This window comes from Lycorma delicatula, chromosome 10 (genome assembly GCF_047948215.1).
Source record: "Lycorma delicatula isolate Av1 chromosome 10, ASM4794821v1, whole genome shotgun sequence".
Lineage (NCBI taxonomy): Eukaryota > Metazoa > Arthropoda > Insecta > Hemiptera > Fulgoridae > Lycorma > Lycorma delicatula.
In genome coordinates this window covers 22,099,517-22,221,603 of record NC_134464.1, presented here as the reverse complement: position 1 = coordinate 22,221,603, position 122,087 = coordinate 22,099,517, and the positions used below count along the sequence as shown (strand labels likewise).

Here is a 122,087-nt window from a genome sequence, read left to right as displayed (position 1 = left end):
TACCCACTGATTTGCAAGAAAAATATGAAAAAAGTGGCTGTCGTATTCCGAAAATACTGATGACTACAAAAAAACCTACCTGCACGTATGGGATCGGTCAAAAATTCAAATTTCGAAATTCTGTAAGTGATTTCAAGAAAAGAAAGAAAAGTTCGTTTTATCCTTATACATTTTTATAAACCATTATATAAGCACTACAGTTGTCAATAAAAAATATTCCAAGATTAAGAGGATGTTATAAGAAAAACAACGACCGCAGTCATCCAGCTGTAAATCATCTAGACAACAGTGACATGGTTTTATAGACTTGATGATATAACCAAATGTACTAGGTTTTCTGGGTTGTTAAGAAGGCTAATTTTGTAGGCAAATTGTCACAATGGGCTGTGATTTAAGTGCCTGGTATTATTGATACTTTAGACATTAAACTTATCATTTTTATCAAAATTATTTATCCTTCACCAGCAGCATTGACGTCTATTCATACTGAATAGAAGAAATGTTTCCGTTCAATATTAGGAAAAGTTAAAAATGATGTTCACAGAAAACGGTTTTACTCCACTACAGTAGCGCTGATGCGGCTTAGGATTCAATGTTCAAGCTTTGACGAACATAATGACGATACTTGTTTAGTGGTGTGGTTGAGTGTGAGGTTATGAGAATATTTTTTCAAATGAATTGTCAATTTAAATCTGTATATCATATTGTATAAGTATTAATATTACTGATTCAACGGTTTGAAAAATGGGTGATCGAGAACAGGACAAGGGCAGAGATTCAAGGAGGAAAAAGTTTTACCATTCGTACAAAGTAATACAGATGAATTAAATTTTTGTTTCATACGTTTTAAGTTCTTGTAGCCAATTTATTATCTATTTAAAAAATACTACAGTAGTTTCACATTATAGATTGACGTAGTTGTTCAATTTATTTATGTATATGTAATGTTTATATGTGGTTTTTTTTAGTTTTTTCAGTGTTGTTTTATTACCATTTGTAATGGACAGGTTGTTACTACTACTACTACATGTTCAAGCGTTTTATTTTTTTTCATTTTAAAATGATATTTTCCCATTTTATTTTCCCAAAAAATAAATAGTTGCTGTAAACAGTTCCATATGTCTGATGGTTACAATTTTTATTTATAGGAATACAAATTTCTAAAGAAATAAATGAGAATAAAAGGTGTTTTTGTTCTTAGTGTTACTGATTATGACATCAGCTGATAAACTAATGTAGTGCTGCATTATTGTTAGACTGTCTTGTGAACTAATTATTAGCTTTAAATATATACTTGTTTTATGTATTTCTTTTCAAAAGATCCAGGTGAATTTAAGGATTTCATTTAGAGTTTTTACTGCTCCCCTTCTAGAAAAGTAAGTTAACCACAGTGTTACTTTGTTGGAAATATTTTTAAAATTATATTTTTTCCTTAAAATGTGAAAACATATTATTTTTTTCATCTACTAATCATCTTTTGACAACAGATCATTCGTACACAATGTGGAACGTACACAATGTGGAACTACAATATATGTTATAAAAAGTAAAAAAAGACTCTCAGCAAAACAATATGAAATATTTGAATGAATATCCAACATTTGTATTTATTACTGGTAATGATAAATACAAATGTATTATTTAGGTCGACTCAGACCACACATTTAATGATACATTTGGTACAAATCATTTAGACAATCTTGAGTTTCTTTTAATGTATGCACATCTCTCTTTTATGAAACACTCCAGTATATGAAGTTGTAAAATTAATTTTAATATCTATGTTTAGTATTACTATAGTCTAAATAATGAATATGTGCACTTCACTAGTACAGTGAGCTACATTACACATAATACATGACAAATTTTGTTTTAAATTAACATAACAGTATTCATTCATTTAGAGTATTTTTAGTATTAACTGACAGGTTAGTAAAAGTGGAAGTGGTTAGCAGAGCAGGGAGTTTCAGATCACATGATTTTATCAAGGAGGCAAAGAGAATATGTGATTTGAATGTTAGTTTGTTATGAAGGATATTGTTTGGCCATACAAGTATGTGTTTCTGCAATTTTAACTGTTCAAATATTAGTTTTTGTGATATAATTAAGCTCTTTAAATCAGTTTACAACTAAACAAATTTAAAGATGATACTAACTGTTTATTTGTGATATGCAGAAATTCGGCAAATATTTTAATAAGGAAGATGAAATGAAATATTTAGGTGAATGATGATAATGAATAAAATCATTAGTGAAAAGGTAGTGTTAACTGTGACATTTATAGTAATAAAATTATAGATTCTGAGTTTCATAATATTTCAGATTGGTTACTATCATTTCACATTTATAGTATTTTTCATATAGCATTTCTTATAGCTATATTATATTTTTATGACTATAAAATTCATTTATATGCACTTGTCTTTGATATATTCTAATATTAAAATAAAATTAAAATTAATTCATAAGTATGACTAATTTTAACATATTATTAGTTCTATCTACTTTGGTGATTTGATGTTTTTTAATTTAGCATTGTGCTATTGTATTTGATAATATAGTTAGCATTTACATCTTTGCTAGCGCTGATTTTAATTGATTTAGTGTTTCTACAATATAAATTTGTAGGTGAATACAAAACCATATTTATGATTATGGACTCCACATTTATCATAATTACCTTGATGTAGAATTAATGTTGTTTTTATTTAAATATATTTTATATGGTTATTAGGTTTAAAGGCCTGAGGGTACATTATTTTTATTATTTAAAGATTTTCAAAATTATTTTTTCCTTTGTTTGATATTTATATAAAACAACATTCTAATGACAATTATTGTACGAGTAATAATAAATATTGTCTTTTTGTGAAATTGTTAGGTATTATATATATATATATATTCTGGTTTTTATTTTTATATAGGTAATTGATGAAATCAGTTGCCCCATTTTGTGTAGCTATTTTTCTAATGAAATTTGCGAAATAAAATTCTAATTTTCAGTTTTTATTTAATTTTTGTCTTGTTTTTTTGTGTATGTGTGGCAGCACTAACATTTTAGAATAAATATTTATTTTGGGTGTTAGTATAGAGTGAAATTATTATTTATTGTAATGTTTCTAGCATCATAAATTCTATTTATCATTAATATATGTTAATTGTTACTCATTATTGTTTCTTAAAAAAGAAATTCCTTTTATTTTTATTTATTTTAACAGTAAAATGTAAGTTATTATAATTCTTAGCATGATTTTGTGTTTTATGTATGGATAACAAGAATATTGTCTACACCAGACTCATAAATATTATCTTGTTGGTATTAGAATCTCATAAACTATTTTAAAATCCAAATCTGAATGTAAATTTCTGAAATGATAACTTAAACGGGTTTCAAATATGGAGGCCATCAGATTGTAGTTAATCTGTTTATTGACTTGAGAATTGCTTCAGTTGCATTTTTACAAATTATAGGACTAAATTGTTAATAAAATCTTTCTCTCTAAACTAGAGGCCATTTTGATTATTAAACAATCATCATTGTACATTAAGAGAATAATATAAACAAGACTCTGACTAAGTAAATTAAATTAATAATAATTAAAATATAAACAGTACTTATGAAATACTATAAAATGAGAATTTTTTAGAAAAAGATTTCATACTATATTACTGTGGTCCTTTAAGGCAACTGTCCCAAATCAATGTATAAGAATGGACAGTTTGATGGCTAAAAATATGAGTCATAAAGATCAATATTTATCAAATTAAAAATGTAAACTTATCCATCAGTTTATGAATGTGTAATCTTTACTAATGGGATGAAGCCTATCTATGTATACATAAATATGTGCTCAAGTAATTTTCATTAACCTCTTTTGAATTGTGATTTATCTTGACATTTTTTATAGTTATCCTCATGTGTTTTTTTATTTTATTTTAAATAATTAATATGAACATTAATTGCATCTATTTTTAATTTTATAATTAATTGTGTATGTTGTGATGCTTATTTAATCAAAGTTTTATCATGGTTTCCTTTGATCCATCTAGGCAACTGCTGGAGTATATCCTTTTTTATAATTGCCTATTTTTGACAATCTATATAAAATATTTATTTCTATGATCTTTAGCTTTAAAACAAATAAAGCAAATTGCCCACCATAATTTAATGTTTATTACAAAGGTAATATATATATAGATACATTATCGAACTATAGATATATAAACTAAAAACCGTTACTACATTGCAATCTTCTGCCAGGAGTTATTGTTGGTTTTTAAGCTTTCTACTGCTTTAGTTATGAGTTCTTATTTTTCTATTCTAAATTTATTCGTTTGATTGGAATTTGCTAAAACAACAACAAGTTATTCATACTTTTTATTATTCTAAAAATACTGGTAAAAAGTTTTGTTTTAGTGCATTTTCCTATTATTTAATTCTTAATTAGCAGTTTTATAATTTGTCAGTTAATGTTATTATGTTCCTTTTCTATTGACGAGGAGTTTGTGGAATGTAACGCACGCTGTTACGAAACGGGAGAAAAAATGTACTAAGTGACAAGTGCTGCCATCTTGCAGATTCGTTCCTCTTCTACTAACATTCCAAAACTCGTTTACTCTCTGCACACTCTCATTTTCTGTCAGTGCCATTGTTTTGGAATCGAGCACGGCTACTATGTCAACGCGTCCAAACAACGTGTAGCGATTGCATTTTTATGGGCGGAAAAAGAGAACTAAAAGCTAAAAGCTATTTATGGTGATGATAATCGAAGTATACTGATTAGGTGGGTGATAAAATTTCATCAGAAGCTTTTTAAGAGAATAGGTTTCGGCAACTCGCAGCGGTCTACCAGTTTCTGCGATTGATGAGAAGTACCAATAAGAGGTGAATGAATCAATTCAAGGTGATCGTCGATCACATAAAAACCTATAGTACACAGATGGACGTATCGAATGAACGAGTAGTAAACGACCGGTTACCGTAAAATCTGTTTGCGGTGGCTGCCACGCGAACGTACCGTAAAACGCAGAGTCCCTTGTGAAGTTGAAATTTAAACCTACTCCAGACATTCCATACTCACAGATTGTCACTTTTTATGCAGATTTAAGAGGAAAATTAAGGTTATTAATTTCATCACGGATAATAAACTGAAGGATGCAGGAAGGTGGATCAAGGAAAGAATATCAGTTGTCTTCTTTTATGCAGATTTAAGAGGAAAATTAAGGTTATTAATTTCATCACGGATAATAAACTGAAGGATGCAGGAAGGTGGATCAAGGAAAGAATATCAGTTGTCTTCATTGACGGAATGAAAAACCTAGTTGGTTTTCTCATTGGGAGAAATTGTATCTGTAAATGATGACTACGTGGAAAAATAAATGTAAGTTTTTGTAGCGAATAGATTGTACTTTTATGCGATGGGGTTTATTTCATTTGACCGTCTCTTTTCACATGCGTGTTATGAGCAACTGCTTTTTACATTTCAGCCACCTCTCTTATTTTTTGTGTGCATTTCTTTTTTTTCTTTACTGATGCCGGTCATTTAACAATCGAATTAATTGGCAGTATAGCTTTGGATTTTAAATAAAACATTTTTTTAAATGGTTTTTTAATTGTTTTTTCCAATCTTTACTTTTTTTGTTCTAATTCTTCGATGTAAATTTTGACAGTAGTTTTTCTTTCTTAAAATAATCAGGTTCTAAAAGAAAGTTATCAATGCGTTTAATATTATCGTTATTTAATTTAATGTTATAGTTTGCTGTTACCTTTATAATTTTTTTGCAAATTTATGTCACTGTCTTTGAAGACAGCCTTTATATTCATTTTGATTGTTATTAGGTAAAAAAATCAATTCATTAGTATTTATGAACTATTATTATTATCAATTTTAAGTTCACTTATCTTTAAATCAGGTAATGCTTGATTTTTCCTGGTTGCCAATATTATATATTATTCAAGCTTGTTGTAAACCCAGTTATTGAAATCATCCATTAACTGAAATTTTGTAATAATTATTAACGCAATACGGTGTAAGCTATCAAGTCGGTTCAAACATACTGAAGTAAAGTTTACTAAAATGCATAAAGTATATAAATATCAGTTTTGTAAATCAAGTTTAAGACTTCAAAATGGCAGAAAACAATTTTTTTAATTATTGACATTTAACCATAAAACATCTAAAACAAGAGATAAATAGATTATATTAACTTAGCGCGTTTATGGCATAAATAGAAGTAGAGACACGTCCTTCTCTTCAGATCACACAACTGTTTAGCAATAAGAATGAATAGTATAAGCTAAAAAAGTGAATATATTATATTAATTTATTATAAAAAAAGGTTGTATATCAATTTTATTGTATCACATTTGCGATTTGTGAAAAATCCTGAGGCGATGGAATAAATAAAGTCTATTTTCGTGTTCAGTGCTAAAAAATACGTAGAATTCAATTATCAAAAGTTAAAAAACACTCCACAGCCCAAATTTTGCAGGCTTGTGTAATAAGAATGTTCGTTCGGACAGTCTATATAAATTTTAATGCAGTTGTGTATCCTATAAACCAAGGCGTTGATATTTCTATGTGTGTTCCATTATAACAGATTTGTTGAACTTTGATAACAAGCAGATTTTATTTCTGTAGGGACGTTATAAATTTATTTTAAAATGGCACGGTTCATCGTAAGTTTTATGGTAGCAAATTTTGGTGTTATTAATTTTAATCCATTTTTTAATAAAAATAATTGTTACCATTAGATATTTTTGATTTGATGTGCGATTAATAATAGTAATAATCTTTTGCGATGAAACTTTGGTGAGTTGTGTGCACGCCCGCGATGGTTTCTGAATTAGTTTGGACCCGCTAGGTGGCGCTGGAGTCGAGATATTTCAAAAAATTGTATTCATAGTCCGTTGGGCTCATATTCAGAATATGTATTTCATGGAAAGAAATACCTTTACAAAAAAACGACCCGCTAGATGGCGTTGGGTTTTTGAGATATTTGGAAAAGTGCATTATCGTCCGATTTGGCTCATATTCAGAATATGAGCCAAATATATTAGTTACGGTGAAAAGAAATATTTTTGGGAAAAATGGAAAAGGTAGAAAGGGGGAAAAGGAAAAAGGGAAAAAGCAAAAAAGGGAAAGGTTGAATTTTGTGAATTCCGTAATGTTCAGTATTTTTATGTTTTATCAAACTTATTTGATGTATATATTTACTCAAATCTAGCAATGGCGAAGCATTGCCGGGTGAGCTAGTTATAATATAATTTGTTCTGGTTAAAACAAAAATGAAATAATTATTTAGGATTATTTAATAGAAATAATATAATTAAAATTAATAAACCCTTAATTAGTAGTAACATCGCGACGTTTTCAAAATGAAATAATTATTTAGGATTATTTAATAGAAATAATATAATTAAAATTAATAAACCCTTAATTAGTAGTAACATCGCGACGTTTTCCACCGTCTATCAAAACACAAAATTAGTTTTTATATGATAACTTAGAACTGTTATATTCATACAAAAAATAAAGTATAGTTATACAAAAAATAAAACGAACAAAAAATAGTTAAACATGTTTTTCTTTATTCAACAGAGGTGTAAAATTTAATATTCTACATTTTATGTTGTAGTTGGGTGCCTGTGTAGGCTGTTTGAGATTGTGACTTCAAGTCCTCCACTTTGTTAAGATTACAAGCACCCGAATATAACAATGAAATGTATAAATTCCATTAAATTTCACATCGGTGACTTAACTTACTGTATCCTTAAAAAAATGCGTATAAGAAAATAAAGAAAAACTTATTTTAACTATTTTTTGTTCGTTTTTCACAATTAATTCTAGGTTTTCTACAATTAGTAGGCGAATTTTTTTTTTATCATTATTGTATTATTTATTTATTTATTCAGAAAAGGAGTTAACGGGAAATTTTTGTATCTATATTTTCTGCATCAAATAAACCTTCAAAGAAATTTGTTATTGATAGTATGTACTTTTTAGTATTTCTTGAAAAAAAATTAGCCAAACAATTTCACCCCTTCCGAGAAAATTTGTAACTTTGTTTATTTAGAATTATGGCTGTATCTTTGTATTTTTTAAACGTTTTTAAAAAGTTTTTTTTTTAATTTATTTTACTCGAATGTTTACACTTGAGTATGGGAGTCCCAAAATTAAAAAAGAATCTGTTTCGCAATGTTAAACCATTATGCTCAAACATATTTTTTTAAACAATAAGTCTAAAATCACTTAAATACCCCCCTCCCTTGATGGGGGAGTTCCCAAATTTTTTAAAAATTCTAAAATTTTTTTTTACTTCAATTTTAATTTATTTAAAATTCAATTATAGTACTAAAATTTTCAAAATTTGAAGAGTTATGTTTGTTTTATTTTTGGATGGAATTGTTAGCTGCATTTTGATCCTTTAGATAGGGAGAATTTGTTGACTGAGGCTGACTATGGTACGTATGAACAATGGCTGACCTAGGCGCATATGTATGTGCTTCATTCTCCTGGTTGAATTCCGTCCGTCCCCTTAAGTCCTTTCAGTGGTAGTGCTTTCCGGTTTAGCTGGAATGCGCCTTTCGAAGGCCCTAGTGTTTGAAGGATGTTATGCGCTCCTCTTTCTGGAGGAAGACTTATGTTTCAAAGTTATGATTCTAATATACTAATACTAAAAATGTTGGTTATTTATTTTTTTGAGCATGTAGGCTTCAAAAATTAAAAAAAGATTTTAATATAATCAAACAAGTAATTTTATACTTAATAAAAAAAAAAGAAGATAATTTATTACATTACTTTTTTTCTAATAGGTCGATGTAATAACTTTCTTTTTCTGTTTAGCCTTTGGAACCACCGTAAGTTATTACTTCAGAAGATGAATGTAAATAAAGTGTAGAGTCTTGTACAGTCTCAGGTTTGCCTTGCCTGATATGTGTGATTAATTAAACTCCCAACCACCAGTATTCAAATCTGTACAAAAATAAAACTACCTTTACTAGGATTTGAACCTTACTGGGATTTCTACCGTAGTAGAAGTGTCCCTACTTTGAAATCAGCTGATTTGCAATTACAAGTTCACCAGTTGGTCTAGTGAAATAACTGAAGCTGGTTAATTAAACATTTTTGGTTAATATTTTGTAACACATTTGTTTGTAATAAAAAGAATTTAAAATTGTGGTTATTGTTTTTCAATAAAAAGGAATTATTTTATCATAAAGGTGCTAATAGAGCTTAAATTGATTGAATACAAAAAAGTAATTTTTTAAATTAATTGCTTGCAATTCATTGCCAGCTTTTATTTAATAAATTATGGAACCATTTAGAAATTATTACCACCTATTTATTTAAAGTGCTGTTAAAATATCTTTTATACTGTGGATGAATTATTAAAAAACAATACTAATATTGAACAACTTTAAAACCCTTGAATTTTCTGTGTATCTTGTGTCTACATTAATTTATGGGGTAATCCATTTTAATTCAAAAATTTTATTGCATCACTATTTTTTTTATTTCATGATATTTGGTATATGATAACTACTCATCATGTAGGGGCCAAAAAATATTTTTATATTTAAAAATAATCTTTTTCTTGAGTAATAGAATATTTTCTTACTTGCGAACAGGTAAAAACAGCCATTTCGTCACTTTTTCCATGAGTTGTAGCATTCTTATTTTATATCGGATAGAAGTAAAAAAAAAAAACTTTTTGTAAAGAATAAAGATGGAAGATCATTTTAGTGTACTCAAAATTCATTTTGTTACATAACCACATCTTGTGTAATATTTACTGAAGTTACATTTGCATTTGTTGTTTTTTTAAATTTTGGGTCCAAAATAAATGATGAAGGGTTTAGGTTAAACAGGCCTTTTTTTTATGTATTAACTTTAATAAGTACTAGTAGTATTTATAAAAAAAAATTGGGCTGTTACTGAATGTCCTTTATTAAAAAAAAATGGCCACCAAATCATAAGATTTTGAAAATGTAAGATATTTGGGGTCCAAAAACTACATGTGGGACATTTGGCAAAAGTCCTGAAATCTTTACAGCGGTAAATACATATCATCTACTTTAAAAGCATATAAAATTTACTTTGTTACTCAAAGGGGATTGAAGAGTAATGAAGTCATCAAAACCACTAAAAACACCGTTCCTTCTAACCGTGAAAAAAAAATTCTTCCAAAAAAAAGGAAGGAATTCTTCCTTCTATCCAAAAAGTTCAGAGCATGTTTTTTCAGAAAATAATGTAGGCCTACTATACAAATTATTTTGACATGTTTATAATGATATATAGCTTCTACACAGTTAGTTACTTAAAGTATGATTCATATACATAAACTCATGTTTAAACACGAATGTGAATAAATATGCATGGACATGAATGTTTGCGTAATTCAGAATGTAAACATTGTAGAAGGCTCAGTTACCGTTGATTTTAATGTAATATTGTTGCCAATTAGAAAAAGTCTGTTACTCAAGAAAAACTTTTAAAAAAAATTAAAATATTTTTTGTCCACTACAAGGAGAGTAGAAAATAGTGGTGTGATCATTTGTTGAATTAAATAGAAAATCCCGTGTTATCATTGGTTTATTTTTGTATTTTGATTAGATAGTTAGGAAGTAATGTGCGAGGGTGGTGAATGATGAAGAGTGAATGTTTTGTTGTCATTGGTTTATTTTCTTTTTTGTTTAGATAGTTATGGAAGTAATCTGTGAGGGCGGTGAATAATAAAGAGTAACCTGTGGTGTTGAAGAAGAGTGAATGTGTGTTGTCATTGGTTTTGTGTTTATCGGCTTCCTATTTTGATTAGATAGTTATGGAAGTATTCTATGAGGGCGATGACATGTATCTTACTTCATTTTACTTCAACAAATTTTCAAAAAATTTATTGCATCACTATTTTTGATTTTGATGATGTGTTTGGTATATGATAACTACTCACCTTGTAGTGGCTAAAAAATATTTTTATTTATTTAAAACCAATCTTTTTCTTGAGTAATAGACTATTGTCTTACTTGCCAATGGATAAAAACAGCCATTTTCGTCAAGTTTTCCATGACCTGTAGTATTCTTATTTTACATCATACACAATTCAAAATGGCCTTTTTGTAAAGAATAATGATGGAACTTCATTTTATTGCACTCAAAATTCATTTTGTTTTTCTAACCAAATCTTGTTATGTTTATAATTTGTTTTTTAAAATTTTGGGCCCAAAATAAATAATGAAGTGCTTAGTGTATCAGACCTGTTTTTTATCTTTTAACTCTTATAAACTAATAGCTCTAAGAGCTATTAGTTTATAAATAAAAAAAATGGCATATTACCAAGTGTCCTTCATAAAAAAAAAAAAACAAACAAATTTTAAGATGTTAAAAATGTCTCATTTTTTCGTCCCAAAAACCACATATCGTACAGGTGGCAAAAATCTTAACCTTTACAGCAGTAGGTACTTTGTATCTTAAAACTGTATAAAATTTAGTTTGTTACTCAAAGTGGTTGACAAGTAATGAAGCCATTAATCCCGCTAAAATCACTGTTCCTTCTAACTGTGAACAATGTATCCAAAAAATTCACTGCATTTATTTTTTCAGATAATAGTGTAGGCCTACTGTACAAATTATTTTGAAATGTTTATAATGGTGACGTTATTGGTTTGTTTTCCTGTTCTGATTAGTTATTTACAGAAGTAATCTGTGAGGGTGGTGAATTTTAAATAGTAATCAGCGGTGTTGAAGAATTAATGTGTGTTATTGGTTTTCCTATTCTGATTATATAGTTACGGAAGAAATCTGTGAGTTTTAGGGTTTTTAGCGGTATTGCTGGCTTCATTACTCGTCTAGCCCTTTGAGTAACAAAATACATTTTATATTGTTTTAAAGTACATAAAAAAGTACTTATTGCTGTAAAAATTTCAGATTTTTGCCACATGTTCCACAGGTGGTTTTTGGGCCCCAAAAATGAGAAATTTTCAAAATCTTAATATTTGGCAGTCATTTTTTTTAATGAAGGACATTCGGTAACAGTCCAATTTTTATTTTATGTACTACTAGTACTTATTAAAGTTAAAATGTAAAAAATAGGCCTGTTTACCCTAAGCCCTTCATTATTTATTTTGGGCCCAAAATTTGAAAAAACAACAATATGCAAATATAACTTCAATAAACATTACAAGATGTGGTTATTTAACAAAATGAATTTTGAGTACACTAAGATGCTGTTCCATCTTTACGCTTTCCAAAAAGCTTTTTTTGACTTCTGTCCTATGTAAAGTAAAAATACCACAGCTCATGGAAAAAGTGATGAAAATGGCTGTTTTTAACTGTTGGCAAGTTAGAAAATAGTCTTAAAAAAACATTTTCTAAACATATAAAAAAAATATTTTTTTGGCCACTACAAAGTGGGTAGTTATCATACCAAATATCATCAAAATCAAAAATAGTGATGCACTGATCATTTGTTGAATTAAAATGGAATACTCCATATGTTGAAGTATTTTCATTTATGCCTTTTTAATTGTGATGTACTTTGTAGTAACTTTTTCATGTTTGATTTTATATCATGTGCTTATTTATATACTATGTGTCCCATGAAGAGGTATATGCTTTTGATTTAGTATTACTCACCAATTCCCTCATTGACTATTGAGAACTTTACAAACCTTTTATCGAAGATTGGAAAAATGTTCTGTGAAAATTTCAACCTTCTATGATGTTTAGAAAATAAAAGGGGGCTTCCAAATAAAATCATCAATTTTAGATAAATCACATTTTGTATTCATTACAAAATAGCTGGTAAAAATGTTAAAAACAGATGATTTATTGTTAACCATCTGTTCAAATTGAATAAAATAAGTTAATAATTAGTCATTTGAAAGCTGCCATTTTGTTTGTAACTCCTAAAAAGTTAAAATTTTCATAGAACATTTTTAGAAAGTTCGTTAAAAGGTCTGTGAAGTTTCAATAGAATCAGTGGGGGTGTGAGTGAGTGATACTAAGTCAGAAGCATATACCTTTTTGTGGGACATTATATTTTCCTTTAATAAATAATTAATATGGATTTTAATGGATTTTTAAAATTAATTGTGAATTTTGTGATGGTGTTTACTACAGTTTTTCCTGATCCATCTAGATAAATGCTAGAATAGTCCCTTTTTTATTCACGCATTACTAATATTTATCTATTATATAATATTAAGTACTGTGATATATTACATATATTTCTTATTCAGTATCAAAATAAAAAATATATTTTATAGTTTTTGTTTATTTTTTTATAAATATAATAAATTAACTGTTTTTATAAACATAATAACTGGTAACTACCATTACATTTTTTTACTGGTATTCCTTCCATTATCATAAATAAAAAAATAACTTTTTAAAAAAAATGTGGGTAATAACAAAATAATATATATAAAATTAGCCCTTTAACCTAATAAACAATGAAAAACAAATTCAAGTTAAAAGACATTAATAAAAACAGATTGTATGAGTGATTATAAAAAATATGGTGTCTGTAGAATCACATGTAATCATATTTGTATTTGAAAAACAAATATATCATTTAAAAGCAGCTTTAGTAGTGTTAGGTGTAAATTATCAAGTATAGCGGAACACTTAATAAAAAAAATAAGTATCTTGTCTTCAGCATAGATAATAATATATAATTTTTTCAAATTAACTAAAAATTAATTTTTCTTGATTTAACATCAAGAAAAATGTTGTATTTACAAATATAAACTAATTGTAAAATTATTACTTATTAAAATATATTAATTATTTATTACTTATAAAAGTGATGGTTTACTTAATTTATTGACACTGTTAGAATGACTTTTACTATAAATGTTTTTATTCATTCTACTATTCTAGTAACTATGAATAAAACAATGATTATTGACAATTAATTGCTGTATAACAAGATTTTTTTTTATTTATGTTTAATAATAGTTGTCTGATGATGGTTTAAACATATTGAAAAATGTTGTAAATTATAATATTTGTTAAGTTAAGCCATTTGTAATTTTTGTCTTAGTGATCATCCTGTTGGATATTTCAGCAGTGTAAAGATGTTTTATTCAAATTTATTCATTTTAGGCCTGAATACGAATGCTTTAAATCATAAACATTGTTGTTGCATGTGATTCATATTTTGTGATTTTGTTACATATGTGCTGAACATAGAAAATGCTTACTTTACAGCAAAATTTTCCTGTTTATCAAGAGGAAAAAAATAGCGCCCTGTTGTTTAGATTTTAAAAATGATAAATTTTTAAAAGTTTGATTATGGATGTAAACATTATAAAACTGAAAAAAATATTTTAATTGTATAATCTCTTTTTGGTTTATTACTACATATATTTTCACTTATTTTTAAATCATTTTTTTAAATTTATATCAAATATTAGATTACATAATTCATCTGTTTGGCAGGTGAGCTATTTTTTTAATATCAGTCTCATCCAGTACTCATCAGTACTCAGACTAAATATTCAAAGTTAGATATTCAAACTCAGATGAAATCAAACTGTTAATACGTCAAATATATGATTTTCATTTTGAAATACATTTCCTTCTATAAAACATTAAGATTTCAAAGATGTGTGATATATATATTTCAAAAATTTTATTATCTAATATCTGGAACATTATGAACAGTGAAGTATTATTGAAACTGGAAGTATTAGGTTTCTATATATATTGACCTATAAACTCTAGATGAAGTTTATTGATGAAAACAGTATGAAGATTTTGTCAAGACAATCTACTATATTCTGCAAAATTTAAATAGAAAACAATATAACAAACAATACCTTGCTTTTTAAATTCCAAACTTTCCATTTGAAATGAATCCGTCAGTAACCTGACAGAAAAATTCCTGAGACAAAAAAATTCCGTTATTCTTTAAAAATAATTTGTGCTTTTTCAACTTTGAAAACTTATTTTTAATATAAGATGTTACACTGAAGCTTTACAACTGACTAAACAATAATACAAGGTTTTGGTAGAATCAATATTACTAAAGTACTTGTCAGTCTTTTTATAAAAGCTATACTCGTAAAACACAGATTAATATTTTTGAATATGTGATTTGAAAAGCACTTCATACTATTAAAAATTACTCCCAAATTTTTCCTTATTCTCAATATACATAAAGTCTTCTCAATAATTTTTTATATAAAAAAGTAGTATTTCTCATTTAGTTTCCTAGAAATTGTCATTACTTCACATCTTGTTTTTTTTTACATTTAAATTTAATTTATTTATATTACTCCAGACATTTGAGAAGAATCTATATAATTTTGCAACAAATACTGATCATTTGTACCATTAATTTATAAAAAAAAAATTATGTTTAATAAGACATTTATTTTTTAAATATATTTGTGGCATCGTTAATGAAAATTAAAAACAAATAATGCCCTAATTTCGACCTGAGGTGCTTATGAATTTACATTGAAGTAGCTAGTGAAAAATTAAGAAAACTCATTACAGTTTTTCTATCTTATCAGATAGATATTTATTTCCTTTGCCATTTAATTGCAAAAACAATTTCATATTCCTGTTTTTGTTATTGCAAGTTTTTGTTAAGGTTTACACTCTCGTTTTTCTATTTTTTAAATCGTTTTGTTTTTTATTTGTGGAACTTTTATTATTTTTATCTCTGCTTCTACTTTGTAATTCACTTTCTTGTTACAGTATAAGGAATTGATTTGAAATTTTATTTTAAATATGTTTTTCTTTTTTATTATGTTTTTAATTTAAAATCTGTTTACTAATAACTGATATTACTTTATTGTAGGACAGAGAAGAAAAACACTACGGCTCTAGGAGACTTCCAATTATCTTGACAAAACCAGATTCAGAACGTTCTGTAATGGATAATAAAAGTGATACGCAAAGGACTAATACTAATATAAGTGTGATGAGTGGTGTTGGGAGTGGTGCTGGTAGCAGTAGTTATACTGGACAACCTTGTAGTATAAAAACCAAACTGCAAGAAGGGAATATGGGTTCATCAACTACTGGTACATCTAGTCAGTCACAGGATAAACCATTGTCACAACCGACTATTATTTTAAGGACGAGGGAAGGCGATAATCGTGCTTTATCTCCTAATCAGCGTGCCGCTGCTAGGTAAATGTTATTCTTATTTATTGTCACAAGGTTTTGTTTCTGTTTATCTCTTGTTTATCTATTTTATGGATGTTTCCTATTAAAATCTCAGAGCTACATTTATGTTTATTATTAGGAACTATATTGAAAAGTAATTTTTGCAGTTATTGGCATTACAGTGGAACTGTTTTTAGGAGCAATAGAGTCTAACTCATTCCTGAAATTAGCTTACATAAATATTTCATACAGATCTATACACTATTGTATATTGTATAGAACAAAAAAAAATGTGATTGAGTATAAATTAGGCTTAAGGTTTTCTTTTCTAATCAATTCATAATCCATGATTATTCATTATGATTTCTAAATAGTTTTTTTCTGGATTCAGGTTTAAATTTTATTACGTTAGTCTTTATTAAATTGTATTATAATAAAATCTATAGATATAGATAGAATGGTTTCTTGATTGGGACTGAAAAAGGCACCGGGGATTGACCAACATGACCCAGATATATTCTGCCATCTGCTGCCTGTCATAAGAGAGTTGCTTGGCAGGCTGTTCATGGGGTGCCATGAACAATTGGGGCTGCTTCCCAACTTGTTGGAAAGTGGCTTTAGTGCGAGTGCTCGTAAAACCAGGAAAGGAGCTTAGTAAGGTCGGCAGTTATTGGCCCATCAGTTTCTTGCCGGTAATTGGCAAGTTGCTTGAAAGGCTGTGGAACGGCTGTGGGAAAACATTGAGGTGATTGGTTTTCTAAATCGAGGCCAATGTGGCTTCATGAAAGGGGTTGGCACTGAGGATTGCATCTTAAATGCTCATGCCGAGGTGGAAAACGCCTACTGTAAATATGTTTTGGCAGTTTTTATAGACATAGAGGCAGTAATTCCTTCCTTGTGTTGGAGTTCTGTTCTCTATGAGTTGGAACGCCGCAATGTTCCCATAGCCCTGCAGGCCATAGTATGTGACTATTTGTCTAATTGTACGGCTGTGTTCAAAGATGCGCACCTAGCTATGGAAAAATCCATCACCCGGGGAAGCCTGCAGGGTTCTGTTCTCAGTCCCCTGCTGTGGAACCTGGTATTTGACGGATTTCTGGGATTGATATTCCCAGAAGGGGCACGACCCAGGCTTTCACCGATGACTGCCTCCTTTTAGTTTGTGGTAATTCATGACTGCAGCTGGAAGGTCGAGTACAAGTGACCTTGTCGACTGTGGAGAGCTGGATGGACATTCAAAATTTAAAGATTTCTCTGCCCAAAACGAAGCTCAAGGGTGCAGACAAATTATCGTACAGTCGAAAGCTGTACATTAGTATAAAGGCTGTATAATCAGCCAAGTGAGAGGTCTTGAGTACCTAGGTGTTTTGTTTAATGAGAAGTTGCTGTTTAGTAACCACATTAGTCAATTAGCGGCAGACGCAGTCTTAGTGATGCACAGGAGGATTGCTCGGAAGGACTATGGGTTGTCTGGCTGTCAAATGTACATGGTGTACCAAGGTGTCTTTGAAAGCATGATCTCTTATGTGGCACCTGTTTGGGCGCATAGGTTGGATATGAATAGAGCACTTGTTCAAAATTTAGGGAGTGCCTAGCACAGAGCCTTAATTGTATGCACTGGTGTTTTTAAAACAACCTCCTACGAGGCTACCACCATATTGGGAAAGGCTCTCCCAATCGATTTAGTGATGAAAGTTCAGGCAGCCATGTGGAGATGTGAAGAGGCCGGGAGGCTGAGGTTTTGGGCCGGGCCAATACCAGAATGGAACAGTGATCACAATGTACTGGATTGAAATTTCACTCAGTTACCCATCTCCCACCTGCGGAAGAGGCTGCAGAGCCTCGCGATGGAAGCATGGCAGCTGGAATGGAACACCACAACTAAGGGAAGATCCCTGTACAAGTTTATACAGGATCTGGGGGGGGATGGTATGCCTCGAGTTCGTTTTTAAGGGAAACGGGTGTCCAGGTGCTCACCAACCATGTTAATTTGAACCAAAATCTGTTTCAGTTCTGCCTGGCAGCTGATGAGCTGTGTGACTGCAGGGAGGTCTAGTCAAATGAACACCTGATGTTTGACTGCCCTGCTCTTAAGGGGAGCCAGAGACTGGGCCACCCTGGAAGTTAGAGGTCAGGGGGAAAATTGGTCACTCACAAGCAGCAAGTCAATGTGGCAAAAGCCACATTTTCGGACCGTGTGGGAGTTCCTTGATGCGGTTGCTATGTTCAATCGACATCAGTAGTTTTCTTAAGGGAAAGATTCCTAATGCACTGCTGTGGGAAACTAACCTTCAGATATATGGCTGACCACCAGCCAATTAGGGCTCCAAGCACTTTAATGTGGTGGCAGGTACTTGCTGGCATTCAGTGACCTAGCCGTGGCAGCGAATTGCTGTCTTGACAAAGTAAATTTTAATTTATGGAGTCATATATATTTTTAGTAGTTGATGGGGTGCGCTTACCCATTTTAGTAAATATATGACAAGTGAGCGGTTGGGACACATAAGCCAGTGGTGTATGGCACCGTTCGTAGTCCGCTCACGCCATTAGATAAGCTCTAGGAGCTACTTAGGACACTGGTCGCCAAACTGTTTTTAGGCTCAGTAGCCGTTTGTGGCACAGACATTTGGTCTTATGCTTTAGAGTGACCGAATGGGGTGGTGGCGGGAGAAATGCCAAGCAAACCGATATACTTTATTACCACCTTGTGCTAAAATAACTCATATGTGTGTATATATATATATATATATATACATGTATATGTATATATATATATATATACATGTATATGTATATAAAGCACCGGTAGTTCCATTTGCTTATATTTTATATTTGTAGCTGCTGTTTATCCTGAATAATCGAATCCTTGAATATTATGGATCCACAAATGACATGTATAACTATAGTTAAACTTTGTGAATAATGCAGTGGTGATACATGATTGTATGGAGTTGATCAGCAGGTAGAAGGCATGTTTAGTATTCCCCTTCTTTTTTTTTTTGATGGATCAATAAATTCATTTTAATATCTCTGCACTGTGTGTCAACATTAGTTGTTATCTCTTTATACACAAAATCAATGATTATAACACTTATCCTCTTCCTGAATTCTGAAACTAATTGTTTCAGCTAAAAGTAACTAATTTTTTTTTTGGATTTCGTAAATAATTAGTGATGCTTTAACTTGCATAAATTCAGAAATAAATTGATAAAGTAATTTTTTAAAACATTAAGTTAACTTTTCAGGTTATATGGAAATTTTAATTTCAGAAGATCTTTTCAGAAGTAATTAATGAAAATGTATACCTAACTGGCTCAAGGTCCAGGGGAAACATTATTTAAATCAAATGTATAAATATTTGTTTGCTTTTGTAGGTCAATAGGGTCTTCCTAAGCTTCTAGCGTAGGATAGAAGGGTATATATCTATATTGAACTATGGAAGATTTTCTAATTTTTTTTTTTTATGTAATTTTTTACATGATTACATTTGAATCCTTTTGTTTTGCAATAATTTATTAACTAATAGTTATTTAAAAAGTTAGACTGTTAAAAAATTTATTTTAGAAGAAAACTAAGATACGTCCATTTGACTCTTGAAATTCTTTACCATTATTATTTACCATTATGTAATCTCTAAACTCAGTTCTGTGGCGTTTATTTATTACAAACTTGAAAAATAATGCATGAAAGTAAATAAAGCAAAAAATTTATGATATAATTTAATTTTTTTGCATTTATTTTTTAAATAGATAATTATTTAATAGAAAGATAATTTTTTGAATCTGCAGTCAAGACCTTTGAGGTGTCCCGTTGCTTGAAGTTCCATTGTCCAAAGTAATATTTGTTTTTCTATCATTAAATTAATCATATATTTTCATAAATTGAAATAAAACATGATTATTCTGATAACAAGATTAGTATGGAATTTGGGCTAATATAAATTGTTGTAAAGTTTAAGATGAAAAAATGCGCAGTTTTAAAATTTAGTCAAAATAATGAAATATTATTTATAAATACTGCTCAGCTGGAACGTCAAAGAAAATTAAAACACTGTGGACTTAGTAGGTTAAACTTTTGTAGTGTACTTATTGTAGACAGGTATATTTGGAAGTAAGGTGTAACTCCTAAATGGTTGCATTTAGGGGAAAATCTCCAACAATAAAAACACCTTAGAGTTATTTTATATTTGAAAATTCTATAAGAACTGGGAGGGGGTTTCTATTTAAAAGAAATTAAGTTGGCTGCTACGTTGAAAAAATGATTGAAATTTCAAACATGTCAATAGGATATTTTTAAAGTACTTAAAAATAAAATAAAGTTTACCATTTAACATTCTTCATAGCTTTTCATTATATGATCTGGTTGATGGAATGCTGGAAGAAAACCCTGGATTACTATAAATTTATAGGAATATTATGAATTGCTCTTTTTTAAAATATCTATTAATTACATGTGTAATCTTGATGCACTCAAGAATAACTAACTAACTAACTTTATTATTAGTGTTTGTTTTAAAATCATTACATTTATAACATGCACTGTTATTATTACCAAATGAATATTTTTTGTTAGTGATGATTTTGTGCAAATTAAAATGAATTATCAATTAAAATAAATGAAAAATAACCAGTCATTATGATATACAAATGCATTTTAAATGAAAACAGATTTTTTTTTATAATAGTTTTGCCAATCCACAGTGTGTAATAACAATTTTTCGCTGGTGTAAAAATAAATATAATTTTGTATTAAAATCAGTATTGCTTCCTCATCTGTTAAATTAGTAGTTTTACTGCATTATACATTTTAAATAAAAATAATACTAAAACTTTGTGTTTTAAATGCTAAGCTTTTAATCATTATAAAATATTTATTATGCTTAGATATATTACTGTATAAAGTATAATGAATGGGATTTTTGAAGGTTCTTAAAAAAAACATTAAAAAAGTTTTAAAGATTCAGAAACTCAGATCATTATCTGTGATCCATAAGTATGAATCAAATATTTAATTATGACAAATATTTAGAAAATTAAATGTGTTGCTTATCTATGTACTTGTTTGTATGAATGTGTAATCTTTCCTTCGAGTCAATCGATTTGAAGTGACCCAAGGGTTTTTGCTTGACCAATTAAAAAAAAATTGAAATATACTCACTTGTTTTCTACATGTCTCAGGACCTTAAAACTATTTTTTTAAAATTTTTTATTTAAGGAGTTTACCTGTGGCGGTCATCTTTGTTATGGTGCGCACACCTATTTTTGTGATTGTAAGGGTTTACGGTAAAAATCATGGCTAAAAAACTATTGGTCCTGGAAGGATGAAACAAAAAGCAATTTATTTATATTTTCTCAGGCAAAAGATTGGTCCACTGGTGTATTTACCTATTTCTCTTCTTTCTATGAGAAAATTACCAATAGTTGAACATGAAAAACTGTGAAATTTAACTTTTCGTAATTTTTTTCAAGAGGAAGGGATGGCACACATACTTTGAATTATTTTGTTATATGTAGGTATGTGTTAGTAGTTGTACTGTAAATAATATTAATAATGATATACTTATCCCTAAGTTTGTATGAATTTTTGAAAATTAATTTTTTTTTTTAAATTCAAATTTTGGCTTCAAATATCTCTTGACGGGGCTGGTGATATAAATCTCAAATTTTGCATGTTTTTGTAGATGTTTATGGTAAATAAAAACGTTTCTTGTGTATTGTACTAATAAAAATGTTATAACCTCTCAAAAATCATGAAAAACCTGTTAAAAGTGATACCATTTTGACTCGCTGAATAAGTGCTCCAAGGGGGTTTCTTGTCTTCTTGACACATTAATATTTTTATACTTATTGCCATATTTGAAATGACTTGTTTGAACCATCACTTTATTTAATGTACAAATAAAACATTTTCTTTTACAGAAACAAAGAGTAAATGAATTTTTAGATGATGCTAATTTAAAAAACCCTGATTTTTCTGTACCCCATTCTACTTGTACACAATTATGTGTTAAAAATAATCTTCAGTAGCACTATCTGAGTTGTGAACTATTTTGTTTTAATTTTTTACGTTTGATGTATTTACTATAACATTATTTCATGAGTTAATATTTAAATAAATAATTATAACAGTAAGTAATCGCATCTGTTTTTAGCTGATTTTCAAAAAAATTTGAAAATAGCTAGTGCGCTCGGTTATGTTTATTTGCATACATGTAGTATGTATGTGTAAGATTTTTTGTCTACACTACTGGACACAAATCTTAACCGTTTTTGATGAAACTTGGTGGGATGATGTAAATCTATTGGGAATAGAACCCTGTTAATTTTCAACCAAATCAGTTTGTAGGAACCAGAGTTAAGAGACAAAAAATTGGGTTCTCAGGTACATTTCAGCTTATTATAACAACAATAATGCTGACAAAAAATGGAAAGTAGCTTATTATTTAGTAAAGAATAGGTCTTTTAATAAGTATTCAACTTTCAATTTTCATATGCACAACTTCAAATACACTGCAAGATATAATCAAAACAAATCACTACTCAGTTTAATGAGTGTTGGCTTGATTTTTGTATGCCAAAGGAATGGCATAATCTGTTACTGATCCCAATTTTTAAGAAGGGAGACAAGAACCAGTGTGAAAATTATAGGGGTATTACTATTTTGAATGCCACCTACAAAGTTTCCAACTTGGTGATAAATGGTAGGCTGTCAGCGATCGCAGATTGTTCGAGTCATCGGGAGCAGAGATTCAGGAGGGGGAAGACAACAGTGGATGATAATTTACTTTGAAACAAATTATTAGAAAAAGAAGTTGAATTTAACAAAGAAACACATGTGACCTTTATAGATTGAGAAGAGGCTTCTGACAAAATTTCCTGATCAAAATTGTGGCAGATAATTAGAAGAGGCTTCGCACAACACCTTATTGATGTATAATGAGAAATATGTATAAAGATACTAATAAAATCTGGTGAGGAAATTAGTAAGAAGTTAATGATAAACCAAGGAGTTAAACAAGGTTGTAACCTCTCACCAACTCAGTTTATTATTTATTTGGATGATGTTATCAGACAGTGGAAGCAAAAGAGATGGATTCTCATACCTCAAAATGTAAAGAAAATTCATTGTTACCCCCACTCCCACCATTGAAAGTAATACTATACTTTACTTTGAAAATCAGTAAAACAAAAAATGCAGTTGTGTAAAAAAAAAAAAAGCTAACTTTGCTGTAGTTGAAGATTATTGCTAGTGTAACCACTACCGACAAAAGGTATTTTTCCAACTCTTTGCCATTCTGATGTCTCATCTTTACCTTTTGAACTACCTTATATGAAATATCTTATTTGCTTAAGACAGTTAAAATTCACGATAATCCAAAAAGTGATTTGTTATAATTGATTTAAGATCTCTTAATTGTTATAATAAATAAATATTTTCTGATGAGTACTGTTATTTTACTTTTTGGCAGGTGGGAACAAAAAATTGTCAAAAGCATGAAATTGGTGTTGCAGTTGCATCTCAGGAAATGCTTATTATAACTTGACACATGCAGAGGAAAAATTTAGCGACTGCTTTATTTATATGTTATCAATGAAATAAAGTGGTATTAATCACCCAAGACATAAAGCTTTCACCATTGTAACATGGAATTTTGTCTGGTCTGTGGTTGATTCTCGAAATAGCTGCTTTGAATTAGTCTTGGTTGATATGTGAAACAGCATTATAAGTTGGGAGGCAGCTAACCTCAGCAATGACGCTAATCTCTTGTTCAACTTGTTTGTTACCTTTTACTTCATATAAGTTTATTAGGTATTCTTTATCCAGTAAGAATATTTTAGAGTATGCATTTTACATTTAGTATTAATTACAGACTTTTATCAAAAGAAAATAACCAATTTTTTGTTTGTTTTAAATTTAGGGCAAAAAAAGAAGGAGATAATCAGCCTCCTTTGTATCAGCTTGCTCCTAAGCATTCAAATACTGAAAGTAAGTTCTTATATTTATTAATTTTTTTTTTCTTTGTTAGATGCTCAGTAAAATGAAAAAAAGATATTTTTATAAAAACATTTTCTTATTTTTCATTAATTGTTCCCTACTATGAAAGCTTTTTTCCTATAAAATTTATATTGCATAAAAATAAATTATTTTATTTTATTTTTTTGTTAGTTTTTTAAATTTAAAAAAATAAAAATTTTGGTTTGTTTAATTGGAAAACATATTTAGAAGGCCTACTTCATTTAATAAGTAAATTGTTCAGCTGTACCAGCTGCAATTTTGTAGTCACTATTAGAGTATAGCAATGGATTTACTGTTAAGTAATTTTCAATCTCCTGATTTATGCCATAACTAAACCAACACTGTAAGATTTCTGGAGCAGTTTGGTATCTTGTTACAAAAAATAGTGATTAAAGATCATGGAATGACCTTGGCTGAATAGGAAGAGAGAGAATGTTGTAGATTTCATAAACATGTTATGTTGAATTTTGTTTAGAATTAAATTTTTTACAAGTTATGTTTAAAAGTTTTATTTGTTTATTACTCATTTATCAAAGTTATTGTACATCAAACATAAAAAATAGGGGTTTTTATCCCAATTTATTTGTTTTCACCCTGGATTTTTCAAAAAACTACTGCATATGTGGTTCTGGTACCTATTTTATTTAATTTTTCAGATCAAAAACTATAAGAAATTACTAATTCTGTTCCTTAATTAACATCCTAAAAAATTCAGTATGACCTCATTTCACTAGAGTACCTGAAATCCGAGCAAAGTCTTTCATCTAGCTGAAACTTGCAAGCAAAGCATTTTAGGACATATGAACCTTTGCCTTTTATAATAAACCTTTCCCATTATTTTCACGAGTAGAATAGGTTATGAAAGACCTGGGAGAACTTTGTGATAAACTCTTTATATATAATTTATATTCATATATAAAGTATGTGTTCTGTTTGTGTGTCCTGTTATTGGTGATGTGGGAAATTGTCAAGATAGATGAGTCACTATTTATATAAAAGAACTATAATACTGGGATGCTACCAGTTCAGCAGTTGTTGCTTATTGGAATATGTAGGCAAAAAATTTGCCCTATTTTTGGTTACAAATTGTAGCCATGGTTTCTTAATGCAGATTATTTGCAATCATATAGTTCCAGTAATAAAAATAGTATCTAATAAATGGAGTGCTTATACTGGTGTATGTTATCATAAATTGACTTAACATTATATGGTTAATCACCCAAAAATTTTGTTGATCTGATATCTGTGAAAAATCTGATATTGAAAAATTGTGGAGGTCTGCCAACTCGCATCATAAATATAACAATCGTACAGCAAATGCTATGTTGGACAGCTTCTTATGTGAATTTCTCAACTCATATAACCTACATTTTATATGATATTAGTAATTATTTTCTCCTCAGTAGGGTAAGTTTATACAAGTATTACCAGTCGAAGAGGAAAGATTTCATAGTGGGGGAGGGTGGAAAAATTTATGAAAAAGTACAAAAATGTTATTTAAACTTTATCACTTGTATATTAAAAAGTTATAAAACTAAGTAAACAACTAATTATGCAATCATACTAAAGAAAAAATACTGTAGAGCAGTGATCACAAACTGGCAGCCCATTAAAGATTACCTGTTGTACGTTTTTTTTCTTCCCCTACTCCCCCTGGTCGGTTATCCAACAAATTATTCTCAACCCGGGAAAGTGTCCTTATACTCAAAGGAGGCCTTCCCACCCACCAGCTAAAATTCCAGCACGGCAGGTCAGCCTCCCCGGTCGGATCTTTTGTCTTTTCTATTATCGCCTGCCTCTAGTCCCCGGGGCGGGCCACCAGGGTCCGGCAACGACGTCTCCCAGACCCACCCCAGAAACTGGGTCTCGGTCTTTTCAGTTGCCTTCTCAAACCCCATGACAAGGGACCAGGCCCGACTATGCTGTTACAGGCCCCCGCCGCGAGGCCGGGTCTCGGTCTTAATAATTCCCCACAAAGACCAATCGCGAAACACATACAAGCAATCCGATATATTCATATGGAATCCATATTCATCACTAACTTTGTACTACGATTTCAACATTCGTCTGCCGATATCGTCTTTTTCTTTTAGGACTAGAAGTGAAAACCTTTCGAATTTTCACCAGTTTTGATCGGAACTTAGCATAAAACTAATTAAATTTTCGGGTCTAAGATCTTGAATACCCGTCCGGTACCTATTAATTGTCAATTTCGAACACTCAAATATGATGTGTTCTGCTGTGTCGTCATCCTCGCAAAACATACAGCATGGGGAATTTCTTCTCCCAAATCGGTGTAGGTAGTATTCAAAATTACCGTGTCCTGAAATCATCTGCGATATATGGAAATTGACTTCCCCGTGTCTACGGTTCACCCACTGGTTAAGGTCTACAATCAGTCTTTTAGTCCACTCGGCCCCTTGATGTTGATTCCATCTACGCTGCCATGATTGCATCACGATATCTGCAGCATCTCGAGGATTCATACCCTGGAATTGGAGCCATCTTTGTATTATTTGAAGCTCTATGGCATCGCCGAGGCTAAAACACATGCAGTTTCATAGGATAACGTCCGATATCCTTATGTCACCCCCACCAAGGCATGTCTATGCACACTCCTCATGCGTATTGCGTTCCTTTCTGTTGTAAGTTTCTGTTGTTTACCTGTTGTAAGTTGTAGTGTTGTTTGTTGACAGTAGTCATTGCTAGTGCCAAGTTCTTCACCTTCCTAAATTTCTGGCCATTGATCTCTTTGTCAATGTCTTGACAAAACATAAGTTAGTCTGAAAAGGCCATGTATTTCAAGAGAAATAGAATATCACTTACTTCTTTGTTGAAATAAAATAAATTCCTAAATATTCAATTTCAAATTTATTCCAATAGTAATTTTACAAATAAATATACAAAGTTCCAATCTCTGGAATATGTAGAGCAACATAAAAGCTCCAATGCCAAAGGTAATAATATATAAATGAATCTTAAAATAAGTCTTCTAAATATAATTAATCTAAACTTTGTCACATCGAGTTACATATTACTATTCATTACATATAAGACTGTGTCTGGTTGTATTTATCAACAGTAATTTAATAGAACACTAAGTAATTTCAACAGTAAATTTAAAATTTACAATATGATCAAGGTTTTGTAAAAACCTTGAATTTCTTCACCTCCCTAATGAAGATATTTTCAACAGTTACACACTTATAAATGTTAGGCAGTTAGACAGTACACAGTATTGTCTAACATTTTAGGTCCTAAATACAAATGATTTTTGAAACCGTTCTTTAAATACAACTGGGATTTGTGTATTTCTGTATCCATACTTCTTCTTGTATAGTATACATTATTTATTTTATGATCTTTACAACTATTGAAATATGTTCTTAATACTTTATATATGTATAGATTCTTTACGGGTAAAATATTAAGTTTTTTGAAAACCTCAAGAGATGGGTTGAACTGCTTTTGAAATCCATAATTCTAATTCTTTATTGTGCTACTTCCACACTTAAGTACCTGCCCAACATTCGATTCCAAATTCAAGTCTAGATTGAATAAGTCATTATATATATAAACCAACCATTTTTGATTGCAATAATATTTAGCTTGTAAAGTTTATATGAGATTAATAATAATTCTTTCCTTAATTTCAATATGTGAGGCTTCAAACTCAATTTAGAATCTTTAATTAGGCCTAAGTATTTAGTGGAATTAGTTTTCCTAGTACATTCACATACACAAATAATGTTAAACAAGCAAGAGTGTTTATGATAGTTTACAGAGAAGGTTAATTTCCGAGTTATGAAGGAAATTAACAAATTGGATTAATTTGTGCTAAGAACTAATTTATTATTGTAGAACCAATCTCTGAAAATAATGAGATCTTCTCCCTCCCATCTGTATTCTTATATCTTCCCACTTATCGCAGTATCATCTACAAAGAAGAGATATTTTCCTCTAAAATTTTCATTACATAAGTCATTGAATATTAATGACATGTTGGTTCTGCAAACGAAATATCTGTGAACAGATTGAAAAAATCCTTTAAAAATAACCATTGTAACTTAAATGATCATTATGCTAGGAAATTATGTGAAAGAAAATCTAAGTAATAAAAAAAAATATAAACTTTTCAGTTCATGTTTTTAATAAAAATGAAGTAGGAGATGCTACCGTGAAATTTAGTAATGTGCTAAATTATAAAACTGGCCTGTGCTTAAATTAAAGTGCCTGTTCAGTTTGCATATATTTCTTTAAATAATAATGGTAAACATTCTATTCTCTATAAAAAAATAAAGTATAAAATAAATAAAGCATATATATTTGGATATGTATTCGTAAATATTCAGGTACATGAATATTTTGTTTTAGATTTTATCCCTGTTCCATGACAAGCATCTACATTGATAGTTCAACCTGTAATATAGTTTGTGACCACTGCTGTAAATAGAAGATAGTGTCTTGCAGTAGTTTCTATTGCCATCTTTATCTGAATATATGATTATGCTACATAACTTCTTTTTTCCAAATTAAGTATACAGAATTAAATAAATTTGATTAGAGTAAATCATGCCATTATGAAATCATTAAAAAAATAAATAACTTGTCTTGAAATGAGAAAACTACATTTTTTTTTTACTATCGATCATCTGTTACTCTCTCTCCTACTTCTTAAATTGTATTTAGTTATTTATGTGTCACATGAATCATCGGTTGGTTTAATTTTATAGGTGACAGTTGACAGCTTGTCAGGTAAGTACTCTGAACTATTGCAGAGGTAATAGGTGAATTAATATATTGTCATCTCTGTAATACACAATTCCTGTAATTTACATGTACTATTCAGAAATTTTAAAATCAATTATATTACTTTTTACCAGCAATAACAACCTTAGTATTTTTTACCTTATTTTAATTTTATTTCTGATGAGATGAAATCTTGTTTTAACTTCCATTATGTAGACTAAATTAGCGGTATTAGTGATAGCATGAGGTATTATATAGTAATCTAACAAAAATAAGTGAACAACATAAGTAATCAAATTCACTAACTCAGTGAAACTTTCATAGATTTTTTTTAAAAGTGCCGACAAATACTTGTACTGTAGTAATTGAATGGTATGTAAAAAAAGTTTGTTACTGAAATAATCTGAAGGAAGTGTTTGCTTTTGTCAGTGATTGATCTAACAATCGATGATGATTATTAGATCAGTCATTTCATTTGTTCGACAATGAAATGATTGTCAAAGTGAGAAATTATAAAAATTAGGTCAACTAATACCATAAAATATAATTAGCCAGGCCACTTCCAAACTGTTAATAAAATAGGATTCAATTTTTACTACTCTTTCACATGTCAAATTTTAGAACATATAACTTTGATAATTTGTTATGAAAAAACATTTTTCTTTGGAACACATGTTCTCATATATGTTTCTAGCATGTTTTAGTCTGTTGTGTAAGGGAATCTGGAATTGAAAAATTTCCTATAAAAAAAAAAAATATTAAAAAGATCTGGACAAATTTGAATGATTTTGGTGCTGTAAATGATTGTATGCATTAATAAGTTTTTAAAAAAGTAGGCTACTGAATGCACCAATGGAGTCATCTAGAAACCAGTCCTTCTTGCATCAGTTCAGAGAATATTGTTGTTTCTGCTATAATGTCGAGCAAATGAATATAACTGTTACCAATCAATTTTTTTTGTAAATAAATTAACAGACTGGTAAAATACGGTAATTCTAAATTGTACAGTAACATATTTATGGAATAAATTAGACGTATGATTATTATTATTCCAATAGGTTTAAAACAATCTACTTTATTACATTTTATCAATAGTAGGTGTTTACAGTATTAATGAATGTTCACAAATTTGAAAATAAATGACTAAATTTTATTTTAATTTCATAAGTTAAGAAATAAGTGAAATGAAACATACTAAAAATTTACTCTATGATTGTGGATGAATTTAATAGAATGTGTTGTGTAGATTACATAACTCAATTACTTATAAAATAAATAAACAGTATTCACATCCAGACATGTTTCATATATGTTTTTTAGTTAATAATTATCTTAATCTTTACTTCCTTCTTTAATGAAGGGATTTCACATAATGCTTTAGTTTCAAGACTGTCTAAATTAAACATTTGATAAAATACTTAGAATTTGTTAGATATTTTACAAACTTTATTATACTGTACTAATTTTACAAAACTACATTCAGTTTATTTTCAATGTAAAATAATAAACAAGTTGAAAGAAAATTGTATATTGTAATTGTAAATATTAAATATTGAATATTGTAGTTGTAAATTGTTGAAAGTCAGTATATATGGCAATGCAACAGTATTTTATTACACCACCTTATATGAGCACTTTTAATTTATCTGTACTCTTTTGGCTGAGTTTGTTACAAACTATTGTGGCACAAAACTTATTTTTCACTTTTCAACTTTTTTGTTTACTTATTTACAGAAAAACTTTATGAATGCTCTGAACTTTCATCTTTTTATTTATTTTTTTATTGAGTAGATTTAATCTACCTTTTTTAGCTTCATCATTACTAAATAGCTTTCATCATTTTTCAGATATGTTCCATTTTTGATAAATGATAAAGAACAGGAAGAAAGACTAGCCAGATAATATGTGTGAGTTGAATGGGGTAAAGAGTGTGAACTAATGTTATAAAAAGTCTTACAAAGGAGAAGTACCATTACCAAAAGTTTTGAAAATGGAATTTATGCTAAATACATTAATAGGTGATTTAATTATGATGAAGCTAAGAGAAAGATAGATAAATCTGCTTAATATAAAAATTATGATGTGATCTTTGCAGAAAATGTATATATTTAAATAATAACTTTCATTTATTTTTCTTTATTTTTTTTAGTGTAGAAAAATTATTAATGGTGTTTGAATTATTAATAAAAATATAATAATGTTTGAACTGTTTTGCTATAATGCCCATGAGCAGAAATAAGCTTTTTTTTCTAAATTTACACAGTAGGGTTGGAATTTCACGGTAGGAATTTTAATAATCCCTTTTTATTGAAGAAACAATAATCATGATTATGAATTCTTTTTACAACCTATGAATGTCTTACAAAATATCAACCAAAAATATTCATTTAGCTAACTAATTCACTCTCTTCATCGATATATTAAAAAAAATAAAACTATTATAATTTTTTTTTATTAAATTTGAAATTAATTGTTTGATTTTATTTAGATCTTATAATTTTAATTTTTGAAGCCAAGAAGCTCAACAAAATAAAGCAATAACCAAAACTTTTAATATTAGTTACGTATATTATCACAGTTTCAAAAAATATATTTTCGACTTAAAAAATTTAGAGGTTGATAAATCAGAGAGCTTTTTTAATAATTAAAATATTCACTAAAATTGATTTTAAATAAATTAAAATTAAAAGGAAAACATTTCTTTCAGTTTTGTTAAAAATTTGGCATCTCCTCATCAGGGGAGGGCTATCAAGTCATTGAAGTGGCTTTGTTGTAACAAAATAGATTTTGAGCTTTGCAAAAAAAAATTTTTTTACAGACTTTTACAGCCTTATTTTAGGTAAGATTGACTACTATGGTCATTATCTGTGTTGAACAAATGACTGGTTAACCTTGTGTACAATTATTTTAGCTTTTCCATTTATTACAAAAGAGTTTTTTCATTCAAATTTTTTGGTTTTTTCTTTCAAACAAGAATTAATGTCTTAGTTCTTTTCACTAATTAGTGACATTAATCTGAAACTGTAAAAATAAATTTAAAATACTGTATATTTTCTTTTCTTAGAATATTTCAGTTTATTCTTAATTTTTTTTCAGATGTCAACCCATTGGCTTCTTTACCAGAAATGAAATCTAGTGTTAAATTAATTGAAGATAGTTTGACATTTTCTGATTCAGCACTCGAATATCTTACCGATCAAACTGATTTTATTGTTGTTGGTGTTATTGGTTTACAAGGAGTTGGTAAATCTACTCTTATGTCACATTTAGCCGGAAATTCAGTTACACAGTAAATACTTTTTTTTTTACCTTTCAACTGGGTGTATACTTACTGTAAAATTTTTTTTATAATTTCAGCACATTATAATATCTAGATCTAGTGTTTGCATGGTAAATACTTTCTGAAAGGTTCATATTTTCATCATGACATTTTTTACACAGTTACGTTCAAAGATATTTAACTGAATTTTGTCAAACAAGTATATCCTGTCTTTCTTTAGGATTTTGTCAGATAGAGCATGTTTTTAACCAAAGTTTTAATCTTAAAAAAATTGTAATTATTTTACAGGTGCATTAGAGAAATGGATAATTTTAAAACGTAAATATATTTTAAAGAAAAAAGCATTTAATCATTAGACTAGATCTAATATAACAAAAAATATGCAGTTTAAGAATTGTGCATCCCCAATTTTGTTTTGCCAGTAAACCATATTTACACATAAATTCCTGCATCTCTTAGAAATGTTTTCCATGATTCAGTAGTAATGCTCTGATTTTCAGTACCTTGTTAGTAGCAGGCTGACTCGTGTACACTCTACTTTTTAGGTGATTTCATAAGAAGAAATTGCATGCTATCATTTAGGAGGAGGATCTAAAAAGCTACAAATGTCGTTCTTAAAAAATTATTCTGTTTACCAAGTATCTGTTGTACACTTGCTATGGATTCTTGATGCAGGTGACATTGACCGAGGTAGTTGAAAATGTGTATACTTTTGTGTTTGAAATTTGTTTGTAGTTTGGCAACAAAAACACTTCAGCATGGGGACATAAGTATGTGTGATAAAAAATTGCAAGGCTTTCATTATTCTCAAGAAAGAAGGGCCGACGACTCCACACATTGACACACTGCTTTACACTATCTTGTTTATATGAATGTCATTAATAAAACTAAATAGGATTTAATTTGAATTAATAATGAGCATTTTACTAGTTAACAAAATGACATTGGTAAACATGAATATAAACTTAGATTTGTAGATTTTATGTTCATACTTGTTTACAGTATCATCACTTATTTATGGAATTCTTTTCAAATTATTTAGTTCGATTTCATGAGTTATTTGACAACTTTGATGAAGCTGTAAAGTTCTCATTGAAAATCGAAACTGAGCAAATTTAAATATACTGCATGTTCAATTGAAAATTGGTTTTTATGAAAGTATTCTTAAGAGGATCAATTATCTACCATATTTTTTATACTTACCATTTATTTATACTTTTATAAAAATTAATATTTTTAAAGTAGATAAAGTAAATGTGTAATCTTTAAGATTCAAACAATATAAAATGTGTACTTATATAATATTTATTATAAATAGATTTTAATAAAAATTATATAAAACAAAAAATTCAGTTTAAAAGATTCATTAATCACACAGATTTTAAGTTTGTATGATTGAATGAAATATATGAAAAATTGTAAGTAGTTAGGGAAATTCAGTAAGATCATGATTTATTTATTTTAAACTGTTGTCAAAATATTTATTAATTAATTAGTACATATTTGTAACCCATGATTTAAAGTGCTGATTGTAATTGAATATTTGAACCAAAAAGTGTATTAACTTTCAATAAGTTCTGTTTACTGAAAATCAATGAATGAAATAGTTGTTAATTTTATATAAATGTAGTTTTCCCTTAATATTGATTTTTTATTATTATTATTTCACTTTTACAGGAAAAAATTGGTATTCAAAGCACAAAGTATTGAACAGCAAGAAATTGGGATACATTGTACAACTGGTATAGATTTATTAGTGACTCAGAATCGTCTTATACTGTTAGATTCTCAGCCTGTTTTATCAGCATCTGTAATGGACCGCCTTGTTCAACAGGATTTAAAAAAAGTCAGATGTATTGATGGACCGCCAAATATAAATACATCTTGTCCTATTGATTTTTCACTGTCTGAAAATATGGTTGAAGTCAGTTCCTTACAAACAGCTGCTTTTTTATTGTCTGTTTGTCATATTGTTATCATATTACAAGACTGGTTTTTTGATCCTAATTTATTAAGGTATGAATTTTAAAAAGATGTATTTTTTCTCCTTTTTTATGTATTATAATTACATTTTTATTTTACAGATTTGTTATTATTTTTCCTTAATTGACAAACATTGTCAAATTTTTTATCCTATTTTTTTTTTTGTATCATCAAAATCATTGCAACATTGTTAACTTTGTGAGCATTGCTTGCACAAACATGCTATTCATAAGATACTGGCTTTGTTTGTGAGGGCCAACATCAATACAAGCTATATATACATTTCTTAAAAAATAAATTTAATTTTTGGTTAAATACTACTGGATTAAAGTAGTTTGATACAATATTTGAAGATTATGATTTATTTTTATTGCCTTTTTCAAAACTCTAATTATTAATTCATTTTGGCTGACCACATACTTATGCATAAATAAGATTTTTTTTATACATAGTAATTCAAGAGGAAAGTGAGGTAATTAGGGAATTGATTTAAGAGCTTGAAATAAAATTTTATCCAAATATATGTCTGTAAACGCTTTTTATTGAATTATGGCTAGCGAAAAATTTAGCACATATTTTCAGTGAAATGCAGTCATAGTGAAATTTTTAAGATGTAAACTTGATGGTATTGATGAAAAAATTGAATAAAACAAACCTCAGAACTGATCTTCCATAGTTTTCATAATATCTAATGTAAAATGAGAAATTTGGTGAACACATTTTTTTTAGGCTTGAAGTACAATAACTTTGTTAAATAATTAATAATCCATAAAAGAAAATAAACAACTTTTATTAATAAAAACAGAACAGAAAAAATAATAGAGAAATGTTATGAATTTTTTTTTTTTTTTTTTGTCTTCAGTCATTTGACTGGTTTGATGCAGCTCTCCAAGATTCCCTATGTAGTGCTAGTCGTTTCATTTCAGTATACCCTCTACATCCTACATCCCCAACAATTTGTTTTACATACTCCAAACGTGGCCTGCCTACACAATTTTTTCCTTCTGTAAAAATTAAATACAGCTGTTCTAGTACAATAAATTTAGATCTTTAAAAACTAAAATACTTTTAATGTACTTTCAAAAAAATAGTCACTGTGGTTTATACTGTATTAATTTACAATAAATGTTTGAAAGTTTCACTATTTATATTGATACACTTTTTTCATTTTCTGTTACCAACTTCATGATATTTTCACATTCCTTGGTGGGGGCACCAGCATCGAGAGTGCGAGTGATCAGTTCATCACTAGTGTCTATTTTTTGCTTGTATACCTCACATTTCATCCATCCCCATAAATAGTAATCTAAAGAAGAAAGGTCCAATGATCTAGGTGACCCAATTACTGACCCCCAACATCCAATCCATTTACCAGTAAATTTTTCATCTAAAAATTGCCTTAATTTCATTTGTGAAATATGTTGGTGTTCCATCAAGTTGATAGTACAATTTCAGTTCATTTCTAATTGTACCAATTAGAAATTTTCAAGCACAGTAAGAAATACATTATTTAAAAATTCTTTTAATAAACTGATGGACTGTGGTTAGAATGTAAATTAACTAGAGAGAGCTAAGTAAAACAAGACATTAGATATTAGAGTGAGTATAACCTATTTTGTTAATTATTAGTCACACATTAGTTATTTATGACTTGTATACATGATATTTTAAGCTGTGACGATACTAAGTGTTGTGAGTGTTGTATCCCTGAAAAATAAGTTTTATTTTTAACAGACAAAAATGTTGTTAGATCTGTATTAAGTATGAGACAAAGTATTATGTATGCTGTGTTTTTATATTATTAAATTTATAACAGTTTCTTGTTTTGTATTTATAGTCCAGCTGGAAAGATATGATGCTCTCCTTTATTTTGAGTTTACTTCATGTGTTTTTATCTTTGCTGAGTTTATAGCTTAATATATTGTTATAAAGTCATTATATAAAATCAAAAGGTGTTACTTAATGTTTTTTTATGCAAGCAAAAAATTGGTTGGGAAGTATAATATTTGATCTGTTGATATTTTAACATGAAATTTGAAACATGGTATTAAACTGCAGATTCATTGATAATGACACATTGGATTCAAAACAGTCTAAGTAGAGAGCCAATGTCTTTTAATAGTCCCAAGTTAAACATTTCATATCTGGAAGAGAAGTGCAGGTGATTGAGTAATACAAGGACAAGGCATTATTCACTTGAAATAATATAATTTTTAATTTTAGAATATTATCATTAATAAAGCTTTACTGCAGTATTTCTCCTTTACCAATGCTGAAAGGAAATTATCTACATGATTTTTATCCAACTTTTATTTATAACTCATTTCAGTTACATTTTATAATTTAATAAACATTTTTGATTTCTGATTTCAGTCATGTTTAGAAATTAAAATAACAAATTTTTTTAACAGCTTTGTGACATTATATGCTTTCATCACTTTTATGTAAAATATATATATACAAACAGAAGTCATCAGGCAGAAAAAAAGGAATATGAAAAAGTTTCATTTTTATGAGGCAGCTTTAGTAATTATGTCATCAGTAGCCTAATCATCATTAGATTATCACTTGTTCATTCTGCTGGTACCTACAAGTAAAATTCAAGATTTTCACTCTGTAAAATGCTCAATCACTAGTATTCAAGTTTACAACTTAGAATCCCTTTCCATTTTCTAGGCTTATATATATAAATCATTAAATATATTTCAAGTGATTATACATATAATTTAATCAATTATAAAATCAAAACCACTAAATTCAATAGCACTTTCAATATGACTGAAAATCCTACTGTATTTGGGGGTTTTGATTTTATAATTAAATCATATTCAGTAAATTGGGAGAAAAAATGTTTGTAATTATATAATGGTACTTTTTTTTAATAATGTGATTTCTCTTAAATAAAGAATTTATGTGTTTAAAACTATGTGTTATGTATAATATTTATTTTAACAGATTTTTACAATCTGCAGAGATGCTTAAACCTCCTACACCAACAACATCACAAGATGAAGAATTGGTTGAATATTTTCCACATGTACTGTTTATACAGTCCTATGCCCAGCCTTCTGATTTTACCAGAGATCGTATTGAGTTAATGCAGGTAATAATAAAAAGCTATGTGTCTTTATTTCGTTAGCATTCAAATTATTTGTCTTATCAATAATTTTATTTGTTTCATCAGATGGTATTCAGTTATTCATAAAATTTTGTTTCCTACTTTTCACACTTGCTTCCTTAATAAGGTATAATTTTTAATTAAATTAAACTTAAGAAATTTCTCTGAGGCCATACTGGGAATGATGAAATGCATGAAAATATATGGGTAATCTTTTACAAACACTCTATATACATATTTTATTAATAAAACTTTGGAAAAATTAATGTAAATTCTTGAAGATCTGATTATGAAAAATACCAAAATTTTAATAATGTCCAGCATAAAACTTAGTTAAATGATTATAGCAAAAAAATTTTAAAAATAAAAAATTTAAAAATAGTTAAAAATGTTTTTTAAAAAAAAAATGTTCTTTAATATTTTTAAACTATGAATCAACAAAAAAGAATATAGAAATTTTAGTTTGTTATATCTGTTGTTAGATGAGGTGTACCTTGTTAATTTAAGGCTAGAGTCAAAGAGCAAAAAATACATTTTTAGTTGAACACATAGCTGTAGATTGGTTCCCAGTTTTTCTGCTCGATAGCAAATGTGACTATATCTGAATAGAGAGCCTTCTGTGTTTATGGTTAGCTAAAGGTAAATCTATAATTTCAGTTCAACATGCGTTCTATAGAAATCAGTCGGCATAGACCAGTGGCAGAGTGTGTTTGGAGTAGCCTCCTAGGTCACCTGATCTGACCCCCATGTGATTTTTTCCTTTAAATTTTTATAAAGGATCTTTTGTAAGTGTCTCTGCTATCTTCAATTCTACCCAATTTGTGACACAGGTCTGAGGTAGCTCTGTCACTTCCATTGCATCACTCGTTCCAATTAAAATATGGAATGAACTCTCTTATCTGTTGGATGTTTGCTGTGTGACAAGTGATGCACATTTATGGGAAAACTGTAAGACTTACCTTTTCAGTTTGTGATTCGTTATTGTAATTTAAACTTAAGAGATAATAAATAGCTTTAAAATCCTGATATTCTTTCTTGTACATCCTATACTTTTACTAATAATATAAACTTTTAATAATGTCATGTAAGTAAGTTTTTGTTCAGAGAGAGCACAGAGAAATTTCTGCTATTTTCTGAAGTTTGTTTCCAATTAATGTATAACCTGTTTCTAAAATATGTATGCCTATTATGTTAGTGTTCTCAATGTTATTTGTTGACAAAAAAAAAGAAACTGTTGACAAAAAAGAAAGTGTATGAATGCTAATGATATTATTGGTAACACTGGCACTGGGTCTCATCCAAGCGTGATTAAAAACATTTTATTTTTAAAATGCAATTACAAAAATTCATTATTTAAAACAGAAATAAAAACCAAAAAAAAAAAAAATGAATGGCACAAGAATATCATATTTAAGAACAGTTTATTATAGTTGCTGAAATAAATAATATATTTATATAAGCACTAACAAGTCTAACAACATTATTGAAAACTTTGTTAATGTTTACGATGTTAAAAAATATAGCTTATAGACCTTAAAATCATATAAAACATTTAAAACTGCATAATGATGATAATGATCCTAATAATTTGTGTGGTATCCATAAAATAACGTGGAATGATTATAACAAAATTTATATCGGGAAATCTAGTAGATCATTTAGGGCAAGGTTTGCAGAACATTTTAGATCTTATAAAAACAACAAGTTAAGGTTCTCTAATCTTACAAATCATTTAATAATCAATAAACATTCAATCACTGATTTGGGTGCAAATCTAAATATAGTAGAAATAGTAAAAGGGTGTGATAATAATAAAAAAATTAAAGAAAAATATTATGTATACAAATATGGACAGAAGTTTAATTTGATTAATGTACAGACAGAATTTGATAATGACTTTATCAAAACTGCCTGAGACAACAGCGTGATTATATAATTTAAATAAATACAAATAACAGTACAGTACAGTACTGTATGAGGTGTTAAAAAAGTAACGAGAATTTTTGTTTTTTTGGAAAGAATTTTATTTGTCTACATTTGCTTCCCTTAAACGGTGTTGAACTTGTACATAATACTCCTTATTGATCATATGACCTTGTGGGAAGAACTCATGATGCACTATGCCATTAAAATCAAAGAACATGGTGAGCATAACCTTCACAATCGAGTGTACTTGTAGAGTTTTTTTGGTCTTCGTGATCCAGAATGCCTCCACTGGGACAATTGAGCCTTAGTTTTAACATCGTATCCGTAAACCCATGTTTCATCTTCAGTTATGATACATTTCAGTAGTTCTGCGTCATTGTTAACTTCATTTAGTGACTTCTGAGCAACTTCCATTTGCCGCTGTTTTTGTTTGAAATTGAAAACAATTTTGGAACATATTTTGCTGTCACACATTTCATACCCAAAACATCCCAAAAAAATTTCATGGCATGAGCCAATTCATTTCCCAGCATCATTAGTGACTTCTCTACTTATGATTTGGTGATCATTCATTATCATTTCTCTAACTTTTTCCACGTTTTCATCGATTGTTGATGTGCTGGGGTGTCAAGGGCACTCGTCATCTTCAGTATCTTCACGATCTTCTTGGAAATGCATATACCACTAGTAAACCCTTGCTTTACTTATAGCAGACTTATCAAAAGCAATATTTAACATTTTTAAAACATTGCTACACTTTATTCCATTCTTAAAGCAAAATTTAATACAAATTCTCTGATCCATTATATATAAAAGTAAAAAAAATCATCGATCAACCAAAATACATGTTACCTTTTGACAGCTGACAACAAACTAAACATCCAATTTGGCTAACAATGTACTGGTACTTTTCAGACTTTGTTAATACAACAACAAAAAATCCCTAGAATCGAACTAATACAACCCGTGAAATTTCAAAATTCTCATTACTTTTTGAACATACCTTGTATGTGTGGCTAGCCACATAAATTTAAAAAATTTTTTTTAATTTTATATTTTTAATATTTTGACTATATATTTTTATATTTTATAATTTTAATGTGTGAATTGAGAAAAAAAAAGTTTAACTGATGAGCAAAACCTCAAAAGTGCTATTAAAAAAATAATAAGCATAAGGTAAGAAGAATTATTGAATTCTGTACTCTTGGTGGTAAATGGTTTTTATACTTTTATCTTTGATATACCAGCCAGTAGGGCTTGCTTCAATTGTCCTTCATGTTTAGTCAGAAAGACTGACTAGTTGCTAGCTCCCTCCAGTGTTCATTAAACTCATGCTTGTGAGAATAATAATGATAAATAAAAATTAAATCTTGTTCAGTTATTATATTGTAATTTCTTGATAGCAACAGTTTGGTCAGGTCCTGTAACTGAGTGATGTGAAGAATGCAGGTTTCGAAATAGTCAGCCTTCATCTTAAAAATAGTTGTTATAATTGGTTACCCATCCTTCATATAGGTAAAAATGTATTTTGCCTGATTCTTAGAGTTATCTGACACACTATTAGGAGGGGCCATACTTAGTTTCTCTTCTTTTTTTTATCTTATATTTTTTAATCAAGTAACCAGAGGCAGTTGCAGCCAGTCGTATCATACATTCAATAACAGTGGCAGTGTCAGTGGCTGTGTAGGTTGAGCCATACACTGTTACACCCCTTAAAAAATTGAAATGAAAAAACCCCAAAATAGCTTTTAGATATTTGAAGAGTATTTGCAAGCCCAAATTGATAGAATATCTTGTTTAGTAGAGTTTGAAATGGGGAAGATTTTCAATCATTTTTCAAAATTTTTATACCTTCCTTCAACACTGTCAAGATTGAATTTTGAAAAATTTAGAGATTTGTTTTTAGACATTCACAAGAAGATGACACCAACAAAAAATCAAGTTGATATTTTTGTTTGTTTTCAAGAAATTTAAAAAAGGAAAAGGAAAATCTATTGTTACCCCATTTTAACCTTTTAATTCTGAATTTAAAACAATTCTTTCTGAGTGTGCACTTATATTATAAGAAAAATATTTTGTTCGGTGTTGATTATAGAGTCAGTTAGGACATTTTATTTTATAGATACAGATATATATGCAGTCATCATAAAAGAAATGGTGAGGTGTCAGTAGTTTAGATCAGAGCATTAGGAACATTGTGAGAGATTATGTTGCTGGCACTGAAAGCATCCAACCAAAAGGTTTTGTTGCAGCTATTTTTAACTTTAGATCAGCCTTTATTGTTGTATAATTGTTGATGTTTGCTTTTTCTTTAAACTTAGTTAACAAAGAACAAAGTGTGTTTTGTAGCATGCCAAACTGAAGTCAGTAATTTTACTTTGACGTACATTACACCACGACATGAAAACAATATACAATGTTGGTTCGATCAGTTTGAAGGAATCAGATCTGTTCTAAAAAAAAGATAGATAAGCGTCGTTGTGGTCAGAAAAAAGTGTTAAAACAAATCTGAAGTCACTCATTAAAGCCTTGACAATTTCAAAAAAACAATCGTTCATAATAAAAGGTTGCAATTGTACCCATATAAAATTCAGCTACTGCAAGAAATGAAACCTTTTTGCACAGAAAAATGTTTCCCATTCATTGTTGAAGTTTTAGACAAAATTAGTGATAACTGATCATTTGTAAATGATGTTGTTTTTATGGATGAATCTCTTAATAAATGAGTTATAGACAAAGTTTACAAATATAAGGATCTGAAAATCAACATTTAATTTTTGAAAAAGCGTGGAACCATTTATTTTTTGAAAAAGCGTGGAACACAGCACATGTGAATATGAATCTATTAATTTGTGTCTTTATCCACCATTTTTTTTTTTTTTTTATGTTGAACCCTCTTTTTCTGTTTAGCCTCCAGAACCACCATGAGGTATTACTTCAGAGGATGAATGAGGACGATATGTTTGAATGTAAATGAAGTGTGTAATCTTATATGGTTTCAGGTCAATTTCTTCAACATGACGTTGTACAAAACCACAATTTATTTACATTCATATATCATCCTCTGAAGTAATACCTTACAGTGGTTCTGAAGGCTAAACAGAAAAATAAAAATAAAAAAATTGGTCAATCATTACTCTCGGCTTTGAAATCGACTGATTTACTATGACGAGTTCCCCACTAGACCAACCCAAAGGGTTTTTATGATGACCCTACACATATATATTATAATGATTCATCTTATGTTAAAGTGTTTTTAAAAATAAAACTGAAAACTGGTCATGATGCTTAGTATTTTTAATCCATGTGATGACATGAGAGTCAACTGTCATCTTATTTCTATGGAATAAATGACTCCTTGAAGCCGATTTTTTTTTGGATCATGTAAATTTCATTTAAAATTTATTATTTAAACAAATTTTTCAATACTACATACTCTGAAAAAAATTTTTTATAAAGTAAAGTTTTAAACATTGTGTCAGATGAGTAAAAATTATAAATGCAACTCATATTTTGTATTGTATATTTGCTGTTTGTAATGAAAAATTGCACCGCTTGTGAGGTCATTATGTATATTTTATAGTCTGTAGAATTAAAATATTTTTATGTATTATAAATTTTTTTTTGTATTTTTCTTTTAGTGTGCATACAACAACATATTTGCTAGATCAAGATTACACATCCAAACTGGTCTTGGAATATCTAATGCAAATGTATTAGAATCTTTATCGTTCAATGTGGACAGTCTAAACTTATTTCTATTACCTGATGTTATGCAAGAAGGTAGGTAATTAATTATGATGTTACACCCAACTAATTCTTTATATTACATATTACAAGAACAGGTAATTTTAATACTAAAAAATTATGAAAAATTTAGAGAATTGAAATAGTTCCATACCTTTGCACACTTTGGTGCTTTCCTAAAGCACCTCGGCTTTAGGAAAGCCAAGGTGCTTATTTGAACATATGTTATTCTCACCAACCATGCTTGGCTATAATCCATCTGAAAATTATTTTTAAAAATCTAATGTTTTTATAATCTTTTAGAAACGTGTCTGTTTTTATGTTTTTAACTTTTGCAGTCAGAGTGCAAAAAAATACAACTTAGTAAAATGTTGTATAAATCCTATTTTATTCTTTAAATGTCAAGTAAACCAAATTTAAATAATTTATATACCATTTGAAACAAGTGTTTTTCAACTAGACCATTTGTAGAAATTTGATTAATTCTAAAATTTACAACAAACATTTATTTTTTCCTAAATATTGTTTGTTTACAGTAGAAATCTAAAGATTTAGGATTGTATTAAGATTTCATTTGTTAATACACCACTTATCTAAAAACTTTAGAAATAGTACTGTGTATTTATAATCTTTTTTATAAAGATATCTGGAAACTTTCAAAGATAAATTCTAATTTTTGGGCAGAAAAACAAGTTAGAATTTAAACCATTCTAACTTGCTGAGAATTTAAACCATTCTAACTTGCTGAGTGGAATGTGGTGCTGAGCACTTAATGCAACCTGCTGACATGCACATATGCGTGGTAGTACAGCCACTTTTTTATATCTACTGGTGTAGGTCAGCATGTTACTGTTGACTTAGTATCTTATGTTAATGCATCAGAATCATTTATATTTTGTTACTGTGCAGTACATTCGTAATTACATTGAAGCCGCTTTTTTTTTTGTGAGGACTATTTGGTTTGCGTGAACTTAAAGGGAATAGCTTTATAATAAATAAATTTTCTTTATAAATTATTTGTATTGATTACACAATTATATTTTACTTTTACTTTATAATTATATGAGGGATATCTCTAAAATAAAGACTGCTGAGAAATTTCTCTCCTTAAGGTTGGTGAACCTGTCATTCACAGCCATGGTAGTAATGTACACACTGCATTGTTGTCTGTAAGTTGTCACGTTGTAGTATCTTGGATTACATTGTGGTTACGTTTTTTAAACCATCAAAACGTTAAGCCAGCTGTAATTCATAGGCAGTTGGTTGCTATGTATGGTGATAATGTAATGAATGAACGAAACGTTCCAGAATAGTGTGAAACGATGAACATTCAAGGAGCCCCTTGATCACAAGGTCGTTGAAACGCGTCAATGATGAAATCAGAAAAGATTGTCGCTGAATGTTTTCTGACCTGTTCCTTCTTTTTCCTGATGTTTCAAGAGCTATTATTGGTTGCATTGTTCATGACCATTTAGGCTTAAGAAAAGTTTGTGCATGTTGGGTGCCACACATTGTAATGGAACATCACAAAAAAATCCAAATGGGATCTGCTGATCAGATCACCAAACAGAAACAGGTGATGAGTTCCTTAATTCAACTGTTATCAGCGATGAAACATGGATTTTGTATTACACGTCAGAGAAAAAACAGCAGTCAAGTGAATGGCATCATCCTCAATCATCAACCAGACCAACAAAGGTTAAGCCATGGCCATTTGGACACAAACTGATGGCCAAGGTCTTTTGGAAATCGGTTTGGCATACTGCTGATGGTATCATGCCATGTGGAATGACTATAAATTCAGAAGCCTACTGTAAAATTCTATGTTAAGTTACAGCGTGCCATTAAAAATCGACATGGGTAGCTGACTGACAGTGTTGTTTTGCTGCATGATAATGTATGTCCACATGTTTATGTTTAGTCTATGCTTGCTTCGCTTGCTAACCTTGACTAGCGAGGGAAGCGAGCGTTGGTTAAGTTTCGGTAGATTCTATTTGTAATTTTGATATTAATTAAATAAAGTGCAAGTGGTGGTTGTATAATCCATTAGACCCGAAATTATTAATACAATCTAACCAAACTTAACCAATGCTGGCTTTGCTCGCTAGTGAAGGTTAGTGAACGAAGCGAGCATAGGTTAAGTTTGGTTAGATTATATTTATAATTTTAACTTGAGCAAGATTAATTTATTCTTAAATTAGTCCATTTATATTTTATTTTATGTATTTATAGTGGTGGTCGTATAACCCATGAGACCTTATAAAACTAATTCAGCCGCTCCACAAAATAGTACAGAGTTAAAGAACATTCTTACCTTACCTTTTTTTCATCAAAGCACTTTCAGGCATAAGCCCATCTTCAGTAATGTTATTTTTTTATAAATTTTACTTTTTTACATTTACACACTAGATATCATAATACGTTAATACATTTTTTTTTTTCTAATTTAAAAACATTCTAAAATTTGTAATTGAAATTAAAAAAAAATTTATATTTTTATAAATGTAAATTCCGCCTAATGAATCTGCAAACAGAATTTGATAGGGACATTCTTATAAATACTATTTATTTAAGTTTCTAATAAATTGATAAGGAATTTTAAATAAATTAGATAATCAGTTCAGTACTGTATTAACATATAGATAGCATGTTAAAGGAATTTTAATATTGTAATGTATTAAACTTAAAAAAAAAAAAAAAAAAAAATTTTTTTTATTGATTGAATAAATATTTGTTCTGTAAATTTTAACGTATTATGTTATTTATTGTGTAAATGTAAAAAAGTAAAATTTATAAAAAAAAATTATTACTGAAGATGGGCTTATGCCTAAAAGTGCTTTAATGAAAAAAAGGGGTGTAAGAATGTTCTTTAATTCTGAACTTTGTGTAGTGGCTGAATAAGTTTTATATTATATAATTAGCTAGATTTTACATACAGAAGTGACATGGACTACAAAAGATTTAATTTAAATAAATATGCTAAATATGGTAATGAAAAGCTGAGTGTACTAAATGAATCTATATCAAGAAATTCATTTCAGTAAATTTCTGTACTTTTCAGGCTATGTATTTATTGCTTTATTAATAATTACTGTAAAAAAATAAATAAAAAAGAAATCTATTTTGTTTATATGTAGATAATACAGTGAATCGTGTACAAATTATTCTCGAAAAGTAATGAGATTTACATCAGTTTATAAGCAATTAAATGTTTGATAAATGTTTCAAGAAAGGATTATAAAAAAAGAATAATACATTAGGGAATGTATAAAATAACAATTAATTTGATTGATGATTGTGAATTTTTGTAGTGTGCGAAAAGCACTCCATGCTTGACCAAGTAAATTATTATTATTATTAATATAAAACTATGATGATAATATAATAACTGTATTTTTTCTTTAACAAGTTTATTTATTTTTTAAGCAAGACCCATGTGTGGGTGATTTCTCTACAGGATGCAAATTTTTATCTTTACATATATTATTTTTTGTGTATCTTTTCCTATTAATAATAAAAATAATATAGATTCTAAAAGTTAATATATAAAATATTAAGCAAATTTTTTGCATTATAATCAAATAATGGGATTATTTGTGTTCTAGATCCTTAGTTTTCTTTAATTTACATGCATTTAAATGGACATTTTAATTTTTAGTGTTCATTTTATTGGAAAGAAGCTTTGTTAAACGAAGATATTTAAAATAGCATATTTGTTTAATCAAAACAGTTATTTCGCATTTATGGTAATAGTGGGTCAAACAAAGAATGAGCAATAAACAGAATAATTAATTTCAATTACAAACTATGTATTGTACCATGTGTATGATATTGGGGTTTTAATTCAATATAATGTCTCTTGGATGAGGTGTTCAGCTATGATTTAAGGCCAGAATCAAGATGCAAAAAGGACAGTTTTAGTCGCACGCTTGGCCTTAGATTGATTCCCAGTCTTTCTATGTGACAGCAAAGATGACAGCTTTCTGAACAGATAGCCTCTTTCTGTGTTTTACAGTTTGCTAAATGTGAATTTGATGTTGCAGTTCAATCGATGTTCTGTAGAAAGTTTAATTTAATCTTCTGATTGGCAATAATATTTGTCGATGGCATAATCAGTTTGAAGCAACTGGATGTTTGTATAAAGGGAACAGTACAGGATACTGAATGAATTTGAAGAAATGTTAAACGTGTCAGGGAGTCTTTTCTGTAAAAATATGTTAGAAAGGCTTGCTGCACTAATGATGACAGTGTAGAATGTTTTAAGGAAATGTTTACATATTAATCCACACCATTGACATCTATTACAACCTTTTTAACCGACTGACTAAGATGTGGATCACTTTGCAATCAAAGTGTTCAACGTGAAGAGATGACTTACTTGATCGTATTGTATTATACGATGAGTCAACATTAGGTCTTATGGAAAAGTTAATACAGTAACATCTGTACCTGGAGGTAGACGAAAGAATTTTATTTGGCAACAAATCTTTATTTGTGCTTCTTCTCACTGACTTTACTCTGTATGGGATAAGTTGAATGATGATTTCCTTAACCGAGGAGAAATGATTTTAGTCATTATAGCATTGTTTGGTGTGGGCCTGATGACGGAGCTTTTTTGCAGTCGTCTTCAAGGTCACCAGATCTGATTCCATGTGATTTCTTCCTGGGGTTTTGTAAGGAATTTTGTCTATGTAAGGGATTTTGTCACCTCTGCTATATATGGTGTACCTGGTTTGAGATACAGAATTGAAGCAGCTGTTGCTTCCATTATGTGCCAGTTGAAGGAAGTAAGGGGTAAACTTTGTTATTGGTTGGATGTGTACTGCGTGATGAAAGATGCTCATTAGGAACACTTGTAGGAAATTACACTGTAAACATCAACTATTTTTTTATTTTGATTCATTACTGTAAGTCAAAATTTAGAGATATTAAATAGCTGTAAACCTGATATTCTTTTTTGGACACCTTGTACATTAGATTTTCAAAAAGTGTAATAGTTTACTGAATTAACAATGTAATCAAGTGATAAAAAATAACACTAAAATTAATTTTCAAACAAGCTTGAGTCAAACTTTTCCGGTGAAATATGTATAAACAATTTTATATGCATTCATATAAAAATTAAATTTCAGTAAACAAAATATTTTTATTGTATTTTTAGTTAATTATTGTTAGTAATACTTTATTTTTCAGATGTTCCCGGTCATTTTAAAGGTCATCCAGGGTATAATGAATTAATTAACAAATTGAGACACCAATTACATGGTGCAACTATCAGTCCATTGACTCACAATACACTGACTGAAAAAAACTGGTTAGTGTTTTTTTTTGTTTTTAATATAATTTTTTGTCCTTTTATTATTTTTAAATATTACTAAAAAAATGTATGATTGTCATTATTGACGTTGATTAACAGTTATGAGTCTTTATGAAATTAGTAGTTTTTTTTTGCTGTGCTAACAAAATATTGATGCTACACCTCTTTTATTTATTAGCACTTACATATAATTACTCTTTATAAATATTTGAAGCAAACCTATAATTCAAAGTAACCGTGATAAATCTACAAAATAAAACCCCTTTGGAGTTCAACAATGAATTCTTTAATGGGAAATGCACTTGTAAAGTTTGTAATTTATTTATATTTGAAAAATTATGTAGCACATTAAATTATAAAGGTGTGGCTGCAGTATATACATAATTTGAAGGAAAGCTACAGTGAACTCACATTGATTGAGAACTTCCTTAGGAGGTACTCTTTTGTTCTTTTTTGAAAAAAAATAATAAACTAATCAAAGATTATTTTTACAGGTTGCACTATGCGTCAAAGATTTGGGAAAGTGTTAAGAAGAGTTCATTTTTCCATGAGTATAGTCGCTTAATGCCATAATTGTTCTTATTACTACCCATAAATATAAAATGTGTATAGTTATATAGGTAAATGTGTTAGTTTTATATTGTATTTATTTTACATATAAATAAATTTTAATTGTAATTATTTTTTGGTATACGTTTTAGAAAGTCAGGACTGTGTAACAGTCCTTGAACAAAAAATTAAAATATTAATTGACAGTGATGTATTTTGGCCAAACTAGGAATGAGAACTATGAAGCTGAAGGAGAAATTAAATTTGAAAGTAATCAGAAGTACATTTAACTAGTTTAGTTTACCAATTCTTTTTTTCAAGTGTGATGTGAAAATATTTTGAATATCAGGATTGTAACAAGCTATATTATGTGTCATTACATTATAATAATTTTATATGCTAGGTATGTTAATTTTAATTTGAAAATTTTTTCATTAATGTAATCTGAAATAAATGAGGTTTAGGATCTCTGGATGAACTTTCTCTATAATATAAAAAAATGAACTGTCAAAATCACCATATTTGGTAAAGAATAAGGTTTGAACAAACAAACAAAAAAATCTGATGTGAACACCACATGAACTACATCTATTAATACATTTACACATTTTTTTTTTTAAATGTACATAAAATTTTTTTTCATTTAACATTGATATTTTTTCGTATTTTTTTTATTATTATTGTTGGGTAAAGTTAACAAAATTAAAAGAACACACAGCTTGTATTTGCCAAAAGAAATTGGACTTTAATTAGAAAGAAAACAACTGAACTTATGTTAAATCATAACCCTAAAAAATTAAAAGAAATTATGAAATAAACATAACTTAATTCTATATAAGAAATATCAGCTGAATCAACATATGAATAATGATATTAAATGAGAAAATACATGAATATACATTTTTCAAATACACATTTTGAAAATCTACAATTTAACAAAGCCTGAAAAACAAGATAACATAAAAAACCTTATTTACAATTATATACTTAGAAAAACATAACATCAATAAACATAGTATGACTGGAAAACTATTGCATTACTGACATATGCTGTAATATTGAAAAATTAGCAATGAACAAATGTCATTAACTTAGAAAAATAAACCACAGTAAATCTTATTATTGGCACTGGCCTTTTCTGAATTATGAACATCATCATACTTAACATTAAATAATTAAAACATGTAATTCTAGTTTAGTGTAGAAAGAGTTAATTACAATAATCAAATTGAAATAAGTAAACATATAAATAGAGTTCATTTTGGTAAATAAAAGCTTTCTTGAAAATATAAAATTACAAAGTCCAAAAACGTAACTCCACATCAGGAATTATTTTCTTTAGCTTAATTTAAGAGAAGTAATATGAATTCAGTTCATGAGTAGATAATAATTAATCTCTGAAATTAACAAATTACATTAAATTGAATGATAGAGTCAAGTACAATAAAAACAAAATATAATAAGTAAGTACATAAAATATGTTGCACATGACATAATAACATAACCTTAATTAAGCCATCTGTCGTAACTGCACTTAAGTGAATAAATGGTTTTTTAAACCAAACTTGAGATTGAAATGCGTAATGTACGATTAACTGAAAGTTTCACAAATTTTACTGATAAAATAACTGATTAACATAATAAATAATGAAAATTGAACTTGCCTGTAGCTCACAAATATTAGTAAGAGACGAACTCGTGAATGAAGGTAAATGAATACATACAGTAATCCTGGGCGTAGTCCGCAGTGTATCAGGAATACAGGAGTGAGACGTGGTTTAGAGGTTAAACAGGACATGGCGTCTCAAATATGTAGCAACGAGTTTGGAGAGATTCTGCATCAATGAAAATTGTAGTAAGCAGCTGGAGAAGATTCGGCGTCGATAGAATTGGGAGTTTGTAGTGATTGGCACACATTTCACAGGGATGTAATATACTGAATTGGAAGATTAACTTAACAAAGAGACGAGGCAAAACAAAACATAGAGATCGGTGAAATCACGCAACACTGACGAGTAGAACTAGAGAATATTTCGACAGAGAAATACCACAACGTTTATAAGAGTATGAAGACGACGAAAGTATTAACATTATACGAGAGAGAGAGAGAGAGAGAGAGAGAACATTGAAGCCTGGTCCTCCAAATGATGGAGGACCAGGATCCGCACAACGTGAAAGTCAGGACTAGAATGACCAAAGCTGGCGTGGTGAGAAGTAGGGGAAGCGAACAAAGCAATGGACAGAAGAGTGTGTGTGTGAGTGTGTATTGACAACAAGAGTAATGTCCTAGTGTTAGTATGAGAATGATTAGGGAAAAACGTGTGGAATTCGGGAACGAAGACATAACAAAAATAATTTACAAGCAAGCAGACCACTAAAGAATTACATAAGCCTGATAAAATAAATTTCTGAATACGCAAGTTGAAGAAATGACATCAGGGCAGACAAAGAGAAATAGACTTCTGGGAACTATGATAATATTGAAATTGGTTGAGAATAAAAAACACTTAAGAATAATATATACATTAAGACCAAACAACAATAAACAATGCGAGATATGAAATACGTTGACACCAATATGATGATGCAATCAGCGAGTCAAACTGGAGACTTAGAGAAATTGATATCGAAAACAAACCCAAACAACCTATTTAAAAATACACGTAGATAAGCCTTACAAAAATGCAAAATAAATTTACCAAGCCTGTAAACTACAAGACTCGACCATAACCTTGACTTTATTTGAATAAAACAACTTTACGCGTTGGCGTAAACAATTATTGAATTATTATTTATCGTAAATTTTTTTTACTATCTGAGGTTAATAATTATTAATAAATCAATATATTTAAATTAAAAAACAAGAAAAAGGAGATGAAGTCCTTATTCAAACTGATGTGTCTTTGTAAGATCCAAATATTTCATTAATTAAAATTTCATTGGCTGTAATCCTGAAACCAATGAAAATAAGTACCACTTATGATATGTTGTCGAAAATCTCTCAATGTGTGCTTATTATTGCAATTAAGAAAAATTCCAAAATCCAAATTTTTTAGATTTTGGGCTTTTTTTGGACACTTTTGGTTCAGTCGATTGCAATCAAAAGGGGAGGTGCACAACTAGATATTATAGCAGTCCTAATTCCAAAATTTCAATATCTACTGCTAATCATTGTTGAGTTATGAGAGATACATACATGTGTACAGATGTCCCGTCAAAACTAGTGAAAATGGATTCAGGGATGGTCAAAAATGGATATTTCTGTTGAAATCTGAAAACCAAAAATTTTCATGATCACAATACTTCCTTTACTTCATACAAGGAATGAAAAGGAATGATTGAAATTAAGAACCTCAAACTTCTTTTTGAAACTGATTAGAAATTAAAATATTTACCAATAACATATTATTTAATTGTAAGATCTACTATTATATCAAAAATCATGTATTTCTGTATTAAAATAATATTTTGATAATGAATCTGTGATTGCAGTCAATAGAATGTAGAATACAATTGTGTCACAATGCAGAATCTAATTTCATGACTGTGGTCAACTTCTTGAGATGAAGGTGATAGCAATCATGAAATTAGTTCAACAATCTAATCACAAAACATTGTTTACCAAAATAAAAATTGCTTTCTATTTCAAAATAGCTGTCTAAAACTATTAATATGTAAATCCTCCTGTTTTCAATACTTGGTGCATAATGATTGATTTTGTTTATCAATTGATATATTTTCTCCCACATTTACAAAAAAAATTGTGGTTAAAGTAATTTGTTTGAGATTTAGAAAACTACTGCATATTAAAATTAAAGAGTTTGCCATTTTAAATTTATTTGTTTTTGCTAAATAATTATATTAAGAATTTTTAGAGCGTCTGTAATATTAAAAGCAGTTGCCGGTGTGCATTATTAAATCACAGTCTCATTTATCATTACTAAATTATTGTTACCGACCTGTTTAGTCACACAAAAGAAAATACCGTATCTTTTTTATTGCATCCTTTATCAATAAATTTCAGTAATAATTTATGGATTGTAAATTTTTGAATTTCCGTAAAATTTAAGGATTCAAATGTTTAATGAAATGAAAAATGCTCAGAAGCAATAAATTAATTAGACTATTTATTATATAAGACATTTACAAAAGTTCATGCTTGGTTGCAGGCAGTTATTCTATATGTCAAACTGAAGAGAAATGTCTAGTTAACAAACATTTAAAACACATTTAAAACTTATTTTAATAAGTTGCTGAATTCAAATTTGGAATATATGTTTTGTATGTAACCCTAAAATTTTGTACAAAAAAATTTTAATTTTTCTTAATGACAAATATTAAAGATACACAGAGTTGCATAAAAACTACTAATAAAAAAATTTAAAGGTAAAATAAATTTTTATTGCTTCAAAAAATTACACTTTATTTATTACTAAACTAGGTGGTCAGGGGGCTTTACCCATTGGACCCCAACACATTCGTTTTCTCCATGGTTGTTAGAATACTATGTTCTTTACAGATAGATATTCATTAAAGAAAAAGAAGACCGTTTTACTTCATTATATTTCTGTTGCCATGGTAACAGATATAATAAGAAGTAAAAGGGTACTTGTTTTTAATGAATATATTTAATTTTCAAATTCACTTCTGAGGGGATTAGGACCTCAATCTGTAGCTTAAAACCTTCCCAGAGATAACACAAATTTATCCTAAAAATCTGAAAGCAATCTGTGAGCTGGTTCTCAGATGATGCTGCTACAAACAGATCAACTTTCACATTTTTATGTATAAAATGTTTCAGTTGGAATTTTTTAACACATCTATCCAATGTTTCCATTTTTTATCTCCAGAACACAAATATAATTTTAGATAAATAATTTGTTATGAGATATAACAATTTTGGAGTGCAATTTTGCAAAAGTTTTTTTTGCAAATATTGTTATTTTGTAATCATAAATGTGCATAAGACCTTAACTAGGCAAAATCTCGAGAAATTGAGGGTGACCTTGCTCTACAGCCTCATCCCCTTGACATTTTTAAGTTTAAAATTTAATGGCATCAGTGCACCATATATAGAAGTAATCTGACCAAGTTTGGTCAAAATCGGTCCAGTAGTTCTGGAGGTATAAGATGATTTAGAGTCCAATACCAAACACATAACACGTACATATGAACATTAACATCCAGAAAATTTAAATCCGGTTTTTTGATTTTTGGGTTCCTAAGGTGTCAACTTTCAAGATCTAGTGAATACTGCATATGCCCAGATTGGACTATTTACAATACTTTCCTTTCTAGAGCTATAGCATTATCTAAACTGGAAAGTAAAAATATTGCATTCTCCATTAACATGTACAATTCATAATTTTTTGTTATTTTTATATCGACATTAAAATTACGATTTTTAATATGTTTTGATAAAAGATATAAAATTACAGTAATACGTTACCTTTTTTACATTCACTGATGATTGGATGGAATGTCTTATTTCTTGCTACATTAACACAATCAGGAATATTTCATTAAAATCTTATTCCATGCTCAGCATTCATGGTGAAGCCATGAGGTTATGCAACTCTTTGATCGTGATGTTAATCAAAATATATTTTTTAATGGAATATTAAAATTGAAAATATAGGTATGATCAAACAAGAGGGGACAATAAATGAAGATTTATTGAATAAGAAAAGATAATTATATATGCAACTGGTTAAAATAATTCAAAATTTGGCTTTTTGAAAAAAGTTTTGACAAATTGTACTTTCCTTCCACATAATGGCATGGTATCCCTTTGATAGTGAAAAGTATAAAATTTCAACTAAGTATATTATAAGCCTCCCAAGAAAGGTTGAATTATGAAAAAATTATTCTACTCTTAAAAAATATTTAGATTCGGGGGACATGATGACTGTGTCTTACCATCTCATTGTATAAAATTTCATAAAAATCAGTAATCTAGCTTGAAGATATCAAGCAAAACTATAACTGATGAAAAGAAAAAATTAGGTTTTTCCTCACCATGAATGTAATTGTCTGAATACATAACGCAAAGTGACATACGAATAAAATGTAAAAATCTAATTAGTACAAAGTATAACTTCAGTCCAGAAATTATTAAAAAGAAAAAAGGGATTTTGCCTCCACTCTCTTATCGTGTTTGAATTAGACCAAACACCATCAGAAATTATTTAAGCTACGTAAGAGAAAATACCTTGATAAAACTAAGAAAAGTGATCACAACTGTAGTTCATAGGCTGTGGCTGTGTAAGTGTGGAAATATGTATTATTTCATTTACTGATGCTTAATAAAATTAAAGGAAAAAGAAGCACAATCAAAATGTGCGATGGCATTCTGAAATCAGGAATTTTTTTATTCTAATTTTCCCAATTATTTTTCTTAAATCTTTGTTTTAAAATAACTTTCACATATGTTATGTGGGGAAAAAACTCACATTGGACCACCAGAGAAGCTTTCTTTATAAATCTAATAAAAGGAAAACCATTAAATTCAATCCATTTTGTAAAAATTGATGGTTAACACCAATGACGACTCATAGCTAAAATTAGTGGGGTGCTACTCCAGAAAATTTTTTTCTGGGCCTTTTCAAGGCCATGGTTAAAGTTTTCTGTAAATAAAAACTGAAAAAAAATGAATAAAATAGAATAGCCTGAAACAGGATAATAATCTAATTCTACACTTTTTCAAGAATATCGTACACAGTTTTTAAGCACATTGTGCTTAAAAACCATATTTGGTTAAACTAAATAAATAATAAAATATCAGTACAGATAAATTTTTTAGTATTATTAGATAACTTTTAAAATGTCTGCTTAAAAACACTACAGTCTAATGGTGCTTAATTTAAATTTCTATACATACAGAAACAAAAATGATTATATTCATACATAAGTAGAATGTAAATTTAATGAATCATTTTGAAAAAAAAAAAATACTGTTAACAAAGGTTCCTGATATTTATATAGATATTAATATTTAATCCTTTTCACATTAATAAAGCAGAAGATTTTTACTCTTTAATTTTACTCTGTTTATTTTTTATTTATATTTTCTAATTAAAAAATAACTTGATAAAATGATTTGTTAAAAAATAAGTACTTACAAATATTTTATATTATTCCTCTCCTTCCAATAGATATTTCAGGTCTTTTAATTATATGTATTTCTATTTCAGGATGTGGAAAACTTTTAAAACTTGAATATGTAAGTTAAATTTTTTTGTGTGCTGGGAAAGGTTGATTGAAGTTTGAAATATTTGTTACTACTATAACTACTATTACTCTTTTAAGCGTCCTGGAAAATATTTTATTGATTCACATCCAGGTCATTGTAATAATTATGGATTCCATTGCGATCATCAATCCTCTTTTGTCTACTTTTTTTATTTCCTTGTATGAAGTAAAGGAAGTATTGTGATCCTGAAACATTTTGGTTTTCATAATTCAATGGAAATACCCATTTTGACCATCCCTGAATCCATTTTGACTAGTTTTGGCATGACGTCTGTACGTACGTATGTATCTCACATAACTCAAAAATGATTAGCCATAGGATGTTGAAATTTTGGGTTTAGCAGTGTTTGTAACTAATAGTTGTGCACCTTTCATTTTAATTGCAATTGAAATTAAAATTAAAATTTTAATTAATGAAATATTTTGATCGTAAAGGGAAGGCCACATCAGTTCGAATTAGACTTCACCTCCTTTTGTTTTTTTAAATTTTTTTTAACTTTTATTTTTTTAATTTAAATGTATTGATTTAATAATTATTAACCCGTGATGTAAAAACGTTTTGCAATAAATAATTATTCAATAACAATAAAAAAAAAATATGAAAAAATCAGAATTTATTAGTGAAGTAAAATTTTATGTACTTTTAAAAAATGTGTAAATTTAATTTAATAGGCTTTACATATGTATGTATGTAATAGATTTGGTGAAACATCTGACTATTTAATATTAATTGAAAATTATAATTTAGAATCGTATTATTTCTGGATTTTCTTAGCAAATTCTTATAAAAAATGTATATTTATTTTTAAAAAATCATCTTATTTAATTATTTGACAGAAAAATAAAATACATTTGTCCATTGAATTCAAATTAAAATGATTGTTGAAATTTTTTTTCATGTGTGTAATATGCACAAGATTTCTGGTGTGTTTTCAGATTTCTGGTATGTTGTATAAATAAAACTTAATAATAATTAAACTATTCCGTTTAGTGAACTCCTGTATACTGGTTACAAATATTAATTTTGACCTTATGGTATACAATAATCAGTTTTGATTATTGGATTATTTGGTAGAAAATTTATTTAAAGAGCAATCAAGGGACATTTTACAATCTAATATTTCAGGTAAGATTGTTGAATTAATAGTTGTATAAATATTTGATGTTAATAAAAACCAGTATTTTAGCAATTGTATAACTGTCCACTTTATTAAAAGAATTGGGGTCATATCTCACTTTCAAATGAAATAAGTTTAAATGAAGTGCAGTAAAAATGTGTATATGTAATTTAATAGATGTACAGGGAAAGTCATGTAGTGTCCATATCAGATTTTTAATTACACTATTATAAATATTCTAATATAAATAAATATGTTATAATATATTTTTAAGGTACACTATTATTAATATTCAAAAGTTTGTTGGCAAAGTTTTTATTTAAATGCCACATTATCCTTACAGCCCAGATTTTGAAATGGTGGTCATGAGTTAAAAGATTACTGTGCTTCATCATCGTATTTCATAAAAAATTAATTACATCAGCGCCTTATGTACATAAATTATTTTATATGTTTAATTATATTTTCAGGGCCATTTAACAGAATAGATGTTAACACAAACTTGTCCCTAAATAGAATTCAACCAACTTTTTTGGATTTGGGGAACCTAAATAAGCTGACAAATAGAAAAAAAAGAAAATATCAGCAATTATGATCTGTAGCAGTATTTATATTTATTATAAAAATAAGACAGCAGTAATCAGGAAAGTTTAGTATTATCAAAAATCACCGAAGACATTTTACAATTAATGCACAGTATTATTTTAAATGACTTTCACTATCAGTATTAGAGACAAATTTATTTTATTTTTTTTTTATTGATGATATCGCCAGATAAGCTTGAAGCTTGTGCGTGGGATATGGAAATGGAATTTTGTAGCATATGAGAAATGCCATTCCCGACCGGGATTCGAACCCGGGACCTCCGGATGAAAGACCGAGATGCTACCGCTCCGCCACGGAGCAAAATAACAATGGTAAAGTAACCAACCGTCATAAGGAAATGGTAATGTCTCCTTTTTATCGGGATTCAAATCTCGCTCTTGTGTAGTATCTTTTCCTTACAATAGAATATTTCTCTTTTTATAAGCGATTGTAATATTCGGGCGTTCGCTTGTAGTTGATAAAGTATATAAATAAATAAGTAGTGGGAAAATACGGTTTTATCGGTAGCTTTGGCCTTTAATTTAAAAACTAAAATAATAGTACTTTGCGTAACAGTAACGACAGTTTATTTTGAAAACTGTGTTGCACGAGATGCTACTACGCATAAGAAATTAGTAATATAATCTCCCGTACTGGAAGCGCTCAAGTCGACGTATATTAATATCAGGAAGTGCTTTAAATTATGCCGTACAACAGAATTACAATCTGCGGTTGTGGTTTACGTACAGCGGTTCGATATATGTACCCGCAAATAGTTTAATATGTTACGAGACGACAATCTGTTGTTATTAGACTAGAACAAGTGAAAGAGAAAACTTGATTTTTTTTTTTTAAATATCTGGGCCAGGAAATAAAATAGCTCTCACTGATCTAGTAAAAAAAATACCTTTTCTATTAAAAAAAAGAAAAAAAGTTAAGGATTTATGGATGAGATATTCGACGATTTATTTTTAGATTTCAGGTTATCCACTATTTAAACGGTTTAATTTCTTTTTAAATCTCGCAGTTTCATTTTTAACAAAAAAAATAGGCAATTGATTCTTATTAAACAGATCATTGGCTCTTCATAGAATGTTTTTAAAAGACGTAACGGGTCATGACGGTAATTAACAACCAAATTCGTATATACCGTTTTCGGTTTTGTCTTCGTTTAATTTACGTTAAACGAATGTGTTTTTAATAAAAATAAATGATACATTCAATATTTTTTTTTTTTACTTTTCTTTTATATAACAAAGAAGTATTGCAACAATTAAAATCCTCTATGTTTTAGATTACGGGACGAATCCTAATGCGTTATAACAGCCCTTAACGTATTGCTTTTAAACGTTTTTAAATGGTTACGAGATAAGCGTAAAGTTAAATGATTCGTATTGCGAAGTCGACAAACCGGTTCTCTTTGCACGCAGTTATTTTTCAAAACTAATCTGGCAGATTTTCAAAAATAAACATTTTGGGACTTATCTCCGATTAATTCCCGTTCTTTTCAATTTACCTTAAACAATAATTCTCCTATCGATTCGAAGCAGTGTATAATCCTATTACCTATTCATTATTCCAGAACAGAAAGGAGTACGTTAATCTGTTGATTTACATATTTATTTGACCCGATCTCTCTTAATGTCTTTGACCCGAGTAAAGTGTCTGAGATGGGATTGGTCAATTCGGTTTTTTTTCTTTGAGGAATAATATTCTTTACGTAGCCGGTTTCCTACTATTGTTAGGGCCGAATATCACCTGCATTTCGGCGGACTTTGCTTGCTAATACTCTGCAATGTATTTGGCTGTGTGGGGAAACCGCTTCACTCCTCACTTTCCCTAGTAAGTCTTGCATTATTTATTCTTGAAAAGAGGATATTCTAGCGAGATTGTGAAACTTGTTAGGACGCCTACAACCGTTAGGCTTTTGGAAAAATAATTTTTGCTGTGTGGATCGATTTTCTTGGTATCGGCAACCCGTCCTCTCATCTAATGATGATGAAAACTGTTTTAACCCGTACTTTTCAAAAAAATAAAAATATGAAGAGAGTGGATTTATTAAACTGCTGGAAAATTTCTTATCAAAAATTAGTTTTAACTCAACTGTGTGCTGAAGTTTCCTGTGTCTCTTTTTCTGTTTAGCCTCCGGAACCACCGTAAGATATTACTTCTGAGGTGATATGTATGGTAGTAAATGAAGTGTAGTCTTGTACAGTCTCAGGTTGACCATTCCTGAGATGTGCGGTTAATTGAAACCCAACCACCAAAGAACACCGGTATCCACGATTAAGTATTTAAATCCGTATAAAAGTAACTTCCTTTACTAGGATTAAACTGTAGAACTCGGGACTTCGAAATCAGCTGATTTGCGATGACGAGTTAACTACTACACCAGTCCGGTGGGGTGAGGTATTCTGCCTAAGATATTAAAAACAAAATGTCTCATAATAAACATCATACAGAGTGATTCAGGTGGAAAGTGAAATAATTTGGGAACTGATTCTAAAACTTGAAATAAGAAAAAAGTTCATACAAAAACGCTTTGTTATCGAGTTGACTAGCAAGAAAATTCGGTTGGATTTCAGTTCCCCCACTGAAATGATACTAAATTTTTAAGACTTATACGCGTATAAAGGATAAACTGGATGGTTTATTATGTTTTCTGATCTGAAAAAACGGATAAACAGGTTCCAGAACTTAATCTCGCGTAGTTTTCATTATATCCAACGTAAACCTGAAAAATTCGGTGAAGAAAAACATGTATTTATTTTTTTTAGATATGAAGTACAATAACATTGTTAAACGACAAATAAATGCGTAAATTTTATTATCCAAACTTATAGAGAATTTAATTTTGAGAAATTGATTTAATAAGTCTATGAAAAAAAAAATGAAATTTTATTATTAAAAACAAAACTTTATAAAAAAAGCTGACAACACAGTTATAGGACTCACTCGTCACGGGAAGGGAAGTTCCTATAACTGTGGGCTGTCTCGGATGCACGGCTTACTTCACACATAGACACACAATTTAATTTTAAATATTTATGAATTTATTTAAGTATATTTTTTCGTTTATTTAATTCAGTGATTTTAACTAAAGTGCGCGCGCATACCGTATTTAATTCGCTCGGGTGTGACTGTACTAGCGTTGACGGTCGGCACTAACTAAACTAATGTAATTTCACAACTTACATAAAACAAATTTCTCTTGTACGGTCAGCAGATTGGTGTAGCTGCAAGGCTTAACGCACCAGGTACCAAGTCAACCGAACGATTGAGTTCGAGACCCAACCAGACCGAGCTGTTTTACACTTTAAATATCATTCATTGATTTAATTTTACCGATCACATGTGACGTCGCAACATAGCAGATGACGACAGCAGCATCTTTTTGGGGGTGGGGTAAATTATTAACAATAATTTTGCAAAACATTTTTTTGCAGTTATTTTTATTTTTTAATGACCGTTAATTAGGCAAAATCTCGAGATACTGAGGGTGACCTTGCTCACTACCTGGACATTTGAAGTTGAACATGTAATGGCATCAGTGTCTCATACGTAGAAGTAATCCGACGAAGTTTGGTCAAAATCGGGTCAGTGGTTCTGAAGATATAAGGTTATTTATTTATAGGCCAACACCGAACACACTCACGTACGTACGAACATTAACATCCTGAAAATTTCCATCCCGTTTTTTGGTTCTTTAGGTGTTAAAACGTCAAGATCTGGTAAAAACCGCATATGCCCAAATTGGACCGATTACAATACTTTTCCTTCTACAGCTATAGCGCTATCTAGACGGGAAAGTAAAAATGTTATAAATGCTAAGTTCAACTGAATTTAGTAAAATAAATTTAGATCTTTGAAAAATTAAAATAATTTTAATTTACTTAAAAAAAAAATACTTTCTGGTTTGTACTGTTTTAATTTATTATAAATGTTCGTAAATTTTCACCATTCAATGCACCTTTTAAGTCGTTTCCTTACATTTTCTATCGCCAACTTAATGAATTTATTTTTTTTATGAATGTCTAACATGTTTTTACTTTGTACCGGTGCCCAATTTTTAAAGAAATTAATGCAAATGTGTTCCTATATTTTGATAGTTACGATTTTCCTCTACTGTAATATACAGAATGTCTTAATAAAATATCTATATGAATAAAATTGAGCATAAAAAATATACTATATTATATTACCCAAAGTTGAATTTCAACTAGAAAAATATGAAACATTTTGAAGTATTTTGTTTGTAGAATCCTTAAATCACAACTAACCAACACAGCGATAATAATTACCTTTTTTTTTATCGTCTTTCTCGTTTACCGCCTCCCAGATTCGGACCCGCATTTAAGCATAAATACATCTCCAGGAGGTGCCATTGCCTCAAGCCACCCAAGCAGTAACGCTGGGCCCGGCGAATCCGTTCTCAACGTCCGCACCAGGCAGCCGAAACTCTCTTTCATGGCACATCTCAAAGAAGAGAACCTCAGAAGAGACCCCTCACCGGGACTATGGTCTTTCAATGCCTGGCCTCAAGTGGGGATCCCCCACTGGGACTATGGTCTTCAATTGCTCTGCCTCAAATAAGAAACCCCCCAAGAGGATCCCCGACCGGGACTACGGTCTTCTTTTCTCCCCTGCTGATTAAAAATGTGGAACGCTTCGTGATTTTGCGTACCCCATCCTTATGCAGGCTGATGATAATTAGTTTAAAATGTTCAAAGATACGTAGTTGTATCGATATACATTCTGATATAGGAATTACATGAAACGAATCATTTTTGGGGCCTTTTAGGAAGCTTGCACCAGTCAATCTTTGAGAATGTTATTCATTTTATGCGTACATTTGAAGAACGTCCACTAAACGCAGCACGATAGTATTAATGAACAAGAAGAGCAAGTTCTCATATTTAATCTAATACCGCCTTGGAAATCGTCGCTGAGAGAGTTGCTGTTTGTGGTCTATGTTTGGGGCACATTTGAATCGCTCATATCATCCTGATGTAACGTTATATCCCTCGCAAAACTCCTGCGTAACTGAAGTTATGTTCTAGTTGATCGTGTAACTTATGTTAAATTTCCTCTTCGATTTAAATTAGTACATAGACTAGACGTTATTTTGGAAGATGTTATGACCGAAATAAAATACCTTTCAAATCCTGGAAATCAGTTTGGACTTATCTCTGAATTTGAATTTTTTTTTCGTGTTTTTCGAAGAGCCTTTTATATTTTATCCTTTTATTTTATGTTTCATAAATGTAAAATATTTTTATAATCATTTTTATTTTATGATTACATTCCAATGCAGTTTATTTTTTTGAGGGATGGATTTTTGGGTTCTTGTCCTTTTACCGCCTCCTACTTTTTGCTTGCAGTGTAATAAAGCAATACGTTATAAGAATCGTACTCGATTGTATTTGCTTTCTTTACTTCTTTTTATATTTAAATATTGTGTTATTTTCTTCTGTAAAATATTTAAAAATCTTAATTCGTTATTTATATCCCTTATAGCTGTTTTTTTGGTCAAAATAATATTAGCGCTTTCATTATTTGAAATGGTGTTCGTCTGCTTGTGTGTTTTTAGGTAATAATAAGCTATCCGGTTCGCTGCCTTAACAAATACAAACGAGCAATTGTTGAGGAAAAAATCACAGAGCGTTAAGCCCGGTGACCTTGGTCGCCGGATGTCAGGACCTCCGTGATCGATCCTTTGATGGTTGTTCAGAAATGCATGCATTAGTGAAGCCAGATCGTAATAGATTGAATGACCCGCTACTAAAGATTGAACCTGGTAGCCGGAATCCGGCTGAGGTTTGATCATGAAGATAGCCCGAGTGAAAAAAAGCTTCTCAACTTAATTTCATCAACTATCCCTTCCTAACTCTTACAATTATATCATTACCAGCACATACGACTTTTTGGATCGAAGGGAGTGCATTACATCCCCGGACTACCAGGGATCCCAAGCGCATTTCTGCTAGGTCGGAAGGCGTTAACACCGAAAGAACTTAAGCGAACGGACTGAAGGGAATCACGCCGGTAGAACTAAGCACATATGTGGCTAGCCTTTCAAGGTCAGCCTCGGTAAATCTTTTTAATTTGATCTAAAGGAAAGGAGTGCAATACTCACGATTCCGTCCATAAATAAATAAATAGACAAATTAAAATGAAACTGCCAAATAAATAATTACCCGCCCGATAAAATGAATAACACACCAGGCAGGGACTTTAGTCCAGGCCAGTGGCGGCTCGCGTATAAGCACTGTGGAACTGCAGCACCCTTATTTCCACTTGATATTTTCGATAACATTTAATATAATGAGCTCTTTTTACTTTAATTCTTTCTTTATACTTGCACAATATATAACCCTTTAGCTTAATGTCAGTAGCCATTCCCCAGTTTATAAAAAAGATATAAAAATCTTTGTAAGGAACTGTGCGCTTCACAATTACATCGGCGAGGTGTTAGGCTGTAGTGCGCATACACACTAAGGAAGCTGCACGCGAGGCTTCCTAAGTAGAAGTAGAAAGGCTTCCTAAGTAGGCTTCATAAGTAGAAAGCACTGTCGCTTCCGCAGTGCCGGACCCTGACGTACTGATGGAAGGTTTGTTTTTTTTTACTCCGCATGTGTGTGGAAAGTTGCTTGTTCATTCCCTTTTCTATTTTAGTCGGTGGAAGGAATATGAAAGCGGTTTAGTTGTAGTGATCAGAAGATGGCGCGGAAAGCAAGGGGTCTTATATTGCCAAATCTGTCCAAAAACACGCTGGAACGGCGAAAGAGAAGGTAATTTGTAAAAACTAATTACGTATTTGTTTCTGTGTACATAGAAATTTAAATTAACCACCATTGAGCTATAGAGTTTTTAAGCGGACATTTTATTAAGTTATCTGTATTGACATTTTATTATTTATTCGGATAAACCTATTACCATATTCTTGAATTGATAATGTCTAAAATTAGATTATTATCCTGTTTCCAGCTCTTCTATTTGATTAATTTTTCTTTCCGATTCTTTTATTTTATAGAAAACCTTAACCATGGCCTTGAAAAGGACCAGAAAAACCAGAAAAAAATTTTCTATAGCTGCATTCCCACTAATTTTAGTTACGATCCGCCACTGCTTTCCACTAAATGTAATAAAAATTATTAGTAATAAATAATAGTAGTAAATTAATAAGAATTATCACCTTGCATTACAGTGGGCAAGCATAATGCCGGGTTAGTTGTCTGCAATAACTCGTTGTTCGTCAATGGATTTTTACAAATAAGGTGGCATTTTGTTCAAAATAAAATGCTTAATATTTGTAATATGTAAAAATTTGATCAAACAAATAATTACAAAGATATTGAATATAAAAAATTAAGATGAAATTTTTGAAGATGACCTTTTCAAAATTTTTAATTTTGTGGAATAAGACATCATAGATTTTCCAAATCTAATTAAAGTAGTTTTACCCGTTGCTGAGAAATAATTTTTTTTGTTGAAAATCACGAAATGGCGTCCAGAAAGAAATCAAAGAAAATTAGGACTTAGGTCGGTATGAACATTTTTGATCATTTTAGTGTCCTGAATCGGTACTTGAAGTTCGGGAAATACATTCCGGAATAGCCTGTATATAGAGATATAATACTTTACACATAAAATATTCGATGAGAGTTTATTAATGTCTTAGTGCCACACTTTTGATAAAGAAAAGACTGTAGAAAATTAATTATAAATACGTTTAAATATTTCACTATCCAAAAATCATTTCTAACAAAGTATGGATCATTTAATTTAATTAAAAGATAATTCAAGTCAATTCATCTCTTTATCATTTCGAGGTATAAGAAAAGAGGTAAAATAAACGCAGTGAAACTTATTTAAAAACGTATATATATGCCCTCTTTGATGAGCCGTCCGAGGTATAAACAGGTGGTAGTTCACTTACTCGTATGTGACATTAGAAAGTTAATATATTTTTTAACAAGGAATGAAATTATTTGACATCATAAATTTAATTATCTTGGGTGAAATTAAATAAAAAATCATTAACTGGTATACTAATGGGAAAATATGAAATTAAAAAAAAAAAAAAAACAAACTGAAAAAGAAGGACGAGGTACAAGTAAACGGATGAAGATTTGTTTTCAATCTTTTAACCCCGCGTCTAGGAACAAAATTCAAACTAACGCATGTTACTTCGTCAACTCTATTATGTTACACGATCCGGAACGGAACTTTCATTACTGTTACGACTAAATTACATTACATTTCATTAAAATAGAATAAATAATACACAGGGAACAATCATAAAACTTATCCTTACAATATAATATACATATTTTAATATCTCTTGACAACAAAATGTTTACAAACATAGTCCGAAGTCTTGTATGCTTTCTAGTTAACTAATGCGTAGGATTAGTTAACTATGCGTAAAAACATAAACATAATGAAAGCAGTGGATGATTTTAAACAATGACAAACTAATTATAATAAATGACATTAAAACAAAAGAAAATAATAAAAGTAGTGTATTATATAAACCTCGACATTTCCTTAAAAACTGGTTATTTGGTTTTTGGTTGACATTAAGAAACAAAGTTTTTCAGATTAAACAAAACATGTTTAAAGTAAGTAGAAAGACATTATTTAAATATCAAATGTGTACTCTATTTTTAAATTATTTTTTTTTAATCTGTTTTTTTTTTAATTATCTATGTACTTCCATATAGAGAAAACACAAGTGATGTGGTTTCCCCTCTATTTTCAAAAACAATAAAAGCTTAATATTTTTTGAAACCCTTTTTACTTCCTTGTATGAAGTAAAGGAAGTATTGTGATCGCGAAAAATTTCCGTTTTCAGATTTCAACGGAAATATCCATTTTGACTTGTCTAGGCGTGACGTTTGTACCGTATATTAGGCGTAGGATGTTGGAATTTTAGATTTAGGACTACTGTAACATCTAGTTGTGAAACTATCCTTTTAAATGCAATAGATTGGACCAAAAGTGTCCAAAAAGTTTGATTTTGGACTTTTTCTTAATTGTAGTAATAAGGCCCTCATTGAGAGCTTTTCCCTATATATCATAAGTGGTAGTTATTTTTCATTGGTTCCAGAGTTATAGCCAAGTAAAAATTTAATTAATGAAATATTTGGATCTTACAAGGGGAAGACACATCGGTTCGAATCAGAGTTCATATTTTTTTTTTCTTTTAAGCTTTTTTTAATTTAATTATATTGATTTATTAATAATTATTAACCTCTGAGTGTAAAAAAAGTTTTACGATAGATAATAATTCAATAATAATTTTAAAAAAATAACATAAGTTATTATTGAAATAACATTTTATGTGATTTTCATTAAAAAATTATTAATTATTATGTAATTTATTAAGCGTACAAGGAAGTAATGTGGTGTGCACATCCGATTTTTTATAAGATATTATATAAAATATTTAAAATTTATTTTTTAAAAGCTTTTATTTAACTCGCTTTAGGAATAATCAAATCTTGCAACTGCTATATCTTTTGATCTATCATATGAAAATCAATAAAATTTGATACGCGTATGTAACTTAGATGACAATACAGCACTACGGTGTCGGAATTTGATTTGACCCACCCCCACGCCCCCACGCACTACCCCTACGCTAAATTCATGCATTTAGTTAAAAAATTTCATTTCTCATGAACTATCTTATGAAAATGATTTAATTTTTTTTTTTAAATTACAATAATATATTTGATTACATATAAAAATTTATTTAAAAAAAATCTTTTATTTAACTAATATTAATATTAACATTAATAAAAAAGGAAACAAAGTAGAAAACCCCTATAAAAAGTAAAAAATAAGAATTAAATCAAATTGAGAATTTTAAACAAAAAAAATATAATATATTAACAAATATAAAAATGCATTGAAAAGTAAAAAATAAATTATATAAATATCTAATAATTAAGCAATAAATAAATGTAATAATTATTAAATTAAAAAATTAAAAGTAATGAAAATATTTAGTTAAATAAAAGCGTGGCGCAGTTTTTATAAAAAATGTTTTCGAATAAGACATTTGCTGTATTTTAAGTAACTGAAGTTTTAATTCTTTGATGGTTAAAATTTGCACCGAGATGACCTTTAAGGGTTAATAAGATTAAAAATAAAAATTAAATTGGAAATCTTGCACAAAGTTATTACATTTTGACGGTAATCTGAAAAATTATTAATTTTTCAATTTATCATTATTATTATAATTGTAATCGTAATTATAAATTCGTTAAATAAAAATTCATAATTAATTAAAATGAAACTTTTAGCGGAAAGAGTGCGTTCAATTTGGCTTAGATTACAAGCAGAATTCGAAGATGAACTTCAACTATGTGAGAACACGTACAAAGAAAGCAAGTGAGTGCATTTTCCCAGATTGTTACTTGTAGCTAGTCAGTCTCAACTGGAGAGGTTCCAGCAGACCTTTCCGCCTCCTCGCGTCGTTATTGAAAATGAAAATGAAGATTAATTGTAAAAATAAATGTTGTGTTGTTTTAAATAATTTATAAAAACTGCGCCACGCTTTTATTTAACTAAATATTTTCATTACTTTTAATTTTTTAATTTAATAATTATTACATTTATTTATTGGTTATTTATTAGATATTTATATAATTTATTTTTTACTTTTCAGTGGATTTTTGTATTTGTTAATATATTACAATGTTTTTGTTTAAAATTCCCAATTTGATTTAATTCTTATTTTTTACTTTTTAGAGGGTTTTTCTAATTTGCTTCCTTTTTTATTAATTTTAATGTTAATATTAGTTAAATAAAAGCTTTTTTTAAAAAAAATTTTATATGTAATAAATATATTTTTGTAATTCTTTCTTTTTGTTGTATTTTTTGTCTAATTGGAGGGTACAGCGGATTCTCCCAAATTTGACTTGCGCTTTAAATATTCATTTCATCCCGGTACGTATGAATTCTATAGTTATAAATAAGATCTGGATATTTAAACATTTTTACATCATGTTTATCATAAAAATATTTACATTTTCGAGAATAGAGTGTTAAACATTTTTGTTTTCATTCTCATAAATTGTTAATACATTTTTTTTATAATTAGTTCTGCACATAAGCTCGATCCTTGTTCCAAAATGGAAATTTTGCAACATATGAAAAATGGCATACCCGATCGGGCTTCGAACCCGGGACCTCCGGATGAAAGATCGAGACTCTGCTACTCCGCCACGAAGATCGTACATGATTTTCATCCACATAGACAAATTCTTTCCCATTACGTCAGTCGAGTGACATCATCGACCAGCAAAACTAATTTAAGTTGCAAAATACACTTAAAATTACAGATAATTCATTTCCATATATTATAGTATATGAATGTAAAATAAAGGGAATAATTCACTTTCACTTCAAAATGTAGAACGTGGAGTGCCACAGGGAAATGCCCTTGGTCTTTTGCTTTTCTTACTGTTTATTAATAAACTGCTTCAAAATCTTGAACAATACATCAGAGTCTTGAACAATACATCAGAGAACACAACTTAATTTATATCCATTGCATAATCCATCTGTAACAATGCACAAAACTGTTACAATATTCTTTTCAGGTAGGCGTAACATTTCTAATCGCATTATTAGAATTCCGATTAATTAATAGGATAGTATTTCTGATTCTGTAAAGCGAGATTTCTGGTCTTATTAGACGAAAAATTCTTTTGGGATGATCAAATGGATTTAGTTTTGCAACAAAATCAAATCATATTGTTTTTCTTTGAAATGCCTTAATAAAATACTAGGTGTACGGAAGCATATCTAGTATCAAATAGATTTTGATTATGCTTACATATATTCCTGAACAAGGTATATAAATATAACTTGTTGGGGCTCTCTCAAAACATCAGAACAAGTTTTTTCAGAATATAATCAGTTTTCAGTGAAAGTCTAGTAAGATTTTCCTGAACGAACATTATTATTACTGTTCTCTCAATTATTAATTCATTTTTAACAAAATTTATTACTTTTACTTAACTAAGACTATTTGATTTAATTCATTACTATTTGTACATTTTATATGTAGGAATTTTTATATTTTAAAGTTCCCTTAGATCGCGTGACCATTTTTTTGTGGCTGATCAAATCGGTACTGAAATATTATGTTGATCATCATTTCTAGTTTTATATGACGTTGGTTCCTTTTCAGTACTTATTACATTAAAAAAGTTTTAATTAGCATTTTTCTAATTGTAAATTATTATTATTTTTTTAAATAGGCAAGTGACGTAAATGAGTTTTAATAATTTTCTATTGTGGTCTTACATAAGCTAAGTCAGCGATTCTCAATATTTTTTTTGCTCCACCACCCCCAAAAAGTAAAAAAAAAAATATAATGAATATTTCGGGATCCCCAAACCCAACTCAATGCAACCTAGTTAAAATTATTTAGCTGCGGCTGTTTGCTAAACTATGCGATAAAATGGACGAAAATAAAAAACTCTTATTTTCAATACAGAAGTCAGATAGTTATCGCGAGGGAGGGAAGTGTTATAACCAGGTTATTGTAATGGGGAGATCAATTAATAATATTTTTCCAGGTTAAATAAACGCGATTATCAATGGTTTTATAATGAGTATTGTTGTTGGCTTACTTAGCGGATGTATTTTTTAATTTAAAAAACTTGAATGTGAATTTACAAGGACGTGATAAAAATATTTTATTAATGATAAACAAGTTAATATTTTCATCAAGAAGGCTTGGTATCTAAATTATTTGCGTTCAAATCAAAAGTTTTGATATGTTTCCACTCATTTCCGATTATATTGAGAAAAACTTGGATGAAGACGATTTTATTATTCACCGCAGTTTGGATAGCATGAAGATGCATTTTCTACTTAAAAATTCAGTTGGCGGAGTATTTCTCCGAAGATAAAAATGATTTCTCGAAGAGATGGTTACTGAATCTATATAGTGAAAACGTTGTTGCGGCTGCTAAGTTAGCTGTTTAAATACACGATTAGCTCATCGAAATTTTTGCAGACAACACATTACAACTAGAATTCACAGGTGAAGATTTAGATATGTTTTGGCTTGCTCGTCGAAATGAATATGGAGATATAGCGACAGAAGCACTGAAAATATAAATCCGTTTTGCCTCCTTTGTGAAAAGGATTTCTTGTCTATGGTTGCGCTAAAAACTAAATATAGGGTCTTTTATCACTTGAGAATTTGTTTTTGTGTTTTTCCAACACAGATCCACGTATAGAGAGAGTTTTAAATGAAAACCAAACGCAACAGTCTCATTAATTTATTTTCTTTACATGTAAAAGTTATAAATTTAAGTAAAATGTTGATAATAAATGATTTTTTCTCTCTCATTAAATGATTTCATTATTGTTTACGTCTATAGTTGTAGTTGTAATTTTGCAACCCCCCCTATCTTATTACCACGATCACCAGGTTGAGAAACGCTGCGCTAAGTTGATATAATTTACTGATTTCATGTTTTGGTGGTTTTATCGCATATATATTTTTTTCTAATTATATAAAAGTTAGTTTTTCTGTCATTTCGAGTTCTTACACTCGACTTATAAAATTGATATTTTTATATTTTATGCATTTTAGTAAACCTTAGATTAGCGCGTTTGAACTAACTTGATAGCTTACATCATTATTCGTAATGATTATTACATAATTTTAATTTTGGCGACCATTATGATGTGAACCCGACGGCCGATCGCGGCGATAATATTAGTGTATTTTTGTTATCTTATAACAATGCTTATCCGGAATCCAAATCAAAATCCGAGATAAAAATTGTTCCCACACATAATACTGAATTCAATAATTAAGTGATCGTTGGAAATTTTTTATGGCTGTAAGATAATTTTTTCGCTGTAATAAATGTGAATCGTGTACACCGTGTGAATTGGTATTTTTTTATAAAATAAAAGATGTTATTGCTAAAAAGAATAGCCATATATTCTTAAAAAAAATTACCAATATCCACTTTAACAAATCGGATAACTTAACTGTTTTTATTTCGTCTTAACTCAACACAGTATTTTAGTTTGCAAAATTTTATTATATTGCTATTTTTAATAACTTGCCGAACATTTAAAAATTTTTCCACCATTTATTTAAAATTTTAAATATTTAAAATATTTTAATATTTAAAAAAATTTTTTCTACACAAACAAAATTACTCTGCGGATAAATTTTTAATTAATTTTAAAAGGCTAATATATCGTATATATGTATTCAAATAATTTTTATTAATTGCCTCCTGAATTGTTAATTATTTTGTAGTTAATTTTTTATATTTAGTATTTTCATGTATTTAACTTTATATTATTTCAGGTTTTTATATTTTAAATAATTGAAATTGACTATAACATTTTTATTTTATAATTGATTTTATGCAATTTTGCGATGCTGTAATGATCAAGGTTTTATCATGATTTTTCTTGATCCATCCAGGGAGATGCTAAGGCACGTCGTTTTTTATCTTTCGATTTCTTACGTGTTCTATACATTGTTGTATTATGTACCGATGAAAATAAAATATTTATTTATCGTTGTCGGCCAAACTATGATCCACTGATTTTTACTTCCTTGTACGAAATAAACGAAGTATTGTGATCGCGAAAAATTTCCGTTTTGAGATTTTAACGAAAATATCCATTTTGACTAGTTACGGCATGATTACTTCTGTATGTACGTATGCATCTCGCATAACTGAAAAACTATTGGACGTAGGATGTTGAAATTTTGGATTTAGGACTGTTGTAATATCTAGTTATGAACCTCCCATTTTGATTGCAATCGACTAAACCAAAAAAGCCCAAAATCCCCCCCAAAAAAAAAATGAATTTTGGACTTGGACTTTTTCCTAATTGCAGTAATAAGCCCTCATTGAGAGCTTTTCAACGATATATCATAAGTGATACTTATTTTCATTGGTTCCAGTGTTATATATAAATAAAATTTTAAGTAATGAAATATTTGGATCTTGCAAGGGGAAGGCACATCGATTGGAATCCGACTTCATCTCCTTTTTTTAATTTAAATATATTGGTTTATTAATAATTATTAACCTCTGATTGTAAAAAAAAACATTTACAATAAATAATAATAATAATAAAAAATAAAAATAAAAAATGGTAAAAAGACAGAAGTTAGCATTGAAATAAAATTTTATGTACTTTTAAAAATGTGTATATATAATTTAATAGGCGTACAAGAAAGTCATGTGGTGTCCATATCGATTATTTAAAATTGGTAAAATATCTGATTATTTAATATTAATTGAAAATTATAATTTAGAATCGTATTATTTTTATTTATGCATTTGTTTCAATCTACTTAATAATAAATGTCGCTGTAAAATTTAGTAACCTTCTCTTGTTTGGTGTTTTTTTTTCATTTTGGTGGTGGTTACATCATAATAATTTAAAAATCATAGTATTAAATACATATAAGACTTACATTTAAATTGTAATAAACGGACTTTTAGTCTAACCTTATATTTCAGGTAAGATTATTGAATTAATAATTGTATAAATATTTGATGTTAATAAAAACGAATATTACAGCAACTTTTTAACTGTCCATTTTATTAAATAACTGGGGGATCGTATCTTACTTTCAAATAAAATAATTTTAAATGAAGTACTGCAAAAAATGTGCAGTGTAATTTAATAGTCGTACAAGGAAGTCATGTGGTGTCCACATCAAATTTTTTTATATTACTACGTAGAAAATTTTATAATAAATGATGACGGCCATTAGAGAGGTTGAAATCCGTATCCAAAGAGATAACAGTATGTATTGTCAATTTAGTTTACTTATTTATTTATTTACATAGAATTTATTGAATAATTTGATTTTTTTTTCAGGTACAAAGAAATGTTTACTTCATAATATTCACGACTTTAGTAATAACCACAAAAACCTGTTTGTGCGATAATACCAACAGTACTAGAACAACAAATATAACAAAACTAAAGAAAGTTGAAAACAATGAACTAATAATACGTAGTAGTAATAATAATAATATCGATGATAAATACAATAATACCAATTTAATAGATGTATATAATTATGAAGATATCGATAAAAATGTAAATGAAATACAAACAGTGTTACCAGCCATACGAATGGATAATTTGATAACTGATGAAATATTATTAAACAATAATAATATAACTGATGCCACAGTTTTATATGAAAATTTATCTGAAGAAAATAAAAATGATAACATTTCAAATTTGACAACAGAAAATACAATAAAAAATGATGAAAATATAAAAATAAATTTAAATAATAATGAAACGATTTTTACCAATTATTCTACTACTATTACTACTACTACTAATAATAATAAAAGTAATTTTGTGGCGAGTCCTTATTTAGGTAGAATAATTGAGGATTACAAATCGGTCATGGATTTCAGTAAAAGCAGTGAAAATATTGGAATCAAAACTGACAATCAGTTTGCTGTTGGTTCCGTAAGTGAACCGATTTTTCCATTCAGACCTGAATTTAAATTTAATGATAATAGTAAAAATAATATAAACATAGATGGAGCATATTATTCGGTAACTGAAAAACCAGCTATAAGAGATTTCTTATTAACGACTATGCTTTCGATACAAAATAACTTCGATGATAATAATAATAATAATAATAATAATAATAATAATAATAATAATAATAATAATAATAATAATAATAATAATAAACAAGTAATTAAATTTCCTACCTGGAATACGATAACCGGTAAACAAATAGTAACCAATAATAATCCAGTAATAACACAATATAATCCACCAAAAATTGATGAAGATTATGTTAGTAAAATTATAATAAAAGATCCATATAGCGAATCTGATAAAAATAATAATGAAGTTAAAAAAAATAATAATTTCGTATTTCCTAATCAAACTCCGCAACCCTTGGCAGCAACAAAATTATCGGCATTACCGTTAGTAGACTTCGAACCCCGTATTCCGTTACCGATGACAGTACAAAACCCAGTTAAATTTAGAGAAGAAGATAACAATTACTATAATAATAGAAATAATTATGACGATTTTATAAATTCGATTACATTAACTACGGAAGAAACTCATATAATTAATGACTACGATGGCGGTGGGGGAAATAATTTACAAATTACTCCTCCGACGACATATATTAATAATTATTTTCCTCCGATAGCGGAATCTAAAAGACCTTATCATCATTTACAAAATGAGTAAGTATTATTATTATTATTTTTATTATTACATTAACCGACGTTAACTACATACAAATTTATATCTTTTAAATAAAAGTGAAACAAAAAAACGAGAACTTTTGAAAAGCGTATTTGGCAGCCATGTACAGTTGGTAGCACTTTTTTTCCTGTTTAGCCTCCGGGAATCACCGTAAGGTATTACTTCAGAGGATGTATGAGGATAATAGGTATGAATGTAAGTGAAGTGTAGTCTTTTTCAATCCCTGGTCGACCGTTTTTGAGATGACCCAACCACCAAAGAACACCGGTATCCACGATCTAGTATTCAAATCCGTATAAAAGTATCCCTATAAAAGTATAAAAATCCCTTTACTAGGATTTGAACGCTGGTACTCGACTTCGAAATCAACTGATTTGCAAAGATGCGTTTACCATTAGACCAACCGGTGGGGTACTGTCGGTAGCACTGCTTTATGAAAAGGCAACCATGCCACTCAATCGTCATAAAAAAGTGAGAAGGTCAACAGCGTGCTTTCGTCATAAAAATATTTTACAAAGCCAGCGATAGTTGAAAGGTGCACAGAGTAAAAGTTCCCGTTTTTTTGTGTCATTGTGTTTAGTTTTAAGTGTTTATATATACTTTTAATAATATTTTATGGCATCTATTTTTTAAATATTATAAATCTATTTGAAGAGTGTTACAAAAAGTTAAATGTGGTTATTTACTTTTGGATTCTGTTTATTTAAAGAATAAAAGATTTTGTATGGAAAATAGTAATTTCTTCTTCGTTTTCTTTCTTCTACCATTTTATGTTTTTTAAAGAAAAATTATATTTTGATGTCAGTGTAAGGAATCATTGTAATATTTGGTACAATTACAAATTTACATTTTTTTTTAATAAAAAAAATATTACGATGTGAACATTAAAAATTTCAGAATGGCGGCCAGTTACATTTTTTAATCTTTTACATTGGAGTGGTGACTAAAATGCAATGCAAGTCGCTCATAACACGCAAATAAAACAAATACGGCATAAAAGTAAATTTTATTTGCTACGTTATTTATTTATTCATTTTGTTCTACCATTATCCACTTTATTCTACCTTGCGCCAATCTCTTTGTCTTTTCGAATTTTCTGTTTTCCATAAATTCATCCAGCATTTGTAACGTTAACGTTTTTCTTCCTCTTCTTTTTTCTCCATTTACCATACACATCATTGCATCCCCCATTAACAGGTTGACTGCTACCATATTATTTTAAGTCAAGCCATCGTTGCCATGTGTGTCATTTCGGATCCACGGATTGTCCTCTTTTGTTTGGACTGTATCTCATTTTAGAGTCGCACTATAATATCTTTTATATATTAATCTCATGTAGATTTTTATGCTGAAAAATTTGATCTATTTAGCGTCGAAATATATGAATTTCTAGCAAAGTTATATGAAGTTTTTGATTACCTATTTTTTCCATAAGAGCATAATGATTTTTTTATTTATGTTGTGAATATTACATTTTATTTTTTTTTTTTATTCTAAATAATAAGTCATTAAAATCGTCTAAACTCGGACAGATCAAATTCTTTTACCTTGCACGATTTTTCAATCGTCATGTCAAAATTAGTACAGTGCCGATTGGAACGGGAAACTTAAAAAAAGCAGTTCTTAGCTATGAATCCTTCAAATATCCGAAAGTTATGTTAACACTTACTATACGGTTACCTGTTATGGTAAACCGATCGTGATTTATTGTTGGAAGAAAAACTTTCGGTTAAAAAAGAGAAAAACATTTTACAGATAGGCAGTTATATTATTATTTTATAAATAAAATTGTCCATAAATAAGATTATTTTCCTTCTCACGCACCCACGCGGGCGCGTGAGCCATATACATACAAATTATGTATACATTATGTAGTAAATACAGTATATGTTTTACATTCTTACGTATAATGAATTTATTATTTTCAATACAATAAATGTATAAAAACCTACATTTTGATAATTAATTAACATTACCCGGTTCATGATAAAGATACATTTATTCTACTCGACTTAAATTATAATTAATAGGAAATATTTAATATAATTCGTTTTATATTACCTACAGTAAAAATGTTATACCGAATTACATTTAGACCGTGTAAAATAAACCGCCTTATTAATTAAATAATTATTTTAATCGACAAGTAAAATAAATTATTTGTTAAAAATAAAACACTAATTAGACTTTTTTTACCGATTAAAGTGATTTATTTTAATAAAATAAAATAAATAATAATTGGCAAAAGCCTAGCTAATTCCTTATCGTTTACTAAAAATAGCGTAGAAAACTAAAATAAAGTATAAGGGTATCTTAGAAAATTAATTTACAATTATTTTCGTTAATAATCCTCGATCGATTTAATTAAGATGAGAGAGATTAAGGATGCTGGACCCACCGGGTTTGTCAAGTGGTGAACGCGTATTCGCAAATCAGCTGATTTGGAAGCCGAGAGTTCCAACGTTTACATCATAGTAAAGGCAGTTACTTTTATACGGATTTGAATACTAGATCGTGGATACAGGTGTTCTTTGGTGGTTGGGTTTCAATTAACCACACATCTCAGGAACGGTCGAACTGAGACTGTACAAGAGTACAGTTCATTTATGCTCATAAATATCATCCTCTGAAGTAATACCTGACCGTGGTTCTCGGAGGCTAAACAGAAGAAAAAATGATTAAGGGTGTCGATACCGAGAAGCTGAAACCTTAAAACCTATCTGTGATGTTTTCTCTCGGTTTATAAAATGCTACTAAAAAGGGATTTTTGCTCTCATCTCTTAAAATATTAAAATTGTTGAAATACTAAAATTTTTATATTATTATTTTATTCTACCCTAGAAAAAGGTTTCTCTAATACCAAAGAAGGTTAAACGGAGTTAAAGTTGTATCTCCTAATTTCCTTGTATCTTTGGGAGTATGATGTGACAAAATTTGAAATACTTCATCGATGATCAATGTAAAATTTTATCAAAACCATTTCGGGATTTCCCATTCCCTAGAAAGGGTGTAGCTTGATTAAGAATGGATTTTATAATTATCATATATTTTACCTATTTTTTTCTATCTTTTTTTTGTTTAACCTCCGGGACCACCGTTAGGTATTTCTTCAGAGGATGAGATGAATGATTTGTAGCGTGTGTGAAAATTTCATGCCTGACCGGGATTCATTCAATTATAATCGGTCCTAAAATTAGTTATTGAAAGTACGAGTAATTTCTATTATAACTGAATAAACCAATGAAATTACCTTTTAAGACTTATTAAATGATTGTAAATGTATAAGCACGAATTCTAAATTTCTATAGATATTTTTAATGGACTGAATAGTAATTAAAATTTCGGAACTAATGCTAATTAGAAAATTCTGGTAAAATATAGTTTACGAGTTTCCTCTTAAACCATCCTTGTGCTTTCCTTCTCTTGGTTATCTAAAAAAGATAAACATTATAAAGAAATAGGAAATATATATTTAAAAAAAATTCAGTTTATTTAATATTTACTTTAAGTTGCTTTAATTAAACTTAATTTAAATCATTTTATGTTTAATTACCTATTTTGACATTGAATTTTATATTTTAAGAATAGTTAACAATCTTATAATTTCAGCGGTAATATTTGTATCTAATAATTTTTAATTCTATATTGAGTACTGTTTACCTTTCTTAGCTTGTTTATTTTTTTATTATATGTTGACGCGTTTCGGAATAACTCGACTATCAAAAGTAAGTTTTGATAATGGAGTTATTCTGAAACGCGTCAACATATAATAAAAGAATGAAGCTAAGAAAGGTAAACAGTACTCAACATAGAAGTCATAGTGTTCTTAGAAAAAATAATAATTATTATTTTAATAACAATTTTAATAATTCTAACTTCCTTGTACTTCAGATTTCAACGGAAATATACATTTTGACTATCCCTGAAACCATTTCGACTAGTTTCGGCATGACCTCTGTACGTACGTACGCACGTACGTACGTGCGTATGTAACTATCATAACTCAAAACAATTAGCCGTCGGATGTTGAAATTTTGGATTTAGGACTGTTGTAACATCTAGTTGTGCACCTCCCCCTTTGATTGCTGATTGCAATCGACTGAACCAAAAATTTCCAAAAAAGCCCAAAATCCAAAAAAATTGGCTTTTTCTTAACTGTAATAATAAGTTCTCGTTGAGAGCTTTTCAGTGATATATCATAAGTGGTACTTATTTTCATTGGTTCCAGAGTTATAGCAAAATAAAATGTTAATGAAATATTTGGATCTTACAAGGGGAAGACACATCAGTTGAAATCCGACTTTATCTCCTTTTTTTCCAATTTAAATGTATTGATTTATTAATAATAATTAAACTCCGATTATAAAAATGTTTTTACGATAAATAATAATACAATAATAAAAAAATAAAGAAGAAATATCAGAAGTTATTAATGAAATAAAATTTATGTACTTTTTATTTAAAAAAAATGTTTATCTGTAATTTAATAGGCATACAAAGAAGTCATGTGGTTCCCACATTAGATTTTTATTTATTAGTAGTATTAAAGTAGTAGGCGATCTATCTTTGTAATTAGGTAGTTCTTAGATGGGGCCACTGAATCGCTATATTGTAATAAGAAAATAAATATAAAAAAGAATGAATTAATGGAATACTTTTATTTAATTAATACCAAAATTATAAATATAGTCTAACTAAACTTAACCTAAGCTCGCTTTGCCCGCTAGGGTTAGCGAGCGAAGCGAGCGTATGTTAAGTTTGGTTAGATTATATTTATAATTATAACATGAGCAAGGTTAATTTATTCTTAAGTTAGTCCATTTATTCATTCTTTTTTGTATTTATTTTCTTATTTCAAAATAGATTTTCAGTGGCGCCATCTAAGAGCTAACTAACTAACTACAGAGGTAGATCGCCTACTACATAAATACCAATAATTTTTTTTTTTGTTTGTTAAAGGTTACCTTCAGTTAACCCAGTAAAAAAGGCATTTAAAATTCTTGCAACCTTACTTCCATTGGGATTATTTGTGGCCGCCTTAACACCTACTATAATACACGTGAACTCAACACAGTAAGTATAGAAACAATGTTTACAAATTACTTAGATTCAACAATAATGATGATAATGGTTTTTTTAAGATGGACTCCTCTCGGCTCTTATACCCATTCCAACTTTCTTGAAGATAACAAACAGGGAAGTATGTAAGTCCTATCTAATGGATGAGAAGAAGTGTAGCTGAAAAATAATAAAAACATTAATATGCTGCAATAATCTATAAGTACACACGTAAAATAAAGTTTAATTGTAAAACAATTATACGTTCATATACATGTGAACATATGTAATTAATCCTTAACAGTTCATAAACAAAGTACCTAGTTTGAGAAAATAAATCTAAAATAGTAGCCACTGTACGCCTATCTTAAATCTTATGTCAAGTGCGATACGTGTATATTCATATAAAATACAATGTAAAAATCAAGACGGTCACTAACAGCCTCAAATCATCCTATAAACCTCGCAATACATCCCAAGATTTTATTATCCGGAATGCCTATGGTTTCCGAAATGAGATGGCCCTCTTCATTATTAAGCGTGCTTCAACATTAGTAACAGGCTGTTGGGAAATGCTTATCAAATTCTTTTCCATCTTGTATAATCCTGTCTTGGATCTTAATTGAACCTACTGCACAAGAATCCTTCAGAAAGGATTTAACATATTTTAGAAGGTGTGCTTTATTTACAGTTCATTCTCTACCTTCTTGCTCTCTCAAAGGCATCTCTTCTTAATAGATCCTTAATCCTTTTTTTAATACATCAAACTCATTATAGAAAACGATTAACTCTGTTTCTGTATAATTTTTACCGGTTATTTGTTTCTTAAGGCACACTTAATGAGTTCCCTGGAAAGCCAGGCAGTAAAATTTCTGAACCTTATATTCCTCGCATGTTCTTATTCATTCATTCTTGAATGAACAAACCGAGGTTACTCATCTAGAATAATCTTAAGTTGGTCTTTTACAGTTAGTAAGTACAACCTTTTCAACATAAACATGCATTGTAATTGCACAAGGGTGAAAAAACTATTGCACTGAACTGAAACTATTATACTATTGCACTGAAAAAATTAGATGGTCTACATCCTTGCCCACACTTACATGCATATTCTTCTTCTTCTTCTTTTGATTCCTAGCTGGCATTTGGATTGGATCGACTCCTAAGTCTGTACTTTTGGCACCGGTTTCAGTGGGTGCCAATGGTTATCTGTTTTCACTAACAAGACGCTTCCATGTATAGTGATCCATGGCTGTTGTCTTGGCCTCATTAAGGTTTAGCCTGCGGTTTTTTTTTTATCATCATTGAGTTGCTTGATCCACGTTTTCTTTGAAGGTGTTCCAAAAGAAAACAATCCACATTAGACAATGTAAGATCCAAAATCGAAGGATAACTCAGAAAAATGTAAAGTACATCAGTGTAAACCTATTATCATGCATAAACTCAAAAAGGACTTTATTTTTTCCTTCTCATAATAATGAATACCTGGCATAAGGGAGAGATTATTCCAATCAATTTCTAGCACGTTTTTTATTTCTCTCAGCTCCCCTGGGCCGGACCGACTTGTTGGTATTACGCCGCCCAGGGGAGTGTCTTTAAACTCAAATAGGCCTCCCCACCTACCGGCTATATACCGGCATGGCAGGTCGGCCTACCGGTTAGCTCTTTTTGAGAGTTCTTTATTAATATTGCCCTTTTGGACACCACGCCAGACCCAGTTCGCCGCGACGTGGCGCCGGGTCCCTTCAGTATTCAGTGTGCTGTTACCTGACTGTTACCTGTGGAGTTCTTGGTGGCTCATCAGTGCCAACACACCGCAGCATGCTGGACCTCACCAGCAAGGCTGTCCACCCAGTCCTATTCTAGCCAACACCTTGTCTTCTCTCATCGGAGTATTTCTGTACAACAACTTGTCTAACAAAACTAGCAAAATTATTCCAGTTTGACTCGCTTCTTAGCATGTAGTCTATTGTTGTCTTTGGAGTTATACCTGTGAGTGCCTTACTATGTCTAAGTGTGTCCCACCTATTGCACTCAAAAAAGGTGTGCTCAGCATCATCTATCTCGTTGCAGTAGTTGCAAATTGGCTCTTCTCTCTTGCCTATTTTGTGCAGGTAGTTATTGAAGGAACCATGTCCTGTAAAAAGCTGCGATAGGTGATGATCAACCTCACCAAATCTTCTCGACAACCATGGCTTGATGTTAGGGATGAGGGTTCTCGTCCATCGACCCACAGCTTCCTGCGACCATCTTTCCTGCCAGATATTATAAACAGCATCCCTGACCTCTTGTTCTGGCTTGCCTTGTGCCCTCTCCACCCTCTTTTTTGCGATTAGGTCAATAGGAGGTGTACCCGATAACACGCACAGGGCGGCATAGGACACTGTCCTGTATGCGGACACAACACCTAGGAGCACACACCTGTGCGTCCTTGCCAGTCTCTCTTTGTTGCGCCTGATGGCGATAGAGCGCCAACAGGCCGGAACGGCATACATAAGCGAAGACACGACGGTGGTCGCCAGTAAACGGCGTTCTAGCACGTTGAGATCATCTAACATCACAATTCTGTGATTTTCTTCACTCAAAATCAGTTTCACTGCACCTCCGATTGAAATATCTGTTCAATTCTTCAGGACGGGTGTCAGGGTTCAAAAATGATTTCTAAAAGATTTTAACCATCCTTCATGGGTATCTCAACTCAAACGTATTCAGCAATAAATTTCAAGTCCTTTCTTCTAAAACTTTGTATTTTGTTGCTAACTAAAAAAGGCATTATGATTTTTAGAAAATCTTCATGGAAGATAACACTTCTGTACACACACGACGAACTAATTAACGTATTAAAAAATTATACATCTTGGATAGATTTTCATTAAAAAAAAATTACAGTACATGTTCGTATATAAAAAAAAACTACTTTTGATCGATTAAGGAAAATAAATATTCCATAAGAACATAAGCAGGATACACCAAATTGAATTAAATAGGTTATTCAGTAAATCATTATTTATATATATATATATATATATATATATATATATATATATATATAATGATTTAATGAATTAAGTTCCATTGTATTTAAGAGAAAGTTATCAGGTCGGCTACTTTGGTCTGTCAGCGGGGCGGGGGCTCATGAACGTTTTGTAACTTCAGCACATTGTTAAAATTTTATGAACCCTTTATTCATCCTTGTACGTTTATACATTTTTTCTGTTCAACTAAAAGTTTCTTAATAAATACTTATCTAGGGGAATTTGAAAATCTTTTTAATGAAAAACCTATTTATTTCTTATTGTGTAATTACAAAAAAAGTGATGCGATCTGGGGGCATAAGCTTAATTTTTTTAACCAAGTTAGGAGATTCTCAATTCGACCCGTATATGTATATATATATATATATATATATATATATATATATATATATATATATATATATATATAAATATAAATATTTTTTTTTTGTCCGAACATAACTTTCCACTAAGACACTAATTTGGATGAAAATTTTTTTTTAAACAATAATACAGAATGACCCAACAACGGTGGTTCCACTTATTTTTTGAGCGGTATTGGACCATTAAAAAAAGGATATGATGAAAAACTCCGATCTATGCAGTTGTTATTATTTAGATAAGTTTTTCATAAATGTCAATTATTTAACAATAAAACCTATTAAAATAAATATTTTATAGTAGATATGAGTGTAGTGACATACTTGTACATATTATTATTTTACAAATAAATGACACAAGATTAAATACATAAAAATTAAAATGTATATTTAATCTGTATATGAAGGGAATGTTATCCCGACAGATTGGTCTTGTGGTTATTCAGTATTTGGGAAAAACGTCGTTCACCTTGTCCCGTAAAGAGTTGTGCCGGTGAGAAGGCGCACCATCTTGTTGCCAGATAAAACTCTCTGGTCAATTTTATACTCTAGAAAAGAGGTGCTATTTATGCAGCATATCCAAATTAAAACCTCCTGTTACGTTTACTTTAATGAAAAAGAACGGGGTTTCACTTAAAACATTTAATTTTGAAAATTCTCTTTCGTATTGTAAAAGTTCAACGGGATTTCCTGATTCTAGATATGGACATTATGTGTTAACTCATCAGTAAACACAGTACGATCTAGAAAATTGTAATCTTCATGCTATAACGTTTCAATCGCGAAATCGTATGCACAGCGTAGTCGACGGTAGGGTTCTAAGTCTGTAACAGCTGTAAAGAGTACGGACGCAAATATAAGCGTTTCTTTAAAACGTTTCACGCTGACAGGTATCGCTAGTTCGCGGCCGGCCTTACTAACGATTTTTTTAGAACCACACAGGAAAGACTATCTGTAACGTTCAACATTCTCTTTAGATATCCTCGGTCATCCTATACACTTCCCTTTGACACAAATATCCGTTCATTTCAAACCTAGTATGCTATTGAAAAATGCTATTGCGTCACCCGGAGGATCAAAATTAAAGTTTCTACGGAAAGTATGTCGAACTGTAACAATAGATTCACATTTAGAAAACTTCAAAAAACAGAAGGATTTCTTCTCACGAGTCCTCATCTTTGCTAGTGGGGCTGTCAACCGGAAAGATAAAAAATCAATTTACGTCCATGATTTTACTTAAACTGTCCTTTTTTCTTTGATTCTAGCCTTAAATCAGGACGGTATACCTCATCCAATAGATATTATAACAAATTAAAATTCCGATATTCTTCTTTATATACCCGGTATACTTATTGCAAAAATATTGCACCCTTTCTTACGAATGTTCAAAGTGGTTTTGAACCTGCCTGTTTTGTTTCAAGGAAACATTCTTTTCTCTTACGCAGCCTCTCTTGTAGACCTGCCCATATTTCCGTATCGAAGTTGTTACAAAAATAATAAAAGCATTTTTACTTTCTTGTATGAAGTAAATGAAGTATTGTAATCGCGAAAAATCTCGGTTTTCATATTTCAACGGAAATATCCATTTTTACCATCCCTGAATCCATTTTGACTATCCATTTTCAGCGTGATGTCTGTACGTACGTACGTATCTCGCATAACTAAAAAACGATATTAGCCGTAGCATGTTGTAACATCTAGTTGTGCACCTTTTCTTTTGATTGCAATCGACTTGACCAAAAATGTCCACAAAATCCAAAACAATTTGGATTTTGGACTTTTTCTTAACTTCAGTAATAATTTCTCATTGAGAGCTTTTCAACGATATATTATAAGTAGTACTTATTTTCATTGGGTTCAGAGGTATAACCAAATAACATTTTAATTAATGAAATATTTGGATCTTACAAGGGAAGTTACATCGGTTTGAATTCGACTTCATTTCCTTCTTTTTCTTTTTAAACTCTTTTTTTAATTTAAATATATTGATTTATTAATAATTATTACATTAACCTCTGATTCTAAAAAAAAAAAAGTATGATGAATAATAATTCAATAATTACAATAAAGCAAAAAAAAAAAAATCTAAAAAAAATCAGAAATTATTATTGAAATAAAATTTTATGTACTTTTAAAAATGTGAATATGTAATTTAAGAGGCGTATAAGGAAGTTATATGATACCCACATCAGATTTTTAAAAAATTAAACGTATTCGAAAAAGAATGAAAAAATTAAATATATATTTCACTGAATAAGGAGAAAGTAATTTTTCATCACGTTCTCAATGCAATCTTTGAAATTTATTTTTATTAAGTCGGTGCCTGATTTTAAATGAATTAGATACGGATTACGAATTTTATAAATTGCCATACATTAATTGAAAAGTATTGCATATTACTTCTGAAGTCGAGATCTTATATTAAATAAAGCTGCGTAGTATAATTACTAACCTTGAAACCCATTTAATATTAATGTATTACTATCATAAATTTTGCAATACTTATTCGTAATTCATTTAAAATTTGACGCAATTTCAAAAAATAAGTTTCAAAGATTATATTGGGGCATAGTGGGATTTATTTTTCATTGCAATTTTTTTTTCTGGTTTTTGGGAATCGGTTCAATTGTTTTCAAAAATCGTCTATTTAATAATGCTTTGATTACCAGATAGGTAAAAATATTATTGAATTAAAACATTTTAAAATTTCAGTGTTAACCTTGATCAAAAGTTATTCATATTATTGTGACTATAATAATTTATTATTATTATTTAAATATTATCGTATAAATTATTCTTACGTAATATCGAACGATTAAAAATATACTGCGATTACTCTCGTTATTCACTCTAGGTTGATTTTCACTTAATTATAGAATTTAATAATAATTGATTGAATTAATGGTAAATTCATGCACGATTTTTTCAAGTACATCACGTTTAAACGATATCTATGGTACACAATAACATTAAATACACTCACGCTTTACACTTTACGCTACTACGATTCACGTTTTTTTTCCGATCGTAGATAATAAAATTCCATAATGATGATTTTAATGGTATTTAATGAAGGAAAAGGTGAACCGAATGAATTTTATGTCTCATAAATGTAATGTTTACAAAAGTAATTTAACCTTGATTTTAAACGTGAGTTACACGTGTGGATGAATTTATTATAGCTTAATTTATTTCAATATCATTATGAAGTAATACTGTGTAACTAGAATTCGTTTATGCATAAATAAATATTTAATTTGAAAATTCATCGATATTAAAATTATTACTAACCGAGTTCGGATTATTAAATACGTACGTTAATTTTACTTTTACCGCCCTACTACATTGCGTAAAAGAGTTTATGAAAATTTATTCCATTGGTAACAGTATCTATGGAAATGGATTTTGGTAGTTCTATTACTTTCCCGTCTAGATAGCCCTATAGCAGAGCTATAGCTCTAGAAGGGAAAGTATTGTAATCGGTCCGATTTGGGCATTGCGGTTTTCACCGGATCTTGACTTTTTCACTCCTAAGGAACCCAAAAAAACCGGATGGAAATTTTCCGGATGATAATGTTCGTATGTACGCGTGTGTGTGTGTGTTCGGTGTTGACCTCTAAATCAGCTTATATCTCCAGAAATAATGGACCTATTTTGACCAAATTTGGTCAGATTACTTCTGTATATGAGGCACGGATGCCATTAAGTTTTCAACTTAAAAGATCAAGAGGGTGAGGTTGTAGAGGAAGGTCACCCTCAGTATCTCGATTTTTCCTAATTAAAGTCATATTTTTTCATAGGCGCATTTGTTAACAATTAAAAAATAACAATATTTGAAAAAAAAGATTTTGCAAAATCGCTCCGTCACTCCAAAAAATATTGTTGTAGTCGTTTGCTATGTTGGGACATCACAGGTGACCGGTAGAATTAAATAAATCAATAATATTTAAATTGTATAAAAGTAACTCGTTCTGGCTGGGTCTCGAACTCGATTACCGGGTTGACTTGGTACCTGGTGCGTTAAGCCCTGCGGCTACACCATTCTGCCGATCGTACAAGCAAAATTATTCTACGTAAGTTGTGAAATTACATTAGTCCGGTGGAAGTTTCGACTAACGCTTTGCAAAATCACATTAATTATTTTATTCACAAAGAGAGATGCATAAAAATTTTGGAAATTGGTGAAATTTATAATTCATATATTGGAATTGTCCATTTCATTATCCATGATAAACTGAATTACCGAAAAACGTGCAAGATCGGTTCTAAGGTAGTCAATTCAAACCCAAAAAGCTACCCAAAATTCAAATTTGAACGGAATTTAGATAACGATTTTTAGCGGAAGGTAAATTCTTGTATAATAAATTTAAAACCGCAATTAGAAGGAAACGTTCTGGTTGTCACTCTGAAGGGGTAATTCATCTACATGATGATGCCCGCTCCATACCGCTGAAAAGACACGGGAAGCTGTTTAAATCGTCGGAAATCGTCGGGAGGTATTACCATGTCTACCTTATAGTAACGATCTAACACTGTCATATTATTTTTTTATTTTCAACAATGAGCTGGCTCAAAAATGGGGTTAAAGAATGACATCAAGGTGAACAATTCTTTAATATAAGAACATGACAGCTCAGATAAACATGGGACAAACAGCTAAGTGTAGCAAGGGATTACGATGAATATATAGCACTTTCATTGTCACTGAATAAGTAATTTTTCTACAATCAATTGTCTCTTTAGTTGTTAAACAACCTTCGTAAATGTATATTTATGAATATTTGTTTTATTTTGATATCATATTTTTTTTTATATTTTTTTTTTGTCTTAAGTCATTTGACTGGTTTGATGCAGCTCTCCAAGATTCCCTATCTAGTGCTAGTCGTTTCATTTCAGTATACCCTCTACATCCTACATCCCTAACAATTTGTTTTACATATTCCAAACGTGGCCTGCCTACACAATTTTTTCCTTCTACCTGTCCTTCCAATATTAAAGCGACTATTCCAGGATGCCTTAGTATGTGGCCTATAAGTCTGTCTCTTCTTTTAACTATATTTTTCCAAATGCTTCTTTCTTCATCTATTTGCCGCAATACCTCTTTATTTGTCACTTTATCCACCCATCTGATTTTTAACATTCTCCTATAGCACCGCATTTCAAAAGCTTCTAATCTTTTCTTCTCAGATACTCCGATCGTCCAAGTTTCACTTCCATAAAAAGCGACACTCCAAACATATACTTTCAAAAATCTTTTCCTGACATTTAAATTAATTTTTGATGTAAACAAATTATATTTCTTACTGAAGGCTCGTTTTGCTAGTGCTATTCGGCATTTTATATCGCTCCTGCTTCGTCCATCTTTAGTAATTCTACTTCCCAAATAACAAAATTCTTCTACCTCCATAATCTTTTCTCCTCCTATTTTCACATTCAGTGGTCCATCTTTGTTATTTCTACTACATTTCATTACTTTTGTTTTGTTCTTGTTTATTTTCATGCGATAGTTCTTACGTATATATATATATGTATAAACAGAATGATTCAGGCATTGGAAGATGGCACTTTTTGTTCTGAAGTCTGAATTTAAAATAAGTGAAATTCCTTCAAAGATCATATCAGGGCAATGGCAACTCGCGTATAAGCACTGTGGAACTGCAGCATCCCCTATTTCCACTTGATATTATCGATAACATTTAATATAATAAGTCCTTTTTTCTTTAATTCTTTCTTTATACTTGTACAATATATAATTCTTAAGCTTAATGTGAGTAACCATCTCTCATTTTATGAAAAAGATACAAAAATCTTTGTATGGAACTGTGCGCTTTACAGTTCTAGCGGCGTGGTGTTTGGTTGTTGTGTGCATGCCCATATAGTAAGCTGTTCACGAGGCTGCGATGAAGAGAGAGCACTGTCTCTCCCGCAGTGCCGACCCTGACATGCTGGTGAAAGGTAGTTTTTTGTTACTCCGTGTGCGTATGGAACGTTCCTTGTTCGTTCCCTTTTCTAGTTTAATCGGTGGGAGGAATATGAAAGCGGTTTAGTTGTTTTTTTCAGTAGTGATAAGAAGATAGCGGAAAGCAAAGGCTCTTTGATCGTCAAATCTGTCAAAAATACGCTGGAAGGGCGAAAGAGAAGGTAATTACTAAAAAACTAATTGTTTCTGTAATTAGTAAAAACTAATTATTTGTTTCTGTGTACATAGAAATTTAAATGAAGCACCGTTGGACTAGAGTGTTTTAGGATGTTTTATTAACCCATCGGCTTGGTCTAATTCTGAACGCGTCTTCCCAAATCAGCTGATTTGGAAATCGAGAGTTCCAGCGTTCAAGTTCTAGTAAAGTCAGTTATTTTTACACGGATTTGAATACTAGATCGTGGATACCGGTGTTCTTTGGTGGTTGAGTTTCAATTAACCACACATCACAGGAGTAGTCGAACTGAGACTGCACAAGACTACACTTCATTTACACTCATTCATATCATCCTCTGAAGTATTATTTGAAAGGTAATTGCCGGAGGCTAACGGGTAAAAGAAACGAAGGACATTTTATTAAGTTATTTTCTATCTAATAATACTAAAATATATTATCTGTATTGACATTTTATTATTTATTCGGTTAACCCGAATACGGTTTTTAAGCACATTGTGCTTAAAAACCGTGTACCGTATCCTTGAATGGATACTAATTCTACAATAAAGTGTAGAATTAGATTATTATTCTGCTTCCAGATATTTTATTTAATTAATTTTTTTTCGGTTCTTTTATTTTACAGAAAACTTCAACCATGACCTTGAAAAGCCCCACAAAAAAATTTTCTGGCCCAGCATCCCTAATAATTTTGGCTACAGCCGCCACTGTATCAGGGTATTCTGCAAGTCATGGCTGTTTTAAAAACAAAAAATTCAAAACAGAATTTCACTTTTTTAAATTCAGATTCAATTGGAAAAATGTAGGTGTAGTTTAAAGTACAACAAACAAAAATAATTAAACACATAAAAATTACGTCAAAAACAACTAAACCGCCTAACGATTATATTAACACGTAACAACAATTTTATACAATGAGTAGTACTCAAATTAACTTTGAAGCATATAGTGTTGCCAACGTAAATTTTCACGATCTAAATTTATTCTACTAGAAATAATTGTTTTTTACTTCCTCGTACGAAGTATAGGAAATACTGTGATCGCAAAAGATTTCGGTTTTCAGATATCAACGGAAATATCCATTTTGACCATCTTGGAATCCATTTTGACTAGTTCGGCTTGACGTCTGAACGAACGTATGTATCTCGCATAACTTAAAAACAATTAGCCGTAGGAGATTGAAATTTTGGATTTAGTACTGTTGTAACATCTAATTATGCACCTCCCTTTTTGATTACAATTGACTGGACCAGAAGTATCCAAAAAAGCCCAAAATCAAAAAAAAAATTGGAGTTTGGACTTTTTCTTAACTGCAGTAATAAGCCGTCATTGAGAGTTTATCAGCGTTATATATAAGTAGTAGTTATTTTCATTGGTTCCGGAGTTATAGCCAAATAAAATTTTAATTAATGAAATATTTGGATCTTACATGGGGAAGGCACATCGGTTCAAATCCGATTTCATCTCATTTTTTTTTAACTTTTTTTTTTAATTTAAGTATATTGATTTATTAATAATTATTAATAAACCTGTAATAATTATTAATAAACCTGTAATAATTATTAATAATATAACCTGTGATTGTAAAAAAATAAAATAAAATAATAATTCAGTAATAAAATAAAACAAAAACAATATCAGAAGTTGTTATAGAAATAAAATTTTATGTACTTTCCATTTTGAAAAAAATGTCTATGTGTAATTTAATACGAGTACAAGGAAATCATGTGGTCCACATTAGATTTTTTAATTTCTACAAATTCATAATATTTTTCTGTTAAGTTTTGTTTTTTCGTACACTTACTACACGAATCTTTCCCAAATTTAATTCTTTTCAAATTTTGATAATAAAATTTACACGTTTATTAGCCATGTAACAAAATTATTGTACTTAAAAAATCTAAAAAAATCTAAAAAAAAAATTATTTTCGGTCACCAAATCTTTCGGTTTTACGATGAATATCATGAAAACTATGGTAGATAGAGTTCTGGGATTCTTTTTATTCGATTTTTCAGGTCAGTAAACATAGAAATCATCATATTTACTCTTTAAATAACAAAAATTTCAGTATGACCATTTGTACGGTGGAACTGAAATCCTGTCGAAATTTTTCGTTAGCTATAACTCGATAAAAAAGCGTTCTCGGACATGTTTGTAAGAAATCTTTACTGTATTTCAAACTGTGTAATCAGTTTCAAAATTATTTCTATTTCCATCTGAATCACTCTGTACGTTTCGGATATAGTTATTAAAAGTTACGCAAGTTTTTCTGGAAAATTTCGAAGTACCCGTTTTGATTTTCAGAACTATATTATCAATGTCATTTTTTTAAATATGAGATTAAATATAAAATAAAATTAAAATAATTGTTTTTTTATAAATAAATTATCTTTCTCTTACTGTTTACTTTTTTCCTATGTGCTGCATACTTTCGAAGATATCTGTGTTTCTAATGATAATGGTCATTTAGGAGTCTAAATAGTCATCTGGTTTTAGATATAAGTGAATTTTACTTTGTAAGCTCCTTTTTAGATATATATCTTTTTTCAAATTTATTACAAAAAGGATATATTGTTTGTTATTTTGTATTTTCATCTACAAATTTTCTGTTATGATATAAGTATAGCAGCTGATATCAGTCTGATGCATTCAGTAAGCCGTTCTTATGTTTTCAGATTGTTAATGTGTGATATAAAAAGTATCATACATACTATTTGTAGTCACGTCAGATTGATCATCAAACCTCACACGTGGTCTACGATTTTAAGTCCAAGATTATCGACAGTTTTTATTTTTATAATTAATTAAAGGTCAAGAAGCCCCTTTCGATCGTGAAATTAGGAGACATCGATCGATAACCTGGTATTTAGTGAAGAGGGGGTGCAGTAAACCACCTGTGCCCATCCATCATCTGTATCGGTAATAAAAATATTTAAATATAATTAATTTTCATTTATGGAACGCAATATATATTGTTTTAAAAAGAAATTTATTAAGTTAGGAGAAAAAATTAAAAAACCATAGTGAAATGCCTTAAGCAAACATATAAATTATGTTGTACATAGTTAGCTCATTTCGTTACAGGTATAAGACTCATGACCACTTACGTTGTATTCACCTGCGGTTAGCATAACTCAACTCCACTCTTTCACTCTTACTCTCTCTCTCTCTCTCTCTCTCTCTGTGTGTGTGTGTGTGTGTGTGTGTGTGTGTGTGTGTGTGTATGTATGCGCGCGTCTCTTACCGGAAATCCTGGAGAGATTTTAAAAGAGAGAAGAGTTACAGACTGAATAATATACCGTAATAAGTGAAGATAAAATAGTTAATGGCATTATAAAAATAATTATCATATAAATATCTAATATCTCTGTAATACACTCACATAAAATATATTATTATTATTATTATTTTTAAAACTGATATTATTTCATTAAATTATTATTTTTCAAATAAATATAAAAGTTATTTATAAATCATCAGCACATTTCCATTAAGTTAACAAATAATATTCGATAAAAAAATGAAGGTAGATTAGAAGAAATGAAAATTACTTTTCCTTTTTATTTAGGTCTCAATTAAATTCATAATTCCATTAAAATAAATAATTTATCTATACTAAAACAGTTGTTAGATATTGTTCACTTTCTTAACACTTGTATAGGGCAAAATGTAATTCTGCTGATCTCCGTCGTTGAGTAAGTAGCGTCTAGGCATTTCGTGCGAAGTCCTTTTTTTTATTTCGCCTTTGGAACAACCATAAGGTATTACTTCAGAGGATGATATGTATAAATGTAAATGAAGTGTAGTGTTGTACAGTCCCAGGTCGACCATTCCTGAGACGTGTGGTTAATTGAAACCCAACTGCCAAAGAACACCGGTATCCATCTAGTATTCAAATCGATATAAAACTGCCTTTACCAGGATTTGAACCTTAGAACTCTCGACTTCAAAATCAGCTGAGGTGTGGAGGTCCCGGGTCTGAATCACGGTGAGGCATGGCACCTTTTCATACGCTACCAATTTCCACCGGGTTTATGACCATAGTTGTTTCATGAGAAGAAAGTAGTATTTCTTATATTAGTGTTAAATTTAAAAAAAAAAAAAAATATTAAAATTATGACCTACTTATTTTTTTATCGATAGAAATTCAATAAAAATAAATCCCAGAAATATCTGTTAAACTAGTAAAATTATAAAAATCAGTACAAATTCCTACGTGTGCTTATACTTGGTACTAAGTATACTTAGTCCTAACGACTAGGATATTAAAAGCAAACATACAGAAACAGACTATGATAATATTCCACATTACAATCGAAATTACTTCAGAACTAAATAAATAATTATAAAAAAAATAACCATAAGAAGTGTGTGCGCCTGCGCGCGCGCGTATAGCATGTAGTCGTAATATTGGAAGTATTTTCAAAAAGAAACTTAATGAAGTCAGTTAGAATACTTAGCATTAGAATAATAGATATTTCGCCACTCGTATTATAGGTAGCCTTATTTTACGCTTGGCAGCAGTCTACAAATGTTTTCTATGCATTTAATTTGTTTTTTCACACATCTTTGTCGCATTTACTTTCATTATTGACATTACGAGCTTTTTTTCGTAGAAACAGAGGATTTTGTAAAATTCACCATATCTGAAATAAATGAACAATTACAAAATAAATAAAATATGTTTTGCTCTTAAATTTATATATATGTATATATATATATATATATATATATATATATATATATATATATATAATATATATATATATCCTGTAATGTATGTAACTAAAAAGCTTATTAACTTCATTTTAAAATTTTTTAACTCGTTGCGAATGTAAAGGGCTAATTAAGTTTTGTATTTTTTTTATTTGGTATAGATATCTAAAAGTTAAATCTTTTTAATAACTTTTCAAAAATCTGATGTGGACACCACATGACTTCCTTGTACCCCTATTAAATTACATATACACATTATTTTTTATAAATGAAAAGTACATAACATTTTACTTCATTAATAACTTCTGTTATTTTTTAATTTTTTTTTTATTGTTATTATTGAATTACTATTTATTGTAAATTTTGTTTACAATCAGATATTAATAATTATTAATAAATAAATATATGTAATTAAAAAAAAAAAGCTAGAAATAAAAAAAGGAGATTAAGTCTAATTTGAACCGACGTGCATTCCCCTTTTTAAGATCCAAATATTTCATTAACTAAAATTTTTTGGCTATAACTCCGGAACCAATGAAAATAAGTACCACTTGCGATATACCGTTGAAAAGCTCTCAATGGGGCCTTATACCTGCAGTTAAGAAAAGTTCAAAATCCAAATTTTTTTCGACAGTTTTTGTCCAGTCGATTGCAATCAAAATGGGTGGTGCACAACTAGATGTTACAACAGTTCTAAATTCAAAGTTTCAACATACTACGGATAATCGTTTTTGAGTTATGCGAGATACATACGTACGTACAGACGTCACGCCGAAACTAGTCAAAATGGATTCAGGGATGGTCAAAATGGATATTCCCCTTGAAATCTGAAAACAGAAATTTTTACGATTACAATATTTAGTTCAAGGAAGTAAAACGGTGTTTTACTTTTTTTTTAGATTGTAGTTTTCTTTAAAAATTGTTTAGACTTATTATTTTTTTTTATTTTTACTTTAAAAAATTTATTTTTTGTAGAAAACAAAATTTATTTTTAATTTTCGCTTAGTAATTTAGTATATTTTCGGTGATTAATTTTTGCAGAAATATTTGAATTGACGAAAATTAAATTTTCGTTTAAAGCAATTAAATTAAATTCGTTTAATTAAATTAAATTAAAGCATCGTTAATAGGAAATTATTATTTTTTATTAATAGAGGCTCTGGAATCCATTCTAAGAATTCCGGTAAAAAAAATTTAACGAAAAATACGATCAAAATTAATTTAAAGAAATATATATATACATATATACACACGAGTTGCGACACTAAAGTAATGAGACTGATTTTTCTTTGCAAGATGTGGCAATCCTGCAGCTTGCGTAGGCACACTATCTTTGACCTTGGTCTATAAGCTACTTCTAGTCTAAGCGGCACATTGATGCAACTGCTTAGTCGTGAGTTGTGCTGTAATAAGTGAAGACGTGTTTGTGTCTCTCGTCATAGAAATGAAACCGCAAAATATTGCGCAACGGTATGCCATTTCTTTTTGAGTTAAATCGGGTGAAAACACGACGACAACTTACGGTAAGCTTCAGAAGGCTTTTGGAGAGGAGGTTATGTCAAGAGCTCAAGTTTTTCGGTGGCATAAAATTTTTAGTGAAGGCAGAACGAATGTTGAAGATGAAGACCGCAGTGGACGACCATCAACCTCACGGACAGATGTCAACTTGACCAGGGTGGGTGAAATCGTACGATCTGATCGAAGATTATCCGTGAAAATGATCGCAGAAGAACTCAACATCGATCGAGAAACGGTTCGTCTAATATTAACTGAAGATCTTGGTACGAGAAAGATTTGTGCAAAAATGGTCCCCAAAAATCTCACACTATAACAGCGAGAAACACGGGAAAATGAGGCAGCCGATCTGTTAGAGCAAACGGAAATCAATCCAGATTTGTTGAGACGTGTTATACTGGTGATGAAGGTTGGTTTTTTCAATACGATCCAGAGAAAAAAAACGCCAAAGTTCGCAATGGTGCTCAAAGGGATCACCCAGACTAAAAAAAGCTCGCATGTCGAAGTCAAAAGTGAAACGCATGCTTGTGTGCTTCTTCGATTCCAAGGGAATTGTTCATAAACAGCGGGTGCCTCCCGGACAAACAGTTAACCGATATTTCTACAAAGAAGTTTTAGAAAGACTTCGTAAACGAGTTCGTGTCCGTGCCAACATCGCTGATAATTGGATTCTGCATCACGATAATGCGCCATTCCATACCGCTCTGTCGGTACAGCAATTTTTAACCTCAAAACAAATTTCAGTACTACCACAGCCACCTTATTCACCAGATATCGCTCCGTGCGACCTTTTTCTATTTCCAAGAGTCAAAATGGCGGTCAAGGGACACCATTTTCAAACAACACAAGATGTCTAAAAAGCTGTGACGAGGGTCTTTGAGGATATTACAGAAGTTGAGTTCCAGAATTGTTACCATCAGTGGCAGAAGCGCTGGAATTAGTGTGTGCAATCAGAGGGGAACTAGTTTGAAAAAGACAACACTAAACATGACTAAAACGGTAAGCAACTTTTTTTTTTCACATCAGTCTCATTACTTTATTGTTGCACCTCGTATATATATATATATATATACATTGTAATTTTCAAAGGATTACTACTACGTTTATCTCCAAAATGTTTGATCGTGAAATCAAACCTCATTTAAGATGTATTTAATGGAAAATATAATTTAAAAGTATTTCTTTATGAAATCATCCGACGTTTTTCTGGGAATCGAGAAAAAATATTACAGGAAATTTTATTATAGAATTTACTATAATATCGTGTCTCATACAGAAGCGATTCGGTAGGCGATCTCAAAATAATAGTAAACGAAAGATACGCTTTAAAATGCGATACACTTAGTGTTTAAGCTATATCACCCATCCGATACGATAACCGTATACGATTATGACTAAACCCTTTCTTAAAGTTTCCTCAAAGAATCTCAAAGTTTCCTTTCTCAAAGCGGTTGAAGAATTATTCGACTCGGCAGAGAAGTTCTCGAGTTTTAAGGAAACAGATACTTACAAGTGTAGTCATACGTATATACATGCGTATGTTCTGCTTTATTTAGCTTATAGATTTTCTATTTCGGCAGTACGTTACTACCGAGATACACTTATAACGATTTCGCAATATAAAATGCAAATATGAAACGTTTTATTAAAATTTACTTCCTTAAGAAAGGTTGAAAAGGAATACGCAAAAAAAAAGATTTTATAGAATTTGTAGTCGATAGTCTGTTTGTACCGCATTTGTTGTTCAATTTAATGTGTTAGAAATATCCACGGGAATTATAGAATTTATATTGCGGAATAACGAAGCGTTTATACGAGTATTCGCACCCGAATCGAGATCATATAATTTTTCTTTTTTAATTAAAAAAAAAAAGAAAATAGATATGTCGTTTACTTTTGTTAGGCTACCGTGTTGGTCTAGTGGTTAACTTGTCATCGCAAATCGGCTGATTTTGAAGTCGGGAATTCTAAAGTTCAAATCCTATTAAAGGGATATTAAAGGGACCTTTATACGTATCTGAATACTAGATCGTGAATACCGGTGTTCCTTGGTGGTTGGGTTTCAATGAACCACACATCTCAGCATTGGTCGACTTGAGACTTTACAAGACTACACTTACATTCATAAATATCATCCTCTGAAGTAATACCTTACAGTGGTTCCGGAGACTAAACAGATAAAAAAAGAGGCTACTGAATGTAAAAGTAGTAAAGCGTTCGGTCGATTTAACTTATCGACAAACTTAAAAACGTTTAAGAATCGCTGTTGAGTTGTTTTAATGTGTACGTCTGTTATTTGAAATTACAATCGATTTAGAAAAGGGAAGGTCAAATAGTAACTGGCTGTTTTATTTATGTAATAAACTATCTGTACTTCTATCGTTAAAAGGTCTTGTACGGTCACCGAACTAAACGGTAGTAATATAAGGCTGGCCCTATTAACGTGTAATTACTCTTACTTTTTTTAATATAGGAAAAATCATCGATTTCCGGAAATACAGCAGCAAATATGTTAACTTACTCTACGATTATGTTATACTTGGGCATTACTATACGTTTGTTCGTTGTATTTTATGTCTATTACTCTACCGGTTATCTTATTCTGCAGTAAATTACATGCAGAGTTCGTTTTGTTTGTTTCTTGTCGATCCGGTTATCAACTCCCATCGCGGTTGATTCGAACATAAATACTGTATACAAACACACCATTAAATAACATAAAGTGACTGATATAACTATCTGTTCAAAATAGTGTTAGAGGCAGCTATAGAAATTTCAAGTAAATAATTCACCTTTTTTGTACATTTTCTATTTATAACTTTATTATGATGGTATTATTATTATTAATATTACGCATCGTGTTCTTAGTCTATCGAATTGTGTTGATAATTAATTTCTAAAATCGATTTTACATTACCATCAGACAAATATCCCATTTGCCCTGTTTTTAATCGTTCGTGAAAAGAATAGAAAAATAGTAACAATATTTCTTAAAAACTATTATTTTGAGTTCTTTACGCTTTAATTTCTACTATAAATTACTTATAATGTTAAAGTTAAATCACTTATTTTAGAGAACATTTCGTTTTCAGTAGCGTTGACGTTATATGCTTCCATTTTGAAATACTTTAAAAATTATAAAATAGTTCAAACGGTTTTTAAGTAAAAAACAATTTAACAGGTAAACACTTTCATTGCAAATCTTTTACTGCTGCTATTAAGAGTTTATTTTGTAATATAAAAAATTTCAGAAAATTTATTAAACACTTATTAAATTATAAAAAAATTACTTTAGACACTTCGTAAATTGTTTAATAGTAAAGAGTTTTTCTTGTTTATTGTTTTGAAAGTCTATTAATCAAAATTAAAAAAAAAAAAGATAGTTGGTTTAGGTTTTAAATTTCATAAGAAAGCTACCGAAAATGTTGACATATCTTCGCGTTTCACATCCCCCAGACCCCAAAACCATTTTTTTTCCACTTTCTTGTAGACACGATAACTGCCGTAATTTTGTGCCAGTCACTTTCAAATTGATATATAAAATATAACGACTCAAAATCCCGGTCGAGTTTGTTAATGGACAAAATCAGACCATGGGGGTGGAAATGAGGGGCTTTTTCGAAAAAAAACAAAATATCGCTCTAACGTTCTTATTAGGTAAAATATCAAACTTGTTTAAAGTTTCTATTATTCTTTGGATAAAGGCCTAAAACTTACTTAAGTAAAGTTTTTTGATATCACCAACTGTTGGCCCAGGGAGTGGAAAATGTGGGGTTTCGAAGACAAAAACAATCATACCTACCTTAATAGGCGCAGTATCGATTTAAAGTGGTCGTTAGTCCTTTAAACATTACCTAAAACTTTTGTCTGAAACAATTTTTGGCATAACCAACTCTTACGGCAACGGATGACCAAAATGTTGCTGGAATTGTAAGATGATGGGGGTTGTCGTTTGCTAAACATGTGAAACCTTTTTTCACATGCAGCCATTGTCGTATTGAGTAAATTTTAAGGTGGAAATCTTTTTTATCCCCTACTTAGCATTAGTGAAATCTACCTCCCCCTTCCGGCGTGCCGAAAGGGATTTTTTTTTAATCTACCGAGTTGGTCTAGTGGTGAACTCGTAATCGCAAATCAACTGATTTCAAAGTCGAGAGTTCTAAGATTCAAATCTTAGTAAAGGCAATTTACCTTTATACGGATTTGAATACTGGATCGTGAATACCGGTGTTCTTTGGTGGTTGGATTTCAATTAACCACACATCTCAGGAATGATCGACCTGAGACTGTACACGATTACACTTCATTTACATTCATACGTGGTTTGCTTGGCATTTCTCCCGCCACCACCCTATTCGGTCCCTCTAAAGCATAAGATCGAATGTCTGCCACAAATAACTGAGCCTGGAACAGTTTAGCCACCATCATCCTAACATAGCTCCTAGAGCTTACCTAACAGCTTGAGCGGACTGAGCGTGGTGCCATACACCATCGGCTTGCGTGTCCCAACCGCTCACTTGTCATTTATACATATCATTCTCATTCATCATCTGAAGTAATACCTTACGGTGGTTCCGGAGGCCAAACAGAAAAAGAGAGTTGGTTTAGATTTACTTGCACTCAGTTTAGATTTTGCACAGGAGATTGTAGATACTGTTGATAAGAAGGCAAGATGAAAAGAAGACAAAGTTATTAATTCTGTTATTAATTAACGTCGATCTGTTATTTATAATAACTTCAAGGTAAAGATGATTCCTTGAGATGTTACATATTCTTTCGTCTTTTTTGACACCACTTGTTTTTTCAAATCTACTTTGGAAAAGGAAATTAAAATGAAAACTTAGTGCAAAAGATTTGTACGATGTGTGGAATCGGGTCGAGAAAATGAAAGAATTAAACTTTTTTCTTTTGATTACGTCATACAGAAGATTATAAAAAATGCAAAATTTTTATAATCTTCTGAATGACGTAATCAAAAGAAGAAAGCTTTACTCAACATTAATTCCTAGAAAAATATATCAACAAAAACGGAAACTGTGAGGGTAACCACTAAAAGTAGATTTTAAATAAATCATTATTATACAAGATTACAAATAAGCTTATCAAACCTTTTTTTCCACATAAAAAATTTATAAATCTCAAATTTGCTGTATTTTATTAGTTAAATTATGTCTTATCCGTCTAAAAATTGGTTAATTAAACATTTATTTTAATGCAAAACCTACAAGTATAATATTTAAAACAAACATGTTTCTTTCATCGTAATAACATTATTAAAAATATGATATAGTTGAATTATCATCTCAAAAATAAATAAAAATTAAATATAAACCGTGGGGCAATATATAAATACTAATAATCCTATAATTTTTCCGAAGAAAAAATGGAATCATGAAGAAAAATGGAATTATTTGATCAATAATGGTTTTTTTTGCTTTCAGTCATTTGACTGGTTTGATGCAGCTCTCCAAGATTCCCTATCTAGTGCTAGTCGTTTAATTTCGGTATACTCCGTACATCCTACATTCCTAACAATTTGTTTTACATATTCCAAACATTGCCTGCCTGCACAATTTTTTCCTTCTACCTGTCCCTCCAATATTAAAGCGACTATTCCAGGATGCCTTAATATGCGGCCTATAAGTCTGTCTTCTTTTAGCTATATTTTTACAAATGCTTCTTTCTTCATCGATTTTTCGCAACAATTCTTCATTTTTCACTTTATCCACTCATCTGATTTTTAATATTCTTCTATAGCACCGCATTTCAAAAGCTTCTAATTTTTTTTTCTCAGGTACTCCGATCGTCCAAATTTCACTTCCATATAAAGCTAGCTATGCTCCAAATATATACTTTAAATAATCTTTTTCTGATGTTTAAATTAATTTTTGATGTAAACAAATTATATTTCTTATTGAAGGCTCGTTTTGCCTGTGCTATTCGGCATTTTATATTGCTCCTGCTTCGTCCATCTTTAGTAATTCTATATCCCAAATAACAAAATTCTTCTACCTCCGTAATCTTTTCTCTTCCTAGTTTTACAGTCAGTGACCCATCTTTATTATTTCTACTACAATTCATTACTTTCGTTTTGTTCTTGTTTATTTTCATGCGACTTTATCAACAAATCGTAGCATCTTTACCTTTTCACTTTGTACTGTTATTCCGGATCTAAATTGTTTAGCATCATTAACTGCTAGTTGTATGAAAAGATTAAAAGGTAACAGGGATAGGAAACATCCTTGTCGGGCACCCTTTCTTATTACGGCTTCTTTCTTTCTTCAATTATTACTGTTGCTGTTTGGTTCCTGTAAATGTTAGCAATTGTTCTTCTATCTCTGTATTTGAACCCTAATTTTTTTTTAAATGCTGAACATTTTATTCCAGTTTACATTATCGAATGTCTTTCCTAGGACTATAAATGGTTTGCTATGTTAGTTTGTTTTTCTTTAACCTTCTACTATTAATCTTAGCGCTAAAATTGCTTCCCTTGTTCCTATACTTTTTCTAAAACCAAATTTGCCTTCTCCTAACACTTCTTCCATTCTCCTCTCAATTCTTCTGTACAGATTCTAGTTAAGAGTTTTGATGCATGGCTAGTTAAGCTAATTGTTCTGTATTCTTCACATTTATCTGCTCCTGCTTTCTTTGGTATCATGACTATAACACTCTTTTTGAAGTGTGACGGAATTTCCCCTTTTTCATAAATATTACACACCAGTTTGTATAATCTATCAATCGCTTCCTCACCTGCACTGCCCAGTAATTCTACAGGTATTCCGTCAATTCCAGGAGCCTTTCTGCCATTCAAATCTTTTAATGCTCTCTTAAATTTAGATATCAGTATTGTTTCTCCCCTTTCATCCTCTTCGACTTCCTCTTCTCCTTCTATAACACCATTTTCTAATTCATTTCCTTCGTATAACTCTTCAATATATTTCACCCACCTATCGATTTTTCCTTTCGTATTATATATCGGTGTACCATCTTTGTTTAATATATTATTAGATTTTAATTTATGTACCCCAAAATTTTCCTTAACTTTCCTGTATGCTCCGTGTATTTTACCAATGTTAAAAATATTATAAAGGTCTTACTTGTACTTTTGTAGAGGAAATTGTCGATGGAAAACGAAATAAGGAAAACAAGAAAAAATTAAGCAAATAAGAAAAAAAATTTGGTACTTTTACATTAACGGTACTCATATTATTTTAGGTTATGTTTGGTTAGTTAATTTACTTATGATTCGCCAGTACACGTTATCAATATAATCTTTTTTTCTTGTTTAGCTTCCGAAACTGCCGTAAGATATTACTTCAGAGGATGAATGAGGATGATAAATATGAATGTAATTTAAGTGTAGTCTTGTACAGATTCAGGTCGACCATTCCTGAGATGTGTGGTTAATTGAAAGCGAACCACCAAAGAACACCGGTATCCACGATCTAGTATTCAAATCCGTATAAAAGTAATTAACTGCCTTTACTAGGATTTAAACCTTAGAACTCTCGACTTAGAAATCAGCATAATCTAACCAAATATAACCTACGATCGCTAATCTCGACTAATTAACTGTTTTGATTATTTAAATATTAAATGAATTTATATGAACTAATATTTTTTTCCTGGCTCCCATATGAACGATATGTTATGAAATTATTATTTTATAATTTTTTTTTTCAATTTACTTTTAACACTAGCGTTAGATAAATAATAAATACATAATAATAAGAATATTATGTAAAATAATATGCGTGCCGGTTAATGCACAAGTACTAAAATTTTATTTAAGATATAAATTTGGTTGTAATTGCGTGCAAAACGAAAGACACAAATTAATAGATGAATATGACAAGTAATTTTTAGATTGTACAATAAAAGAATTAACACATTATATTTCCAAAAGTATCCTAAAAAATGGAAAGATTTGGTTAAATTGTAAATGTTAGTAGATTTAAATTTTAAAGAAGATTGTCTTAAAAATAACATGAAAAACCTGCAATAAATTGTTCTCCCACTCCACCTCGAGTTTTACCAAAAACTACATTATTTTACCCATCTCACACCAATATACATTGTGCTCCGGGACATATTCATCGAACTTCAGTTACTGATTCAGGACATCAAAATTAGCAAAAAGGTTCATATCGACGTAAGTTCTATTTTACTTTGTCTTCCTTCTGGACGTCATTTTGTGGTTTTCAAAAAAAAATTATTTCTCAGGAACGGGTAAACCTAATTTAATTAAATTTGGCAAATCTCAGACTAGTGTCTTATTCTACAAAATCAAACATTTTTTAAAACGTCATAAAAAATTTAATCTTAATTTTTTTATCTTCAATATCTTTGTAATTATTTGTTTGATAAAATTTTTACTTATTACAAAATTTATTAAGCATTTTATTTTGAACAAAATGACATCTCATTTGTAAAAAACCATTGACAAACAATCGAATTATTGTAGAGAATTAACCCGAATACGTTTGGGCACCGTAATGCAAGCTGATAATTTTTATTAATTTACTATTATTATTTATCATTTAATGGAGGAAATAAAAACAGGCAAAAAATTACTCCAGAAACATTTTAATAATAGTGTGCATTTAGTATAAATTACTGAGTGATGAGGCTTCTTTTAACACTCAGTATTTTAAACAACTAGAATTTCAGTTTTTTCATTTTTTCGGAAAATGTTCAAGTATGTGTGATTTATTCGATTGTCGTAAACAAACAGCCATCTTAAATTTTTCAGCACTCCATCTAAAGGATCAAACTTTACAAATATCGTAGTCATCTGGTTACACTTGGGCCAGCTCTGTGTCAAACCGAGAACTTTCCGAACGACCGTGATACATCCGACTTTTTCAAAACTTTATTTAAATTTCCCTCAATATAAAAACTTAAGTGAATTCGTACAGAATCTTTTTAACTATGGTGTGGTGTTAATATTATTGTACTGAAGAAACTTAGACCGTTAAAAAAAAAACAACATATTTTAAAGAAAAAAATAGAAGGTAAGAGCATTATTATAAGTAGTAATACATTTTTTGTTGTGTACTCGTATTACACTATCGAGGAACAGTTGAGAAAGTAATATATTGCTTGAATTATATATTTCCCGATATAATAAGAAAAAAAAATTCAATTTCAGGAGCAGATGTTCTTTACTAGCCGTTTCACTTTCTCTCAAAGAAGGAAAAAACGAATTGTAATGTGAATAATTACTTCCACTTTTAGCATTCTTAAATATTCTTTAAGAAATCATTATAGGTAATGTGGTTATCTGCTTTCAGGCAGATCCTTCACATTGTGCCCCTTTTCATTCTTCTTTATTCCCGCCTACCGTTTGAGTTCCTTATAACTATTGTTTCATTTTCGATTATCTACGATTTTTTACTATACTCCGGTCTTTTTTCCTACCAGCATTACGTGATACGTCCTGCCCCATCAGATTTCCTTTTTTGAGTTGTTCTGGTCTCGTTCATTTTCCTTATTATATCATTTTTCATTCTGTCTGTCTGATCTTCATCTATAAATATGAGTAAATATATATACCTTATAATTATAGATGCATTGCATTACATTACATTATACCTTCAGATACTCCATTCTAGGTATTTCTACTCGACTGCTTAAAAAAAAAAACTGACAACACAGTTGAAGGACTTTACCATCACATAGCTGAAGCCGCGTTCCAGGAACTGGTGTAGCCGCGAGGCTTACCGCACAAGGTACCGAGTTGACCGACCGATTGAGTTCGAGACCCAGTTACCTGTTTTACACTTTAAATATTATTCATTTATTTAATTCTACCGCTCACCTGTAAAGTCACAACATAGGAGACGACTACAACAGCATGTTTTTGGGGTGGGTGTGCGATTTTGCAAAATCTTTTTTGCAAATATTGTTATTTTGTAATCGTTAAAAAATGTGCTTAAGAAAAATAAGATCTTATTCACCGAGGGTGACCTTCCTATACAGTCTCAAGTTGAAAACTTAATGGCATAATGCCTCATACATAGAAGTAATCTGACCAAGTTTGGTCAAAATCGGTCCAGTAGTTCTAGAGATATAAAGTGATTGAGAGGCCAACACCGAACACACACACACACACACACACACACACACACACACAGAGAGAGAGAGAGAGAGAGAGAGAGACACACACACACACACAGACACACACACACACACACACACACACACACGTACATACGAACATGTACGTGTTCGTAGCATCCGGAAAATTTCCATCCGGTTTTTTGGGTTTCTTATGTATCAAAACGTCAAGATCGGATTTACTTAATTTTTTTCTAATTATTTAAAAAATTTTCCCGTTTCTCTGCGCCACCCTACCTAATATAAATATTCGGCTTATTACTTGTCATTTATCTTTTCTGCCATTATTATATTTTTTATGGAACGTACCCTCCAGGTAGATGTAAGTATTTTTTGAAAATCATTAATCTAACCGATCATTTATTGTAATAGCTTCTCTCTGAAACAGAAAAGTTTGGTTTTATAACAGATTAATATAATCGGTTTAATTGGATTTGAATCCTTCTGTTTTCTTAAGACTATATTGATTTCTGGATTTCAGTTTACGGTACCCGTTCACAATCGACAGATCGACGGGAAAAACTACTACCGTTTGATAAGATTAAATATTTATATTAAGGTGATATCAATCTAACTGTGAAACCACGTGTAATGACGATCGGAGGAAAGCGTTCACGCTCAATTCGTTCCGTCTAAAAATGTTACTCTAATTAGATAGGTCAAACTGAACTAAAGGAAAATTTTAAATATTATTTCATTTTCAGAGGTACGAGAACGAATAAAATGAGGCTGGAAGGAAGTACAGTTAAAGGCAGAGCACTGATTAACGAAAGAGATATGGAATCATTTTACGGTAAAATTCCGTTTTATAATGAATCAAATATAAGCGCTTGCGATTTGAAAGAAATATGTGAAACAGCTGTAAAAGGATCCGAAACGACAGCTAGTTCAGAGGATAGAATGTATTGGTGGATAGCAACAAGGTAATTTGTTAAACAGTATCTTTGTAAGTGAAAGAACGTTAAAGATTAATTCTAAAAATATCTCCCTACAAGAAGTCCTTAAATTTCATTTTAAATCTTTTAGTTGAGTCAACACCTCCCGGTACAATTTCTATATAAAAGATTACTAAGTATTGAAATAAATTATTGTATGAGTAAACAAATAAGTGATTAGGAAATAATAATAATAACAAGAGGAATAATCTACACAAGACCATCCTTTAATTTTACCGTCATAACGATGTGAATTCTAAACTTCAAACTTACTCAAAGATGTAGTATTATGACTAATATAAATATTTCGAAAGCGTACCTTTTTTTTATGAAAGAGAAGGAAAAGGTTTTAAGGAAAATTTTATGTAATCTCTGCCCGATATTATTTTAATTGTTAGATTTCTTCATTGATTTAAATTTCTTATTATATACCATTTACGTCGAATGCAAAAGTTGTCTCTTTTACTACTACTACTACTACTACTGATTATTACAATTTTTTTAATGAATTTCAAAAACATTTCGTAAGATTCTAATAAAATTTTGATTTATTTTTATTTTTTATAGAGTATATTTTTGTATGTTTTTTCGCGCATAATTTTTCTATTAATCCGATTTTTAAATAAATAAATCTTGTTTCAGTCGATGCAATTGCTGTTTGCGATGGTACTGTGGTGTTGAAAAATTTGATTTGGACACCACATGACTTCCTTGTACGTCTATTAAATTACATATAATCATTTTTTTAAAATGAAAAGTAAACAGTAAATTTTACTTCATTAATAACTTCTGATATTTTTTCAAACTTTTTTTTATTGTTATTATTGAATTATTATTTATCGTAAAACCTTATTTTATAATCAGAGGATAACAATTATTAATAAATTAGTTTATTTAGATTATAAAAAAATTTGAAGAAAAAGGAGATGAAGTCTGATTCGAACCGATGTGCCATCCGCTTGTAAGATGTAAATATTTCATTAATTAAACTTTTATTTGGCTATAACTCTGGAACCAATGAAAATAAGTGCCACACATGATATCGTTGAAAAGCTCTCAATAAGGGCTTATTACTACAGTTAAGAAATTGTCCAAAAAAGCCAAAATCCAAAACAAATTTGGTTTTTTTGGACACCTTTGGTTCAGTCGATTGCAATCAAAAGAAGAGGTGCACAACTAAATGTTATAGCAGTTCCAAATCCAATATTTCAACATCCTACGGTTAATCGTTTTTGAGTTATACGAGATACATACTTACGTACAGAAGTCACGCCGAAATAGTCAAAATGGATTCAGGGATGGTCAAAATGAATATTTCCGTTGAAGTCTGAAAACCAAAATTTTTCCTGATTACAATACTTCTTTTCCTTCTTACAAGGAAGTAAAAAAAAGGACACAAACCAACATCAAAAAAGGAGGTTATGTGTTCGAGTCGTATATTTTTTTTTTACGTTTGTTCGTGCATAACCTTTTCCTTATTAGTCCGATTGAAATATATATTGTTGCAATCGACGCAGCTGCTTTTCGTGATGATATGATGATGTTGAAAAAAATTTTTTAGACACAAAAAATCGATCTGAAAATTATAAAAAAAATGTTTCACCTCTGAGCGGGTAAGTAGGGACAGTAAGAATCCTGATCATTAGATATTGTATGGTCTTCTGTAGAACAAATGGTGATTTTCTCCACAAGATATGTAACACGGTTAATAGATATCATCAAAAATCAAGATAGCTTGTCCTAAACCTTTCAGACCCAGTATAAATTATATATATATATATATATATATATATGACAGAGCGTTGCTTTAAATGGAAGTGAAACTTGGACGATCGGAGTACCTGAAAAGAAAAGATTAGAAGCTTTTGAAATGTGATGCTATAGGAGAATGTTAAAAATCAGATGGGTGGATAAAGTGACAAATGAAGAGGTTTTGCGGCAAATAGATGAAGAAAGAAGCATTTGGAAAAATATAGGTAAAAGAAGAGACAGACTTATAGGTCACATATTAAGGCATCCTGGAATTGTCGCTTTAATATTGGAGGGACAGGTAGAAGGAAAAAATTGTGCAGGCAGGCAAGGTTTGGAATATGTAAAACAAATTGTTAGGGTTGTAGGATGTAGGAGTTATACCGAAATGAAACGACTAGCACTAAATAGGAAATCTTGGAGAGCTGCATCAAACCAGTCAAATGATTGAGGACGAAATAAAAATAATGGAAATCTTATAATTCTATATACATGCATTACATTACTTGGTCTTTTGCAGTCTCTCGCAGGGTCGAACAACTAAGGTTTTGACTCGACTTAAAACAAAGTAAATTTGTTTTTTTGTAAATAATTTTTCCCCCAAATCTACTACAGCTCTATTTAAATATTGTAACTTGTACTGTTACAGCCCAGCTCAAAATTAAAGGTAGCATACGTCTTTCTACACCTCAATATCCTTTAGTAGTTTGAAACGTTGTAATAGGTAAATTACAACGTAATCTTCCACCTTCATCTTCCATTTCTGTGCCTATTGTTTCGTCATCGAATTTTATTAACACAGCTTTTGGTAACTTATCCCTTTCCAGTCGGTCTCTTCGTAGTGCAGGCCGTTGGAATTCCTTTACAATTCTCATAGCATTGTTCACTAAACCATCAGAAATCGATATATTACGCCTTAACATAACTCTTGCACCCTCTGCCGATTTTAAATTACGCAACAGGCCACCACAGTAATTGACATCGACCGGAATAACATTCGCGCCGGTTTGGGGGGGGGGGGAGTTCCCCATATTTTGCAACTTCTGGTGATTCACACTCTAATTGTTTGTAATATCATATCAGTCATACTACGATTATATTCATCAACTAATTTATTAGTCGGGAATATTCTTACAGTATTTCCATCTGGAAGTTCGTTTGTTAAATGTACCTTCCTCCTTCTTTCGCAAAATCAATTTCCAATTGGCCATTGTAATGTTACCAAAATGAAAGTTATTTAATAGATCGATGAAATCCATGTCATTTCTTTGTCTCGTGTATATTGTTAGCTCACAAAACAAAAACTGATGCCACAAATTTGTTTCTGTTTCGCATCAAAGAAGTAGAACAAAAACCAATGGCCTTTGACTGGAGGCAGCAGCATTATATCACCAAAAAGCACATTAACTCCATCGAAAAACTCATCGTTATTAATCAGAAACTGAAAATTATGAAATAAATATGCAAAAAAAAATGGAACAGACATCAAAATTCGTTAAAAAGTAAGAAATAATTTCGTCCAAATACTTAATTAATTACTTAGACCCACCTTTGAATCCGCGCCAAAACACATGAACATACCTATGTTGTACTTAAATGGACCTATAGGTAGTGTATATAAAAATACGTAATAATTGCAAAAAAAAAAGCAATCAAAGCACATAAATATGAATTCCATTGAAATAATATCGGTATTTTTTTTCTTTGGTTTTATATATACTCCTCCCCGAGCCGTACCAGGAACATAACATAACTCAGCTCTGTGAAGTGTCGTCATCAACTCAACCTAACCAAGACCCACCCGAATCTTGGTCGTAACAGTTGCCTGCCTCTAACCGGGTCCTTTGAGGGAACCCCAGCCGGGTCTCGATCTTAACAGGTCGAGGGCGACGAAGTCCTCGTGTCTGATCATCATCGCCCATCCCGGCAAGCCCGGACGAACAACGACTCCTCAGGATACTGTCCATCACCCTCTCGCTACCTCGTCGTCCCTGCCTTTGCGCTGTATTATCATTGTTATATATTTTTACACAGCCCTGAATTTGTCGACTCCAGATAGCATGTTCGGTATAATCGTGCCAACATTGAGGGTCCAGTTATTTGTTCGCAGATGCCTCTTTCAACTATCCACCGTTGACACCTGAACACAACATGTTCAGGGGAGTCTCCGCAATACAGGCACTCGAAATTGAGAGCCCTCCTACTGCTCCCGAAAATGTATGAGCGGAAGACCCCGTGCTCCGTTAAGAAGTGGGTTAGCCAGAAATTGAGTTGCCCAAATTTGTGGTCAATCTATGGTGCAACCTGTTTGATTAAGCGGTGGATCTAACGATTCAAAAAAGTGTCTTAGAGATTAATTAAGTATTTGGACAAAATTATTTGTTACGTTTCAGGGCATTTTGATGTTGATTCCATTTTTTCAACAAAAAAAAATTCTTTCAGTAATATTATTGGTAAAGATGTTTTATAATTATTAAAAATTTCTTAAAATAACTAAATTTCAGAACACTATTTCTCAAAACGGTTTGAAGATTTTATTAAAATTTTACAACTTTATTTTTGTGTGAAGTAATAAGTTTTTGTTTTAGTTATTAAACAGAAGATTTTTTTATATCAAATAGGAGGCGGCAATTTTCAGTAATCACGTACAGTGTTATGCCAGTGAGGAGGCAGTGAGATGGCAAATAAAGTTCTACGATTCGTATTGCAGTTAAGGAAAGATCCATTGTATTAGTATATCAAGATAGTTCATTCTAGATACACTTGTTTCTTCGCAAAAAAGAAAGACCCGTAAACTTGCCGTCGGCACAAAAAAAAACATTCATTTTCCGGAAATTTCATTCACACTGCAATATTTTGTGAGGATTCTCTGATCCCCAGATACGCAGATTATGATTTACTTTTTCTATTGACATGAAATGTTGATTCATCACAAAATACGACATAATAAAGGAAGTCTTTATCTTCACGGTGCATCATTTCATCTGCGAAGCTAGCACGGATTCCTTAATCTGTAGGCTTTAGAGCTTGTAACATCCCAACCCCGTAGGGGAAGACATTCGCCTAGTGACGTTCCGGTCACCACACCACCTCCCTCCCCCGTTCCTTGCTCTGTTGGGCTTTAACGGGAGTCGTCTATCGCCCTCTGACTTTTTACATCTCATAGTAATAAGCCTGGCCTCGTTGGGATGCCACCGATGCAAATGCCTCGGTAGACATTTGCATCGGTAATTTAATAACTCAGTTTATGGCCTTCGCTGTAGGCCTCGTGCGGACATCTTGAATGTCCTACTTTAGAGCCTGTAACAGCTGTAAAAACGTTATGGATGTATTTGTAAGCGTTTCCTTAAAATCCCCTAAATAGACATTACTGAAATCGCTAATTCGCGGCTAGCCTTCCTAGCAGATTTTCTAGGACTACGCACAAAAGACTCTTACACGTTCAACATTGTCTTCGGACGCACTCGTTCGTTCTGTACTCTTCCCTTTACGAATACAGCTACTGGTTACTAATTTTTTTTATAACATCGATAATGTCATTGTCACTCGTGGATCACAACGGAACTTCAAACGGAACGACGTTGAACGTTAATTACAGATTCACACTTTGCAGACTGCAAAACATAGGACTCTTTCTGTTGGAGGGTCACTATCTTTGCTAGTAACGCTTTCAAGCGGAAGTTTTTATACACTCGCGGTGCACTGTAACTTTGAAATGATTCTAAAACTTTCTAAAATATTAATTTTGGTAAACCCAAAATTATAAGGCACTCTGTCAATCTATTTATGACTTACATTTCTTTCTTAATAGTTTTTATATATTCACCGCGCTGTAACAGAATTTAAGATTTTTTGTTTTTATCTTATCATGGATCGATCGCTTTATTCCATCTTAGGTAAGAATATTTGAAAGGAATTCATCGATGCGAAAAGTAACATGATGATATAAATTGTATTACTACGTTAACTTGTAGCAGTGAATCATTTTTAAATCGATCGAAAAATGCGAGAAAAAAGATAATGAACGATATGAAATATTTATTTTCATTTACAAAAAGTCTCCGGGTTGATTCTTATAATAAAAATTTACTTAGTAGAAACTACAGCTTAAATTGTTAGCTCAATTTATGCGTATCAATAGAAAATAAAGAAACATATTATTTCAAAAAAAAAACTAACAGTTGTAGGACTTTCCCGTTATGTAGCGAAAGCCGTTTTCCGTGAAAGTCGTGCAACTGTGGGTTGTTTCTGACGCATGGCTCATACACAGATACGCACACAACTTAATCTAAAATATTTGTCATTTTATATAAATATAATAATTTTTCGTTTATTTAATTCAATGATTCTAACCAAAGCGCACGCGCATATCGTATTTAACTCGCGCAGGTATGACAGTAGTAGCGGCGACGGTCGGCACTAACTAAACTAATTTAATTTCACAATTTACATAGAACAAATTTCGCTTTTACGGTCGGCAGACAGGTGTAGCCGCAAGGCTTAACGCACCAGGTACCGAGTCAACCGGACGAGTTACTTTTTTACACTTTAAATATTATTAATTTATTTAATTCTACCGCTCACCTGTGACGTCACAACATAGCAGACGATTACAACAGTTGGACTTCAGTGCTACACTATCACTCCTTGCGGTGACAAGATGTACTATTCATGCAATATGGGCGTTTAAAATATGACCTTAATTACGCGCTCGATATACTGAGAGTGACCTTGCTCTGCAGCCTCTTCTCATTGACCTTTTAAGTACAAAATTTAATGACATCAATGCCCTATATATAAAAGTAATCTGACCAAGTTTGGTCAAAATCGGTGTAGTAGTGCAGATATGATAATTTAGAGGGCGAGACCGAACACACGCAAACGTAAATACGAATATCCGGACATTCGGAAAATTTCCATCCGGATTTTTTGGTTGCTTAGGTGTCAAAACATCAAGATCCGGTGAAAACCGCATATGCCCAAATTGGACCGATTACAATACTTACTTTCTCTTCTGGAGCTGTCTAGACGGGAAAGTAAAATTACAATGTCTCAGAATAACTTGTTAGGTATTTACTGTTACACTGACCGTTTACAAAATAATGACGTTTATCCTTTGTAGATTTATTATCGCGTTTCCTTTTAATTTTAAAAGTAAAAAAAAGGAAATTCGTAATTTGCCAATTTTTCTACAGGTTAAATAAGTTTTAACATTACGTGGCTGTTATCTTCGTAATTTGTCCTCGCGTGGACGGTAATTTAATAATAACCTAGGTTACAGAAGCTACTAAACTTTCTGTTATAGCCTACATACGTGGAAATTAACACTGAACAGTCATCAGTTTTTAAGCGCTCATTATGCTATAATATAAATCCTAAATATACAAATTAACCTGCAGAGAAACAAAATGTAATAAAGTTTACAATTATTCATATTTTTTATTGAGTAATGAGCGATCTAATTTTAGCAATTTAAAAATTATATTTAACCTTTAAAAAAACTCACCCTCTTTGAAAAGTAAAACGGATGAAAGAATTGTCATTATAATTTTTAATGGATTCGGTTGTTAAGAGGAGAAAGGACGAATCGAAGTTATGAGAAAACTTTACTGTAACTGTGTTAATTATCTAACAGACCGGATATCATTTCCATTACTGCTTCTGCTTTTACTTGTTTATTCATTTTTTATCTTTTTAGAAATTGTAAATTTATCTGCTACAATATGTAGAAATTGTATTGTTTCGACTAGTTTATATAAGTGTTAATTGATGTAAAATTATGAAGTTGTTTTAATATTAAAGTGATAATAACTTTTTTGTACAAACAATAAAATAATAATTTATTTATTAGTGTTAATAACACCCTTTCTAGTTGAAGTCAATATAGTATATAAATAGCAGTGTTCGGAACAAAATGAGATAATTCATTTGAAAAACAGAAGCTAAAATAATGTCCTAACCATTCCTTAAGTGTCCAGTCTGTTCCTTTCCAATCCTGGTAGTTATTATAGCGCCTCTTTCGTACAGTACATTCACTACTGACATCCCAAACGACCTCCAAACTTTTCTTATACGTATGTCACTGTAGTATTCTCTTGTTCTAACAAACCGAATGACGTTTCTTTAAATTTACAACAATACACATTAAACTCGAAAAATGCTTTACTGACGCTTGTTAAAATTACACCTTCCTTGTACGTAAGCAGACTGTCCTTCGGTATTCTGTCATAGGAATTGGTGAAGACAATTTCTTTAACATTTTTGATAAGCTTAGGCGACATATTTACGGACAGCTGATACGAAATGCACGCGATGGCATAAAACATAAAATACTGTACTGTAAAAAGGGAGGAAACAACTATTACATTTTTTGGGAAACAATAGCGACCACACTTATACTGAAAGCTGCTTTTACAAGACTTCCGATCTATTTGGATGTACGGTTTCCGTATTTTTTGTTCCGCTAAATCTTCTATAGTAGCAAAACACAATGACTCCGATCGAAATGTTTGTGAATGTTAGCTGACGCCCTTCGGTACGGTGACAATGATTGACAAACGATTGACAATTGATGACGGTGATAAACGAAACGCTTTATATTGATTTACAAGTTCCGTGCGTTAACGATACCTTTCTTCGAGTTTAAACACGTTTCAAGCGAAAAATTTGCCGTCATGATAAAACGATAAAATTTCCCTACAGAGTTAGAAAGCCTCTAAAATAACAATCTTTTTTATTCGAAATTGGGAATTTTGATGCGTAAATTTTATTTTGGTAATCTTGACGATCGGCGTAACCGGTCAGGTAAAATAAAATAAAATTACATTTTTGTAGCTATGACAAATGCCATGACTGACCGGGACTCGAATCCGGAACCTCCGGATGAAAGGCAGAGATGCTACCACTCTACCCTGAAGATCGGGAACGTAGATTTTTAACTAACCGAAAAGCAATAACTTTAGATTTAAAAAAATAATTTTTGTAAACAATTTTTGAGCATTTGATTAGAATAAGAAATGTGTCTGTAATTAAAAGTAATCATCCATGAAATGCTGCATTAGCTACTATGAAGAAGAAAAAGTATTTTAACGTCACTTAATAAAATACATTACATGGATTATTTTTGGATTCTTCTCACAAGGTAATATGTTGACTAACCATTTTCTTTCGATAATCATTATGTACGCTCTCTGTAGCGAAAAATATTAAATCATACATTTCTATTATCGAATGTCGTATCATCCACGATTAATAATAGCGATTAATAATGGCTATTTTCAAAAGTATTAACAACAGTTTACTCGGTTACCGATCTGAGCATGTTAATTTTTTTTTTTTTACTTCCTTGTACAAAGTACATTATGATCGCGAACAAACTCGGTTTTCAGGTTTCAATGGAAATATCCATTTTGACTCAAAAACTCAAAAACGATTAGTCGTAGGATGTTGAAATTTTTGATTTAGGACTGTTATAACATCTAGTTGTGCAACTCCCCTTTTGATTGCAATTGACTGAACCAACAGTGTCCAAAAAACCCCGAAATTAAAAAAAAAAATTGGATTTTTGACTTCTTCTTAACTGAAGTCATAAGCCTCATTGAGAGCTTTTGAACAATATATCATAAGTAGTACTTATTTTCATTGGTTACAGAGTTATAGCCAAATAAAATTTTAATTAATTAAATATTTTTGTTTTGCAGTGGAAGGCACATCGGTTCAAATCAGACTTCATCTTCTTTTCTTTTTAACTTTTTTTGTAATTTAAATATATTGATCTATTAATAATTTATTAACCTCAGATTGTAACAAAAAGTCTTCCGATAAATAATAATTCAATAATAACAGTAAAAAAAAAAAAAATCAGAAGTTATTAATGAAATAAAATTTTATGTACTTTTCATTTTTTTTTTTAAATGTGTAAATATAATTTAATAAGCATACAAGGAAGTCATGTGGTATGTACATCAAATTTATTTATTTTTTTACAAATAACCAACCATTTCTCACTGAAATAGCGTTTTCTCGATAACTAGAAAATCATCGTTCATAAAACGCTCAAATTAGGTGAGAAAATATTACTTATAAGGCGGTGTTACGTATGTTAAATGGCGTAGTAATAATGGATTTAAGCGACACGAGTTTTTATCGGGAAAGTGAAGCGTAAATAAATTTTCCTGTTGTCTAGTTCATCGAGCCGAACTTACTGTTGTCTACTCACACGTCGATAAATCGCAGAGATTATCTGTGTAATAAAAATCATTACTCTTAGAATAAGAATCACTGACCGGTGCTATCTGTACTTAAGTTGTACCATAACCGTAAAAAAATACCGGGAAAAATAGAAAGAAGGCCGGTAAAACGACAAATAGATTACCGTGTCTATCATGAAATAATTCTTCATTCTCAGATCTAACTTGGTTTTTATGTAGAGGCGTGTACATATTGGCGAACATGCAAGGTAACATTGCTGTAATTTTCATAAATGCGTAGGTCATTTCTACAAACCCTTACAACCGGACAGCAAAAAGTTGAAACTGGAGTATTCGTAGTGCGTTCGCAGTAGTAAATAGCTATATTAAATATTTTTAAATAGAAATTTGACTCATCGCTTCCGATCGAGAAAAGTTGCTAGTGATAAATTTATTTAATATTTAGTTTATTTTAAGATAAACGTCCACTTAGATAATGGTGTGACACTTTATAAGGAAAAAAGCGGCCCTTCTTTGATTTCGGCTTTAAAATTTAAAACTAATAGTGGTCATTATAAAAATTTTATACGCACGAATCCGACAGAATTTGAATATTTTATTAATTTTCATAGTTTCGAATATATAATTGACTGCAAATTTCGGCCCAAGCATCTCTTCCTTTAAATGGTTTTAATAATAATCTTTGTTTGTCGGATTCCATGTAATTGACAATTCTGATACGTTGTAATCAATTACAACGATTTTTTTATCTTTTACTTCATTTTTATAATTTTTCAAAACATAGTTATAAAAAATATATAATAATAAAAAGCAAAAGAAGAAGAAGAAGAAAATCACAGAATTGTTCGTTGCAGATCGTGTTATACACGACTGTGTCTGGACTAGCGAGTGGTAACTCCATCTTCTACCATAACATTGCATCTTTAAGTTTGCGGCAAAAATTGACCGGTTGTTCTAATACAAACACTACGGTAACGTTGCAGAAGTTACTGTGTACACTAACGAATCCCCAATACAGCAGTGTTACATTTCATTTTGATCTTCGCAAGTACGTGGATGTTTTTATATTCATATAATAGCTAATCTTTTTTATTTCCTCGCACAAAGTAAAGGAAGTATTGTAGTCGCGAAAAATTTAGGTTTTCAGATTTCAACGGAAATATCCATTTTCACCAACCCTGAATCCATTTTGACTAGTTTCGGCATGATGTCTGTATCTATGAATGTATCTCGCATAACTCAAAAAAGATTAGTTGTAGAATGTTGAAATTTTGAATTTAGGACTGTTGTAACATCTGTTGTGCACCTCCCCTTTTTATTCGATTAGACCGTACGTGTCCAAAAAAGCCCAAAATCTAAAAAAAAATTAGGATTTTGGACTTGGATTTTTTTTTAACTGCAGTAAGAAGCCCTCATTGACTGCTTTTCAACGATATCATAAGTGGTAATTATTTTCATTGGTTCCAGAGTTATAACCAAATCAAATTTTAATCAATGAAATATTTGGATCTTTTAAGGGAAAGGCACACCGGTTCGAATCAGAGTTCATATTTTTTTTTTTAACTTTTTTTTTAATTTAAATATATTGATTTATTAATAATTATTAACCTCTGATTGAAAAAAAATCAATTTTATTAGTGAAATACAATTTTATGTACTTCATTTTAATTCAAAGAGTTACAGAGGTTAATAATTATTAATAAATCAATATATTTAAATTAAGAAGAAAGTTTTTTTTTTAATATATGTATACAAAGTCGGATTCGAAGAGATGTGTGCTTGATTACGGATCCGACACATTCTCACTTACACCACATAACTACTTGCACGACAAGAAACAAAATTAATATAAAAAATAATGTAAAATGCTGATACGGACACCACAAAAAAGTGATGCAATGTGGTGTCCACATCACAGTAATCTTTAATAATTTTTCAAATGTTAAAAACAGAATAATTAATTTTAGAAAATATCCCCACCTCAAAACGATCCACTTTTTGTTATGAGACCACTACTTGGGGTGTACTGCAGATCACTTTTAAAACTAGCCGTGTAAAATATTAAATGGCCGCCATTTTGGTTAGAGTTGTCGTAGCCTGAAGTTTCATACATCATAATTTTTTCGATGGCTTTTTATGTGATATGTCATATTCCTGCAATTTACCTTTAAAATTTTGAATTGGCTCCCATGAGGGACCCCTGAATGTTTAGGGTACGACGGTCTTATATCGAAAAATTGATTGTTTCGAGGTAGGAGCAAAGCTAAATTTTATTTTTATACCTTTAACTATTAAAAAGTTACGTAAGGCTACCCGTATTCTTTGGACACATGTTTAAATAAATTTCCTAATAATTTAAAAAAAAATTTAATTATTTTTTTTTTTTTTTAGGACACCAAATGAAGTAGCTTCATATTACGGTGTAAATAAATTATTTGAAGAAATAAAAAAAAAATCATGTAATAAATTTATTTGTCATTCTAATAAATCAGTCAGAAACAGAAAGACGATTAAATATGAAAACAAAGGAAAATTAAATTATTCAACTCGAAAAATACAGTAATTAAGAAATTAAATAATAAAAATACTGGTAAAGATTCCAGCCACTGTATGTTGACAACGATTATGAAGTAAGTATAAGAGGAAATTGGTAATGTGAAGTCGAGTCCGCATGATGTTTTATCGGTGTTTGGTTTATTATTATTATTACTATTATTTGAGAAGAAATGAAAGTGGAATGTAGCTAATAAAAAGCTTTCACCGTTCAACTAGCGCTGAACGAACGAAACCGGGAAAACAAGGTCAATACCTCACCTCACTTTACAAACCTACCGCTAGTTACGACCAATACCGGCTCGACTTACGTGTATTAAGTATATATACTAAGATTATCGACAAGAAATGAGAGTGAAATGCCATTACTAATTCTCTACTCTGACCCGGCTTCGGCTCGATCAATGAATTAACCGATTCGATGATTGACAATACAAGAAGTAACACAAATAAAAGTAAAAACATCATTCTACATAACAAATGATCGTTTACAAATGTCCCGACTCACACAATATTGACCGTAACAAATAGATAAAAGACATTAAATTTCAATGTACAATAGAAGTTGTTTAAAAATATTTAACATTCAATTATATTATTCTTCAAGTCCATTAAAAAAAAAATGTATAAATAAAGTGTTTAAAAAGTGAGTTCATTATTTTATGAAATTTTCTTAATTGTTATGAAAATAAAATTATTCTATATGTAAATAAATGACAAGTAAACATATTTAGGTAATTGTATGAAATATCGTATGTAAGTTTTTGGAAGTAAAAATAGATAAGTTTAATTGATTTATATGAAACAGAATAACTGTGCGTAGTATAGTACGTATGTTATTAAAAACACTAAATTACAGAGTGAAAGTTAAGCAACCCTGTTTTTTTTACAGATTAAAACAAAATAAAAATAATTATTAAGTAATTTCTTAACTTGTGTAATTTTATCGCAATAAATGTTCAAAATATCCTCGATTTGAATCAACCTATTCAAGCAACAACGTTTCTTTATGTTAACCTATTTTTTTTAATGGTTGCAGTGCTGGTATGGGATGTCTCGACTTCAGTGTTTCGTTAGAATCCATAGATTGTGGATTAGGATTATTTTTGAACAATTCTTCTTTAAAATAACCTCGAAGAAAAAATCCATGGAAGAGAAATCTGGCAAACCAAGTGGTTATCAATCACAAAAAACGATTTCCTTCCCGAAGAACTCGGTTAGCAGCAATATTGTTATTCAATGTATAGACTGATATCTTGTTGCAGCCAGCAATCGCGTTTATCTTCTTTTAGCAGCGCTATGAAGTTAGTTATAATTTGAAAAATTTAATCTGAAAAATATTGGATCCATTATTTTTTCCGCAAAAATCGCTAACGGAAATCCGATATTCGCTGAATGTACGTGTATCTCGTACGTATCACGTGTATCTATGTGTAATGTATCTCGTGGAAAACGTAGGAGTTTTCTGCACTCCTAATATCAGTTAACAGTTGGCTGTTTAGATAGCCACTTAAATGGAACCATGGGTTACTAATGGATCTTTCTCCTAAAGAACAAGATCAGAATATTGCTGCAAAAAAAAGCTTAAACCGTTTGCAATAATTGAGTCTTTTCTATGAAAGGGTTCACGCAGTTCCTGCACGGCGTGAATAAGGTACGAATAATTTTTTTTTTGTAGCTTTGCAGATAATTCCGTATCATATTCGGATCTGCTGAGATAACGTTCTTATTGACTAACGAGGTGATTATTTAAAGGATGCATGATACGTTCATAAGATTCGTCATCAAGTGTTGCCGGTGAGAGTGATTTCTTTCATCTACGTGACCGGTTTCTTTAAAATATGCTTGAGATTGTTGTCTTATCGGGTACGTTTCATCGAGGAAAAGTTACAGCAAACTTTTCCTAGCACTTTAATAAAAATGATTGTGATTTAAAATAACTTTGGTTAGAATAGATTAGTCTTGAAACTGGGGAAAATATATAATAATCTTTTTATAAACACATACACCTGACAGAAAAAAAGCTGACAACAAAGTTTTAATAATTTCCTGGCATTGGTTATACAGGAAAAGGCTTTCTTATATACAGGAAAAATAATGATCCATGAAAATAAACCAAAAAAACTATAAACATTAAAAAACTCGATATTTTTAAACTTGATCGGATCCCCCACCCATAATACTACCCCAATTTTTTTTTTGTCACCTGCACTACTACTGTACATTTTTAACAGGTGGAGGAACCCCATTTACGGGCGCCTGAGCCGTGTCGGGTTCGCTAACAGGTTCCGCAAGGAGTTATTAAATGCGTATGTATTCCTGCGCACTACCGACTAAACCTCCACCACTGGCTACCCACCCTTCCTGGTACAGCTAGTGTGCATTACTTCTGGAAGGGGGGAATACACACACATTGTGACACCACAGTCAACAGACACGGACCTCACACACCCACAAGATACCAAAAATCAGACTAAAATCACACCACACACTCCACAACATCCAATCATCACTCAAAAAATATACCTCACGCCGCACACTCCAGACGTCACATCAAAGCCAGCCACCTCACAGACAATCGAACACTATGATATACGTAACTCACGGGTCACCATCGGACCCGGGAGCGGAGTGCCCAC

The 122,087-nt window shown here is 30.2% G+C and overlaps 2 protein-coding genes across 7 annotated transcripts; both read left to right on the top strand.

The window, feature by feature from the left end:
- Positions 1-589: 589 nt before the first annotated feature.
- On the top strand, positions 590-73,793 carry LOC142331770 (nonsense-mediated mRNA decay factor SMG9). Of its 6 annotated transcripts, XM_075377859.1 has the most exons (11): positions 4,714-5,165; positions 5,270-5,381; positions 15,811-16,145; positions 24,040-24,107; positions 31,983-32,175; positions 33,844-34,182; positions 37,105-37,252; positions 42,835-42,976; positions 48,134-48,254; positions 48,752-48,877; positions 73,661-73,793. In XM_075377859.1, exons 3-10 carry the CDS (start codon positions 15,886-15,888, stop codon positions 48,828-48,830), a joined length of 1,350 nt encoding a protein of 449 aa, XP_075233974.1. In that variant the 5' UTR covers positions 4,714-5,165; positions 5,270-5,381; positions 15,811-15,885; the 3' UTR covers positions 48,831-48,877; positions 73,661-73,793. The 6 variants fall into 6 exon arrangements, with proteins under 6 accessions (XP_075233970.1, XP_075233971.1, XP_075233969.1 ...); XM_075377855.1 differs by lacking the exons at positions 4,714-5,165; positions 5,270-5,381; positions 73,661-73,793 and adding exons at positions 590-810; positions 56,000-56,730; XM_075377853.1 differs by lacking the exons at positions 4,714-5,165; positions 5,270-5,381 and adding an exon at positions 591-810.
- LOC142331769 (uncharacterized) lies at positions 73,688-120,422 on the top strand. The gene is made up of 4 exons (XM_075377852.1): positions 73,688-75,021; positions 80,003-80,116; positions 106,706-106,924; positions 119,287-120,422. Exons 1-4 carry the CDS (start codon positions 73,922-73,924, stop codon positions 119,456-119,458), a joined length of 1,605 nt encoding a protein of 534 aa, XP_075233967.1. The 5' UTR covers positions 73,688-73,921; the 3' UTR covers positions 119,459-120,422.
- Positions 120,423-122,087: the final 1,665 nt, after the last annotated feature.

Coding starts and splice junctions, on each gene's coding strand:
- LOC142331770 (XM_075377853.1), top strand. CDS start 745: ATGGGTGATCGAGAACAGGACAAGGGCAGAGATTCAAGGAGGAAAAAG. Junction 34,183..37,104: donor TTTGATCCTAATTTATTAAG/GTATGAATTTTA, acceptor TTATTTTAACAG/ATTTTTACAATCTGCAGAGA. Junction 48,255..48,751: donor ACACTGACTGAAAAAAACTG/GTTAGTGTTTTT, acceptor TTATTTTTACAG/GTTGCACTATGCGTCAAAGA.
- LOC142331769 (XM_075377852.1), top strand. CDS start 73,922: ATGGATAATTTGATAACTGATGAAATATTATTAAACAATAATAATATA. Junction 80,117..106,705: donor ATACACGTGAACTCAACACA/GTAAGTATAGAA, acceptor TTTCATTTTCAG/AGGTACGAGAACGAATAAAA. Junction 106,925..119,286: donor TATTGGTGGATAGCAACAAG/GTAATTTGTTAA, acceptor TTTTTTTTTTAG/GACACCAAATGAAGTAGCTT.